This window comes from Bactrocera neohumeralis, chromosome 2 (genome assembly GCF_024586455.1).
Source record: "Bactrocera neohumeralis isolate Rockhampton chromosome 2, APGP_CSIRO_Bneo_wtdbg2-racon-allhic-juicebox.fasta_v2, whole genome shotgun sequence".
NCBI classification, from domain to species: Eukaryota; Metazoa; Arthropoda; class Insecta; order Diptera; family Tephritidae; genus Bactrocera; species Bactrocera neohumeralis.
In genome coordinates this window covers 33,530,925-33,675,103 of record NC_065919.1, presented here as the reverse complement: position 1 = coordinate 33,675,103, position 144,179 = coordinate 33,530,925, and the positions used below count along the sequence as shown (strand labels likewise).

Here is a 144,179-nt window from a genome sequence, read left to right as displayed (position 1 = left end):
AGTAGGGTCGGCCTGAGACAATTGCCGCCCTAAACAATTGCCAAATTCTGTGCGCCTCCAAAGCTTGTTTTGTCTTAAAACTGTTCAAATATCTTTGAACATGCATATGCTGAGTTGATAAAAAATGTGCACACACACACAAAAATATAAAATTATATGTATGGAGTTTTCCAACAAGAAAGATATGATTTCTTTTCAAAAACCACCAACCCAGATTGCTGTAAAGAAGAGAAGGACGAAAAGTAGTAAGCTAATATTTTAAGGTTATTTAAGAGCTAAATATACATATAACAAGGAAATAAAAAAATATTTTATAGGAAATAATCACAGCAATATGAAATATTTTAAGCTTAATTACTGTCAGTTATGTAAATCTGATACGAATAAAACTTACAAGTGCTCGTATTTTAAAAAAGGGTGAAATAAAATTGTATACAAATTTTTAAAGTGGACGAAATAATACATTAATTTTCAAAAATGTCAGTTGGTAATTTCACCCCAGAGGAGATAGCTAGATTAGTTGCTGCCCAAACGGCTAATCTAGAGCTAAAATAGCTCAATTAACGAACCAATTTAGTACATGGACAAATGCCACACGTGTGACAGAATACGAAACTCAAATAACTTGCAGGACTTTATTTACTTTAAGTGATTGTATAACTACTATTAAACTAAATAATTTTCACTTTAACACCTACTGATTTAACAAATGCTCTTGCTAAAGCAGCATCAAAAAACAAATATGTATTTCATTCACAAAACCACCCGCAAGCTAATCAAAGAACATCAATTTTCAAAATAAATGTGTGTAGATTCTGTAAGCAGTCTCCAGTCACTATTTGAGACATTTTGAGGTAAAATCTCAATTTGTGACTAATTACTATTAACTAAACAGTCTCTAGCGTTAGTCTCAAAATATTGTCTCAAATTTGTGACTTGATAGTTAGCAGGTCACAAAACTAAAAATAACTCTTTTGCCATTTTGAATATACTGAGATCATCATAGATATTAATCGATTGTCATTTTTTATATTTTGTAAGCAACTCAAACACGAAATATTTAAAAATAAATCAATTTTACATAAATTTCGTAAATATTATGAAACAAAGTCAACATATATTTTTATTTTTTATTGGTAATTATGTTTTTTTCATTCAAGTGTAAAAACATCTCTGAATAATAAAATGTGGTAGATTTTGTGACTGTCACTTACAGGATAGCAAAATTGTCTCTAACTTAAAATTCAAATTTGGAGACTTGTGACTGTATCACAGTACAGAATCGCACGGTAAACCTACCAGTATCAGTCAAACTGACCGTTTTCAAACTTTTGTACAACTTTGTATGACAATTCTTAGAATATGCCTATAATATTTTCTTCATTCTTTAGTTTAAGTTATTTTTTATTTATAATTTGTTATGTGGCCTACCTACCGCGGTCGGTCAATATGACCGGTGAGAAAAAATATTATACAGTTGTCTCAGAGTAAAATGTTTTATAATTATCTCAGCGCCGGTTTGAATGGAAAAGATAATAATAGTATTGATTACAGTATCAAGTAGTGCACTTTTAAAGAGTTTTTTATGCATTTTTTGTTTTACAATCGTTTATTTGAAGGAGATAAGGTAAAGTATCAGTACTTGGATGTAAATTTTGTATTCCTTGCCTAAAACTGTCAAAGCGTTGGAAAGTTATAAATTACTTAAGAAATATAACGGAAATGGAAGAAAAGGATTCAGAATATGATGAACCATATAATTGAAAGAAAAACATGGCACAAGAGCTACTTAAAACATGTGAATTGGAATCAGAAAGCGACAGTGAAGAAGAGAATTTTGACATCCGAAAGTGATACAGATTTAGAGGATCAACACATCGAAACAGCAGCTAATGGAACAGTCTACGAAGAAATAAATGGAAGTCCCAACCCTGGCAGGTTACCAGTGCATAATATTTTTATGGATATGTCAGGGCCAACAGGATATGCTAAACGAAAGACATATAATGAAAGGACAAATGAAGGAAAAATGCGACCACCAATGAAATTTGTGAATTTTACGGAGACGATGCTGTATCAGTGTGTGTAGCACAACAATGGTTCGCTCGCTTCCGTTCTGGAAATTTCGATGTGAAAAAGTCGATGAAATTATGGAAAAGATTGACCAAGACCGTCACATAATCAGCCATGACATCGCTAAGGAACTTAACACTCATCATCAAATGGTTTTGAACCATTTAAAAAAGGCTGGCTACAAAACAAAGCTCGATGTTTGTCTGTGAAAAATTTAATGGACCGAATTAACATCTGCGAGTGATGAAACGAAATGAAATCGAACCATTTCTGAAGCGAATACACTGCCGGTCAACTGAATAGGTTCATGATCTCAGAGGTAGGAATTGTTCTATAATTCCTTTTACGAGAAAACTCGATTCTCGAGTATAATCGAAGTCGAGTTTACCATCCCTACTGACAGCCATCGCGTGCACATATAATAACCTACGCACAATAACCACCACAAAAAAATGACTTTTTTTCCATGTTATTTAAATGGAAAATAGAAAATTTGAAAGAGGCACCTCTTAATATTAATATTAAGAGCTCATCTTTTGAGTGACAGCGTTATCGTGCTGGTAAGTCCATTTGATAATGTGAAAAATATTGGAATAATGAGGAAACGCAGTCTATATGATGGATTTGTAGGTTTCCGCGTTCATTTTGGAAGTATCAAATTGAAGGTCGCAAGTGTCAAAGACTGATACCGACCCTCACACCGTTATGCCTCTCTCATAGCTATGGCGACGGCTCAGGAAATGCTCTTCCTTTCGAAGATCCTGATAATAATAGTTGTATCAATCAGGGCCGTCTAAATTAAATTTTTTTTCGTCGGAAAAAACCACCTTCTGCCATTCGCTCGTCCAGCTCATGTGCTTGCGCGCAAAGAGCAGTCGTAAAGCTTTCGTGCATCATTTAACGGTGTTTTTTTTTTAATTTCATTCGTTTCAGATGATCAGCCGACGAAATCACACGTTTAACTGTAGACACACTGGCTGTAATACCGCAAATTTCTTTAATTTTGGGTGCTGAGAAATGTGAATTGGACGCAGCTCGCACAATATGCCTCCTGACTGCCGCAGAGGTGGCGTGTTTGACTCCGCCTTTCATGTTTTTGTCACACTCTGCTTTTTTTCTCAAAAGTTTACTCACAACTTTTTGGCTTCGTCCAATTTTTTGAGTGATTTTGCGATGGCTAAGACCACTTTCACGATAGGCTTCGATTTGGCCTCTTTCATACTCGGATAATTGTTCTCCGCGTCCCATTTTTCGTTTAATTTAAATAAAATATATGAAATAAAAAATTTGTATCAAAAATGTGTCGCCACACCGTTTCTTTACTAGCGCACACTGATTGACACAAACATAAAGTTAAAACGTTTTTAAAAAAACATGCGTACGATCAGTATGTGATGAAAAATTCATGAAAATGCAAGCGCATTTATGTGAACCTATTCAGTTGATCGGCAGTGTAGGTGAGATGATCTTTTTCGCACTGGAAAGGAATCATCCACTATGAGCTGCTCCAGCCTGGTCGAACGATTGATTCCATATTTTACTGTCAACAACTGATGAGGTTGAAGCAAGCAATCGAAAAAAACGGCCAGAACTGATCTACAGAAAGTGCTTCTTAGACCACACCAGCTTTGATGACTCGCAAAAACTGGGAGAGCTTTGCTGGGAAGTTTTGATGCATCCACCATATAGCCCTGACATTGCACCATCCGACTATCATTTGTTTCGGTGAATGCAGAACCCCCTTAATGGAGTAAAGTTGCCTTCAAGAGAAGTGAAAATTACTTCTCGCAGTTTTTCGCCGAAAAACCAGAAAAGTTTTACACTGATGGAATAATGTCTCTAGCGGAAAAATGGTCGACCAAAATGGTACATATTGGCTCATTATAAATATAAAAAAAAAATAAGTTGAAGTTTAACTAGAAATACGAAAAGACCCTATATTATAAAATGTACAGATGAAGAATCATTAAGGGTGTTAGGAACTAAGTGAGAGCTAAATGCAAGTAAAAAAAAGATGCATTCATTGCGTTGTTCTTTGCTCGTGGCGCATATGAAGCAAAAAATTTGGATATCTCATATTTGTAGAATAAAATTTGGGGACCCGCTTGTTTTCGAAAACAATGAGCCGAAACGACTTTACTGAAATTGTGAAGTTTATACTATGTTCGGAACGACAACGAAAACATGTTTTCGTGGAAAAAACTGGTTTTCGCCCTAAAACTTGTGTTTTCGTCCATGTAAAATCTGTCAAACGAAAACACATTGAAAACCAGTTTTCGCTGAAAACTACTTGAAAAGTTACATTCCACTCATTATAATCGGTGCTTGCTCTAGTTTAATCGATTTTATTGGAAGACATATTTTGCAAGTGTATAAATGAGCATCCTCTCCCGGACATCCTCACATACACCACCCTATCACAGCACATCAACTCAACTTCACAACACTGACACGCATCGTCACCACGCTGATTCCACACACAAAAGGAGAAAAAAGGAACCAAAAGGAGATCAGCAACTCACTTCGCTTCGATTTTTCACAGCGACCGGCACGCGTGTGCAAATATCTCGACCGAGCGTTTTTTCCCAGTTCCTAGTTTTTCGGCAGTTCATAGTGTCGGAGTTCTAAATATTTTTTAACTATTTTATAACGTTAACATTAAAATTGTACACCGATCCTGAAAATACATTCATATACATATACACGCGTATACCAATTTTAAAATAATTCGATATTTTTCATTTTTTTACAAAACAAAATTTGTGGTGATCGTGAAGGTGAGTGCGTGCGAAAATATAAAAAAAGAGAATTTGCGGTGTACAGCAGATCGGTGAGTTATTGAATGAAACATGGTCCTTCGAGCCGGATGGAACGGCACATTGGAGAAACGTTAAAAAAAAAAAATATATACATATATATATATATATATATATATATATATTAAGTGCTTCTTCTTCTTAATTGGCGTAGACACCGCTTACGCGATTATAGCCGAGTTAACAACAGCGCGCCAGTCGTTTCTCCTTTTCGCTACGAGGCGCCAATTGGATATTCCAAGCGTAGCCAGGTCCTTCTCCACTTGGTCCTTCCAACGGAGTGGAGGTCTTCCTCTTCCTCTGCTTACGGTACAGCGTCGAATACTTTCAGAGCTGGAGTGTTTTCGTCCATTCGGACAACATGACCTAGCCAGCGTAGCCGCTGTCTTTTAATTCGCTGAACTATGTCAATGTCGTCGTATATCTCGTACAGCTCATCGTTCCATCGAATGCGATATTCGCCGTGGCCAACGCGCAAAGGACCATAAATCTTTCGCAGAACTTTTCTCTCGAAAACTCGCAACGTCGACTCATCAGTTGTTGACAACGTCCAAGCCTCTGCACCATATAGCAGGACGGGAATTATGAGCGACTTATAGAGTTTGGCTTTTGTTCGTCGAGAGAGGACTTTACTTTTCAATTGCCTACTCAGTCCGAAGTAGCACCTGTTGGCAAGAGTTATCCTGCGTTGGATTTCTAGGCTGACATTGTTGGTGGTGTTTACGCTGGTTCCAAGATAGACGAAATTATCTACGACTTCAAAGTTATGACTGTCAACAGTGACGTGAGAGCCAAGTCGCGAGTGCGACGACTGTTTGTTTGATGACAGGAGATATTTCGTTTTGCCCTCGTTCACTACCAGACCCATTTTCTGTGCTTCCTTGTCCAGCCTGGAGAAAGCAGAACTAACGGCGCGGGTGTTGAGGCCGATGATATCAATATCGTCGGCATACGCCAGCAGCTGTACACTCTTATAGAAGATGGTACCTTCTCTGTTTAGTTCTGCAGCTCGTACTATTTTCTACAGAAGCAGGTTGAAGAAGTCGCACGATAGGAAGTCGCCTTGTCTGTAACCTCGTTTGGTATCGAACGGCTCGGAGAGGTCCTTCCCTATCCTGACGGAGCTTTTGGTGTTGCTCAACGTCAGTTTACACAGCCGTATTAGTTTTGCGGGGATACCAAATTCAGACATCGCGGCATAAAGGCAGCTCCTTTTCGTGCTGTCGAAAGCAGCTTTGAAATCGACGAAGAGGTGGTGTGTGTCGATTCTCCTTTCACGGGTCTTTTCCAAGATTTGGCGCATGGTGAATATCTGGTCGGTTGTTGATTTTCCAGGTCTGAAGCCACACTGATAAGGTCCAATCAGTTTGTTGACGGTGGGCTTTAATCTTTCACACAATACGCTTAATTGAACCTTATATGCGATGTTGAGGAGGCTAATCCCACGGTAGTTGGCGCAGATTGTGGGGTCTCCTTTTTATGGATTGGGCATAGCACACTTAAATTCCAATCGTTGGGCATGCTTTCGTCCGACCATATTTTACAAAGAAGCTGATGCATGCTCCTTATCAGTTCTTCGCCGCCGTTTTTGAATAGCTCGGCCAGCAATCCGTCGGCCCCTGCCGCTTTGTTGTTCTTCAGGCGGGCAATTGCTATTCGAACTTCTTCATGGTCGGGTAATGGAACGTCTGCTCCATCGTCATCGATTGGGGAATCGGGTTCTCCTTCTCCTGGTGTTGTGCGTTCACTGCCATTCAGCAGGCTGGAGAAGTGTTCCTTCCATAATTTAAGTATACTCTGGGCATCAGTGACTAGATCACCTTTGGGGGTTCTACAAGAATATGCTCCGGTCTTGAAACCTTCCGTAAGCCGCCGCATTTTTTCGTAGAATTTTCGAGCATTACCCCTGTCGGCCAGCTTATCAAGCTCTTCATACTCACGCATTTCGGCCTCTTTCTTTTTCTGTCTGCAGATGCGTCTCGCTTCCTTCTTCCATTCTCGGTATCTATCCCATCCCGCACGTGTTGTGGTCGATCGTAACGTTGCGAGGTAGGCAGCCTGTTTTCTCTCCGCTGTGACACGGCACTCCTCGTCGTACCAGTTGTTCTTTTGCACTTTCCGAAAACCAAGGGTTTCGGATGTAGCTGTACGTAAGGAGTTTGAAATGCCGTCCCACAGTTCCCTTATACCGAGTTTTTGATGAGTGCTCTCAGAGAGCAGGAGTGCAAGCCGAGTAGAAAATCGTTCGGCAGTCTGTTGTGATTGCAGCTTTTCGACGTCGAACCTTCCTTGTGTTTGTTGGCGTGCGTTTTTTGCTGCACAGAGGCGGGTGCGAATCTTGGCTGCAACAAGATAGTGGTCCGAGTCGATGTTATTACCTCGGAGCGCACGCACATCTAAAACACTGGAGACGTGTCTTCCGTCTATTACAACATGATCGATCTGGTTGGCAGTTTTTCGATCCGGAGACAGCCAGGTAGCTTGATGAATTTTTTTGTGCTGGAATCTAGTACTACAGATAACCATATTTCGGGCCCCGGCGAAGTCGATCAGCCTCAACCCATTTGGGGATGTTTCGTCGTGGAGGCTGAATTTACCGACCGTAGTGCCAAAGATACCTTCTTTGCCCACCAAGCACGATTTTGACATCGTGGCGGGGGCATCTCTCATAAGTGCGTTCCAAGCACTCATAAAAGGCATCTTTGGTCACATCGTCCTTCTCATCCGTCGGAGCGTGGGCGCAGATCAGCGATATGTTGAAGAACCTCGCTTTGATGCGGATTGTGGCTAGACGTTCATTCACCGGAGTGAATGATAGTACTCGGCGACGGAATCTCTCTCCCACCACGAATCCCACACCAAACTTGCGCTCCTTTATATGGCCACTGTAGTAAATGTCACAAGGACCTACTCGTCTCTGTCCTTGTCCCTTCCATCGCATTTCTTGGACGGCGGTGATGTCAGCCTTTGTTTTTACGAGGACATCAACCAGCTGGGCAGCGGCACCTTCCCAATTAAGGGACCGAACATTCCAGGTGCATGCCCTTAATTCGTAGTCCTTCTTTCGTTTGCCATGGTCGTCATCAAAAGGGGGGTCTCTCATCCGAGGCTGCTGTTGGTTTTTCATAAGAAAATCAAGTGTAAATTTCACTTTTGATTTTATTTATTATATGTATATATGTATGTACAAACGGTCAATGTAATAGAACCGATAGAAATTAAACCCGTTTAATAAAAAAACAAGTTTTAAATTAAAAATTTAAGTACCGATAGAAACAAATACGGTAAATAATATATATGTATATAATATATATATATATATATATATTAAATATATATATATTTAAATATATTTAACTAAATAAATTTCCTTGCTTTTTAAACTTACCTTCGTGTATAATACACAACAATCCACAAAATAAAAAATTCAATATTGATTTTCAAATTATTCTGGCAATACCGCTCCAGTTCATTAACTGTGAGAGGGATACTTGCAAATTAATACGAACAATACCTCTTCAAACTTATTCAGCTGTGAGAGGAATTGCTTCCAAAAAAAAAGCAAAAATAGCAAGAAGAATATAGCATAAAAGAAAATACAAACATACATATATATACATATCCTCAAGCGGATTAACATAAGGATCGAAAAGGAAATTTATATACATATACATATATATTATATATATGTATATATCCGTATAAATATATACTTTCATACAAGTATATAAATATATACAAACATTAGCGCTTTAGCGCATATTTCTAAACGCGAGTATACAAACAAAAAGCGAATTATATATTACATATATTGCCGTATATTTTCAAACGCTTGTATACCTATAAAAACATAGGATACAATTAAAAACACAAAAAAGAAAATAAATAAACGGTGCGGAAAATCAAAAGAATTTTGGTTAAAATTAAATATTTATATGCTAATTACCTTTGTACATACATACATACATATATTGAAAGTCCAATTTGGCGATTTCCGAGCGTTTTCTTGTTCCTTGTCAAACAAGAACAAGCATAATTGCTCATAAAATGTTTAACACATTCTATGTGCACATAGCGTCCACACGTATGTACAAAGGATATTGACCCAGTTTCAGTGCGCGCTGATACAAGGGCATACGAATAAACCAAAAAAAAAAATTTTTTGAAAAAAAAAAAATAATAATATTTCGATAAACGAGATAAATAAAAGCGATAAAAAGATAAATACAAACGCATTATTTAAATTCTTTTACTTTTCTGAAATAACAGCTCTTATTTATTAAAAGAGCTTTCGGTTACACATACATATTTTACTAATTCAATTGTTCGGAAACAACAACTCTTATTTATTGAAAAGAGTTTTCGGTAATATTCTATTATTAAAATATATATGTATTTATATATATATATATTATATTTTATTAAATAAATTTTCTGAATGAGCACAGATTCAAAAGAATCCAAAGCAGAATTCTTAAGAATTCAAAAAATGATTACTGATGATAAAAGTCCATGTACACCTGCAGAAGCTACACGCTCGAAGCAAGGTGGGGGAAAGCAAAGCAAAAAAGGGGGAAAGACATTTCGTATATTAAATTCATTTCTGAGAGTGACAGCTTAATTAAATACTGCACTCGATTTGCATCTTCACCGATTCAGGACAACTCTGAATCGGTACTAGAAATAAAAAATAAATCTATTGACAATTTTTGGACACGCCTCCAAGCTGCATACGACGCAATAGTAGAAACTGATGATTCAGATCTACCTGAAAATTTCAAATCTTCGGCTTACGCCAAATACGAAAATTGCTTAGACCGCTATGAAGACACAAAAGCAATGATATCAGATCAATTAAAACTTATGAAGGCAATTGCACCTACTCCCCACAGTAGAGTAGAGTTACCACAATTGCAAGCCCAAGAGGCAAGTTCAGGCATTCATCTCAAAGTGCCAGCGTGTGATACGGAAATATTTCATGGAGGTTATGAACAATGGCCGTCCTTCCGGGACATGTTTACAGCCGTGTACATAAACCATCCAAAATTATCACAAGCGCAAAAATTGTATCACCTCCGATACAAAACTAAAGGTCAAGCAGGCGTAATAGTCAAGCAGTTCGCATTGAATGACGATAATTTTAATTTAGCTTGGGAAGCTTTAAGACAAAGATATGAAAATGAGAGAATATTAGTTGACAAGCAAGTAACGATACTTATGAACTTGCCTAAAATTCAAAGAGAAACCAGTGAAGAATTCATGAAACTAGAATCCACTGTTTCAAATTGTTTGTCGGTTCTATCGACACAAAATATTCCCACTCACAATTGGGATCCTATTCTGGTAAACATATGTACCGCCGCATTACCAGAAAAATCATTACTTTTGTGGGAGCAATCGCTCTCATCAAGAAGAAAATGCCCAACGTGGCAGCAGATGAAAGATTTCTTAACTACCCAATACGAAATTGCGGAAAGGGTAGACAAAAAAGTAGTCAGAACTAAAAACGTTCAACAAGACTTAAATCGAAGCTTCAATAGACCCCAAGCCGGAAGCAACAATAATTTAAACAGAAGCTTTTTCAAAACACAATCGTTCACATCTGAACAAAATAAATTCACGTCATGCGAACTATGTTCTGGAGGGCATAAGTTAAAAGCTTGCGAGAAATTTAAAAAAATGAATGTCACTGAAAGGAACAACTTTGTCAGGTCAAAAAGACTCTGTACAAACTGCTTGTCCCACTCACACAATCTTAATACTTGCGAAAGCAAATTTAATTGCGTATATTGCCACAAAAGGCATCATTCTATGTTACATCTCAATAACTTTCCCAACACATCTCATAGCAGCGCTTTTTCAAAAAAAGCCACGGGTTTAGTTGCAACAGCAACTCCCGAAACAAAAACTCAAGAAAATTGCCAAGAGACACCATGTTGTTCAAAGGCATTAAAAACTCAAACGCTACACAGCGAAAATCATAGTAGAGTACTACTACCCACAGCAGTTGTCTCCATCGAACATCGAGGAGAACTGTTCAAACTAAGAGCCCTAATAGACCAAGGATCGCAACGATCATTCATAGCGTCTAGGGCACAAAATAGGCTAAAACTGCCAACAAAACATGCCAACTATGAAATTACGGGAATGGGCGGACGAGTAGTACAAAACTCAAGTAAAATTTGCCCCATTACCCTAATTTCCCCCAAAGCGGATAAGCGCATTCAAGCAAATGCTATTGTCTTACCGCAACTAACAAACATGCTTCCAAGCTATCAAATAAATAGCAAGCATTGGGATAAAATTTCACACCTGACGCTAGCAGATCCCAACTGCAACACACCAGCTCAAATAGACGTCCTAATAGGCAGCGACCTTATACCGCAAATCATATTAGAAGGTGTTGAAAAAATTTCGAAAACACTACTGGCGCAAAATACCATTTTCGGATGGGTCCTAAGTGGACTAGTTGCGGAACCAGTCACAGCCATGACAACTCAAGTTGAGGAAATCTCAAATGAGTACCTCAATTCACAATTGAGAAAATTTTGGGAGGTAGAAGAACTCCCCCCCATTTCAATTACAACACCTGAAGATCAGTATTGTGAAGACTTTTACAAAGCCACAACTACTCGATCAGATAATGGTCGGTATGTCGTACGACTACCACTAAAACAACAATTTCCAGACACACTCGCCTTAGGTCACTCTCGCACCTCTGCAATACAGCAGTTTCTAAGTATGGAGAAAAACCTACTTAGAAAAGGTGAGCTTAAACAAGATTATGATGGTGTCGTGGAAGAATACCTTCATTTAGATCACATGGAGGAAGTAAGCCCATGTGAAAAAATCATAAGAGGCAAATATTACTCTTTCTACTTGCCACATCATGCAGTAGTAAAGCCTGAGAAAAAAACAACAAAAGTTCGAGTTGTCTTCAATGCCTCACGATCCACGAGCTCGGGTAATTCCCTAAATGATATTCTATTTACGGGACCCACACTCCAACCAGATTTAATGCTCCTCATATTGAACTGGCGTATATACAAATACGTATTCAATGGGGATGTCGAAAAGATGTATCGACAAATACTGGTACATAAAGATGATCAAGATTTTCAGCGGATTATTTTCCGAAAATCTGCCAATAGTCCACTACGCGACTTTAAATTGAAAACAGTTACCTTTGGCGTAAACTGTGCCCCATATCTAGCCATTCGTACACTACACGAACTGGCAGAAGACACAAAGCCAGAATTTCCACTGGCAACACAAGTCTTAAAAACGCAAACGTATGTAGACGATATCCTGTCTGGAAGCCACAGTCTTCCACAAGCATACGAGACCTTATCACAGGTAATAAATGCCCTCAATACCGCAGGGTTTCCTTTAAAAAAGATTACAGCCAATCACCCAAATATTTTAAAAAATATTCCAAAAGACAATTTGTTGGATACTAATTTCCTTATATTTGAAAAGGAAAGTACAACAAAAACACTAGGCATCCAATGGAATGCGATATCGGACCAGTTTTCATACACGACTGAGTCCATATCCGCATTATCCGCTGTTACAAAACGCCAAATTCTCTCCTCGGTGGCAAAACTTTTTGACCCCGCAGGATGGCTTTCGCCAATTATGATACAAGCGAAAATTCTGATCCAAGAATTATGGCTAGACGGAACCGACTGGGACGAACAAGTGAAACCTCTTCGCTTAGAAAAATGGTCCCAGTTCGCTAATAATTTGAACGACATCTCGAAGATACAAATTCCACGGTGGGTAAACTATTCCCCCGAATACAAAGTGGAACTACACGGTTTCTGCGACGCCTCTGAAAAGGCATATTGTGCCACTATTTATGTGCGCACACAAAACGATATTGCAACTACAAGCCACTTGCTGGCGGCAAAAGCAAAAGTCGCACCTCTAAAAACCATAAGTCTACCACGACTTGAACTCTGTGGCGCTCTGCTACTAGCAAAGCTAGCTTCAATGGTGCAGACCCACTTAAATATGGCGAAATACAGATTATATTTATGGTCCGATTCCGAGATAGTTCTAGCCTGGTTAGAAAAACCACCACATGCGTGGAAAACTTATATTTCTAACCGAACATCTGAAATACTTGACCTAGTAGGATCAGCCACTTGGCGTCACGTAGCCAGTGCTGACAATCCTGCTGATTTAGGTACAAGAGGATGCAAACCTCTGCATCTCGCCACCTCCACCCTCTGGTGGAATGGCCCCCGATGGTTAACAGAATCTCCCGATTCTTGGCCACAATCGCCCATGCGCAACATACTTGCCCCAGAAAGTCGTAAAATCGACACTTATCATGCAACACTGGATGACACTGACATCCTTGAACGATTTTCATCGTTCCCCCGAGCCCTCCGGGTAGTTGCCTATATGCTCAAGTTTTTAGAGCGGCTTAAACTTAAAGTTAAAGGAGCAACTTATCTCCATTGCGATAAATTGACGCACCAAGACTTACAAAAAGCAAAGGTCGCTCTTATCGCATCAACCCAAACGCGCTACTTCAGCCGCGATATAGAATTACTAAGAGAATCGAAGCCTATTGATAAAAAGAGCTCACTCTTAGTTCTAAACCCATTTCTAGATACGAAGGGTTTGCTTCGTGCGAATGGTCGGCTTGCTAATTCAAGCCTAACGTACAATGAACGCCACCCTATAATTATACCTGAGAGGTGTCCATTTGCCACCTTATTCATCGCATATATCCACATACTAATGCTCCATGCCGAACATCGCCTCATGCAACATATGGTTCGCCAAGAGTTGTATATACCCCGACTTAAGCCCCAAATAAAAAAGTGCATTTTCATGTGCAAAATCTGCACTATGCATAAGCAGAAAATGCGATCGCAGATTATGGCAGCACTTCCACCTGAACGCTGCAATTTTGCTCTGCCTTTCACCACTACAGGTGTAGATTTTGCTGGGCCTTTTATGATAAAGGCATCCATGCTAAGGTCTCCTACCCTCATGAAAGGCTATGTGGCTGTTTTTGTCTGTTTCACGACAAAAGCAGTACACCTTGAGCTATGTACGAATCTGACGACGGAGGCTTTTCTGGCGGCTTTTGCTCGTTTTGTCGGACGACGAGGCTTCCCATCAAAAGTCATGAGCGATAATGGTAAAACATTTATCGGAGCCCAAAGAGCTACAGAAAAACAATTTGTGGATTTCATGAAACAAGTCTCACCGGACATTGTACAAAAATATGCTCCCCAAGGTATCAATTGGCAGTTTATCCCCCCAAGCGCTCCACATATGGGTGGCTTATGGGAATCTGCCGTAAAAAGCTTCAAATCTCATTTTAAAAAGATAGCTGGCAACCATAAATTTAATTACGAAGAATTCACGACCCTCTTAATTAGAATTGAAGCCGTTCTTAATTCACGGCCTCTCGCTGCACTCTCGCAAGATCCCTCAGACTTTACTGCCCTCACACCAGGGCATTTTCTTAAAGGAGCGCCCATTCTGGCCACACCTGAGCCAGGCGTGGAGTCGCTTTCCTTATTAAATCGTTGGGAAAGAATAAAAATTCTCCATCATGACTTCAGTCGCCGATGGAAAGATGATTATTTAAAGGACCTCCACAGAAGGTACCGATGGAAAATCACAGAAAATGCGCCTAAGCTTGGAGATTGTGTCTTAATCAATGACGATTGTCTCCCCCTACCGAATGGCGGCTTGGCCGCATAGAGAAGCTCTACTACGGCTCCGACGGTCATATTCGCGTAGTCGATCTCCGTACACAATCGGGAACGCTAACCAGACCGCTCGTTAAATTATGCTTTTTGCCAACCGCAGATAAAATCGCAACGTAACCGCAACTAAAAAACAAAGAAATTAACAAAGAAATTCATAAAAAAAATATAATAATGAACTCACCCACTATAAATAAATACTCACCAAAACTAAAACTAAAAAACTGGTCGATCCACATGACGACTCATTCGTGCCACATCACGTGGTACCAGCGCCCATATGATTATATGTATACACAAATATATATAATAATTAACCATACTATTTTCTTAATAGATTAATATGGACGCCGAGATGCCAATTGCGCCTACGCCCACTGTGCGTTCCGCCGTCACGGTTCCGCGCCCTAGAGCTACCCCAGTAGCAGCGCCGCGCACAACCATCGCTGCCGCACCTCCCCGAGAGGCTCCATCGGCTCCACGCAGTGAGCCGCAAGCAATAGCTCCAGCGCAGCCACAGCGTCAATGCGTGCTGTGTCGACGACGACATCGGTTGCCACACTGTGGCATCTTCAAGGGGATGACACCTCAGCAACGCCAGCAGGTCGCCCAGGCCCACGGCCATTGTTTGAATTGTCTGGCGCCTACCCATCTACGCGCGAATGCACGCGCGAATGCACCACCGGGTATCAGTGCCAGGTGTGTATGGGTCACCATCACACCTCATGTTCCACCGCAGTCACTCGGACCCGACGTCGAACGTCATCATCACCCCTCGCGGCCGTACTGCCAGCCGACGACTCTCGCGACCGCAACCGCGAAGGCAAACCTTCCCTTCGGAGGAGTCCCGCGCCTGGCGCCATCATCACCACGCCACATCGCATCGGAGGCGCCATCCTAGGCCGCAAGCCCGTCGTAAGACAGGTCTCCGCAACGTTGTTGCAACACTGCAACAACTTCAGAGGCTACTAGGCTGAAAATACTCGCCTAATTTGGGGGCCAGGATGTATAAATGAGCATCCTCCCCACGGTTTACATCCACACACAAACACACTTGACACATTAGGGGCATCAACTCAACTTCACAACACTGACACGCACCGTCACCAGGACTTGGTGCAACGACACAACAAAAATCACACGCAGAAAATTACAATGGTTGTAAAATTCCATAACATGTACACACCAAACCAGCTGTCATTTTATCAAACCAGCTGATTCTAAATTGTCACTCCATGATTTTTTCCCATTTGTTTACTTGATTCCATAGTACAACGGATTCTAAAACATTTGTCGTTAAAATATAAAAAAAGAAGAAGGACTTGGTGCAACGACACAACAAAAAACACACGCAGAAAATTGGAAAGGTAAGTTTTAAATAGATTTTATAATTTCCACTTAAATTATAAAGATTTGTTACAGTTTTTTGTTAAGAATGTATGCAGAAGATGCGCTAATTCACAATAGTCATTCTTAACAAATTGACCGAATCAGCCGTTCATATATCACTAAATTCTGCAAAAGGTGCTCTCTTGGCCTTGCATATTTCAGTATAAGATTTTTGGAAATGCAAAAATACATAAAAAGAAATTTGTGGAGTGAAAGGGGAGAAGCCCGAGCATTGAATTGTGGCAAAACAAAATTAGTGCTCTTCGCGGGTTAATATTAAGGCATCCAAAACTTACCATTCTCGTTGCTCAAAATGTACACATACAAACAAATTTGTGAGTTGTCAGCGAAAACTCATCGAAAACACACATTGTCGGTCCGAACGACTTAGATTCCGCAACCCACAAATGTGTTTTCAAGATGTTTTCAATGTCGGTCCGAACATAGTCAGGGGTGTTGTGGAATCTGATAGTTGTCGGAATCAAAATTTTAACCGATCAAAAAACGTAGTATGTGTCACGAATTCAGATATTATTAGTTTGATATTCGAAACAGAATTTGTATCGATTTTGGTGTCACGGAAACCAATTTTATCGGTTTTGCTATCAGAAAACAAAGCAAGAAGATAGTCGCTCACAGATTTGAAATGTAAGTTAAGAAATCAAGTCATTTTCTTGTTTCGAATTAATTTATCTTTATTTCTATAGGGGAAACATGAGTATAAAACACGAAATGTCTTAATTATTGAGTTTTTGGAAAAAAGAATTCGGATATTTAAAGATATTAGATTTACAAAACGTAATAAATGTAATTTAACACCCAAATGCGTCTTTATTCATTCGATAAATGTTATCTCTTAAAATCTTTCTTTAATTTAAGTTTTGTCACATTAGTATACAGCTGATTCGAATATTGGTTTTGCGTATGTTCGAAAAGACGAAAATCTAATCAGATTCTGTGACACCAATGAAAATAATGAAATTGGTTTGCAATTCTGACAGCTAAGCAATTCTGTCTTGGATTCCACAACACCCCTGAGTATTATACGACTTGATAAGAAAAGCGAAGGAAGTCAGCGTTTACAAACCAATAAATTTGCCGTGATATCTACAATTAGGGATCGATTTATTGAAAATTCACAACTAAACGCGCTAATATATCTGCTAGACGCTCGGTCAATATTTCCCTTCTAGCGTTCAAAATATTTCGAATTCCCATCTATAAGTAGGGGACATATTCTTAGATTATTTTTAAAGAGACTTAAGCAAAAAAACAAATTCGTTTTTTTAAGTCTCTAAAGCAGGCTCCCCCTTAATACACTATTGTTAATACGCACAATTGGTTTTTTACTAAAAAATTAATTATATATTTTAAAATAAAAATTGAAATAAAAAAGGCAAAAAAAGAAGAAATTATAAAAAAAACAACAATTAAAATTAATCATCCCGAAAATTTGTATTCGACGAGACGAGACGCTTCGATTTAGAGGTGGGGGAGTTAACACTACCAATATCACAAACCACAAAGCTATTAAGTACACAAAATCTATGATTGAAGAATTGATAAGAATCATGCATCAGTTTCTTTGTAGAATATTGTCGGACGAAAGCATGCCCAACAACTGGAATTTAATTGTGCTCTGTCCAATCCACAAAAAGGGAGACCTCCCAATCTACGTCAACTACCATGGTATAAGCCTCCTCAACATCGCGTATAATACTATGTTCGGACCGACATTGAAAACATTTTGAAAACACATTTGTATGTTGTGGAACGTAAGTCGTTCGGACCGACAATTTGTGTTTTCGCTGAGTTTTCACTGACAGTTCACAAATTTATTTGTTTGTTTACATTTGAGCAACGAGAATGGTAAGTTTTGAAATCTTTAATATTTGCTTATAATTATTACTAACGATCGTGTTTTTTTTAGAATTCTGAGAAAAAGATGTTAATTGCGAAAGCATTGGCTTTGAGAAGCCAAATAAATATCCTGCTCATCGACAATTCTTCAAGAGAACTATTGGAATGTCTTACTACTCAGCACCATGCCTTGACAAAAGAGATAGCCGAGTTAAAGAAACAATATCTAATCGTATTAGATTTAATAAAGGACACTGGGATGCCGATTAATTCATGTTGGACAAAAGTGTGTATATGTTCCTATTGATGCAAAAGTTTTCAATTATATATTATTAATTCCAGCAACGTAAGAATCAGTTTTGGGAACACGATTGCCAACGAAACGGTTGTGCTTTTTTTAAAGAGAACTTTCGCATGAACCGAAGTTCCTTTGATAAATTATGTGACATCCTCCGCCCGTTACAAAAAATGGATACAAATTACCGAAAAGCTATTCCTATCGAGAAAAGAGTGGCTATAACATTATTTGCTTTAGGGTCATCTGCAGAGTATCGTAGTATCGCCAACATGTTCGGTGTAGGAAAATCTACGGTTTGCGAAATTTTACTGGAATTTTGCACCGAAATCTGGAGATTACTGCAGCCATCCTGTTTTAAAATGTTGCCTTTAAACAGAGAAAATATAACCGAATTGGTGACTGGTTTCGAGGTAATTGGATTCCCACAATGCTTAGGAGCAATTGGTAATATTGGTTATAAAATCTTAAATTTGCGCTAATGTTCTAATAATTGTTTACAGACGGATGCCACATTGAGATTCATCCATCATCTGACGAAGCTGTTGATTATTATAATTATAAAGGATGGTATTCCACCGTTTTAATGGCATTAGTTGATTCTAAGTAAAGTCTAAAACTCAATATATGTACATATGTATAAGTACATAAGTAATGTTTACAATATATTTTCAGATACCGTTTTACTTACATAAACGTAGGAAGTCCCGGGCGATGTAATGACTCTCAAATTTATGAGACGTCATCACTTAAAAAAGAAATGGATAGTTGTTCTTTACTAAGCGAAATGTCTAGAGAAATTTCAGGCGTAAATGTGCCAGTATTCATTATTGGGGATTCGGCTTTTCGATTTAGCAAACAACTAATGAAACCGTATCCATTTAGCGTAAATCAAAATAATGGTGAGAAGGTATTCAACTACGCTCTTTCGAAAACACGTAGAGTTGTCGAAAATGCTTTTGGACACCTCAAGGCCCGCTTTCGACGCATCGGAAAAGGAATTGACAACTCTGTACGGAATGCCAACTCCATAATAAAAGCATGTTGCGTCCTTCACAATTTTTTAAATGATAACAACGACACGCTAAACGCTAAATGGTTACGCGCTTTGGAAGAGTTGGAGACTAGACGCCAGAATCCGTGTGATATTTCATATGCATCTGACGACCCAATTAATGGAGAAATGATTCGGACAGCACTTTGTACATATTTTGGTAAGTACATGTGCATATCGTATCACAATATCTACATTTTACACAATTGCATATACATTAAATCAAAGATAAAGTTGTACACACCAAACAAAATTCAATTTTATTTTCCATATAAAAAATAATACATATCAACGTTAAACAGAAAATACTTATATTCATTTTTTTATTTATTTAGAAATTGAAGCAATCGTTCATTTGTTTCTTTACAATCTTTTATAAATTGTTCCATCATTTCGGTTTTTTTGTTATCATTTTCAACCATTTTTTTTGTCAAGTCCTTAATTTCTTTGCTGGTTTCAAGGGATTGCTGATTTGCTTTTTCGAGCTGCTTTTCTATTTGTTCAAATTTTTTTAAAATTATGGTTTGAAAATTATTCCTTTTTTTATTGATAGCATCACTCGGCTCGGGAGACGGTACTGGTACCGAAGAAGTATCGCTTGGCGACATCGGCATAGCTGAGGGCGATGGTAGGCAAATCGGTGATGGCAATGGCGATGCAGCAACCGCAGCCGTTTCCACCGAAATTTGGAGTGGTTCGGAGTTGGTAGAACCTTTTTAAAAATTTAAATATACATGTAAATATAAATAATATATTGAATTAAAACAAATGTTTCTTACTTTGAAAACTTTCCTCCACTAAGTTCTCGGCATTGTAGCTGACGTACGGCAACAGCACGGCTCTCATTTTCTCGTAAAGTGGCCACTGCGAGGGAGAACCGCCAGTTGACCCGACTGCTGTCTTCTCTTTCCTGTAAAACATGATATATATGTAAAAGCTCTATTTTTCTTAATTTTATTTAATTACATACCTATATCTCTGTGAAAGGTTGTGCATTTTCGACTTTATTTCACTCGCCGTGAAATGCACACCTTGTTGCTGCATCTCCATTGCCATTTCCTCCACTATATGGCTGTTCTTCTTGGGTCCGCGAAAAGCACTTACTTTGTTCCGCCACAATTCAATTAATAGGGCTTTTGCCCTATCACTCCAACAACTTCTTTTTTTGTACTTTTGTTTTTCCATTTTCGAAATGATTTACTTGTCAGCTGTATTTTATATGGAATGTAAACAAATATCAAGTGACAATTTAGGGCCGGCAAAATATGTCTTCCAAAAAAATCGATTAAACTAGAGCAGGCACCGATTATAATGAGTGGAATGTAAGTTTTCAAGAAGTTTTCAGCGAAAACTGTGTTTTCGTTTGACAGATTTTACATGGACGAAAACACAAGTTTTCGTGCGAAAACCAGTTTTCCCACGAAAACATGTTTTCGTTGTCGGTCCGAACATAGTATAAGCTTCTATCGAGCGTATTGTGTGAAAGATGAAAGCCCACCGTCAACAAACAGATTAGACCTTATCAGTGTGGCTTTAGCCCTGGCAAATCAACAACTGACCAGATATTCACCATGCGACAAATCTTGGAAAAGAGAATCGACACGCATCACCTCTTCGTCGATTTCAAAGCTGCTTTTGACAGCACGAAAAAGAGCTGCCTTTATGCCGCGATGTCTCAATTTGGTATCTCCACAAAACTAATACGGCTGTGTAAACTGACGTTGAACAACATCAAAAGCTGAGTCAAGATCGGGAAGGACGGGAAGGCTCTCCGAGCCGTTCGATACCAAACGAGGTTTCAGATATGGCGACTTCCTTTAGTGCGATTTTTTCGATCTGCTCTTGGAGAAAATGATTTGAGCTGCAGAACTAAATAGGGAAGGTACTATCTTCTATAAGAGTGTACAGCTGCTTGCATGTGCTGATGATATTAATATCATTGGCTTTAACAAGCGTTAGTCCTGCTTTCTCTAGACTAGATAAGGAAGCAAAGCAAATGGGATTGGTAGTGAACAAGGGCAAGACGAAATATCTCCTGTCATCAACTGCGAAGTTGTGGATAATTTCGTTTATCTTGGAACCAGCACCATTACCAACACCAACAACAACGTCAGCCTCGAAATCCAACGCAAAATATCTCTTGCCAACAGGTGCTACTTTGGGCTGAGTAGGCAATTGAGAAGTAAAGTCCCTCTTGACAAACAAAAACCAAACTCTATAAGTCACTCATAATTCCCGTCCTGCTATATGGGGCAGAGTCTTGGACGATGACAACATCTGGTGAGTCGACGTTAAGAGTTTTCGGGAGGAAGGTTCTGCGGAAGATTTACGGTCCTTTGCGCATTGGTTACGGCAAATATCACATTCGAAGGAACAATGAGCTGTATGAGGTATAGGACGACATTGACATAGTTCAGTGAATTAAGAGACAAGGGCTGCACTAGATAAGTCATGTCGTAGGTATGTATGAAAACACTCCAACTTTGCAAGTATTCCACGCAGTACCCGCCGTGGGAAGTAGAGGAAGAGGAAGACCTCCACTTCGTTGGAAAGACTAGGTGGAGAAGGATCTGGCTTTGCTTGAAATTTCCAATTGGCGCCACGTAGCGAAAAGAAGAAACGACTGGCACGCTGTGGTTATCGCGGCTCTAATCGCGAAAGGTTTTGATAAGTTTAGAGAATCTGCGCCCTTCACCAGCTCCGAACAAAGGAAGTGTTAGCAATACCCGTATTGCCGTGAATATATTTACATCGATATCTATTAACTCTTTTGAACAAATATAATTCAAAACGTGAAGTAGTGTAGTTTCCTGAACACTTTTTCTATCAATAGACTCGACTTCTTGGCTAAAGTCTATATCCATTAATTCATCGAGAGTTACAATGATCAAAAATGGCTGTCTGTAAAAGTTTGAAGCTGATCAATATTAAATAAAAATTCAAAAGTTTTAATAACTTGTTTCAACTGATCGTATCTTTTATCTATTGAAGACAATAAAATATCAAAAATGGCAAAAACAGAATTAATTTAAGAACTTTGCTTGGCATCGTCAATTGGCTCATCTTCTTCCTCGTAATTGTACCGTCTTTTCTGTTTTCTCATTTGGACGGGCCGGCCCTGGAGAGAAATACAAGGTGCGTTCCAAAGTAAACAGGAATTTTCGACTGGTGTGTTAGAATCTGCTATCTTTATCGATTATCCAGTGAGAATTTCATGACATTTCATTGATTGGAAGTGAAGTTATTGCGTTTTAAGTGTCAATATGTTTGTTTTATAGCCCCGACAGACGAGAGCGCTAATATGCATTAGCGGGCTTAATTTACATTTATGTACTTCCCAAAAAATGGCTAGTTTCTGCAATTGTTTGCCAGATGTCGCTTGAAATCTGCCAACTTGTCTGCTAATTAAATTATGTGCAAGTATATTAATAAAAACAAATTTTAATAGTTTTAGATGGCAGAAAATAAACAACGCACAGTTTGCTATCCATTTTTCCGAAATTCTTAACTTTTTCGCACACTTTTATTTCACTTTTTTTAATAAATAAATAAATTTCACTATCAGCTGTCTAAATCATCAATTTTGCTCGTCTGTCAGGGCTATTATCGGTGCGAAAATGAGCTTCGAACAAAGAGTTAAGATTAAATTTTGTTTTTAAATTGGTAAAACTTTTACGAAACCGTTTCAATTGATTAAACAATTTTATGGCGATGATTGCCTATCCCGTAGCAGATTGCACGAGTGGTTTCAATGTTTTAAAGTGGTCGTGAGGACATACATGAAGATCAACATGTGGGCCAAACAAAATCCGTGGTCACCGGAAATTCTATCGAAACTGTGCGTGAGTTCATCAAAAATCTGCCGAAATCAACATTTGGGCTTAAGAAAGGTGTGTGCTCTGTTTGTTCCGCACAAATTGACTGACGACCAAAAATTGCTCAGAATCCAACATTCGAAGGATCGATTATTTGACCAAAAATCACATTTTAACCATTAACCACTCCCCGTATTCACCTGATATGGCACCGTGCGACTTCTTTCTTTTCGGAAAAATGCATTTGCCCATGAAAGGAAAGCGTTGTGCAGACGTAGAAGCCATTCAAAAGGCTTGCACCGGCATACTGGCGGCCATACCGGCCAAAGAGCTTAAACACCCCAAAACCATTTGTTCTGTTTTGTTTAAGTCCTGTTTACTTTGGAACTTACCTTGTACATAGAGTTTTTCTGACAAAGCCAACAAGAAATATATTACCATTGAAAAGCCGTACGTAGTGAGCGGGTATAATCCACACGTGGGTGGCGCTCATTGATAGTATCATGGGCCGCTATAAAATATGGTTGAGAAGTAGAAGATGGCTAGTTCGGGTGTTTTACTTCTGTTAGATTTTGCCGTGTCTAATTCTTATCTCTTATACACAAGAGTTTCGGAGAGAAAATAATGCGCAGAGCAATCAGTTGTCATCAGTTGCAATACGTTTAGAGGTTGCTACGGTCCAGAGCAAAATTGGTACAAAGGTAATAATAACACGCCGAGCTGGAATAGAAGCGGATTTTCAAGCGAAAATTTACTCCTCCAATGACAGTTAGGCAAGACCAAGATGGACATTGGCCATTATGAGCTGAAAAGAGAATCCTTTGCAAGCATATGTACATATACATATGTATGTATATACATGAGGGTGTGTCATTCTGAGTCAACCTTTTTTTTCAACTGAAAAACAGGCTAAAAACTTTTGAAAATGTGAAAAAGAATATCACTCAAAAGATGAGCTCTTAATATTAATATTAAGAGGTGCCTATTTCAAATTTTCTGTTTTCCATATAAATTACATGGAAAAAAATCATTTTTTTGTGGTGGTTATTGTGCGGAGGTTATTATATGTGCACGCGATGGCTGCCAGTAGGGATGGTAAACTCGATTCCGATTCTACTCGAAAATAGAGTTTTCTCGTAAAATAATCGAATCTTTAAATGAGAGAAATAACAATGCCTTCTTGATGAAAGAGTTGACTAATCCGGAAGGGAATACTAATCAATTTGAGAAAAATTTGGATGTAGGATATGATTTGATGGATTTGGAAGATGCCTCGGATCCACCATTCAAAAATATTATTTCATATAGATGGGCAAAGACAGAATGGAATACTCCAATCTCAGGATTTTCAGAAAGTTATCCAAAGCAAGATGTAAAAACTCCTGTTTCATATTTTCTAAAGTACTTTTCATATGATTTTACTGACACTATTGTTCAGGCAACAAATCAAGCCTCATTTATGAAGAGTGGAACCGCTGTTAATGTTGAAAAAGAAGAGATTCTGACATTAATAGGATTGAAAATCATTATTGGAACAATCGGATATCATCGATTACAAATGTACTGGGCTGGTGCTGCTGAAATACCAGCCTTTCGTAAACACATGACAAAAAAACGGTTTCATATAATACGTACTATTTGTCTAAAGTTTTGCATAGTTCCCCCTCAACCGACAAAATTTTTAAAGTTCGGCCACTTATAAATATGTACATACATTCCTGAAAAAATCTTATGATATTCCGAAAGATGAAAACTGCTGCTGTGATAAAATGATGATTCCATGCAAATCGAAAACTGGATTGAAGCAGTATATGCCTAAAAAGCCTATTAAATGTGGAATAAAAATATTTTGCCTATGTAGCTCAAATGGAATTGTTTATGATCTGGAAATATACCAGGGAAAAAACACAATTGTTGGAGACTCAAAGTTAGGTTTTTGTTCGGATATTGTTATTCATTTATGTAAAACTATTCCGGAAAATAAAAACCACAAGATATTTTTTGATAACTATTTTGCCACTATAAACTTATTAATATGTGTGTTTGCGAGGAAAGGGAATATGGGCAACAGGCATACGAAGAAACAGAATTGGAAAAGCTCCCCTAAAACCAGAAAAGGATTTAAAAAAGTTAGGAAGAGGTAGCTATGACTATTGCATTGAAAGGAACCAAAACATTATCGTTTTGAAATGGCTAGATGAAGGCTGTGTTCAATTGGCTTCGTCCATTTATGGTGATAAAGACACAAAAGAGGTCACCAGATTTTGTTCTGAACAAAAGAAAAAGATTGTTGTATCACAGCCTAACGTTATAGCTGTGTATAATAAATATATGGGAGGAGTCGACAAGATGGACTTTTTGCTATCTTTGTATCGAATTTCTATTCGGACAAAAAAGTGGACCCTTAGAGTTTTCGACCATTTTCTGGACTTAGCAGTATGCAACCCTTGGTTAGAATATCGCAATGATTACGAAAGTAATAACATAAGAAAAAAAGATCAAATGGATTTATTAGCGTTACGGAATGATGCAGATGATGGATTGCTGGTATTGGCGACAGTTCAAAGTGTCGCACGAAAAAGAGGAAGACCCATGCAATCGGAGGACTTAGACCTTTCTAGCACTCCATCAACTTCGAAATCAAGACCTTCATATGAAAGGGCACCTTCAGGTTCGATTCGTTTTGATGGTATTCAATATTGGTCTGAGTATACACCTGTAAAACCCATATGTAAAGTACCAGGATGCAAAGGATATTCCAGATACTTGTGTGCAAAATGTAACGTTCATCTCTGCATTCCGAACGGGACCAGAAATTGCTTTAGATTATACCATGAAAAGTGAGGTAAGTTATTGATTTATTTCTATATTTGAATTTGTTTTATATTATTTCTTTTTTTTTCAAAGAACTATACAGATGCAGACATACTCTTGAACCAGAAATTGACAATGAATTCCTATTTTTTATAGTTTTAGTTAAAATTAACTCTTATTTTTTATAGTTTTTTGCGTTTGCTTATGTTTAAGTTTAACCTTTATGTGCTCGGTAGCATTTTTGCAGAAAAGGTTGAATAAAAAAAAATTTCATAACAACATGGTCCGAAATTTTCAGTAGTTTTCTAAAAATCAATTCTAAGCAGCTTGGGCCACTAACACGTAAAAAAAATAGTTTTCAGCACCTTTCAGACTCTACTTTTCAAAATGACCATCTCCTGGCGGTTAGTCTACAAATGTAGACGCCATATAAAATGTATGAAAATTCATATCACTCTTCCACTCAACTCTAATGTTTTGAATGCGATTTTTGAATAAGTAGACTGTGCTTGTGTTACTGACTTTTCAACGTATTTTGCAATAGCAATAATTGTTTTTGCAGTGATTTATAATCAATATTCATATTGTGGTGATCAGTTTTGCATTGCTTCTCAAGCATTTCTTGGTGCATAATAATTTAAAATATTTGGAAAAACAACAATAAATATGTCTGGACATGCCGCAAACCGTCCGAAACGAGTCGTTAAACGGTAAGTGTATCTTTTTCCATTATATGGATGACATAAAAGAAAATTTAAACACAGGCTAGGGTACGAAGAGCTTCAAGACCATATTGAGAATCTATTGAGTGAGGTAGATGAAGAAGCAGAAGAGGGCCTAGATTTTGATGATTCTATTGATGATTACGTACCACATGGTATAAATCCCGAAGAATCTGATGCTGAAAACGAAATGATACTTGAAGATGACTATATTCGATCCGATGAAAAGATAGAAGGCGTATTGTTTGAAGCAGATTACGAGGAAGAGATGAATTTCGAGGAGGAGGAGGCAAATGAACAGCGTATTGGTTCGCTGGTTTCAAAAGACAACACTACCTGGCTTTCCAATCTGCCTAATCAAGCAATTCGAGTGAGTGCTCATAATGTGTTTCGTGGCACTGCTGTTGGCCCATCTCGTGCTACCAAAAGACTCATCGAGTCAAGTGTTTTTGATTTGATTTTCACCCCATCGATGTTCGAACAAGTTCTAATTGATACTAACGCGAAAGCTGAAAAAACGTTTCAAAACAGGAATGAACAAAACCTCAACGGAAAAAAGAGAATGTGGAATAAAGTGACAATTGTTGAATTGAGAGCATTGTGCTCTTATTTTTGGCAGGTGTTAATAAGTCTAACGATGAAGACATTGATGTATTGTGGAGTATAGAAGCTGTAATGCCGAAATCTCGGTTCAAGGAAGGTTCGCATGCTATGCAAAGTCTTTCTATCCTCTCAACTGCCAGATTTACACAGGAAAGGAATCGAATTCTAGTCGTGCAACTAATGTAGGAGAGAATGCCGTGCAAAGACTGGTTTCTTCTTCTTAATTGGCGTAGATACCGCATACGCGATTATAGCCGAGTTAACAACAGCGCGCCAGTCGTTTCTTCTTTTCGCTACGTCGCGCCAATTGGATATTCCAAGCGAAGCCAGGTCCTTCTCCACTTGGTCTTTCCAACGGAGTGGAGGTCTTCCTCTTCCTCTGCTTCCCCCGGCGGGTATTGCGTCGAATACTTTCAGAGCTGGAGTGTTTTCATCCATCCGGACAACATGACCTAGCTAGCGTAGCCGCTGTCTTTTAATTTGCTGAACTATGTCAATGTCGTCGTATATCTCGTACAGCTCATCGTTCCATCGAATGCGAATTTCGCAGAATTTTTCTCTCGAAAACTCGCAACGTCGACTCATCGGTTGCTGTCATCGCCCAAGCCTCTGCACCATATAGCAGGACGGGAATTATAGAGCGACTTATAGAGTTTAGCTTTTGTTCGTCGAGAGAGGACTTTACTTTTCAATTTCTTACTCAGTCCGAAGTAGCACCTGTTGGCAAGAGCAATCCTGCGTTGGATTTCCAGGCTGACATTGTTGGTGGTGTTTACGCTGGTTCCAAGATAGACGAAATTATCTACAACTTCGCAGTTATGACTGTCAACAGTGACGCGCACGGTTCCAGTGTAGCTCCGTGTTGTTGGCACTCTTGCTGACTGGACTGCCTGCCAGTAGTTCTGTGCTGAGCATCTGGCGGTTAGTGGTTCGGTGTCAAGAAGAGTCTGGACAGGATTGCCCTAAGGGTGCAAGCGTCTGTCCAGCGTTGGAGATTGCGACTCCTGTAAGGACTAACGGTCGTAACAGCGTTACCGTTTAAGCCCACGGTGCGATTCGGTACAGCGCCACATCGGTCGACTCTCGGACGTTACGGGGACTTTGTCCGGCCGGCGGCCAATTGAGTGGCCTTAGTCCGACCACTGGTTGGGGTTGTGGGCTGTGCCACCGCGAGCACGCCATAATCGACCGCTTGGGTGGTCGCTGTTATTGAGCGGGCCCTTGCGTGGGTTGCACTTTTCAGCGCGTACAGACGCACGTACCTGGAGAGCAGCTGCTCCAGAGTCTTCCTGTCCGTGAACCGTCTACGCTAGTGGTACGCCAGCGGATCAACTGTCAATTGTGTTTTACGTGGGATCCTGCTTATGTAAAGCTTAACTCCACGGTGCTCAAAAGCACAACGGATCAATACAATGCGTCGATCAGCGCCCTGAAAATTGGGTAAGGATTTTCAGTACCAATTGGCAGTGCGGTAAGGACACACTAACCACCTTGGTAGGGCTCGAGGCCCATCTAAAACCTCTGCCGTACTTTGGGTCCGGCACCCGGTTGCAATGCAACTCCACATTCGACTGACAAGTCAGTTCTTCCCGCGATTTGGGTTTTAACCACAGCCACCACGAATCTCCACAAAGGGCCAAACCCAATGAGCAGACTGGAGCGAACTCCAGGGGCTACTGCTCCCCGTGGTACCAGGTTAAAGTCTTTGGTATTGACCTTGTAGCCGAAACTACGACCAGTTGAGCCTCCATACAGCCCTGGACTGGTGGCCAGGATTTTAGTCGCCTCTTACGACAGGCATGCCTTACCGCGGGTATATTCGGTTTCCCCTCGAACCCGGAGGGGTCCCCCCGTACCCGCAGGGGGACCGTACCCGCAGGGGGAGCGCCAGCGGATCAGTCCGACTGAAGGGTTAGTTGGGAAGCGAGATACCTCCTGGACGGAAGAGGAGGACGAAGGCCCTCGCTGGAAGCGGAGAATCCGCCGCTTCCACAGTCGTGGATGACTCCACGTCGGGCGGCGAGGGGGAAACGACGGGAGCGGTAAAGTCTCCACCGCGGAGTAAGGCGCGTTTGGGGTCGCCGCGTAAGGAGAACGGAAGCGAGGGAGGGAGCGAGAGCTGTGGCGGGAGTGCCACCGTGGCCTCCGTCGAGAAGGTGGTTGCGCGTGCTGGGTCGCCGCGTAACGTAGGGGGTACAGAGGGAGGGAGCGGGAGTTGTGGCGGGAGTGCCAACGTGGCCTCCGCTGAGAAGGTGGTTGCGCGTGCGGGGTCGCCGCGTAACGTAGGGGGTGTCCAGGGAGGGAGCGGGTGTTGTGGTGGGAGTTCCTTAGGGGCCACCACCGTGAAAGCGGCTGCGCGTACGGGGTCGTCGCGTAACGAGGGAAGTAGCGGTAGTGGGAGCGTTGCCCATCCGTCTAGTACGGTGGGCAAAGGAGTGGGCGTCGCAAAGGAGGGCGCTGGGAAAGTTGTCACTCGTGTCGCGAGTGGCAATAAAGAGGGAACGCGGGCTCTTCCATGGGGAGCTGTTGTTGTTGGGGGTGGGGCAGTCAGCCATGTGGCGGCTGCAAAGCGCATTACCTGAAGTCCCCTGATAAGGTCAGGAGCGATCCTCGATCTTATCGGGGCATCAGTCTCCTTCCAGTACTTGGAAAAGTGCTGGAAAGGGTCATGGTGGAACGGCTTCAGGAGCTAACGCGGGGTATGTGGTCGGATAGGCAGTTTGGGTTCAGGAAAGGACGCAGTATAGAGGATGCGTGGTTCTATGTTCAGAGTGTCGTTAGGGAGAATGTCAACAAATATGTCCTCGGCATATTTGTTGACTTCAAGGGGGCGTTTGATAACCTTAGCTGGGATCGAGTGGTGCAACGGCTGGAGGAGCTTGGCTGTCCGGAAATTTCTCTTTGGCGGAGTTATTTTTCGGACAGAAAGGCCTCTCTTGTCGGCATGAATGGGAGTGTGGAGATCGGAGTTGATCGAGGCTGCCCGCAGGGTTCCATCTGTGGTCCATATATTTGGAACCTTATGATGGACACTCTGCTTGGGCAGCTCGAGCCACTCTGTAAATGTTGTGTGTATGCGGACGACCTTCTTCTTATGGTCGAAGGTCGCTCGAGGTCTGAGCTAGAACGGGCGGGAGGAGATCTCTTAGAGATCGTTAATTCTTGGGGTTTAGGAGTGGGGGTCGACATATCGATGGACAAAACGGTGGCAATGCTGCTGAAAGGTAGATTGTCATCGGGTCGTCCACCGATTGTCCGTGTGAACGGGGTCAGCATCAGATATGTGACGCAAGTCAAATATCTGGGACTGACCATGAGTGAAAGGATGTGTTTTACTCCACACTTGGTGAGTGTAAAGGAGCGACTGCAGGCAACTGTAGGCAAAATACGACGGATTTTGAGGAGCGATTGGGGTCTCGGACGTCGTGCTGTTCGCACCATCGTGGCTTGTTTGTGGCCTGTGCCACTTATGGAGCCCCTGTATGGTGGGAGACAGCCACGACTGTCTGGGGGTCTCAAAAACTCCTCTCAATCCAGCGTTGCATGATGCTTGCTTGTTTGCCTGTATGTCGCACCGTCTCTACGGATGCGATGCAGGTCTTGTTAGGTGCACCCCCTCTTGACCTGATTGTCATACAGCGTGCTGTTGCATTCAGGTTAAGAAGGGGCTTGAGTGTGTCATTGCTGCGGAATGACTGGATTTCTGACGATGATGTGGAGAGGGAGGGATATCTAGGGAGCAAGAGGCTCCTAGATGATAGGGTTAGATGTAGGTGGCAAGAACGTTGGGACAATAGTCCTAACGGCCGAGTGACGTACGAGTACATTCGGGACGTGGGGTTCGTTGTGGATAACCCAGACTTCAGATTTTGTCTGAGTCTGGGTTTCCTGCTTACGGGGCATGGGCCTCTGAATGCATTTTTGCATCAGAGGCACCTATCGGATACGTCGGGGTGTTTTTGTGGGGCAGTTTTAGAAAACTGGTCGCATTTAATTGCGGAGTGCCTGATGTACTCGGACATTAGGGACCTGGGTGGTATGGGGATTAGCTGGACGGATGGACGATTAGATGTTAGTGGTGTGATCTCCACTAGTCGGAATACCGAACAGTTAGGGTCGTTTGCGCGTGAATTATTTAAGCGGCGAAGGCGGTTAGCTAGAAGTTAGGGTTAGTTTCTGTATGATTGGGGTGTGTTAGGGATGTGTGTATGGGGTCCAACCCCTGGCCACCAGTCCAGAGCCGTATGGAAGCTCAACTGGTAGTAGTTTCGGCTACGAGGTCTGACCGGAGACTTAATTCTGGTACCACGGGGAGGAGGAGCCCTTGGAGTTCGCTCCAACCTGCTCGTGCGGACTGGCCCCTCGGGGAGTATCGTGGTGGTTGTGGTTAAAACCCAAATCGCGGGAAGAACTGACTTTGTCAGTTGAATGTGGAGTTGCATTGCAACCGGGTGCCGGACCCAAAGCACGGCAGAGGTTTTAGATGGGCCTCGAACCCTACCAAGGTGGTTAGTGTGTCCATTCCACACTGCCAATTGGTACTGAAAATGCTTTGCATTCTCAGGGCGCTGATCAACGCATTGATTTGATCCGCTGTGCTTTTGAGCGCCGTGGAGTAAGGCTGTCGTCAGCAGGTGCCCACGTAAAACACACCGGACGTTGTCAACAGTGACGTGAGAGCCAAGTCGCGAGTGCGACGACTGTTTGTTTGATGACAGGAGATATTTCGTTTTGCCCTCGTTCACTGCCAGACCCATTTTCTGTGCTTCCTTGTCCAGCCTGGAGAAAGCAGAACTAACGGCGCGGGTGTTGAGGCCGATGATATCAATATCCTCGGCATACGCCAGCAGCTGTACACTCTTATAGAAGATGGTACCTTCTCTCGGAGAGGTCCTTCCCGATCCTGACGGAGCTTTTGGTGTTACTCAACGTCAGTTTACACAGCCGTATTAGTTTTGCGGGGATACCAAATTCAGACATCGCGGCATAAAGGCAGCTCCATCTCGTGCTGTCGAAAGCAGCTTTGAAATCGACGAAGAGGTGGTGTGTGTCGATTCTCTTTTCACGGGTCTTTTCCAAGATTTGGCGCATGGTGAATATCTGGTCGGTTGTTGATTTGCCAGGTCTGAAGCCACACTGATAAGGTCCAATCAGTTTGTTGACGGTGGGCTTTAATCATTCACACAATATGCTCGATAGAACCTTATATGCGATGTTGAGGAGGCTAATCCCACGGTAGTTGGCGCAGATTGTGGGGTCTCCTTTTTTATGGATTGGGCATAGCACACTTAAATTCCAATCGTTGGGCATGCTTTCGTCCGACCATATCTTACAAAGAAGCTGATGCATGCTCCTTATCAGTTCTTCGCCGCCGTATTTGAATAGCTCGGCCGGCAATCCGTCGGCACCCACCGCTTTGTTGTTCTTCAGGCGGGCAATTGCTATTCGAACTTCTTCATGGTCGGGCAATGGAACGTCTGCTCTATCGTCGTCGATTGGAGAATCGGGTTCGCCTTCTCCTGGCGTTGTGCATTCACTGCCATTCAGCAGGCTGGAGAAGTGTTCCCTCAATAATGTAAGTATGCTCTAGGCATCGGTCACTAGATCACCTTTGGGGGTTCTACAAGAGTATGCTCCGGTCTTGAAACCTTCTGTAAGCCGCCGCATTTTTCCGTAGAATTTTCGAGCATTACCCTTGTCAGCCAGCTTATCAAGCTCTTCATACTCACGCATTTCGGCCTCTTTCTTCTTCTGTCTAAAAATGCGTCTCGCTTCCCTCTTCAACTCTCGGTATCTATCCCATCCAGCACGTGTTGTGGTCGATCGTAACGTTGCGAGGTAGGCAGCCTGTTTTCTCTCCGCTGCGACACGGCACTCCTCATCGTACCAGCTGTTCTTTTGCACTTTCCGAAAACTAATGGTTTCGGTTGCAGCTGTACGTAAGGAGTTTGAAATGCCGTCCCACAGTTCCCTTATACCGAGTTGTTGACCAGTGCTCTCAGAGAGCAGGAGTGCCAGCCGAGTAGAAAATCGTTCGGCTGTCTGTTGTGATTGCAGCTTCTCGACGTCAAACCTTCCTTGTGTTTGTTGGCGTGCGTTTTTTGCTGCACAGAGGCGGGTGCGAATCTTGGCTGCAACAAGATAGTGGTCCGAATCGATGTAGGACCTCGGAGCGCACGCACATCTAAAACACTGGAGACGTGTCTTCCGTCTATTACAACATGATCGATCTGGTTGGTAGTTTTTCGATCCGGAGACAGCCAGATAGCTTGATGAATCTTCTTATGCTGGAATCTAGGACCACAGATGAGCATATTTCAGGCCCCGGCGAAGTCGATCAGCCTCAACCCATTTGGGGATGTTTCGTCGTGGAGACTGAATGTACCGACCGTAGTGCCAAAGATACCTTCATTACTCACCCTGGCGTTAAAGTCGCCAAGCACGATTTTGACATCGTGGCGGAGGCAGCTCTCATAAGTGCGCTCCAAGCACTCATAAAAGACATCTTTGGTCACATCGTCCTTCTCTTCCGTCGGGGCGTGGGCGCAGATCAGCGATATGTTGAAGAACCTCGCTTTGATGCGGATTGTGGCTAAACGTTCATTCACCGGAGTGAATGATAGTACTCGGCGACGGAGTCTCTCTCCCACCACGAATCCAACACCAAACTTGCGCTTCTTTATATGGCCACTGTAGTAAATGTCACAAGGACCTACTCGTCTCTGTCCTTGTCCCGTCCATCGCATTTCTTGGACGGCGGTGATGTCAGCCTTTATTTTTGCGAGGACATCAACCAGCTGGGCAGCGGCACCTTGCCAATTAAGGGTCCGGACATTCCAGGTGCATGCCCTCAAATCGTAGTCCTTATTTCGTTTGCCATGGTCGTCATCAAAAGGGAGGTCTCTCATCCGAGGCTGCTGTTGGTTTTTCATTGGGGTGAGCTTTTTACGTGGCGGGTCCCAAACCCAGCGCACAACCCTATGTAAGGGATGTTTCGCCTTCTCACATTAGCTCGCCTTCGAACGGATGTTCTTAGGCTACCCAGAGGATACTTGATCAAAGACCGGAAGTAGTGAGCTGCTAGAGCCATGTGTAAAAGAATCGTTTCTGGCCACTCCCAAGTGAATGGCGATCAGAGAACTTTCCTCACTTGCGTGAACTTTTACAGATGACTCCATCCTCCTCCTGGTTTACCCTCGGCAAAACACCGGAAGAACCATAATCTGTGATAACTTTTTTACTTCATTGAATCTGGCTAGGCATTTGATGTCGAAAGGGCTCTCTCTTTTTGGTACTGTTCGTCAAAACAAAACATTTGTGCCAAATGAAATGAAAGCAGACCGCAAACGAGCAGAACAGTCAACAATTTTTGGTTTTCTCGAATCAAAATTTGCGTTGGTATCTTAAGTGCCAAAAAAGGGAAAAGCTGTTATACTACTTTCCAGTACGCCCTTGACAAATGCTATTGTACCTGAGGAGAAAAACAAGCCACAGTATATCCTTGACTACAACGCTACCAAAGGAGGCGTCGATGCAATGGACAAAATGCTTCCTGTATATTCCACTAAACGGAAAACTTCGCGTTGGCCTTTAGCAATGTTTTTTAACATGCTAGATATAAGCGCTCTAGCCGGATTTATTATATATTCGGAAACCAACGACCATATCCAACAAACAGACAAACGACGAAAGTTCCTGCGATGCCTTGCAAAACAGCTTTTCATGCCAGCAATAGAACAGCGCTCTGAAAATCCAAGGGTATTAGGCAATGCTCCAACACGCCTGGCTATTGAAATGGCACACGGTAGTTCTGCTGTTTCCGGCACTATTGCGAACCACTTGCCTGATTTTTCAAACGAATTTCAACCTATGCACCCTGTTCGTTGTCAAAATTGTGAAGATGGAAAGCGTAAAACCACATGCAAGATTTGCAGTTGGTGTAAAAAACCTGTATGTGATACACATGCCACAACATATACTTTGGGTAAATGTTGTACCATGAATGATATTTAAACATTTTCAACTTAACTATACAGTACTTGTCCAATAAATTACGAACGAAAACAAAAATTTAATATTTTTAATATAATTTAATAATATTGAATATGATTCAATACAAAAATATGATAATTTAAGTTTAATGTATAGAGCATATAAAAAATAATTTTTTTTTTAAATACGCCAAATATGTATTTATGTTTTTATTAATGATTAACGTTAGAACTCCGGATAATTTTTTTGTTCGTTCGTAATTTATTGGACAGGTACTGTATATAAAATTAAGTGGCAAAACTTCCTGTTCGCATACTCCTCCTAGACGGCTTGCCCGATTTCAATGAAATTTTCAGGGGTGATTGGGGTCTGTTTGGAGGGTGCACATAAGAAATATAATGTGTGTAACATTGCACGTTTTGCAAAAAAAAAAAAAAACAAAAAAAAATGTTACATCCCGCCTATACAAATTCTCATGAAATAATGTTTTGCCGCGCAAGATTGGCAGTCCTGTCAAATGCCTTTTACTAATAAACAGAAACAACTGGCGGATGTTTACAATTAATAAAAAACATTGACATCGCATGTTGATCGTTTTTGCCTGTCATTCGTTCTTTCTATGGATGACTGTCAAGCAGACAAGACATACAGAACGTAAGTGTTCCGCCGCACTGAGTGTATCAAAAAAAAATATTTCAACATTGTGTGTATTTTTCTCAGATTTCAACGTGATTAACATTCTGCGTACAACACAAAGCAAGTGAGTATTGTTGTTGTTTCGTATGTGATGCCATGCGGTTCGATTGTCGCTTGAAAATGCGCGGTGTGTGTAAAAAAAAAGTGTTTCAACATTGTGTGTTTTTTCCAGATTTAATTACATCGATTTGCTACATTTATTCGAACCGATTTTGTGTTTTTCTGCTGACCGTGCAACACACACAAAGCAAGTGAGTATTGTTATTGTTTCGTAAGTGCTTTCATGCGGTTTGCAAATAAACTGTTGGTTTTACATCACACTGTTGGTGGGTCTTATTGCATATGCGTGTGAGGGCAAAATACATAGTTTAAGATGTAGTTTTAGGTTAATTTTTCCATTTTTATTTATGTACTTCAAATATGCATACTCTAGCACGACCACCGGGGACAACACTAACTACCTTTTTCGAGTTGTGTGAAAACGATGAAATTGCAAGAACATTGCTATATTCCGAAATACCACAATATTTCAATTGGAATCCATCATCGAAAACATTTCAACGGCGAAAGCAAGGAGAGCGTGTTGACGGTTATCCAAATGTCCGTAAAACCGATGCCATAAGACGCATTTACACCATCCATCCGAACAACGCCGAATGTTTCTATTTGCGTCTGCTATTAGTCAACGTGCGCGGACCAAGATCATTTGATGATTTGAAAACTGTTGACGGTCAGTTGTGTGCGACGTATCGTGAAGCATGTCAGCGATTGCATTTGTTAGAAGATGATATGCATTGGGACACCGCACTTCATGACGCATCACTCACATCTCATCCAAAACAAATACGCGTACTATTCGCCATAATAATATCTACATGCCTTCCGTGAAATCCGCAAGAACTGTGGAATAAGTACAAAGACTGCATGACCGAGGACTTATTAATTTTGGCGCGTAATCGAGCATCGGACGCAGACTTGCTATATACATTACAAATGTATAATTCTGCTTTGATATTGGTTGAAGATCTGTGCCTTACAATTGCGAATAAGGCATTAGCGCAACTTGGCATTACTGCGCCCAGTCATTGACCATGAGCTTCAACGTGAACAACAATACGATTGCAATGAATTGCGTGCTTTCATACAAGCTAACATTACCAAATTGAATATTCAGCAGAAAAATGCTTATGATAAGATTATACGAGCGGTTGACAATAACGCCGGTGGATTCTACTTTCTGGATGCGCCCGGTGGTACAGGGAAAACGTTTCTGATCTCTTTGATTCTTGCTACTATACGGTCACAGCAGAAAATTGCGCTGGCAATTGCTTCGTCAGGCATCGCTGCTACTCTACTTGATGGCGGCCGAACAGCACATTCTGCGTTGACATTACCGTTGAACATCCAAGTCGTTGAAACACCAACGGCAACATATCGAGGAATTCAACAATGGCAAAAGTTTTGCGAGGAGCTGGAATAGTTCTATGGGATGAGTGCCCAATGGTTAACAAAAAGTCATTAGAAGCATTCAATAGAACAATGCAAGATTTACGAAAAAAGCAACAACTTTTTGGCGGAGCATTAGTCTTATTATCCGACGATTTTCGGCAAACTTTGTCAATCATTCCTCGATCAACTCCTGCCGACGAAATAAACGCATGTTTAAAATCTTCAGTTTTGTGGAGACATGTTCAAAGGCTGACTCTTACCATCTACATGCGAGTCCAATTGCAAAATTATCGATCCGCAGCGGCGTTTTCGAAGCAGTTGTTGGACATTGGCGAAGGCAAAATACCAATCGATGATACCGGTTTGATCACATTGCCGAACAACCTTTGTACACTTTTACAATCGAAAGAAGAATTGATTGAAAGTGTATTTTCGAATATTGTTCAACACTATCAACGCCACGATTATTTAAGTGGACGCGCAATATTGGCACCGAAAAATGTACACGTCAACGAAACCAATTTTGCCATTCAAGAAAAACTGACAGGAGAAGCTACAACATATACATCGATTGATAGCGTTTTGAATCAAGATGAAGTAGTCAATTATCCAACTGAATTCTTGAATTCTTTGGATCCCCCCGGTCTGCCACCGCATCGTTCGGTTCTGAAAGTCGGTTGACCCATTATACTTCTACGAAATCTGAAGCCACCGACTTTGTGTAATGGCACAAGACTTTCAGTCAAAAAATTGTGGCCAAATTTGATTGAAGCAACAATACTAAATGGCAAGGCAGCAGGCGAAGTTGTACTCTTACCACGCATTCCCATGATTCCAACGGACATGCCGTTTGAATTTAAGCGCTTGCAGTTCCCAGTACGTCTTGGCTTTGCGATGACCATCAAAAAATCGCAAGGGCAAACGTTTCAAGTGTGCGGCGTCAATTTGGAAGAACCGTGCTTCTCCCACGGCCAATTGTTCGTCGCATGCTCGAGAGTGGGAACACCAAGGTGCTTATTCATTTACGCGCCAGGTGGAAAAACCAAAAATGTTGTATACCAATATGTTTTATAAATGTTTTATAAATAAGTAACAGTTTTACAACAATAAATAAAACACAAAGTAAAAACTCTTAAGAGTTTTAGTCGATTTAGGTGTAGCGAAAAACACAGGGTAACAGCTAGTATATTATATAATAAATATGCATTCGAGTATAAAACTCTTCGTGCCAGTGTTTTTGTTCATATGTTGACATAGTTTTCTATACAAATTCGTAATTGCTACAAATGTAGACTTCCGACCGCCAACGTAAGTTTACAATCCCTAACACATAAAGGTTAAAAAATATAATTTTAATCCAATAAAAACAACAATTTTAAAACTGAATTAAAAACTTATATATTTTATTCTTTTTTCCTTTAAATGTTAAAAAATTAGTTTTGATTATTCATAAAGTGGGATTAAGTTTATAAAAAAACTAAAAAATAGATTTTTAAAACCAAAAACAAAAAAGAAGCCCCGAAAGGGTTAAACGCCGGAAAATGTATAAAACAATCCTTCTAATTAGAATACTTCATTTGGATCGTTGCGTTGTTGGTCCGCTTTTTGACGGGCTTTCGCCAATTTCGCCGATAGCTCGGAAGAACGAACTGTTTTATACTATAAAAAAAGGATATAATGGACATTTAAAATCGCATAAACAAGAAATTGATTTGTCTAACTCACTTCACAGATGTTCTTCTGAAGTACTATTTGAGAAATTAAACGTCTACTCTCTTTTTGGCCAAAATATCCCTCGATAACATGGGGTGATAATGCAAATAATTCCTCCCCATTTAATTTGCACAACTTGGATACAATGCTATTTGGGAAACCTTTAGCACGCAGCCATTCCTCTACTTCCTTGGGTGACGAATACTGGTTTATGTATATATTAGGCGTTGTTAATATTTCTAAATCCTTGCGTCGTTCTCTCTGATATAGTGTATTTCTCAATTCCTCATTAATTGACCCTTGCAGCAAAAATAGCTCGTCATTGGCCTCAGTGTCATTGCGAGCTCTCATAGCTTCCGTATATAGTAAAAATCAAATATTAATATTCGCATAGCACTTAGAACTTAGACATTGTGTAATGTATATTTAAATTATGATTGAGTAAACCTATAAGTAAATATATCGTTATCAAAGCTATTTTCAGTTAAAATTTATAACAGAACGTATAAGAGATAATAGATTTAACGTTACTTATGTAAGTATTAAGAGCTAGTACAGTTTGAATATGAAAAATCAAATGAAGCGAAAAAATTAAATTAAAAGTCAGGAAATATACTAAGGTCTTTCTTAAAGGTAAAAACAGAACTCTTTGAACGTACTCTAACTTATCAGAATATTCTTGAAAATAGAAGTTCTCCACCACCCGCTGTTCAGATGTTCGTAAACCTTAATATTAACAAGTAAGGAAGAGCTAAGTTCGGGTGTCACCGAACATTTTATGATGATAAACTGATAATCGAGATTTCATTATGCGTCATTTACATATTTTTTCAAATACCGTATTTGTGTAAAGTTTTATTCCGCTATCATCATTGGTTCCTAATGTACATATATATTATACAGAGAAGGCATCAGATGGAATTTAAATTAGCGTTATATTGGAAGAAGGCGTGGTTGTGAACCGATTGCACCCATATTTCGTACATGTCATCAGGGTGTTAAGAAAATATTACATACCGAATTTCATTGAAATCGGTATAGTAGTTCCCGAGATATGGTTTTTGGTCCATAAGTGGGCGACGCCACGCCCTTTTTCAATTTTTAAAAAAGCCTGGGTGCAGCTTCCTTCTTCCATTTCTTCCGTAAAATTTAGTGTTTCTGACGTTTTTTGTTAGTCGGTTAACGCACTTAAAGTGATTTTCAACATAACCTTTGTATGGGAGGTGGGCGTGGTTGTTATCCGATTTTTTTCATTTTTGAACTGTATATGGAAATTCCTGAAGGAAACGACTCCATAGAGTTTGGTTGACATAGCTATAGTAGTTTCCGAGATATGTACAAAAAACTTAGCAGGGGGCGGAGCCACGCCCACTTTTCCAAAAAGCTTACGTCCAAATATGCCCCTCTCTAATGCGATCCTTTGTGCCAAATTTGATTATAGATTTTCGGTTTTCGCCATTTTGTGGTCGTGGCAGTGGGCCGATTTTACCCATCTTCGAACTTAACCTTCTTATGGAGCCAAGAAATACGTGTACCAAGTTTCATAATGATATCTCAATTTTCACTCAAGTTACAGCTTGTACGGACGGACGGACAGACGGACGGACAGACAGACATCCGGATTTCAACTCTACTCGTCACCCTGATCACTTTGGTATATATAACCCTATATCTGACTCTTTTAGTTTTAGGACTTACAAACAACCGTTATGTGAACAAAACTATAATACTCTCCTTAGCAACTTTGTTGCGAGAGTATAAAAAGCTTTGCTCGTGGCAGATTTTGCGAACCTTTATACAAAAAAATGATGCTCAACAATTCAACATGCGATATTTCGAAAGACAGAATGAATACAAACAAATTTGGTATCTTGTAAAGGAGTTACTTTGTTTGTTTCTAATTTTTTCGCCGTGTTTAAAATGTTATACAAGTATCAGTCTAATAAACTACATAAATAAGTAGTATAATATGATATGAGGTTTAGAACATTTCTGTTTATACAAGCTTTAAATTTTTGTTTAAGAAAACTTCTGCACTTATTTTCAATAAAACATCCTACATATTGACCAACATAGGAGGTTTAAGCTTAGCTGGAATTTCTGAAATCACTATGTCGGTTACGATGCCCTGATATATTCAGTATAAAGTCTATTAGAATAACCAAAACAAAATAAGTGGTATATGGAAACTGGAATAATTCGATTACCGGTTTCACATATTTTCGGCATTAAATTATAAAGTGCACTATTTGCAATATTTTAATAAGTCATTTAATTGATTGATCTACTTATATATACGGCAAAAGACAAGCGGAAGTTAGAAAATTTGGTATGTAAGTTAACCCGAGCCTTGACACAGCTGGCTAACGGCAAATGTAAACAATTAACTGCATCTGCAGACCACACAATGCGCTTTATCCGCGGCTGACTAAGACTTCATATTTATTTAAGTTGCGAATAAGCGCACTTTAGTATTATATATAAAAAACGCGATTTACAAAGTGACAGCTCTTTTACTTAAATTAACGGCAATATAGTACTGTAGGCAAAAATTTTTTGGACTTAAATAATTTAAATTTCGCACGAAAACCCATTCGTCGAAATATTTTATTTCTAGTGTGACTGTCAGTGACATCTCTGCCAAATGTCAGGCATAATAATCATTAATGTTTAGTACACACTTGTCTTTCGTACACAAAGTGCATTCGGCGATTTTCACGATGAGTGAAATTATTCAACACAAAAGTTCCATTAAATTTTAGTTGCGGAATCAAATTTCTGGAGCCGAAATGTTCAGAATGTTGGTAAAGGCCTTCGGTGATAATTGCTTGTCGCGAACAAGTGTTTTTGATTGATACAAATTATTCAAAGAAGGTCGAGAACGAGAGAAATTATTCAAAGAATATTCGACGAACCACATCCAGGACGGCCATCAATATCAACTGATGATCAACACGTAAAATAATGAGAATTGGTGCTTGAGAATCCACTGGCGAGATCTTACTGGCATCGTTGGAATATCGGAAGGATCAATGAAAACCATTTTGAAAGTTTGGCATTCGGCGATTAGTCTTGGATCTATGGTTATGACCCAGAAACATACGATCAAGTCAAGGCAGATCAACAATCGGGGTTATGTTGACAGTTTTCTTCGATTATCGAGTTGTGGTGCATTCCAAATTCCTTCCAACCGTCCAGACTGTCAACAAGGAATGCAATTTAAGTGTTACGCGTCATTTGCGCGAAGATATTCGTAAAAAAAGGTCGGAATTACGGGCCGAGAGTTCTTGGTTGTGCGTCGTCGCATACTGAATTGATTCTTCGTGAGGTTTTCGTCAAATTTTCAACCAATATCGGGTCGCAACTAGCGTATTCGCCTGATTTAGCTCCGTGTAACTTCCAATGGATTACATTAAACGGTAATAGCTAAGCATTTTGAAGGATGTTCCGGAAATTGACTTGAACATTCTGGAAATTGACTTTGACATCGAGGATTGGAAAAAACGTTGGCACAAGTGTATTGGGGCCAAGAGGAATAACGTTAATGGGGACGGCCTAGATATTGAGGAATAAATTAAGATCGACGTACGAAAAAGATAGAAACCAGTGCGAAAAGGCTAAAAACTACAAATGTAAAAGGTAAAATATTAATAGATAAATATTATATATATTAAATATATAAGTATGTATATATATTAAAAATTAAAAAAATTTCAAATGTTGAATTATCCTTTTGAATAAGGTTTAATTTATAACACTATTAAAAAATATATAAAACAAACAGTAACAAAATTCTTTTTGAAAACCTGTACAGTTTAAGCAAACAATTCAATAAAATGGCAGTAAGAAACTAAACTAGTGAAGAACTGATAGCTAGGTTTATAACTTATAGTAAGAAACCATAATAGTGAGGAATAGATAGCTAGGCTTACAGCAGAATAAAGCAAATTTGAAAGAAGAAATACTAAATACTCTCAAACAAACATTAAATAACTTAACACAAACAAATGGGATTACTGAATTCGCAACCGAGAGATAATAAAATCCCTGCCAGAATTCACAGGGAATTATAGTTAGTTGGCGATAAGTTGCAAACAACACCATGAGTTTATACAGTATATACGAATACGAGGAGCCGCAAATATTAGAGGTTAGTGTTTTGCGACAAAGTTCAATGACTTTAATTGATTACTATAACTAGGTTAATCGAAAACTTACGTTACTAATAAATGAAGCCAACATGACCTACGGTTCCAAGACCACAATGACAAATGAACTGAACAACAAAAATAGACAAAATGCATTAAGAGTATTTATAATTTATATATAGTATTTATAACTGGTCTCAATGCACCTTTGTCTTATATTAAAAAAGCATTAGCAAAGGCTTAAGAAATGGAACTAATTTCTCTCTACAATTCACTAGGAATCAAAGAGAAAATAATACAAGAAATATAAAGCAACAAAATAATTTACGATTCAATCACAACAAACCCCAACACAAATTTCAATCGAGGTTTCAATAGGAATCCCAATATGAACTTCAAAAGTCCCGATCCTATGGACGAATAGATTGGTCCTATTTCTTACCAACAAAGGAATGGACATAATTTAGTAATACTTTTTCGAGACAACAACAAGGCGATAAATGTGCAAATTACAGCGAACAGTTTAGTCTCCAACCAAACCCTAAGGTTTAAAGGGTTAATAACCTAATAATTAATGTGATGTTTTTGACGAGCGCCCAATCTACCCTATATCACCATACAAGAGGCAAATGTTAGTCACCGGTGCAACTAAATGTTACTGAACACCAAATATAATAGAGAATCGAAAGGAGTTAACAATAAATAAAATAATAGAAACTATTAACGGATTCACTTCCATAACTAATTAATAAGAGGCAGAAATATTCAATATTAAAGAATGCTTCTATAAAATAGAGAATCTACAAACAAATATCTTAGTAGGTTGCAATCTTTTAAAAATTTACTTCGAAAAAGGACTATTAATCCATAAAAAAGGACATATATATTTACTTTATTAATTTTAATGATAAACTAAAAAAGTAAATGAATATACTTTAACAAACAAATCATAAAGCGTCAGTCGAAGAAAATATGTACCGGAAATATTAAAAATAAAAATCAAATTGAAAAATAAAAAATATCTATAGCGCCAGCCGCCTAAATTAACGGCAATATCAAAAAGAAAATATTAAAATTGTGGAACAAAAACGTTCTACTGCGCCAGCCGAAGACATTACATTTCTTTAAATTTAGAAGAGTTGATTGAGAGTTCATTTACAAAAAGGTGATGAAAATAAAAAAGGAAATGAAAACGAAAGGAAGTTGAATAAAGTAATATATTAAACAATTTACTATTTTCTTAATTTAATAATATTCATTCAAAAATAAATACCATTTTACCATTTCGAACAGTTTTAAGAGCTGAAATTCGTATAACAACAGACTCACCTGTTTGGAGTAAACAATATCCATACCAATTGACTAAAACAATTTCTTTAATGAAGAAGTCAAAAACTTTTGGATAATAGAATTGTCAGAGCAAGCAAGAGTTCGTACAATTCACCTATCTGGATTGTCCTTAAGAAGGGAATTAATGATGATGGTACAAGTAAACTTAGTTGGTTGTCGATTAAAAAAAAAATTAATGAAATCACTATTGCGGATGGTACTCATTACCAGATTTTAATATAATTTTATCAAATTAAGGGAAGTCAAGTTATTCTTTAACACTCGACTTAGAATCGTGCTTCCATCAAATCTTAATGAAAAATTAAGATGTTGAAAAAACGCCATTATGAGTAAACAATGGGAAATATGAATTTTTAAGAATGCCGTTTGGTTTGAAAAATGCTCCTGAAATATTCCAACGAGCAATGGACAACATTTTAAGGACTATATTGGAAAACTTTGTCATATCTATAGGGACATAGTATTTTTAGTATTTTCAAAGTTTAGATGAGCATAAAATTAAATTAAACATGTAAGAAAGGGCTAAGTTCGGGTATGACCGAACATTTTATTCTCATGCAACTTGCAACAATCAACGCCAGGGAAATGCATTAAGATGTAAAACGGCATATTCCATATAACTTATACACTGACCGACAAATTCGTCATAAGATTTGTCAGAGAAACGAAAATCATTATTTGTAGTATATGTGAGTTGGAGTAGTATCGACCCAATTTTATCTATTAACTATTATAATACACATACTAAAAAAATGCTCCCTGGATTTCATTACGGTACCTCATATAGTTTTTGCCTAGTTGTATATACATATTTTATGCAAAAAGTATTATGAGTAAAACATGTTCTGAAATTTTCATTGAGATAACTCAAATATCGGCCAATATATTTAGCATAAATTACTCGGAAGTTCGAATCCTTTTATTAGGTATATGGGGGCTCAGGGAAGTATTGACCCGATTTAACTCATTTTTCATACACAAATGCTATTGTCAGAAAAGGTTTCTGTCTGAGTTTCAATTGTATATCTCACACATTAACCGATGTTTTCGGTCAGAAGTCAACTATAGATACTGGGGTCCACATGTTCGGTACCTATGGGCATGAACAGTTTTATTGGATTTGCAAAATTTTTGGTCATAAGGTGGCATACTATGAAGGAATTATTAGTGCAAAATTGTACCCCGTTATATTAATTACTTCTTGACTTGTGTACTAGAAAGTGAAAGAATCAAGTGGAATTTAAAATTGCGTTATATGGGAAGTAGGGGTGGGTGAAGTCTGATTTCGCTCATTTTCGCACATGGAGATAGGAATATGAGAGGTATAGGTTTGCTTGGATCTCGGATATATGATTTCACCAAAAAGTTGTCGGTTCCACGCCCATCGTCCAATTTTCACACCGGCTTTCATAAAGCCTTCTCATACAATCTCAAAGGTGAAATTTATTGTCTCTGGCATATTTACTTATTAGGGCAGTTCACAGATTGTGAATTGCCCCATTGGTTTATAGCGCTTTTAGTAGTTTTTAACATTACCGTTATATGGAAAGTAAGCGGAGTTATCTTCCGATTTCATCCATTTCCACACTGTCGTAGAAGTCCTAATAATATTTGGCGCTCAACAAATTTGGTTGTAATTGCTTTAGTAGTTTAGGAGATACATATATACATTAAACTTATTAGATCCCCTGTGCCAAATTACAGTTTTATATCTTAATTTAGTGCTTAGTTATGGCACTTTATAGGTTTTTTGTTAACGACGAACTCATAGTTTTTTTGTACTTAGAAACCCACATACCAAGTTTCATCATGTTATCTCAATATTTACTCTGGTTACAGCTTGCACGGATGAACGGACAGACAGTCAACCGGATTTCAAGTTTTTTCGTCACCCTGATCATCTTTATATGTACATATGTATATATAAATCTTCTGACCGTGTGTTTGTAATTGAACTGCTCCTAAACGGCTGGACCGATTTTGATGAAATTGTTTGTGTGTGTTCAAGGATATTCGAGAATGGTTTAGATTCACAATTTGGTCCACTGGAAAATTATTATTTTTAATTAATTTTTCATTTGTAATTAATTGCTAATTTTGGAATGTTTGACCGATAGATTGCGCCACCATCGCAGTATCCAATATTCAAACCTTAAATTGGTGTAAACGTACAATAAACAAAACGATGCCAAAGTAAAGTTTTCATAACGTGGACAGAGTTGTTCGTTCTTAAGTAATAAATTGGGTGATTCAAGACATCTATGGGTAGCTATAACATTTTTTTCATACCTGCTAACTATTGGAGGGGGTATCTTGACAGGCAATTTAAAATTGCAAAAGATCTGGCATAAAAAAAATAGCGGCATAACTAAAGTGTTGATAAAAAGGTCTATTAAAATTTGAGATATACAGAAATCTTTTCGAAGCATTGCAAGACTGATGCCATAACCTTACCAGCCGATTATTTTGTCTTTCCACCGTTTCTTAATATGCAGTCCACCAGGCTGACAATCGATTGGACTCGATTGATTTCACTGATGCACAGCGAAAATTCAATAGTATTTTTACCCCAAAAACCAATTCTTTCTTAACGCACGAAATACTTTTTGATTCATTTTTGTTGCTTCACCAAAAATGCGATTATATTATAATCTAACTAATAGAAATCATATACATAGATGGTATCAGTAGTACTACCTATGTATCAGCCACAGTAAAACGTGGGCGGGTCCTCTAGCTTATATACATATATAACCCTATTTCTCTATTGCTTAGAGAGTTTTAAGATTACAATGTTGCAAAAAATATAATAAAAACTGATCCCAAAAAAATTTAAACAAATTTTGAATTGAAACAATACGACATCTCCGAAGCTTTGTAGGCATGACAGGTTACTATCGAAAATTTATTCAAGATAATGTAGCAAATGTAAAACCCTCAACAACATTATTATCTCGCGAAAGTGGCCATATTTCACACCACATGTCAAAGAAATTTGAAATAAACTTAGACAGAGATGAAATTTCAGCATTTAAAAACTAAAAACAGTTGCTTATAAACAAAACTGAGTTATTCGACCAGATTTCACAAAAAAATATAGCAATAGATGCAGTGTTATCACAAAATGATAAACCTATTTCTGAAACACTTAATAAAACTGAACCAAGTTCTGCTATAAGAACTTTATGCCATTGAATGGGCATTAAAAAGTTTCCGCAACTATAATTACGGCGTGTAAAACTTAGAAATTTTTATCAATCATCAACCTTTATCTTTTGCTGTGTCACCAAGAAATCCCAATGTAAAAATGAAAAGATGGCATGTTATAATCGAAGAATTCGCACCAAAAATATTTTACATGCCCGGAAAAATGAACATAGTAGCAGATGCCTTAACAAGGCTACTATTAAACAATTCAATTGACGATTCATCAGGCCTAGAGACGATTCATTCTGCTGAAAGTTGTGATAATTGTTTAATGTCAGAAACTGCGAAACCACTGAATCAATTTAAGCAACAAATCTTGCTTTATAAAAATAATTTTACTATTCATGAACAACTAAGAAACTTTGCATTTAAATTAAATATGATACTTTATCAAATTTAATAACTATTTCTTTCAACCTAATTTGTACAGTAGAAGACTTGTAGGAAATACAATAACCCCTTAAAGAAACCTTTCAAAACAAAGTCCTCTATACCAAATTATTTGTGATGGACGTTACAAATAAGAAATAGCAATGTTTAATCATTACACAAAATAGGGCACATCGTAATTGTAATGAAAATAGTAAGCAAATACAAAAATTATATTGCTGGCTTGAAATGAAGAAACTGTTAAAAACTTTTTTAGTTTTAATAAAAGCAAATATGAATTTCACTCGAAATTAATTCCAATTGGAACAGCTCCAATACCGCAAAAAGAAGGGGCACAACATTTACATATACATATATTTGTTATGCTCACAAATTGAAATTTATTACTTGTATCGATGCATACTCGAAATTAATTGTTCTGAAATCCACTGACGATAAAACTAACAATGATGAACAAATTTAGAGCAAACCCTTTCCTGATGGAAACAATAAAATTTTGACAACGAACCAAATTTTTCTACCCCTTAATTTAAATCTATGATGCAAAAACTCAAAATCAAAATATTTTGGTGTTACCCAAGACATAATTCAACAAACGGACAAGTTAAACTAACCCTAATCGAGATAGCTCGATGTACAAAAGAAGAACATTCAATAATAAGTGATCAGGAAACAATAATATAAGCTGCCCAACAGAATAATTTGACTATACATTCAGTCACAAATTTCAAACCAGCAGATGTATTTTATAATAAAGTTAGTCATGGAAATTTACCATATACTCTCAAACAAGTTTAGTCTAATATGCTCAATTTCCATTACAAAAGCAGGAAAAAAACAATACCAGGAAAAATAATTTAGGAAAAAGTAATAGGTGAACGTAATAAGATTAAATTCCGATTTAACAAATATCCTAATATACGAGACTATTGGAGACATATTCCACATAACAAATTTAACTTATTACATCATACTCGTATTATGGCACGAAGAAAAATACACTTTCAACAAGACAAACTTAAACATTCATACCCTCACGCAGATTACCTAGAAACGTAATTTGAACTAAACTTAATAGAGGATTTTTTATCACAGTTAAAGAGAAATAAGGTAAAACGTGGCCTTAACGAAATAGGTACAATTTTGAAATGGATTGCAGGAACCCCAGATCACTACGACTTCGCATTTGTATCAATTAATATAAACGATTTAATAGAAAACCACAACGAACAGTTTACGGTAAACTCTGAAATATTTAAGGAAATTCGACGACTGGCATTGGACGATGGACGCGGCACTGCCCACTTTTTGGCGCAATCGCATATCACGGAACCCGACAGACCATTTTCGACAAAATTTGGTACGTGGCATTCTTTTTATATTACTATGTCACATATAGCACAATTTTAATTTCAACAAGATTCTTTTATTTTCCAGTACACAAATCAAGACGCAATTAATATAACGGGATTCAACTTTGTACGAATAATGTCTTTAGTGTGTGCCACTTTATGACCAAAAAGTGTTCATATCCAACAAAAACTGTTTGAGCCCTTAAGTACCTAATATTTTGACCCCAGTTTCTATAGTTGACTTTTGATCAAAAATAGAGTCAATGTGTGAGATATATAATTGAAATTCTGTATTGTAAAAATGGGTTGAATTGGACCAATACTTCCTTTGGCCCTCATATACCTTTATACTTTATACCGCATACATACATACATATATCAGCCAATATGTGAGTATCGTGTTTTACTCATAACTAAAATAGATAAATTTGAGCGAAAACTTGACTTACCCGCCATATAACTAATATCAGGGTTTTCGAACATCCTATGTATGTGACACGTTAATAGTATGAGAGTCATACTCGTATATAGTAAATGTATATATGAAATTGCTTGGATTTCGATCCTCAGGTTGAGGTTTTACACCATAAAGTATTTCCCTGGCTTTAATTCTTGTAAGTTGCAAGAGTACAAATTGTTCGGTTGCACCCGAACTTAGCCCGTCCTTAATTGTTTTAATTTAGGCTTAGCAATAAACAGAGCCATACTGGCCGCGTAGGTAATTTTCGTAAATACCTGCTAAACTGCCAGCAGCAGCCATATTACGCTTGAGAGTACCACTTGGTGTCGGTGTCTCACTATCTGTTGGAGGAGGCATAGGGGGTGGAATCGGAACATTTGGCATGCTGTAAGAGCGTGGCATAGATTTTGCTATATTATTAGAAGTCATCGATTCGCGTTCTGCTACATCAACAAAAGGAGTGAGTGTATTTCGATATATGTTGTTCGCATTGATTGCCTCTTTAAAAGAATAAAGAAAAATAGTTGTAATTTTGTTCTTTTATAAACATATGTTTTTGACATGGTGTTAATATAAACATATACAAGTATTATATTTTTTAAAACAATAAAAGCATGCATACCTGCTTCGTGCAAAGATGAGGCAATTGAGTCTGCATCCTTCATTGAGTAATTGGAATGCCCTTCAAAGTTATGTGGTTTAAGGACTGTATGCGGAACATAACCGACGTTGCCCACTGAATTTCTGACTTTCCACCAGTTACGTGTATCATCTATAACCTAATAATAATTTTATTTGAAACTTATGGGTAGGTATTTTTATAAACACGAAATATACATTTACCTCAAGATATTCTCCAATTGAAGCATTCAACTCTTTATCGTTATTTGCTTTGCTATTATATACCACTTCTGCAATTTTCACATTTCTTGATTGCAAACGTGACAGCCAAACGGCATTACTTGCTAAAATCCGTGGAGTTACCGGCGAATTAGGTTTTGGCGGTGTTACATATGTAACTTCTTCGTCAACTATCCAATCCGGTGACCAATCATCGTAGAATATCGGATGGAACGATCCTTTATGATCTTTATGATATTCCTTCGCTGTAGTCCAGTTTTTTCCTAAATATCTCCAGAAATCAGAGTCCGATGTATTTAAACAACTAGATAAAAATTGTATGGTATCACGTCGCAGCAGAGGGTTTACAACATTCTCTGGTATATTAGCACTAACATGTACATCATTACAAACATTCACAATGGTTCGCAATGAAATGAATAAATCAGAAATCGGTTTCGTTCCGTTAGAGAAATTATGATTTAGCTTAACAACATAATTTATGGCCATTTTAACTTTTGCAAAAATATCATAAAACTCGCTTTCAATGGGTGGGCGTGACCGTAATATTAGCAGTCCCTCTCCATGTGGGTTGTGATCATTATGACGTAATTCTAATTCGCGCAGTGCCTCTGCAGCATATTGCAGACGTGCTACAAATCTTTCGATATCTTCGAAACAATGATTTAAGACCTGAATGTCACGCAAGCTTTGCTCAGCATCATGAGCATTCTTTTGTATAGCCATTTTTGCAGCAGCTGTAGCAATACCATATTGATCGCGAGCATTATGGGAGGGTTTTTCGGCTTTAAATACTTTGACAGGTGTCAAATTTCGATCAATCAGCACCGTTTTGCCAGTGCTCAATTGCTTCAAGTCTTCAACCAAATGTTTTGACGACACATTCGTTACCTGTGTTCATAAATACACTCATTTAGAATAATACTATTAAGTTAAAATTTTAAAACCAAGGAAAAATATTACCTGAAAAAAGTGCATTTCTGTCGTTCCCAAAGAGACGCCTGGTACTGTAAATACGAGAATATTATTGTAAATCTCTAATGGGTCCTCACTGATGAACGCCATTGGTTCTTTTATCAGAGAACCTGGGAAATTTTCAATTTCCTTCATTTCAGAGTCCAACATTACCAGCCATTGTCCACTAAAGGACATATACATTTTCTGAGACCAAATGGCTCCTGACTCATCCAACTTCATCAGAATCTTTAGCTTTTCTTTTGGATTACATATCTCGGATTCATACTTTACTTTGAAAGTGGCTAAATGTTCCAAAGCGTAAGTGGGTTTGTCGTCGACATTACCTATTTCAACATTGGACAGGTCCTGTTGATGTTCATTACTACAGGACTTGCCACCGTAATTATTCTGCACCATCATAGCCTTAAATATAGTTATATAAAAATATTTTTGTAATTAATATGTAAGTATGATATTTTCTTAGTAAATTACGATCAGTATACGTTGAACATAATTTAAAGAAAAAAATGGTTTAGATCAAGTGTACATAATTGAACATTTTGACCTTACCAATTTATCATTTTTAACTATGTTTGTTTATTCGTTTTCGCTTAATGGCATTTTGTGGGCGTAGCAGTATGCAATACCAACTTCCCATGGGTCCCAAGAAACATGTGTACTAAATTTATCTAAATGTTTATTATTTCTCGAGAGTATGAAACCGCTGCGTAAGAATTCAACATTCATCATTCGGCGAAACCGGATATGAATTTTACTTCGTCTTCGAGGCTTTTCTAACAAAAAACCTTATCAACTGAAATATGGTATAAACTCTACCAAATGCGTTAAATTTAATACATATAATGAAAAAGTCAACAAAAACTTGGAAATATATTTATTTATTTATTTAATACATATAATGAAAAAGTCAACAAAAACTTGGAAACCCATTTATTGTGGATATGGGGTTGCGCTAATCCACTTTATGATAAAGCAAAACACGTCCACTATATTTCATTCTAGCATCGTCGATATGTTCGGTATAAAGCCAATTGGAAAGTCTGAAATCACTATACGAAGAAGCCCTAGGTCAATTATAGACTTAATTTTACCTATTTTTGATGCAAGCGCACTTTATTAAGAGGCAAGGCTGCACAAAATTTCTTACGAATTTTACTTTTAAAAACGCCAAATGCTTACTTTTATAAATAAATACATACAAACATAGGCAGTTTATAACAAAAGGGTTATGAACCATTGCGAAAATCTTTGGTATTAAACGAAAACTTAAAAAATTCGGAAAATATTTTATATATACAAAAACTTAACTACGCCGTCAAACCATCACAGTAAGTCATCTTTAGTTAAAACATGATATGACAATTAAATGTTTCAAGTTGAAAAAATATTCAGGGCATGATCAGTACAGGAAGGTATGTCAGGAACTATTATATACATATACACATATATAAATAATAATTCGAGCTGCTGAACTTAATCGAGCAGGTACAATCTTTTATAAGAGCGGACAGCTGCTGGCGTATGCCGATGATATTGATAACATCGGCCTCAACAGCCGCGCCGTTAGTTCTACTTTCTCCAGACTGGACAAGGAAGCACAGAAAATGGGTCTGGCAGTGAACAACGGCAAGACGAAATATCTCCTGTCATCAAACAAACAGTCGTCGCACTCGCGACTTGGCTTTCACGCACTGTTGACAGTCATAACTTTGAAGTTGTAGATAGTTTCGTATATTTGGGAACCAGTATAAGCCGCTGACATTGTTTGTCAGCCTGGAAATCCAACGCAGGATAACTCTTGCCAATTGGTGCTACTTCGCACTAAGTAGGCAATTGAAAAGTAAAGTCCTCTCTCGAGGAACAAAAGCCAAACTCTATAAGTCGCTCATAATTCCCGTCCTGCCATATGGTGCAGAGGCATGGACGATGACAACAACCGATGAGTCGACGTTGCGAGTTTTCGAGAGAAAAGTTCTGCAAAAGATTTATGGTCCTTTGCGCGTTGGCTACGGCGAATATTGTATTCAATGGAACGATGAGCTGTACGAGATATACGACGACATTGACATAGTTCAGCAAATTAAAAGGCAGCGGCTACGCTGGCTTGGTCATGTTGTCCAGATGGACGAAAACATTCCAGCTCTGAAAGTATTCGACGCAATACCCGCCGGGGGAAGCAGAGAAAGAGGAAGACCTCCACTCCGTTGGAAGGACCAAGTGAAGAAGGACCTGGCTTCGCTTAGAATATCCAATTGGCGCCACGTAGCGAAAAGAAGAAACGACTGGCGCGCTGTTGTTAACTCGGCTATAATCGCGTAAGCGGTGTCTACGCCAGTAAAGAAGAAGAATATTATATATACATACAAAGAATCATATTTTAAAATTAGAAATACAGAATTGAATTTAATAATGAAATAAAAGTTGAATATCATATTTTTTGGAAAATTCAATTTATTCGATCCATTATAAAGAATACACGCACTTATTCAGTAAATTTTAATATCTGTTTTAAAAGTTTACCGCATTGCCAGTGGTCGAAAAATAAATAAAAATAATTCGTGTATTCACATTGGAGGAATTCCTTCCAATAAATATATATTTTTGTTTAAAATAATTAAAAAATGTAAGTAATTTTTTTCGAACTAAAAATTTCAATAACAAATACGTATATTCTCTCATCATTATATTTTCTGACTTTTTTTAAGATTTGACTCAATACTATGAAACTTTTCTAAGCTACCCAGGTTGTTCGACTTGTCGAATTTTTGAAGACCCATACTCAACTGAACTTAAATTCCAAATAAGTAATTTAATTTCAAACATATACACGTATACATATGTATGTATATAGAAATATACGTAATTGTGTAATATTCAACTAAAGTAAAAACTGTCAAAATTTTTCGGAACCAAGATGCCATTTATGAAACATTTTACTAAAGTAAATGTTTTGTGAATTTCGATATATTTACTTTAACCCTGACAGGATTGGGTCTCACTTATATATGAGATTTTAATAATAAATTTGTTTTAATATTTGATTTTTTGCGAACCTTTTAATTAAGGAATTACATAGATTATTTTTAAAACCAATTTACATATTCATATTTTATATATAACACAGCAAACATAAAGCAATTTTAATCAACTAATCGGACTACTTACTTTTTGGCATATAATTTATCGTTCTGAAGAAGGTAAATTATTAAGTACACTGCATTTGATTTACGCATATATTAACTTAATTGTTTTTTGTAGTACGTGTGCTACTGTGATCAAATTGAAAGGTGAATTTTTATGTATACTTCGTGTGTTTTTCGAACCGCTGAATTTTTTCTGGTAGTACTGTTAGTAACATCTATGCTAAATATCACGTCAAAATATTCATTAGCATTTGATATACGCGTTGTTTTGTGAGGCTCTAAAAGTGAATTCTTCGATTTTTACTATGTCTGAACTTATTGAACAAAAAAGTGCGATAATGCTCCATCTCATACTGCATTGGTTATTCGAGATCATTTCGCCACATGTTTAACTAATAACCGCAACCACCGCCTGATTTACCTTTGAGTAACTTGCTATTCAGCAAATTCACATGACCACTCCGAGGACACCGTTTTGACACAATTGAGGATACAAAACCTGAATCGAAGAAGACTCACGACGAATCACGACGAAGGATTTTCCCAAGTGCTATCATAACTGGAAAATTCGTTGGCATAAGTGTATTGCAGCGGGAGGGGATTATTTTGAAGGAGACGAAATGGACAAAATTAACCTTTCAATTTGATCACAGTAGTATATATACATATGTACATAATAGCAGAGCATTAAATATATGGGAAGTGTGGTACTTTTCTGATTAAATACAACTGTTCAACAATTCTTACTCATGAATCTTAATGTAAGAATATTTTTGCACTATTTACTGGGTCATTGGCGTGACATTCATTGTCTTATCTACAGAGGCCCAATAAAATTGCTTTATAATGAAGTAATGGTTTTAATTTACTCTTTCATAAATATTATATGTCTCCATTTTAATTTATTTCTTAAATTAATAATTTTTCACTTTGATGTTAACAGTATAACCACTTTCTTCACATATTAACGTAACGGTAATTTACCTAATTTTTAGTGTCAATTCACTTTTCAGGTAGGAAAAACTTCTACGAATGCAGGTAATCTATCTATTATATTTGTTATAACTTTATGGAATCGAGGGCACAACTGTTTATACAATCCAGTTTTGAAAATCCAAAACTTTAGAAACAATGAAAATTGTGACTAAGAGAATTCTTATCATTGTCAATTCGATTCAACTATCATTTTTCATTATCGTTCCAGTCACCTGTGCGCGAATACATAACACACATACTTCCGTATGTACATACTACGTACTTACACATGTATGCAATATAATTATGACCCCAGATTGCTATTTCGTTGGGTATTTTTATTATTTTTGTCGATTTTCACTTATGGTATACGTGCGTGAACATGAGTATGGAAATTTACCTAAACGACGGTTAAAATTGACATGTTACATCGCCCGATTTTCCGCTTTTTGAACGACAAATGCACTCTACATTGGCTTTATATTGAACATTAGCATATTTACTGTATTCGGAGGTCTGCACATTGTATAGTCATATGTAGAAGAACACGGATAAAACAAATTTTTGAATTGCAGACTCATGCTGCTTTATAACAACATATGTATATACTTATTTCTTATAAAGCGTCTGAAAAAGAATATTGACTATCTGAATTCTGAATTTATCTAAAATCATTTACTGGCTATTAAGATCCCGTTATAGAGAAGAAATGTTAGTCAGATAAGTGTTAAGTAATATTTTACATTTAATAACTGAAATTAAACAAATTTGCTATTTTTAACGAAATTCTAATCCAATTTAAATCAATGGCTTTTCCATTTTCAAACTACAGCCGCGAACAACCTTAACCTACTATTTGCCACACACACATATTTACATATGTATGTATATGTTAGTAACCGATCAAATTCCAATACACTCACCGTTGCCTATCTTATCAATGAACCTGTAGAGTAAAATAATATTCGTTGCTTTTTTTCTAGATAACAAACTATTTTTTAAAAACCTCATTTGGATGTATTAACCAAGCATTCAATTATGATTCTCATAAATTATACTCACATTAAGGGTTGCCATACTTGTACATACATATGTGTGTAAATTAATTATGTGTATTACCAACAACAACATCAGTATCGCGGTATATTGAGAAATCTACATAACTTAATGTTATGAAAACATAGTCATTGATTTAGGATGTAATTGTGATGGTTCTGACGGATGCTAAATGAAAAAACCAGGTTCACTGCAAAAATAATAAATATGCTGAAATTACTGTTTCCTTTTGCAAATTAACAAAAACCAGTCGGTCCGTGAAATAAGAAACTTGGGTGCTTACGTTTTAAAGCAACCTTTGTATCTAAGCATCCGAAAGACCCTAAATGGATTATTAAAAAACTGCAAAATATTTAAATCGAGGAGTATAATAATGAAGAGGTGGTATGACCATTATGAAGACGATTGCGGCATCACTTGGCATCTAAAGTGCAATTATTCTCCTTTTTGAGAAGAAACAATATTCTCAGTAATGCCTAGTCTAAGAGCAGATTTTTTTTAAAGGTACTATATTAGAGACTTTTATCTCTAAATATAATATAGGACAGACCTCAGAGATCTAGCATCAAACGCAGCAGTATTGTATTCAAAAAATCATACTTTAAAAAAGGTTGAATTGGATGTAGGTAAATATCAAACGTGATTGTAGCAATGTAATGTTAACAGATGAAACAAAACTTTCAAAGGATTGTTAAGCACCCTCAAAGGCTTCTTATAGAGTTTACTGAAGTCAGCTGAAATGCTTTAAGGCAAAAATAGCCATGATTGGATACTGCATGAAGACAATGATCCGAACCATAGGAGCAGACTCTATACTCAATGGTAGCAAGAAAAACATATTGTTACTTGTAATGAAGCCCAAATAAAAAAAAAAAAACATTTATCGTATTTCATCTTAACATGTATCTCAACTCCACGATATTTCAATGGCCAGTTGCTTTGGAATAAAAATTCAGAACAAGACTGATACAATCATATGGTTCGTGTCACAAAAATTTATTATAATACCCAACGATTACCCTCCTCCCGCCCAACCGACGCGAGGGGCGCAATCCGCGAACGAGCGGAATTAGCCGAGTCATAAAAGGCAAGAGAGTTTTAAGCGCTGCGATCTTAAGCTGCTCAGCTACAGAAACAAAAATTGCAACAGCCGAAATTAAGAATTAGATTAAAGTTTATAATTATTAAATGTTACTTGTTAAGAGTAGATAAAATAATTTTTTTAATGGTAAAGAGTGAGTCTGTTAGATCAAATGTGCTGGAATGAAAATTGAAATCATGACATATACGGCGGAATGGTTCGTTTAACTCAAAATTTGTTCTAGATAATTTTAAAAGTAAGGGTCTAAACTGCCTGGTAGGGCGAGCGGGAACGTTAAAATTAATATCAGATAAGAGAGATGGGCTACAGACTGACCCATTCATGAGTTTTACAAGAAATATTATACCAAGCATCTCCCTACGACTAGCGAGTGTCGGGAGATTTATAAGTTTTAAACGGTTAATGTAAGGGGGAAGATTTAAACTGGAATCCCAATGCAAATGATTTAAGGCAAAAAGTAAAAAATGTTTTTGAACGGACTCTAACTTATCCGAATGGACTTGGTAACTAGGGTTCCAAACCACAGAAGCATACTCCAATATAGGCCTCACCAGAGATGTAAAAAGCATTTTTGTGGTAAGCGGATCTCTAAATTCTTTAGACCAACGTTTAACAAAATTAAGAGCGCCTTTAGCTTTAAAAACCGTGGAAGATACGTGAAGATTAAAATTGAGTTTGGGGTCCATAGTTACTCCCAGATCAACAAAACTGCATACTTGCTCCAACCTAAAGTTTTGTATTGCGTATGAGGTAGGGTCTACAGCTCTACGTGAAAAGCACATCGTTTTACATTTTTTAAGGTTCAATGGCATGTCATTTCTACCACACCAAGAAACTAGGTTGTTTAAGTCTGTTTGCAACTGACATCTTTCGCTGTTTGAAGTATATGTTTTAAAAAGTTTTACATCGTCAGCATATAATAAAACTTTTGAAAACTTAACAACAGATGATATGTCGTTAATAAATAACAAGAACAGAATTGGACCAAGATGGCTACCTTGAGGAACGCCTGAGATTTACTACATTTATTTACTACATATATGTTTACCTGGAATATTAAACGTCAATTAGGAAAGGTCATTAGGGTATCAAAAGAAACTCTTTGCCACATTTGGTATATTCAAGGTTTTCGCAGCTTTTGAACGAATAACGATGTCTTTTTAAGAATTTAAGGAAAATTTTTATTTTTATTATATAAAGTCGTAAAATTTCTTTATTTTGGTTTATAATTTTTTGTATTTATGTAATGATTTCTAACACATACAGTGCGCGAAATATTTACATACATGGGACAATGCTTCAATCACTGGTCCTTATATTTTAAAAGCGCGTTAAAGATGCATTATTATAAGCTCTGACCAGAATGAAATCACCATCAGTGATTCCACAATATTAGACAGAATAGCTTCATCGCGGCCAGAATCAAGTGAAGGTAAGGGAAAATTATTTTCACGATCGAGTTTGGCTGAAATGTTATTCCTTTATTAAGCTCAAAATAGAATCGAAAATTTTTCGTGACACCAGTGTGATTTTCTTAAAACTGTTTTAATCAAGTTCCCATACGCGTTCTTTTAAAAATACTTTGCATTTCATACCCTATTTTGGATAAGAGGAAGAGTATATTAGCATTTTTCAACCACGGCTAACACATATGTATAGTACATATATAAGATCCTCAATCAATAAACTACTATTTCATCTTTTGTTTTCATCTCTATCTCTTTCATATACAAAGTCTTTTACTAAGTAAGCTTTTCATAATTAAACTCTTTGAAAAAATTTTTGTAACAAAGTTACATTAAATGATAATTTAATTCGGACAAATATTATTGAAGAAGGGTTTGCTCACCATCAGCAGTGAAACATTTTTCAATAATTTCCTCCAGATAATTGCATTTAAGGTATGTTTTTTATGTTGCTGTTGAAGAAAGCATAAAATAAGATTTTCGCGTTTCACTTTTAAAAATAACATCTAAACATTCAAAATTGGTTTCTCAAATAGGTTATGAGTTACACAAATAGCACAAATGTTAAACCAAATCTTTTTGAGTACTAATTTATAGTTTTCCCATGAGAAAACATCAAAAAAATAGCTTGGAAGAGAAATACACACCAACCAATAGCTACGGGGAAAAGGCTATAAACAGACACAACGATTGCTCTTAAATGAATTATCGATGAACATGACTTCAGAACTTCAGAAGTAGAAGTCCTTATAGACACAAGCGACTCGTTAACGGTATTGGGAAAGGTTGGCAACTTAAAGTTGTTCTTTGGGCAATTGGGTTGAAATACGTTTTCCAGGTGATTTGCAAATCAATTTGCCTTATCCTCATCACTACGTGCCCAATCACCATTCAACTGTCTTATAGCCCTGGCAGACGACAGCGCTAATATGCATTAGCGGGCTTAATTTACATTTACTTGCGCATTTGACCTATGTTAATGCAAGTTTGTAATGCACAAGAATTTCGTGCATTTAGCTGAATTTACCAAATTTGAGTAAGCAACACTGCTCAAAAATGGCCGATTTTTGCTATTTTTTGACAGATGTCGCTTGAAGACTGCCGCCTCCTTTGCGTTTGCAGCATCAGAGGTAAGCAGTTTTATATTGCCAATGAAATTACTATGTGTAAGTATATTAACAAAAACAAATTTCAATATATTTAGATGGCAGAAAATAAACAGCGCACAGTTTGCTATCCATTTTTCCAATATTCTTAACTTTTTCGCACACTTTTTCCGCATTACTATCAATTATTGCTTTTAATTTCACTCTAATATCTTTTAACGTAGTTAATAATAAACGATTTTTTTCGTTAAATTTATATTGACTTTCCAAAAATACCAAAATTTCTATTAATAATTTATTTTATAAATTTTTATTTCACTTTTTTTTAATAAATAAACAAATTTCACTATCAGCTGTCTAAATGCACAAGTCTGCCGTCTGTCACCATAAAATTTCAATGCGCATTAGCGTTGCTTAAGGCGCATTAATTTTGCTCGTCTGTCAGGGCTATTAGAAGCATGTTGGAATCTACTGGTGGCTTGGAAAACTTTTGGGCTTTCCAAAGGGAGTTTTGCTTGCTAGAATTTGGACACAGTTTCTTTATATAATTTTGAGTGTTGTGCTTTTCCTCGCGTTTAAGCGCTGCTGATATATTTTCTATATTTCAACCAGTTAGTTTTATTTCATGTTAGAGAAACTTTTGGCTCAAATATCATGGGCTGTTCGTATAATTTTATATTGCAACATCTGAAGATGGCAAACACTATTCCCCAATCGAAGACGTTGGAATAGACGTGCCCAACTATGATGAGGTTCGAATAACAATTACCCGCATGAAGAACAACAAAGTAGATTTACCAGCCGAGTTATTCAAATACGGCGGTGATAATTTGCATGCATCAGTTTCTTTATAGCCTTAACAGACGAGCAAAATTAATGCGCCTTAAGCAACGCTAACAGACGGCAGACTTGTGCATTTAGACAGCTGATAGTGAAATTTGTTTATTTCTTAAAAAAAGTGAAATAAAAATGAATAAGAGAAATTATTAATAGAAATTTTGGTATTTTTGGAAAATCAATATAAATTCTACCTCTGATGCTGCAAACGCAAAGGAGGTGGCAGTCTTCAAGCGACATCTGTCAAAAAATAGCAAAAATCGGCCATTTTTGAGCAGTATTGCCTACTCAAATTTAGTAAATTCAGCTAAATGCACGGAATTTTTGTGCATTACTAACTTGCATTAACATGGGTCAAATGCGCAAGTAAATGTAAATTAAGCCCGCTAATGCATATTAGCGCTGTCGCCTGTTAGGGATATTACAAGATATGGTCGCAACTTGCAAATTTAATTTTGATTATACAAATTTAATAAAGTAAGGATGTCGTGTATAATTATAATAGAGCAATTCAGAATCTTGTGCATCTGATTTTGCAAAATTATGCAGTTGCAAATATTTAACATCAACAATGAACGTCTTTTTTCTGGTTCTGTGCAACCCTTGCAAAGACCATTAATTCACAGCTGATCAGTGAAGAAAAACATTGTTTGTAAAAAAAAAAAATTCGCACAAATTGGAAAATATGCCGAAAAAAAGTTTTGGGGAAAAGTTAACTTACGCTTTATTTGATGAAGCTTCTGAAGAAATAACGGACATTGAAGGTAAGAAATATTTTTATGCGGCACATAGCACAAATTTCACTTTTATTTCTGGAGCTTCCGCTTTTTATTCGGCTTTTCGTGTTTTAGCCTTATTTTTTTCAAACCGGTTTGCTTCATTTCATCTTTTTGTTTACAATGTTTTTACTTTTGACAGCAGCTGATAATTTGCAAACCAGTGTTGCAAATAATACAATGTCGTTTTAGTGTTGCTTATTTGCAAGGGTGTAGCAGGTGCATCGTTATAGCATAAATATGTTCGCTAATTTGCAATTGCAAAGATGCAAGACCATTTGCACCAGATTCTGAATTGCCCTAATATGTGCAGCTGATGAGAAATAAAAAAAAGCTGTTGATAAATAAAAATGTTTCATTTCATAAAAAAATTCACTTAATTATTAATGCTTTTAATGTGACAAAACCAAGGTTATAAAGTTGAGAAGGTCATAAACAAACTTCAACACAAAAACAAAAAATCCATTAGATATGTTTATTGTATTCTTCGAATCTACAGAGGACGTTAAGGAAATCTGTGAAATGAAACATATTTTAAGGGATCGTCTCAGTGTGAAATTTGTTTGTTGCATTATCGGATAGTACACACTATAATAAACATTCTCTCAAATTTTGAAATCGAAAATTAAATTATTACGGTCGCTACAGAGTTTCTTGTATAAAAGGAACAGTGGTATCCCTGCAACTCCAATCTTTAAACCCGTTTTTTTCAGAATGGTGTTTTTCACAGTTTCCACTTTCAAAGGAAGAGTTTTGAAGATATCTATTTCCAATTAAGAGAAAACATTGTTGTAGTCATTTGCCATCACGATATGGAAACTTTTATATTTTTTTGAAAGCTTCCAATTTTTTTCTACAAAAAACTGTCGAAAAAAGGGCACAATTTCATATATTTTGTTTAAACCACGGCCATTTTGTCAATTTTTAAAAAAACAAAAAAAAAGGTTCCATAGCGCGATAGCGACGTTCTTACAGGTTAATAATCTTTTTGAAATTTTTGTTTTGGACCAAAATTACGGCCGCAATCGTTTCAACAATTTATTTAACTATTATACTCCTCAGAAGAAAGTTACTAATGTAAGTCAGCAAAATGGAAAACCCTCATTTGCCAGCTTAACTAAGCGTACTAATCAAGTTCAACAACATACTTATGTCTGCAAACCAAACAAATTCGAAAGTCATTGGAGATATTACCGGTAATTTATCGTCAGTAAGCTTAATAAACTAGAAGAGCAAAATACTCAACTAGAGTGACATCAAAACGAAAATTAGGCACAAAAATGAAACTCATAAAAGTTATGACCTAGAATATAAATGGTTTGCTTAAACATAGAAAAGAATTAAAGACATTACTCCATTCTGTAAAAATTGACATTTGCCTTATATTGAAACCCATTTTACAAATGAGATTTTCGTTAACTTCAAAAACTACAACTAAACTGCTCGAACCACCCAAATAACAATGCTGAGAGGGGATGGCCTTAATTATCAGAGATAATATTCCCCACTCCGAAGAAATCAATATATTTAAGTGCCCCAGAATTCCAAACCCCGACCATATCGGCTGATGGTTTAGGGAAAATAAGTATTACTGCAAAATATAACCCTCCTAAACACAATAGGTGGGGCCGCTGGACTGCCAGCCGAAGGGTGCTCTGCCCCATCCACAAAAAGGGAGACCCCCCAATCTGCGCTAACTACCCCAGGATAAATCTCCTAAACATCGCATACAAAGTTCTATAGGGCGTCAACAAACTGATTGGACCTTATCAATGTGGCTATAGGCCTGAAAAATCAACAACCGACCAAATATTCATCATGCGCCAAATCTTGGAAAAGACCCGTGAAACGAGAATCGGCACACACCACCTCTTCGTCGATTTCAAAGCTGCTTTTGACAGCACGAAGAGGAGCTGCCTTTATGCTGCAATGTCTGAATTTGCTATCTCCACAAAAGTAATACGGCTGTGTAAACTGACCAAAATACCAAAAGCTTCATCAGGATCGGGAAGGACCTCTCCGAGCCGTTCGATACCAAACGAGGTTTCAGACAAGGCGACTCCCTATCGCGACTTCTTCAATCTGCTACTGGAGAAAATAATTCGAACTGCAGAATTTAATCGAGCAGCTACAATCCTCTATAAGAGTGTAAAGCTGCTGGCAAATGCCGATGATATTAATATCATTGGCTTCAACACCCGCGCCCTTAGTTCTGCTTGGTCTGGCAGTGAACGAGGGCAAGACGAAATATTCCTGTCAGCAAACAAAAAGTCGTCGCACTCGCAACTAGGCTCCCACGTCACTGTTGACAACAATCGTTGTGATTTACGTGAAGACCCGCTTTACCTCACGGTGTTTTTAAAAAGCACATATGTACATATATCAATATAATGCGTTGATCAGCGCCCAAATTATAAATACATTTAGCACGTATTTTTTGGTTCCAATCCGTCTAGGTGGAAGGGACACCTTTTCTACTTTGGTCGGGTTCGAGACCCATCTAAAACATCTGCCGTGCTTTTGGTCCGGCACCCGACCGCAGTGCGACTCCACACTGGACCACAGCCACCACGAATCTCCAGAAAGAGCCAAACCCAATCAGCAGATTGGAGTAAAGGCAGCAGCTACGCTTGCTAGGTCATGTCGTACGTATGGACGAAAACACTCCAGTTCTGAAAATATTCGACGCAATATCCGCCGGGGAAGCAGAAGAAGAGGAAGACCTCCACTCCGTTAGAAAGATCAGGTGGAGAAGGACCTGGCTTCGCTTGGAATTACCAATTGGAAGCAACGACTGGCGCAACTTAATTCGGCTATAATCGTGTAATCGGTGTCTATGCGAGTAATGAAGAAGAAGAAGACACAATATCAAAAAGTACGTATACACAGAATTTATTCTAAAACACGAAAGGATGTTCATCATGGGTGGTGACTTTAACTCAAAACACTCGAAATGGGGTTCAAGAGTTACGAAATCGAAGCGGAAAGCGCTCTTTAAAGCAGCTATGGGATCCGAATTCATGTCTACTGACAAGCCGACTTATTGGCCTTCTGGCACAAGAAAATTATTTAACCTGATCGACTTTTACTTAACCCGACAAGTATCCAAGACTTTCAATACCATGGAAAATCATTTGGTCTTAAATTTGGACCACTCGGCCAGTATTTCGATTCCTAAATGGTTATCTAAAAGAAATCGACATGCCGCCTTATCTCTCTAATAGACATGCGAATTGGCAGTATATAAAAGTTATTCTCGACAAAAATATTGATTTGAAAGTAAATATAACAACTCAAGATATTTTAGAAGATAAAGATTATACATTTACAAAAACTATTAAATAATTGGCTTGGAAAAGTACTCCTTTTCCGAAACTAAAAAATTGTATATTAAATAATCTAATGAAAGATGCTCACGCGATTTCTAATTATATTGAAAAATTAACGCCAAAAGAAAACATATTATTCCATGGGTGTTCCATGGCACTTTACCTCAGCTTGAAGGATCGCAATACGTAGGTGATACCCAACCGGCAACAAATAAATAAATGGAAAATATCATTAAAACTATATTTAAACCAAAAAAGACTAAAAAATCTATCGCGAAAATCATTAGCAAAGCGTACATGGATAATCAATATAATAGGTCCACAAAAAAAAAAATCAGGATTTTTTCCTAACCTCAAAATTCATGTCGGGTTCTACTTGACAGAAAAAAATTTTCAAAAAATTCTTAAATTTTCGAATATTTTCCTGAAAATTTGGGTGACTTTAGTGAAGAGCAGGGCGAGAGATTCCACCAGGATTTACAAGAGATGGAAAAGAGATATCACTGGGTATGGAATGACCACATGTTAGCAGACTATTGTTGGTCACTAAAAAGAGAGACTTCAAATCCACATAAAAGAAAAGCACTACGAAGATCATTTGAAACTAAAAAAACTCGCTACTTTAAATAAATTAATACAAACGAATCAGCCTTTTTGTTGACCAATCCTCTACGAATCCTCCACGACAGCGTTTAAAAAACTGCGGCAAGTTTCAGTTCATATGATTTTGCTTCTGCTACTGCTTCTGAAAAAATCAGAAGTCGCAGTCGAAGCATAGACAAAAATCAAGCAGCTACGAAAATCAGAAATCAGCATAAGTCGCTGTTATTCGTTTTTTTGCTTTCTGCTTTGCTGTAGCTTTCGATCGTATCCATAAGTTGCCGCAGCAGCTATCGACAATTTTCGACAGTCGTCGGCAGTCACAGTCGCGAAAAGTAATGCATTTGACTTTTTGCTACTTTTGATTTTTGTCGCTGTTGCTTTCGATCAGCAGCGTAAGTCGAAAAAAGCAAGAAGCGTCCGTGAACAAGGACAGAGACGAGTAGGTCCTTGTGACATTTACTACAGTGGCCATATAAAAGAACGCAAGTTTGGTGTTGGATTCGTGGTGGGAGAGAAACTCCGTCGCCGAGTACTATCATTCACTCCGGTGAATGAACGTCTAGCCACAATCCGCATTAAAGCGAGGTTCTTCAACATATCGCTGATTTGCGCCCACGCCCCGACGGGAGAGAAGGACGATGTGACCAAAGATGCCTTCTAAGAGCGCTTGGAGAGCGCCTATGAGAGCTGCCCCCGCCACGATGTCAAAATCGTGCTTGGCGACTTTAACGCCAGGGTGGGCAAAGAAGGTATATTTGGCACGTCTCCAGTGTTTAAGCTGTGCGTGCGCTCCGAGGTCCTAACATCGACTCGGACCACTATCTTGTTGCAGCTAAGATTCGCACCCACCTCTGTTCAGCAAAAAACGCACGCCAACAAACACAAGGAAGGTTCGACGTCGAGAAGCTGCAATCACAACAAACAGCCGAACGATTTTCTACTCGGCTTGCACTCCTGCTCTCTGAGAGTACTCGTCAACAACTGACAGAACTGATAAGGAGCATGCATCAGCTTCTTTGTAAAATATGGTCGGACGAAAGCATGCCCAACGATTGGAATTTAAATGTGCTATGCCCAATCCATGAAAAAGGTGGCCCCACAATCTGCGCCATCTACCGTGGGATTAGCCTCCTCAACATCGCATATAAGGTTCTATCGAGCGTATTGTGTGAATGATTAAAGCCCACCGTCAACAAACTGATTTGACCTTATCAGTGTGGCTTCAGACCTGGCAAATCAACAACCGACCAGATATTCACCATGCGCCAAATCTTGGAAAAGACCAGTGAAAAGAGAATCGACACACACTACCTCTTCGTCGATTTCAAAGCTGCTTTCGACAGCACGAGAAGGAGCTGCCTTTATGCCGCTATGTCTGAATTTGGTATCCCCGCAAAACTAATACGGCTGTGTAAACTGACGCTGAGTAACACCAAAAGCTCCGTCAGGATCGGGAAGGACTTCCACGACCCATTCGATACCAAACGAGGTTTCAGACAAGGCGACTCCCTATCGTGCAACTTCTTCAACATGCTTCTGGAGAAAATAGTTCGAGCTGCAGAACTAAATAGAGAAGGTACCATCTTCTATAAGAGTGTACAGCTGCTGGCGTATGCCGATGATATTGATACCATCGGCCTCATCACCGGCACCGTTAGTTCTGCTTTCTCCAGGCTGGACAAGGAAGCATAGAAAATGGGTCTGGCAGTGAACGAGGGCAAAACGAAATATCTCCTGTCATCAAACAAACAGTCGTCGCACTCGCGACTTGGCTCTCACGTCACTGTTGACAGTCATAACTTTGAAGTTAGGAACCAGTGTGAATACCACCAACAATGTCAGCCTGGAAATCCAACGCAGGATTGCTCTTGCCAACAGGTGCTACTTCGGACTGAGTAAGAAATTGAAAAGTAAAGTCCTCTCTCGACGAACAAAAGCTAAACTCTATAAGTCGCTCATAATTCCCGTCCTGCTATATGGTGCAGAGGCTTGGGCGATGACAGCAACCGATGAGTCGACGTTACGAGTTTTCGAGAGAAAAATTCTGCGAAAGATTTATGGTCCTTTGCGCATTGGCCAAGGCGAATATCGCATTCGATGGAACGATGAGCTGTACGAGATATACGACGACATGGCTAGGTCCGGTTGTCCGGATGGATGAAAACACCCCAGCTCTGAAAGTATTCGACGCAGTACCCGCCGGGGGAAGCAGAGGAAGAGGAAGACCTCCACTCCTTTGGAAGAACCAAGTGGAGAAGGACCTGGCTTCGCTTGGAATATCCAATTGGCGTCACGTAGCGAAAAGAAGAAACGACTGGCGCGCTGTTTTTAACTCGACTATAATCGCGTAAGCGGTGTCTACGCCAATTAAGAAGAAGAAGAAGGATACGCTGCGCCGTTATACATCGAAGCCGTGCAAGATTCCAGCATAGAATAATTCATCAAGCTACCTAGACAAAAGACACGTCTCCACGGTTATAGACGTACGTATGCTCCGAGGTCCTTAATTGACTTGGAATACTCTCTTGTTGCAGCCCGCCTCTGTCCAGCAAAACGCACGTCAACAAACGAAAGGTATGGTTGACGTCGAGAAGGTGCAATCACAATAGATACCGGAACGATTGATTCTCAACTTGCACTCCTGCTCTCTGAGAAGACTCATCAGCAACACGGTATAAGAGAACTGTGGGACGGCATTTCAAGCTTCTTACGTACTAGTATTTTCAACACCATTGGTTTTCGAAAAATGCAAAGGAACAGCTGGACGATGAGGAGTGCCGTGTCACAGTTGAGAGAAAACAGACCGCCTTTTACGGTTGTGGATGGGATAGAGACCGAGACCTGAAGAGAGAAGTGAGACGCATTTGCAGACAAAGAAGGATAGAGGCCGAAATGCGTGAATGAAGCCGATTCTCCAATCGATAGCGATGGAGCGGACGTTCCATTCCAGCTCAACTCAACAAACTCATTAGACCTTATCAGTGTGGCTTTAGGCGGGGAAAACCTACTTACCATCCGTGGAAAAAGGATCGACACACATCATCTCTTCGTCGATTTCAAAGCTGCTTGTGACAACACGAAAAGGAGCAGTCTTTATGTTGCGATGTATGAATATGGTATCCCCGCAAAACTAAAACAGCTCTGTAAACTGACGTTGAGCAATACCAAAAGCTCCATCAGGATCGGGAAGGACCTCTCCGAGCCGTTTGTTACCAAGGCAAGGCGACTCCCTATCGTCCGACTTCTTCAATCTAGCTGGAGAAAATAATACGAGCTGCAGAGCTAAATCGAGAAGGCACAGTCTTTCACAAGAGTGTATAGCTGTCGGAAACAGAGGAAGAAGAAAACTCCAATCCCTTGGAGATATCAGGAATAGAAGGACCTGGCTGCACTTGGTATCTCGAGTTGGCGCCAAATTGCGAAAAGAAGAAACGACTGCCGTGCTGTACTAATACTCCTTTACATTACTCTAACAAATTCCAAAAAGTAATAAAGGCGTAATGTAGAGGAATATCAACCGCCCCAACTTCACTCAACAAGCGAAAGAAGAGACAAAAAAAATACTTTTTCCCTCCGTTTTTAAAGCGAAAGCATACATACATATATCATCCCGCCATAGGAATGTGAAATACAATACATTACAAGTGAACATAAAGAGGTGGGGTATTTTTTTTATACAAGGTGGACAAACACATGGAGAGGAAACATCAACTTACTAAAAAACATCATAATACAATCAATTCTACCAGAAACCTAAAGAGATACGGATACACTCAACATCAAATAGGATAGGAAGGAATTATAACCCTTAGCAGGTTACAATAATTAAATAAATTAACATAAAATTGCATACATACATATATCCACAAAATAAAACAATTAACCAATTTTGGTAACACACACATCCATATATATATTATATATCACAATTATATATTAAATTTGAAGTTTATAACGATCACACTAACACACAACACAGAAATAGTGACAAAATTGGTAACATAGTCTCTGCCGATTTAAAATTTTTGTCAATTCTAAAATATTTTTCGTGGTTCGCAAAAGTCTGCGTCGATTTGTATGCAACCACATACAAAAACATACATACATATGGTTTGTTGGCGAAGCTGTTATTAGCGAAGTAGTGACAATCGGCGATCGTTCGTTTATTTTTTTCGGCACTGCTCAGATTTTCTACCAACAACATAATGTTGTGACGTTTTGTCGTACCGTCGGTTTTTCGACTTATTGACTCTTTGACGTGAAAGCAAAAAAATCAGTTTCGGCCGGGGCTAATGAGATGCCTAACTTATTCCAGTGTGAGAGCGCCTCAAAATAAGCGTTTTTTTACTATGGCCAGATCGAAGAAAGTAAGTATTTTTGGGCATTTAAATTAAAACACCCAACATTTATTACGATTGCAAATTATTATATATTGGACTTTTAATATAAGGCGAAACTACTTAAATCTTTTTTATGATTTTATGGTATATTAAAACAACTTGATTATTTTTGTAGTTTATTAGGATATTCTAATCCCACTCACACCCGCAATGAAAATTCCAAATTAAAATACGCGGGTAATTGGTTGTACAATTTACTTTTAATATATTTTATATTTAAAATACATTACAATTTTAAATACATATGTATCTAAAAGTTATCGGCGGAGTTTTTTTTAATCGCACAGCGAATTTGTTGCTAAATCAAGTTGATCGCTTACAGGAACCGGGTTGACGAAATCTGAGGTATGGTGCGTTGCCGCGGCGTAGTATAGAGCGTAATGTTGTGCAAACGGATTGTTTAGAACGAAATGTGAGTAGGAAGGTGTCGACGCGGCGCAGTGTGTACACGAATGTGTCAGCTTCCCCGTTGTCCATTCCTTTTGTTGGTTGGGTTGGTATAGGTGTGGTGAGTTATTAGTTTTGCTTTGCAGTAGCATTTTGTGGTGTATTGCGCTGTTTTATTAGGATGCGCCAGTTTTACCGGGTAGAGGGGTGGATGCTTAACTCATTTAAACACAACTGACTTTTGATTTTTCAATACTTAATAAGGTGAATTAAGGCTGTTAGTTCTCAATTAATAAATGTTTTTAATCATTGGTAATTGAAAATGAATTGTACTATGCATCGCATTGCAAAACGTTTCATGAAATATATTTAAATTTCGAATTTTCTTTGATTTTCATTGTTTTAAATTTTTATTAGTGATCTTGAACGGCGGCAACAAATTCCTCCGTTCACATATAATGGGTTGTCAAAAAAGTCTTGGGGTATTTTTATTGATTTTTTTTTTTTTTTGAAATTGAAATTAATTTTTGATGACTAATGCCCAGCGCTTGACCGATGCTACGGCTGCTACTATGCCGGTCTCTTTCGACCAATTCAGCGATTTTATCGCAATTTTCGACGACAGGCCTTCCGGAGCGTGGCGCATCTTCGACCACCTCTACAGTAAAACGAAAACGTTGAAACCATCGTTGTGCGGTGGAAATGGAAACGTTATCGGGTCCATAAACTGTACAAATTTTCTTGGCGGCTTGAGATGCATTTTTGCCTTTATCGTAGTAGTACTGTAAAATATGCCGTATTTTCTCTTTATTTTGCTCCATGTTTGGGACGCTATAACTCACGAACGACAATCAGTCAAACACGTGTTAGCGCGTGAAATGAGCTTTCCAAAAAGATATAGCATGACCCGATGCGACGAATAAAACTAGAACTACGCGCTTTCAGCGCAAACTAGCGAAAATACCGCAAGACTTTTTGACAACCTATTATTTTTGGTATAATTTCAATCTGGCCGTTCCAGTCATTCCAATTGCAAAACGTATAAAACCTATCCAATCCAGTGAACTTTCAAAATTCCATGCATCTATGTATTTACAGTTTATGTTATATTTTAATTTTCTACTCAGTTCTTTGTAAGCAGCCAATGAGAAAACAGGAATTAAAAGGACTTTATAACGTAAAACTCTAAACTCTTGGTTTCATTTAAATAGGTTATGGGCCCAGACCCATCACAAAAGAGTTTTATATTATAGGCAGTAAAAGTCTGTTGGTTACACGCGTGGTATAAATTTCAAAAAGAAATTTAGCGAAAATTTTGAGCATGGCAGGAGTCGCACGTATCGAGCCGCTAAACGCGGAAAATTACGACACATGGAAGCTGCACATGCGCGCAGTTTTGGTAAAAAATGATTTATGGGCATACGCAAATGGTAAAATAGAATGTCCAATTGATGAAGCAGCCGCAAATTTGTGGAAAATAAACGACGAAAAGGCGTGTGCGGATATTATGCTTGCAATAAGTCCCACAGAATTAAATCAAATTTCTGAATGCACAACCTCACAGAAAATGTGGCAAAAATTGCAAGCGACATACGAGTCGAAAGGCCCCGCTAGAAAAGCAACATTGTTAAAGAGAGTGGCGTTGTCACGTATGAAAGAGTGTGATTTGGTTAGAAACCATTTAAATGATTTTTTTGACGCGGTCGCTAAACTAAAGGAAATAGGGGTTGAAATCGGCGACGATTTGCTCGCGATCTTATTATTATATAGCTTACCAGACTCATATGAAACATTTCGGTGTGCACTTGAAACACGTGATGATTTGCCAAAGCCCGCAATGCTTCGTGTAAAAATATTAGAAGAGTGGGAATCGCGAAAAGCAAAAAATGAGCGTAGTGAGAGTGATGCTCTATATGCAAAAAATATGACAAAAGCAAATGTATACAACAAAAGTAAAAACTACAACGATCGATTCAGTGGTGAAAAACAATCAGAAACGAAACGAAATTTTTGTTGCTATAAGTGTGGTAAAAACGGTCATTATGCAAAAAATTGTCGTTTGAATAACCGTAATAATCACAGTGCAAACAAAATCGAAGAGCTTAGAGCAACCGAATCTGTTTTTTTGTGTCCAAATGGAATTGACAACTGGTGTTTGGACAGTGGGTGCACTTCGCACATGAGTTCTAACAAAAATAATTTTCTTGAAGTTAAAGAATTAAATCAAATGTTAAGTTTAGCCAATAACGATTCTACGAAAATCACTGGTGCAGGAGACATTAAAGTGAAAGTAGACGAGAAAGGGTTCGAAAAGAATATAACATTAACAGGTGTGCTTTATGTGCCAGATTTACGTACTAATTTGTTGTCCGTGTCGAAAATGACGGACAAAGGGTATGGAGTACATTTTCGCAAAAACGATGCGATTGTTATTGATAAAAACGAAAAAGTGTTGTTTACTGCAGAACGAAATGGCAATTTATATTTTATGAAAGACAGTAAAAATAGTGCATATTTAGCTCAGAATATAAGTGATATAAATCTATGGCACTGCCGAATGGGTCATCTAAACGAGCGAGATTTAAAAGAAATGGCCAAAAATGGCGATGTGCATGGACTAAAAGTAAACACAAAAGAAAGTTTATCGGCATGTGAAATATGTTTGAGTGAGAAGCAAACCCGTTTAGTTTTTCCCAAAAGCTCTAATAATCGTACCAATGATTTACTAGAAATAGTGCATAGTGATGTATGTGGACCACATATGCAGGTGCAGCTCAAACGGTGGAAAAAATTATTTTGTTACATTCATTGATGACAAATCTCGATGGTGTGAAATTCACTTTATAAGGCAAAAGTCAGATGTGCTAGAAGCGTTCAAAAAGTTTAAAAGTGCGGCAGAGACATTCGCGGGTAAAAGAATAATGCAATGCTTTTATTATATCTGACAATGGGCGTGAATATTGTAATCGCGAATTTGATTTATTTTTGCAAAAATACGGAATTAAACGACGTTTAACAACCCCGCACACTCCACAGCAAAACGGAGTTGCTGAACGTAAGAACAGGACGCTGGTGGAGATGGCTAGGTGCTTGATGAAGCAAGCTGGTGTTCCTCCTTCGTTCTGGGCTGAAGCAATAAACACTTCATGCTATATAAGAAATCGGTGTATTACAAAATCTACGGGAGAAGTCCCACATAAAACATGGACTGGAAAAATTCCAACAGTTACTCATATGAAAGTGTTTGGCTCAAAAGCCTATGTGTTAAACAAACAACAATCGAAAGGTAAATTTGAGTCTCGATCTGAACAGTGTGTGTTTGTCGGATATTCGTCCGAATCGAAAGCTTATCGCTTATGGTCCAAAAATAAACGAGACATTATCATTAGTCGTGACGTTAAATTTATAGACGAATTCGGTTTTAAAAACGAATACGAAGAAATAATCGAAATGCAAAATAATACTATTGAATTAGAAACAAAGACGCTTGAAAAATCGGTATCAATGCAAGACTGTGATGAAACAGCAAGTGAGTTTGAAACGTGCAACAGTGACCAAAATGAAACAGAAGTTAAACGTGGTAAAGGTCGTCCGAAAAAGCTTAAGACTGGTTTGCGCGGAAGACCGAAAAAGGTTTATCAGCATGCAAAAGAAAATAATTGCGAAACTCAGCGCAAAGACGAAGAGTCTGAAATAAGTGAATTGGCGTGTATTGGTATACACGAAACTCCGTCAAGTTGGTTCGAAGAAGATACCAGTAATTATTCATTAGAATGGAAGAAGGCTATTGAAGATGAGTATTTGGCATTAATTTCAAACGAAACATGGGACATAATCAATCAACCTAAAAACAGTAAAATTATTGGTAGCCGTTTAGTACTGCGAACGAAAGAAAATGGTCAGAAGAAAGCACGTCTCGTTGCGAAAGGATATGCTCAACGTCAAGGGGAGGATTTCCACGATACTTACTCGCCGGTGGCACGGTATACATCAATCCGTTTGCTTGCAGCAATGGCAGCTAAAATGGACTTAGAAATCCATCAAATGGATGTCGTTACTGCGTATCTCAATGGAGAACTAGAAGAAGCCGTATACTTGGAAGTCCCAGAAATGTTGATTGAAGTTTTGAACAAAATAAAATCAGGTGAGCCTACAGGTAGTCAGGGTATAACAAAGCATAGTAAAAATGTCGAAGAGACTGCAGACAAGTGGCTTGCAGCGATGAAAAACCGTAATCCCGTATGTTTACTGAAAAAGGCCCTATATGGACTACGACAATCCGGTTTGATGTGGTACAATCGATTGACAACTAAATTGAAACAGCTTGGTTTGGAGGCATCTACACAAGATCCATGTCTTTTTATCAAACAAAAAGGTAAACAAATTTTAATACTAACAATATATGTAGACGATTTGTTACTAGCATCAAACGATAATATGTTACTAAAAAGTATCAAGAAGGCATTAAGCGAATCATTTGAAATGAAAGATATTGGTCCAGTAAAGCGTTGCGTTGGCATTGACTTTAAGCAGAATTTAAACTCACATCAAGTATTTTTATCGCAACCAGCTTATACTGAAACTATTTTACAACGATTTAATATGGCTAATTGCAAACCAGCAAAAACACCCCTAGAAATGAACTTCCAAATTGAAAAACCAGTTAAAGTCGATGAAGAAGCCATGAAGAGTTATCCGTATCAAAGACTTATAGGAACACTCATGTACTTAGCAGTTACAACAAGGCCAGACATAGCTTTCGCAGTAAATTATATGAGCCAGTTTAATACGAACTACAACGAGCAGCACTGGAAAGCCGCAAAACGAATTCTACGTTATTTAAATGGTACCCGAAATTATGGTCTCCTTTATTCGCAAAACGACAATAGCCTATATGGTGTGGTAGATGCAGATTGGGGTGCAAATATAATAGACAGGCGATCCTATAGTGGATATGCGTTCATAGTGGCTGGCGCAGCAGTAAGTTGGGAGGCGCGCAAACAACGCACCGTTGCGCTCTCCAGTACCGAAGCCGAATATATGGCAATTACAGAAGCGACAAAAGAAGCTATATATCTTCAAGGCATTTTTAAAGATTTCGGCATATCATATGAGAACACTACATTATTCAACGACAGCCAAAGCGCTCAAAAACTAATTCAGTGCTTAGGCTACAGCTCGCGTACAAAACATATCGACGTGCGCCATCATTTCATCAAAGAATGCCACCAAAGCGGAAGAATCACGTTAACATATATGCCCACCGAAGATATGCCAGCAGACGTCTTAACGAAAAGCTTGAGCAGCGTCAAACATTGCAAATGTTCAGCAGCGTTAGGCATGACAAGTAGCCTCACTACTTCGAGGGGAGGTGTTGGCGCGACGAAGTAGTTTAGACTACCAACGTATATTTTAGATATTACTATTTATTGCAACCTTGAATTGTTCCATTCCATGCATCTATATTCAGTATATTCAAAATGGCAGACAAAAGCTCTTTTTAGTTTTGAGACCTGCAAACTATCAGGTCTCAAATTTGAGGCAATATTTTGAGACAATATTTTGAGACTAACGCTAGAGACTGTTTAGTGAATAGTAACTAGTCACAAATTGATACTTTACCTCAAAATGTCTCAAATAGAGACTAGAGACTGGTTACGGAATCCCGCTATATGTATTTACAGTTTATGATATATTTTCAATTTCTACTCAGTTCAGTTCTTTGTAAGCAGCCCATAAGAAAACTTGAATTAAAAGGCTTTATTATATAAAACTCCAAACTCCTCGTTTCATTTAAACAGCAACATCACTGCCAAATTTTTACACATTTATTTAATTGTTTTTTACAATTGTTCAACAATCTATAAAAGTCTACAATATCTTATGGACGTAATAGCTCCACATGTTCATTACATGGCAACATTGGATTTCTGGAAGAAAACAAATTTACAAGGTAGTTATTAAAATACTAAAAGTAGTTAAGACTAAAGAGAATGTATGTTATAAATGAAGGTATCAAAATAGATTATATTTTTTAAAAGTTTTAGATCTTGAGATACCAATTAGTATTAAAAGTTTTTGCTATTTACAAACCATTTGTTTGTTTGCTTGATTTCTTAAATACTCCCGAATGAGCTTAAAATTGTTTAATATGTTTTTTTCAGATATATTGCGTGTCGTAAAAGAAAATGCACGCAAACCACTTTCGAATTATTTCTTATAAATTCCTCTAGATTTTTGTGAAAATGCACAATGTTATATAAAATTAATGAGCTATATGTAAAACGACATATCCAATTTGCTGTATTATAAAGGCGATACCAAGTTTGAAACATTGGGCTTTCATTAAGGCTACATTGTAAATTACGTATAAATAAACAACATCAAAGTTGTAAATGATGGAATCACCAGTGTCTGTATGTATCATACAAAAGATGCACATATTTCAAAGAACTTACTTGTCCGAAGGTAAACTAAATATATTTCTCTGCACATTATTCAATTTAGAATTTGCGCAAAGCAATTCAACCGCGTTTGCTTTTTTAAATTGTACCAAATCCGTTAATATTGGGTCTAAAGCATGAAGCTGCCTCTGATATATCTTCGAGAACTGTTCGGCTGAAATTTTGAAAGTTTGTTAGTTGGTTAAATAAAGCGGAAAATATGTAAACAATTATAATTAAGTTATGAGTATTTTTCAATAATAATGCGGAAACAAAAAAATTAGCACCACCTATCAGGTACCACAAAATATATGGACTTGTAATACTATGAGCAAAAAATAGTAAGACATTGTTCATAATATTAAAATTCTTAAATTATTCTTCAAAATCTATGCCGTTCCTCTCAAAGTAATCTCCCTTCGCCCCAATAATACACTTGCGCCAAAGTTCTTTCTAATCCTCGTAACAGTTTTTAAAGTCAATTTGCGGAATAGCCTTCAATGCTCCTAGCGATTCAAGTTTAATGTTTTCAATTGTCCCTTTTTGCGTACAATACTCAAATAGTACTCCTTGTTGACAGTTTGGTAGGTCGAAGGGAATTAGATGCACCACATCTCGATAATCGAAGAAAACTGTCAATATAACGGTGACTTGTTTTGACGTGGTTTTTTCGGATTTGGCTTATCTTTGCCGATCCGGGTGGTAAGCATAGATCCAGGACTCTTCGCCAGTAATAATACGTTTCATGGCATCTTGGTAGTGTCAGAAAGTATTGTTTCATAGACGTTAACGCAACGGGTGTTTTCAGAAAAAATTGACTGATTTTGAAACCACCCTTTTCTTATGCCCAAATTATCTTTCAAAGTGATCCATTCGATATTCCAAACATGCCAGTATTCTTATTATTATTTATTATTTTATTGACGTGTTGAACAACATCTGATGTTGGTGGTCATACTGGACGTTCTTGACCTTCTTTAAATAATTTGTACCAATCAAAAACACTTATTCGCGACAAGAAATTATCACCGAAAGCCTTTTCCAACATACTGAACATTTCGGCACCAGAAATTTGTTTCCGCATTCATTCATCACTTATCATTTAATAATTGCCCAAAGAAATAGGCATAATAAGGACATTAATATGGAATATACCTTTTTCTCCAATCATTATAACATTATTAAATATAAATATTACTTTTGGGAAAGTAATTTTTAATTGATATAATTGTTGCCGCATGCGAACATAGAATACATTATTGCCAACCTCTACTCTGCTAACCAATTTTTCATGCTTGGTTGAATTGCGTACAACAAATAGTTACATAAGGAAAAATACCATACATATGTCATCGAAAAAATTACACATTAATTGTAAAACCACTTTTGGATGCGTGTGGTAATTCGCCTGCAAATTATGTTAGTACGGATATTTTTTACTTTCAAATTCTTATGGCTATGTACCAGTTCACAAGAGTTTTCGTAATTCCATTCTTTTACTTAACGCTATTCTTGTTAAAATGTGCATACATCGTGGTAGATTAACTTTCTAGTAATTAGTTTAATCTGAAAGCTAACTGCTACTTTGATTAATTTTTTATATACATATGTACATATATATTTCTCCTGAGACGTAAAAGTGTTATTGTTTATTTCTAAGAGAACATACATATATTTAGCCATTAAAAACATCAAACTTATTATTCAATCTACATATTGATTGTTTTCAAAATTTGTATCCGCGTTAGCTTTGCTTCATTCATTTTATGGATTCCACATTACGATTTGAATAATTTTTTTGTAATTTATAAATGGCAAAATTCCGATTTCTTTTCTCCTGATTAAAAATTATATGGGGTTATAGGTACCGCAAACGCTTAGTTTAGGACATATTCGGGCGATTCCGATTACTTTGGCGGAGGGGTAAAAAAACTGAATTTCCGTATAAATGGGGTATGTGCGGATAAGGAAGCTTCTCCAGAGAAGAAATATTCAAAAATATTACAAAAATAACTTTTATTTTTTAAAATATTCACGATTAAAAGTTCAAAAATTTGCACTAATAACACATGGCATTTCTCTATGTTTCACTAAATTTTTTCACGTTTTTCACTCTGTATATTTAAATATATACTCTAAACATTGAAATAATTTCACATTTCACTTTTATTTTGCTATGTTTTACCTAAATTTATTAATTTAAAAATCACTTAGCACACTCATCGTTGAAAAGGTTAGATTGTTTACAATTATGAGGAAAACGAGCCTTGCCAGATCTTAAACATCAAATATGAAGGATTTTTAACAATTTTTTTTGTTTGTTTTTTCGCGTGATCTTTTTTCTATATTAACTATACTAAAGTGCTTTCCTGCACTCCTGCACTACTACTTCTAGTACTCCTTTCTGCGTTAAAATAAAAAAATATATTGAGTTTCGTTATAAAGTGGTTATATTTTTTGGGTATCTTGCACTGATATTGAAACAAAATTTGAGTTTTCGTTATAAAATGGTTAAATTTTGGTTATTATATCTGTCAGCGCTTTCCACTTATTTTTGATAATACGTCGTTTTGTATATTAGGTGACAATATATATAATATTATTATATAATATAATTATATAATATTACTATATAATATTACTTATTTGTTTATTAAATTAAATAAAGAACATATCCATATGAATGGATAAAGGAATTTTTGGGAAAAAAGGAATTTCAGCGAATTTTCTTATTATCACATGGCAGCGCTCCATTTCGTCGTAATTTTTAGCACACACATGATGTTCACTAAGAGTGTAAAATGTAATTTTTATACTCTCGCAACAAAGTTGCTAAGGAGAGTATTATATGTAGTTTTGTTCACATAACGGTTGTTTGTAAGTCCTAAAACTAAAAGAGTCAGATATAGAGTTATATATACCAAAGTGATCAGGGTGACGAGTAGAGTTGAAATCGGGATGTCTGTCTGTCCGTCCGTCCGTCCGTGCAAGCTGTAACTTGAGTAAAACTTGAGATATCATGATGAAACTTGGTACACGTATTTCTTGGCTCCATAAGAAGGTTAAGTTCGAAGATGGGCAAAATCGGCCCACTGCCACGACCACAAAATGGCGAAAACCGAAAATCTATAAAGTGTTATAACTAAGCCATAAATAAAGATATTAAAGTCAAATTTGGCACAAAGGATCGCATTAGAGAGGGGCATATTTGGACGTCAGTTTTTTGGAAAAGTGGGCGTGGCCCCGCCCCCTGCTAAGTTTTTTGTACATATCTCAGAAACTACTATAGCTATGTCAACCAAACTCTATGGAGTCGTTTCCTTCAGGAATTTCCATAAACAGTTCAAAAATGGAAGAAATCGGATAATAATCACGCCCACCTCCCATACAAAGGTTATGTTGAAAATCACTAAAAGTGCGTTAACCGACTAACAAAAAACGTCAGAAACATTACTTACTTGTTAAAATAAAGATTTCTTCGGTAAAAAAAACTGTTAGAAGTGTAAAATGTGGATTTATATAAAAATTATAGTTTAATTTAAATAATTTGAACTGAAAAATGTGAGTAAAATGTGTTTAATGTTTTAAAATAGCTTGTTGAAATATTCAAATTTTGGGAATTTTTGAACTTTAAGGTCGAATATCTCGTAAACTAAGGGTTTGCGGTACCTATAACCCTGTATATTTTTTAATCAGGAGGCTGTCCTCTTTCCAACGGTACCTTCAAATCGCGGCGCCAAGGAAATCGGAATTGTGCCGATATTCTCATGGCTTATTTCTAATATGTTTAAATGGATAAAATTCTGACAGACGTACTACTGTGATCAAATTAAAAGGTGACTTTTTAATTTATACTTCGCGTGTTTTTCGAATCGGTAATTTTTTTTAAGTTGGTAATACTGTTAGTGACATCTATGCTAACTATCACGTCAATATATTCATTACTATTTGAGATACGCGTCGTTATTAGAGAACCGTTGGATTCTTACCCAAAATATATTTAAACGTTGGTCCAACTGCAGCTCCGAGTGATTTTTTTTCTGCCATACCACCAACTAGAAGGTCAATGTTTTCAACATTACTATAAGTAGTTTTTAAAACATTTAGGTCCTAAAAACAAATGTGAATTAATGAGTACATGATCATTACGGCAACACTCAACAAAGACAATTATATCGGGTGATTTTTTAAGAGCTTGATAACTTTTTTAAAAAAAAAAAACGCATAAAATTTGCAAAATCTCATCGGTTCTTTATTTGAAACGTTAGATTGGTTCATGACATTTACTTTTTGAAGATAATTTCATTTAAATGTTGACCGCGGCTGCGTCTTAGGTGGTCCATTCGGAAAGTCCAATTTTGGGCAACTTTTTCGAGCATTTCGGCCGGAATAGCCCGAATTTCTTCGGAAATGTTGTCTTCCAAAGCTGGAATAGTTGCTGGCTTATTTCTGTAGACTTTAGACTTGACGTAGCCCCACAAAAAATAGTCTAAAGGCGTTAAATCGCATGATCTTGGTGGCCAACTTACGGGTCCATTTCTTGAGATGAATTGTTCTCCGAAGTTTTCCCTCAAAATGGCCATAGAATCGCGAGCTGTGTGGCATGTAGCGCCATCTTGTTGAAACCACATGAGTCAACATTTAAATGAAATTATCTTCAAAAAGTAAATGTCATGAACCAATCTAACGTTTCAAATAAAGAACCGATGAGATTTTGCAAATTTTATGCGTTTTTTTTTAAAAAGTTATCAAGCTCTTAAAAAATCACCCGATATGTATTTCAGTTTCAATTTAGGGTATTGAACGAAGCAAATGCAATAATCACAACAATCACATAAATGTTTTTGTTTTCCTAGTGACCATATATGATTTCCATTAGTTTTTATTACGCACGTCAATTTCTATAAAACTCTCGAGATCTTTCCAGGTACCGATGTTTTGTCCAATTGAAAGCTTCAAATAGTCAATATAGCGTCTTAAACCATGATCTCGCCCTCGTTGAATATCGTAAGCCAGCAGATCACCATGTGTGGGTCTATTCACGCCAAAGTTATTCCAAATAAGCTGAATATATTAAAAAAAAAATAATTAACTGCGAAGTTCTTGCATTGCAATACGTTCCGCGCTTACACTGTCCTCATATACTGTATCTAATTTCATGGCATGTTGGTTCAAAATCGATTCCAGTATGGTATCAATTTGTTCAGGAGTATATTCCAAATCAGGCTTATATGTTTGATTAAAAAATGAAACTAAATTTTCGTTGCGGATAACTCTGCAGTATACAATATTATCTAAATGATGAAGGGCATAAATTTGTAAAAAAACATAGTACATACCCACTTTCTTGCGGAAGCGAACCCGATGTAGTGTACTCCACACGTTTTACTTCAGTAAAATTCTGCAGAAAATTCGGCATCATGGACATGTAAAACCGCATGGCTGCGATCCCAAATTCATTTGAAATTCTATCAATGTCCACAGATTCCTTGTTGAACGAAAATTCTTTAATTTTAAGAGCAACATCTTCGCCCAACACAGTGGGCAGCCACTCGTCAAAAACAATATTCCTATAGATTTGTATGTTAATTGCTTTTGCTGTTCTGAAAAGATCTTCATCCTGCCATAACGGATATTTAATAGTTAGTTTTTGGGCAATCTGGTTATGATTTCTAATAAATAGTGTATAAATAGATATCGTGAGTGGGCTATTGTTTGCTCGAGAATCGCCAGCCATGAAACATTGACTAATTTGCCTGGACGGGTTTTTGAACGCACAATAATTACTCCAGTCGCCAGGTACCACAGCTAGTTCATCATTATAGATATTTGAAGTCTTGGCTGCGAATTTAATTTGACCATTAGTCCATGTGCGCATGCGTTTTTGCGCCTCATCTGTGAAACCGTATAGTTGAGATAAATCCAAAAGCCATGTTGCTTGGTTTAACTGAGAAAATTAATTAATTTCATTACTTTGTCCATATGGAAAAACAATTACTTGTTCCACCGCGCCGAATGTGCATTTTGTGCTGACAGCAACAGCACTACGTACATAATTGAAACAGTTAACTTTTGCGTACTGCGATTCATCGTTTCTTATTATCAAAGGAGCACAAAATGGATGTCGATATCTGGGTATGAGCTCAAAACTGTTATTATCGCAGCATTCAATGTGACTTCCATCTCCTTAAACACTTAGTAGATACAGTTAAAATGACCAAAATCTATTTCAAGGCGCTTACTCATTGTTGTAACTACAGGTTTACTGAGATCATGCTCAACGAATTGAGTCCACTGTATAACAGCTAAGTTTCTTTGCTTGTCCTCGAGATTTTTTTTCACACTCAAGTTGTGCAAGGATTTACTCACCATGAGAGGTGAAACAAGAGGCAACATCTAAAAAAAATTGTTATATTAATACTACTTTCACGTGCTTAGAAAAGTGATTAAAAACATACCTGATAGATGCCATCCTGATAATGGCGATCCAATAATCTTCGAAATGTGTTGTGGCCATTGCGTCGTTTTTCAATGATTCTTAAACATTTTTGTAACAATTCACTTCCTTTTGGAAGTGACTTATTTGATAAAAATGTTTCGCAATCTTTGCCATTTATTCCATGGGGTAGACATTTACTATTGAAGATATAAAGACTAGCAGCCAAAAGTTTACTAGCAACGTCATTGTCCAATTTTGCTTCTTCGTTTGGCAAAGCATCCAAAAGATAAGTATGTGAGATACCACCTTTTTCGACAATTATTCCGGACTTCACCAGAGTTCCTTCAAGCCTGTATGGAAAATTATGTAATTACCTGAGTTTAAATTTTAAAACTTTACAGAAAAGAAAATCAACAGCTAAAAACCAGTAATCGATAATCGGCTGTGGCCATAACCGACAGACCAAATGCGTTTTCACAATGTCTGGTTAGTGCACATCTGACGGTTAAAGTCTGTTTAGGTTGGCAAAAGGATAACATACTGCCTAATATGTACAAAATTTCACTTAAGTTTTAGTTTTTACCTTTTCTGTCTGTTTACAGATTCGATTCCAAAGACTAAGTCACGCTCCCAATCCTCTGAGGAAATACTATTTAAGTATTGAAAGCTTCTTTCATCGATTGTGTAAGCACCTGTTATAGAACAAGAAATATATTAATGTATGTATATCGGCTATAACAATAATACAAGTCTATAGTTATTTTGGCAATATGTGGACTCTCATATACCATACAAGTATATTATCTCAACCTACATTTTGAATATGTTACGAGGCATTGTTTATAAAAAACGGATATGAAAATCAATTTGTATACATACATACGTAAAAAGAAACCCAACTACTCTTGATTTTTGCACCACAATAATGAACCGTCGCATACTGCATTGATTCTTCGTGAGTTTTTCGAGAAATTTTCAACCAATACATATCTTACCGCTACCACCGTATTCGGCTGTTTTAGCTTCGTTTGACTTCTGGCTATTCAGCAAGCGAAAACGACCGCTCTGGGAAAACCGTTTTGAGTCAATTGAAGACATTAAACGTGAATCACTACGCTCATTGTTTGCTATTCAGAAAATTTACTTTAAAAACTGTTTTAAGGATTAGAAAAAACGTTGGCACAAGTGTATTGTGGCCAAGGGGGCTTACTTTGAGAGAGACGACAAAGATTTTGAAGAATAAATTAAAAATCTTAAAATTATGAACAAAGTCTCACTATTTTTTGTTCTTAGTAGTAAATGAGTACTTATAATTCTTCTGTTAGAACTAGGAGATTAAGTGGCTTAAACGCTTACCTCACCCTCGGAGATATTCGCGTGTTAATATCTAGAAACTTTCGAATGTTTGATGGAGGCTTGTTATAATGGTTAGGGTTATACGTGTCTAAAAAAAACAAGTAAGGAAGGGCTAAGTTCGGGTGTCACCGAACATTTTATACTCTCGCATGATAAAGTGATAATCGAGATTTCATTATACGTCATTTACATATTTTTCAAATACCGTATTTTTGTAAAGTTTTATTCCGCTATCATCATTGGTTCCTAATGTACTATATATTACACAGAGAAGGCATCAGATGCAATTCAAAATAGCGTTATATTGGAAGAAGGCGTGGTTGTGAACCGATTTCACCTATATTTCGTTCATGTCATCAGGGTGTTAAGAAAATATTATATACCGAATTTCATTGAAATCGGTATAGTAGTTCCTGAGATATGGTTTTTGGTCCATAAGTGGGCGAGGCCACGCCCATTTTCAATTTTTAAAAAAAGGCTGGCTGCAGCTTCCTTCTGCCATTTCTTTCGTAAAATTTAGTGTTTCTGACGTTGTTTGTTAGTCCGTTAACGCACTTTTAGTGATTTTCAACATAACCTTTGTATGGGAGGTGGGCGTGGTTATTATCCGATTTCTTCCATTTTTGAACTGTATATGGAAATGCCTGAAGAAAACGATTCTGTAGAGTTTGGTTGACATAGCTATAGTAGTTTCCGAGATGCGTACAAAAAACTTAGTAGGGGGCGGGGCCACGCCCACTTTTCCAAAAAAATTACGTCCAAATATGCCCCTCCCTAATGCGATCCCTTGTGCAAAATTTCACTTTAATATCTTTATTTATGGCTTAGTTATGACACTTTATAGGTTTTCGGTTTCCGCCATTTTGTGGGCGTGGCAGTTGGCCGATTTTGCCCATCTTCGAACTTAACCTTCTTATGGACCCTAGAAATACCTGTACCAAGTTTCATCATGATATCTCAATTTTTACTCAAGTTACAGCTTGCACGGACGGACGGACGGACGGACAGACAGACATCCGGATTTCAACTCTACTAGTCACCCTGATCACTTTTGTATATATAACCCTATATCTGACTCTTTTAGTTTTAGGACTTACAAACAACCGTTATGTGAACAAAACTGTAATACTCTCCTTAGCAACTTTGTTGCGAGAGTATAAAAAATTTCGAGTTATGCCAGGATATTTGTATGCAATTTGACTTCTATTGCTAATTTAAGAGTTCAAGTTATGGAGAACTTCGAGTTATAAAATTTTGAGCTATGGAAGTTCAACTGCATTTATTTCTTTGGGGATTGTGAATACATGCATATGTTTAGAAATATATACAGTGAAATCTCCCATAAACAGACACCAAACCACAATATGCGAAAAAACATAAACAAATGTAAGTATTGACTTGATTTTAGTATTTTTTGGTATAGCAACACATAAAACTATAGCCATTTCCAAAAAGGATTATTATTAAATTATATACTATATCTTATAAATTGACCGTTATATACGGTAAAAAGTCAACTATAGGTACTGGGGTCCAAATATTCGGTACCTAGGAGCTTAAACAGTTTTGGTGGGATTTGGACAATTTATTAAGATACCTGACATATTGGCCGATATATGTGGTAAAAAGTCACCCGGAAGTTCGAAAATCTGTATATTAAGTATATGGGGGCTACGGGAAGTATTGGTCTGGTTTAACCCATTTTTGACATAGAGACATATCATTGTTCGAGAAGTACTATCCCTGAATTTCAATTATATATCTCAAAGTCGGTACCTAAGGTCTTGAAAAGTTTTTATTTAATTTAAAAAATTTTTGGTCATAAGGTGGCACGCACTAAAGATATTATTCGTGCAAAGTTTTATACCGTTATATTAATTGCTTCTTGATTTGTGTACCGAAAACTGAACGAATCAAGTGGAATTTAAAATTGTGTTATATGGGAAAAGGCGTGCTTGTTGCCCGATTTCGTTCATTTTTACACTGTGACATAAGAATGTAAGAAAAATGCCACGTACTAATTTTCGCGAAATCGGGTCCCGAGATATGGAATTTCACCAAAAACTGGGAGGTGCCTCGCCCATGGTCCAATTTTCACACCGGCTCCCATAAAGGTCTCTCATACCAGCTTGGTGGTAAAATTTAATATCTCTCACGTATTTAGCTATTGATTTATTGCCTTTAGCTGTTTTTAACAGTACCGTTATATGAGAGAGCTCCGAGTTCTTATAAGATTTGTATTTAGCAAATTTGGTTGTTGTAGCTTAAGTGGTTTAGGAGATATGTACATTAAACTTTTTAGAGGGCGGGGCCACGCCCAATTTTTCAAAAAATTTCTCCCTTGGTGTGTCCTTTGCTGCTGCGGTCCTCTGTACCAAATTACAGCTTTATATCTTAATTTAGTGCTTAGTTATGGCACTTTATAGGTTTTCTGTTAATGACGATTTGTGGGCGTGCAGTAGTTCGATTACGCCCATCTACAAACTCGACATTTTTTACTCAAGTTACAGCTTGCATGGACGGACGGACGGACGGACATACAGACAGTCAACCGGATTCCAAATTTTCTCGTCACCTTGATTATTTATACATACAAATATAACCCTATGTCTATCTCGATTAGTTTTAGGTGATACGTACAACCGTTAGGTGAACAAAACTATAAATACTCTATAGCAACTGGTTGCAAGAGTATAAAATCAGCAATTAAAATGGAAGAGATTATTGGTGTATGCACGTTAGAGCGGTTTAATTTACAATGAGCCAAAGAAATGGAAAAATAGCGTATGAGGAAAATGTCCTAGGGATCATTCTGAATAACTTTGCTCATGAGACTAAGGGTTTAAAACCGGATTAAGGCTGTGATTTTTAAGGCGAAATTTTTTAGGAATCATAAAAACTTTGTGGCCAGTTTTTTAAATATCCGAATGAAATGTGATGCGTTGGTGCATTTTGATAATCTATTGATAATTTTTCGGAATCGGTCAGATTGGACAACTATAGCACTTATCTCCCATACAACCAATTATTAGAGTTTTTTAAATTTCGCCTTAATATTCACTGGCTCGAAATTGGTTTTGGGCCCTTAGTCTCTTAAGCAAAGTTGTTCAGAATGATCCATAGAGCATTTCCCACATACGCGATTTTATAGAAAACAAGTAAGGAAGGGCTAAGTTCGGGTGTTACCGAACATTTTAATCGAGATTTCATTATCCGTCATTTACATATTTTTTTATTTTACTGTAAAATTAATTAGATTAGATCAATTTGTGTACTTTGAGTATTGCATTATATTTTCATTTCCTAATGTATACATACATATATTATACAGAGAAGGCATCAGATGGAATTCAAAATAGCGTTATATTGGAAGAAGGCGTGGTTGTGAACCGATTTCACCCATACTTTGTAAATGACATCAGGGGGTTAAGAAAATATTATATACCGAATTTCATTGAAATCAGTTGAGTAGTTCCTGAGATATGGTTTTTGGTCCATAAGTGGGCGACGCCACGCCCATTTTCAATTTAAAAAAAAAAGCCTGGGTGCAGCTTCCTTCTGCCATTTCTTCCGTAAAATTTTCCAAAAAAAATTACGTCCAAATATGCCCTTCCCTATTACCATCCTTTGTGCCAAATTTCACTTTAATATCTTTATTTATGGCTTAGTTATAACACTTTATAGGTTTTCGGTTTTCGCCATTTTGTGGGCGTGGCAGTGGGCCAATTTTGCCAATCTTTGAACTTAACCTTCTTATGGAGCCAAGAAATATGTGTACCAAGTTTCATCACGATATCTCAATTTTTACTCAAGTTACATCTTGCACGGACGGACGGACAGACGGACGGACGGACAGACGGACGGACATCCGGATTTCAACTCTACTCGTCAGTTGATGAGGCAGAAACAAAGCGCCTCAAAGCAATTGTGAAGGAATATGAAAGCTAACTGAAAAGAAGTTGGAAGCAATCAGAACCCCTAGTAGAGAACAAACAGGAGAGCACTTCACAAAAAAGGAATCGCTCTACGACAGAAACACCCGAAACTCTGCCTAAAAAACCGAGGCGGAGTGAAGGCGAACAGAGCAGCGCAACAGCAGCAAGGCATTTCTGCGATGTAGCCAGAGATAGCCTGCAAGTGGCCATCATAGATGGGAATTCCTCCTCACCGAGCACGGTACAGAAAAGATACGTGGAGATCGACGTCAGATTGTCGAGTATGGTGCTAAGCTATGTACTCAACAATCCAGCGGGTCCTCACCCGGAGTTTGACTCCTCTGAGACCCTCAGGGGCTACAGGGTCATCAAGTGTGCGGACCAGGCCTCCCTGGATTTCCTGACGGGTGGTGTTGCTAAAATCAGCAACGCCTTTGTAGGCCTCCAATTGAGGCTCATACCCGCCAGGGACATTCCAAAGAGACCTCGTGCTCGCATTTGGTTACCCCCACTAGAGGAGCCAGGCGAAAAACTCCTGAGGTGTATCAAGCTGCAGAACAAATCTATACCTGGTATAGATGAGTGGCAGCTGATAAAGGAGGAAAAACCAAATAAAAAAAAACCAGGTTGAAAATCTTCCAAGGCGACAAAGCGGCTGTCGAAGACGACACGGAAGAGGTCGACGACGCCAGCCAGTTGCTAAGGAATGTGGGGATCGAAGAAACCCGAGATGCCCAATAACAACCTTATCCTTCTTATCAATAAAAGTATAAATGTACATATTTCTTTGTCCTAATTACAGCACAGCAGATATCATAGTGGTAAAGGTGGAACAGAAAGAAAAGCCCTTCTTCTTAGTCTCGGCCTACTTGGCCCATGACGAAGGCATACCACCGACCCCGCTCACCAGACTAATAGAGGAGAACAGAAAAGAAGATGTCCTAATAGGGTGTGATGCAAACGCAAGGCACACCGTATGGGGTAGCTCCAGCATAAACACCAGAGGTGAGTCACTCTTGCAGTATATTCCAAATAGTAGTCTAAGTATATGCAACAAGGGCGATAAGCCAACTTTTATTTTTCCAAGCTCTGATAGGTTTCCGGGGTGGGAGGAATGCTTGACCTCACGCTATCAACAGACACAAGCAGTCTCGTTGTGGATAACTGGAGGGTGTCCGATGAGCCTTCCATGTCGGATCACTCCTGGATACTCTCCAGCATCCGCGGGAGGTACAGTGCTCCTCTCACATACCGGAACCCTAGAAGAACAGCTCGGGAAAAATATACCACAATAGCAACAAAATGCCTCGAAAAGGGAGGCAATAAGAGTATCAGAAATCCTCAAGAACTAGATGCAGAAGTAGAGAAGTTGGAAGAAATCTTAACCACAACTTTCAATAAATCTACTCCGCTAACAGTTTTGGAAAAGAGAAAGTCTCTCCCTTGGTGGAACAGTAAACTCAAGAATTTGAGAACACAACTAAGGAAAGCTTTCAATGAGAGTTTTAGAACCAAAATATGGCAGCCATATAAAGATATTATGAAAAGATACAAAAAAGCAGTCAGGAAGAGCAAAACACGACTCTTGGCGATCTTTCTGCACATCGATAGAAAGTTGCAGAGAAATCGCTAGGCTGAGCAAAATGCTATCCAAAGATCATATTAACACTGCTTACATTAGGACGGAGGGAAGTGATTGGACCTCCTCGGCAAAAGAGTCTCTGGAGGTACTAATTACAACACACTTCCCCGGGAGTCAGCAAACACCTTCAACGAGGGTTCAACCAAAACCACCGTTGAACGCAGCTGATTATCAAGGCCAAATAATAGACAAAAGCAAAATCAAGTATGCCTTAAATAGTTTTGCACCATTTAAAGCGGCAGGTCCTGATGGGATTATGCCCATAATGTTGCAAAAACTGGTAGAACCAATGGTTCAAAGACTTGAAAATATATACAAAGCTAGCATTCTATTATCCTACATCCCAAGAAGTTGGAAAAGAAGTAAAGTTGTGTTCCTTCCAAAACCTGGCGGAAGAACACACTAAAATGCCAAGGACTTTAGACCTATAGGCCTTACCTCCTTTATGCTGAAGGTACTGGAAAGGCTAATAGATCTACACGTAAGAACAATAATGGCGGAGAAGTTATGGAAGTCCCAACATGCGTACATAAAGGGCCGATCAACCGAAACTGCCCTTCACGAGGTGATAAGTGTAATTGAAAAATCACTACACCACAAACAATACACCATGGCTGCTTTTCTAGACATAGAGGGCGCCTTCAATAACATAAAAGTAAATGCGATAATTAACTCTCTGGCACATGGTGGCATAGATGACACTGTGTGCAGATGGATACTATCGATGCTTGAGAATAGGAAGATTATAGCTTCAAACGGCGCCGCAACACAAACAAGCTATGTGAGTAGAGGGGCGCCTCAAGGAGGGGTCCTCTCTCCGCTCCTATGGGTTGTAGCGCTGAACGAAATACTCCTCCAACTAAACGGTGGAGGAGTGAAGGCAGTGGCGTATGCAGACGATATAGTGTTGTTGGTATCAGGCGTGTTTCCTTCAACAGTCAGCAAGATTATGGAAAGAGCACTTCGAAGGTTAAACCTATGGGCTAAAAACAATGGACTAGGAGTTAACCCGAACAAAACAGAACTGATGCTATTCACAAGCAGAACCAAAATACCTCAGTTTCAACTTCCGGTACTAAACGGTACAACACTCACTCTATCCCCCACAGCTAAATACTTGGGGGTGGAGATTGACACCAAATTGTCCTGGAAAATAAATATAGAAAAAAGAATAAACAAAGCATACATGGCTTACTATACTTGTAAGAGAATCGTCAACCAGAATTGGGGCCTCAAACCAAGTATAGTCATGTGGATGTATACGGCGGTCATAAGACCTATACTTACATATGGAGCACTGGTATGGTGGCCAGCGTTAAACAAACAATACAACATTAAAAAATTAAATGGTATACAAAGAGCAGCATGTGCGGGTGTTACTGGGGCAATCAGGTCATGGCCGACTGATGCGCTCAACGTGATCCTGCATCAACTACCAATGGACATTTTTATTCAAAAAACAGCAGCTATTGCGGCGACAAGAATAAAAGAATTGGGAGGTTGGAACCAGCAGAACTATGGACATAGTGTAATTCTAAACAAGCTCACCATTAATAAATCAGACTACATTCTCCCAAAGCTGGACTTCAATAGACACTTCCAGGTAAGGATACCATCTAGACGAGAATGGAGAAGAGGCTCAATAGAAGAGGAGGATACCATCTCTGTCTATACCGACGGGTCCAAAATGGACTGCGGAGTAGGCACGGGGGTATTCTCCACTGATCTTGGCATATCTCTCTCTATATGTCTACTGAACTCGGCTAGCATCTTCCAAGCAGAAGTACTAGGCATAGAAAAAGCCTGCGAAGCTCTATTGGAAAACCACGGGAATTCAAATAAAGCAACTATATTTACGGACAGCCAGGCGGCGCTCCTGGCCTTGTCTTCACCCATGACAAAATCCAGCACAGTACACAACTGCAACTAAACTTAATCTGGGTTTCCGGCCACAGGAACATTTTTGGTAACGAAAAAGCAGACGAGTTGGCAAAGGCAGGAGCTTTCCTCAACGAATCCGAGGCGGAGATAATACCAAGCCCGCTAGGATCAATCAAAGGAGAGATCAATAGACAATTTCAACAAATTGCAAATAACAGGTGGAAAACATCACAAAATGTGTCATAACTAAACAATTATGGCCAACATATGACAGGAAAAGAACCAACGACTTACTAAATAGGTCAAGGAAAAGTATTTACAGAGTAACAGCTACCACAACAGGGCACTGGCCATTTGGGGAACACGCATCCAAAATGGGTATGCCCTACAACGACATCTGCCGTAGCTGCGGAGTAGCAGGGAACAAGGAAACAATCTTCCACTTTCTCTGTGAATGCCCAGCTCTAGCACACCGACACAAAATACTTGGAATCCATCTAGCACCAAACCTTGAATGGATTTCCACTAAAAGCATATCGGACATAAGTAGTTTCATCGAAACCTCAAAATGGTTTGAAAGAGAAGGTGAAACGTAATAGCAGATACAGGAGGTTCTACGAACAGTGCATCAAAATGGCACATCAAGTGTTAATTGAGCCCGATAGGGCTGCACTCCTACCTACCTACCTACTCGTCACCCTGATCACTTTGGTATATATAACCCTATATCTGACTCATTTAGTTTTAGGACTTACAAACAACCGTTATGTGAACAAAACTATAATACTCTCCTTAGCAACTTTGTTGCGAGAGTATAAAAAAATCAACACGTCGCAAATCCCATACATAAGTATGCGTCATGCAAACAAGATTATTTGTGTCGTAATCGATATGCATAAACTATAGCATTTTTATTTAAGTCAATATATTTATTATATTTAAATCAATGAAAAGCCTAACCATAATTCATGAAAAATATGAGTACTGCCGCACTCGCTTTGCATATGAAAGAAACAGGTTTGCAAAATTTACTAGTAAGTTAAATAAGTATGAGTATGGATCAGAGATCGCCAACTTACCTATATTTGGAATTAACGTCCAGCAACATATAATCAGAATCGACAGATCCAATTTCACGTAGTAGCTACAACTATTTCTTACACGAAACATATTATTCACAATAGATTGTTATTATATAGAAAAGTACAAATCTAAAATTTTCTGTTACAGTGCCACTTTAGAACTTCCTACATTCTTTTATAAACACAAATTGTAACTGCGTCAACGAAATATTTAATTTTCACATTCGAATGAAAACTGAATTGTTACACTACGTATGTAGACATGTATAATACATATGTAGATCATTGATGATAAGGGTTCGTTTCTGCTAGGGCATTGATACAACATGCATATAGAAACATAACCTTGTATATCACTTGTATGAACATCATTGACCCACAATCCGATTAATCCATTTACATATTTGCATCCATAAATCTTATATGTATATGGTACATACATATATATACATATGTATATTATCATGTTATATTTTACAAATGTATTTTTTTTTAATTAGAGATGTACTCCTCATCCAACAATTTTATTACGTAAAGTAGAAAATGTTAACATTCTCTGATAAAAACGTTATTAACCACAACACATACGAAAGAAGAGTTCTACTGATTAATCGTTAACGGCATCATTTAGAGTTACGATCAGAAAAGTTAATGCTAGCAGATAAGATCCTGGTCCCTACCCATCTAGTATGATTTTCTAAAACATTATGATTTTTGCAATGCTTTTTAAGAAATTACTGTATGACGATTCCCATTTATTAGCAAATTGGATCGATAATGTATTTGTATGTTATATATACATACATGCATATGTAACCAGCTAGCAGAACCACTACTATAAGCACATCTATATGGCATAAGAAAAGTACCATGGAAGAAGATATTCTACTAATAAACATTTGCTATATGTACATACCTATTTTTAGTTATTAAATAGTGGTGGAAGTTAAATTTTATTGTTCTCCTAATATTTATACATACACCATGCATGTTATAATGATGATGAAATACTAGGAGTTTTCCAAAGTAAACAGGACTTTTTGAATCCAGCGCCCCCCGGCGGAGCCGATGTCGATTAGTGTGTTAGAATCTGCTATCTTTATCGATTGTCCAGTGAGAATTTGATGACATTTCATGAATTGGAAGTGAAGTTATTGCGTTTTAAGTGTCAATTTGTTTGTGTTATCTGTACGAAAATGAGCTTCGAACAAAGAGCCAACATTAAATTTTGTTTTAAAAAACTTTTACCGAAACGTTTCAATTGATGAAACAAGTTTATGGCGATGATTGCCTATTCCGTAGCAGAGTGCACGAGTGGTTTCAACGTTTTCAAAGTGGTGGTGAGGACATAAATGACGATCAACATGTGGGCCAATCAAAATCCGTGATCACCAGAATTTCCATCGAAACTGTGCGTGAATTCATCAAAAATCAGCCGAAATCATCATTGCAATTCATGGAAATGGAATTGAACATCTACAAAACATCGATTCATCGTATTTTGACCGAACATTTGGGCTTACGAAAGGTGTGTGCACTGTTTGTTTCGCAAAAATTGACTGACGACCAAAAATTGCTCAGAATCCAACTTTCGATTATTTGACCAAAAATCACATTCTAACCATTAACTACTCCCCGTATTCACCTAATATGGCACCGTGCGACTTCTTCCTTTTCGGAAAAATGCATTGCGCATGAAAGGAAAGCGTTATGCAGACGTAGAAGCCATTCAAAAGGTTTGCACCGGCATACTGGCGGCCATACCGGCCAACGAGCTAAAACACTCGTTCGACATTCTTTTGGACCGTGCAAAAAGCTGTATTGAAGCAGAAGGAGACTATTTTGAATAAAATGAACTGATTTTGTCGAAAACACATTTGTTCTGTTTTTTTTTTAAAGTCCTGATTACTTTGGAACCCACATTGTATTAACAAAATAACACAAGTAATTATTGGGCATATGAGGGGAAAGTTAACCGGAGGGGCTGAAGTTATTAAATAATATTAGTTATCAAGGTCTGGGCCCATTTCAATTATATTTAACATTAAACAATTTGATGGCCAGAAAAAATGTACAATATATTATAATCCGAAAGTCGAAATTCACTATACTGAGTATTTGATTCTAAAGGAAAGACTGGACTTTATATAATTAACAACTGCTGGATATTTATAATTTTTTGTTCAAGACGAGAGAAGCAGTTTTGCAATAAAGAGGACACGATAGTGTTGAAAGTGAATTGGTATAAATAGATATTTTTTGTCAAAACAGCTTGTCTCGAAATAAAACAATTTTCCAAAATATTATCATATACGAATAATGTAAAAACTATCAACATATTTCTACGATTTGTAGTGTATAATAAATGGATGAAATCGGAGGATAACCCCACTCACTCCCAATATAACGGTACTGTTAAAAGCTAGTAAAGGCACGATAAATCAATAACTAAATGCGCCTCAGCTGCCAAGATAGTATGACAAGGCGTTATAAAGACCGGTATAAAAATTGGACGATGGGCGTGGCACCGCCTACTTTTTGGTGAAATCCCATATCTGGGGTACCGACTGGCCAATTTCGATTTGGTTCGAGGCATTCATATTCATATTCCTATATCACGTTGTAAAAATGAGCGAAATCAGACAATAACCACGGCTACTTCCCATATAGCACAATTTCAAATTCCACTTGATTATTTTACTTTCCAGTACACAAATCATTAAGCAATTAATATAATGGGATTAAACTTTTCACGAATAATACCTTTAGTGTATGCCTTATGACAAAAAATTGTTCAAATCCAACCAAAACCGTTCGAGACCCTAGGTACCGATTATGTGGACCCCAGTACCTACAGTTGACCTTAGTCAATATCAGTCAATGTGTGAGATATGCAATAGAAATTCAGACGGAATCATTTTACTGCAGTAGTTATTCTGTGTATCCAAAATGGGTGGAATCGGGTCAATACTTCTCTGAGCCCCCATATACTTAATATAAAGGTTTTCGAACTTGCTGGTGACTTTATGCTGGATATATCGGCCAATATTTGAGTTATCTCAATGAAAATTTCAAAACGTATTTTACTCATGACAGTATATCATTGTGCCTAAAATGGATACAATTGGGTGAAAACTTGACCTAGCCCCCATATAACCCTTACCAGGATTTTCGAACATCCAGCTGATTTTGTATAATGACTATGTATAGTATAATGATTTTGGTTTTTCTAACAATCTTATGCCGAATATATAAGTATGTTGTAGATATACATATGTATATGTTATATATTTTGCAGAATTTCTAATGAAAAAACATGACGTACTTTTGACAAAACAGCCTGAAAGCATTTGAGGCTAATACGAGTACAGTTTCTCAGAATTGCGTTTGATAAAACAGCTTCTTTCGGTTGAAAATCTTTTACCAATTGCTAAATTGCATAAACATGCTTTTTCATCTGGTATAAGTTGATTTATCAATCATTCAACTTCGAAAATTCGGCTTGTGTTTAGTGACGTTTTTTTGTGAAACTGTAAAATGTAAAAAGTGAATGAGTTCTCTGTTAAAATTGGTAGTATAAGTAATAGAAACAGAAGTGTTGTCCAAGGGTTTTATAAAATAATTGCTTTAAGATTTCTGTGTTGTAACAAGAATCACATTTTGACGATTTGAATTATGTGCCATCAGAAAATTACAAACAAAGCATTCGAGAAATGGCTGATGCAATAGATTTAAACATGAGCAATACGGTTTTACCACAACATCAACTTCTACGTAGACAGACACCAATAGCAGTAAAGAAGACCAGAAAGTTAAACAAAAATTTGGGAAAAAACATGCCAACTGAAGAAATATTTCAATCCCTCCTAAAAAGGTGGAGAAATTGAAACAGTGTCATCTATTATGTAACATTAAAATCATTACGGAGCAAAAAAAGCAAACATTTACTGCTTATTGGAGTATGCGAGATTATAAAAGCGACACCAATATATTTCAGGTATGATCGATATTGAGATCAAGAAAAAGCGAAACTCTCAGAAAAGCAGTAAATTCAAGAAACCGTCACGTGATCTACTTTTACCATTTTAATGGCCAAAAGTCTCGTTTATGTAAAGTGTGTGTATTTTTTTATATTTGGATAAATCAATCAGAGTATAACAATGGTAAACCGGCACAAAGTTCAAAAGCAATCTGGCGGTAATATTCCAAACGAATCTCGAGGCAAACCCTCTCCGTCGCACAAATTGCCAATTGAAAAAGGCAATGAAGTGATTAAATATATAAATAGTATTTATAAATAACAAAGCCAATACAGTCGTCACCATACAAATCAGTTGTCAGTGAGGCATAAATCTTGCTGCGTTATATCGATTGTCCAAGTACCAAGAAATATTAAGACTACTAAATACAAAATTTAAACAACACCAACCCTTTAACATACCTATGCAATACGTGTAAAATTACAATTAGTAAATACATTGGATGAAGAAGGAAAAATCAACAATTAATTCAACAAAAGTAGGCTTAAGAAATGAAATAAATTTCTTCTCTCACTTCTTTCGACTTTGTTCTCCAATTCGCATTTGACAAAATAACTTGTTTAGACATATGTACCTGTAAGTTTCAAAAACTCATTTTTATTTTATTAAAAATCAATTTGACAAAAAAACTTGTGTGGAAAAAGTTAATTTTTTTCGTCACAGTCGATTTGACAAAACAGCCTATTTTTTTATTTTCCATCTATATAACAAGCTATGAAATATATTTATAAGAAATTCAATAGAACAAAAAACGTTGTCTAATTGTAGTTTATAGTTATAGTTTATAGTATATAGTTTTACTTTGAATGCAAATATTTCAGGTTCTGAGGCATATTTTTTGATTTTTTACTCTCCTGAAAAGTTGGCAATTAAGAAAGATGTTGTTTTATACAGATATATATACATACATATGTATATAACGAACAATGGGCGTGGCGCCGCTCGATTTTATTAGACAAAAAAAGAAATAATTAAAATATGGAGCAATCTTTTATAACCACGTCTACTTCCCAAATAATATAATATAGCACAGAAATCTTCTATGCCTCCAGATACATAGGTTGCCTTTTATATTTTGCAATTTGACGACTCTAGTGTTACAATCTGGCAATTGAAAACTGTATCGTAAAGTTCGACATAGATCTTATAGATACATACTCAAAATGTTTTGAATTACGAGCGCTATTTGTGTTGTTTATAGTAACTTAAATTATTCATCTTGGCCAAAAAATAAAATTAGATCGCGGACATCTGCGCGCGAGTGCTTTTTACAACTCTCGACGTGGATTATCTCAGCAACAGTGCTTCGATGAACTTAATTCAATTTTGGGCGACGAGTCTCATGAAGGACCATTGCTTATGGTTGGTATGGTGATTCAATCGAGGTCGAACATCACTCCAAGACGAGTTTCTTGAAGGTCGTTCAAAATCAGTTGTTGTTCCGGAAACTACTGATGCTGTCCGAAAACTTATATAGCCCGCAGCATTCATTCAGATAAATTTTTCCTCGTTGGATCCCACACAATTTGTCAATCGGTCAAATTAAGGCTCGTGTTAAAAAATAGGATAACGGCGATAACTAACATATTCCTACTCGCCCAGACGAAATTTTTACCAACATGAAGGACTCATGCCGAGGTTAAATAACTACGCAAATAACCCCATATTACTGGAGGAAATACCTCCTTAACAACAGACCGAATTTGCCAAACCACCGACACCGATAAAATTAGACCAGTCAATACAATCAAGATAGGTTAATTACCAGAATAGACCTAATACCTTCCAGGACAATCGACGACCGAAACGTCTGACTTCTGAATCTTCTTCTTCTTTACAGGAGAGTTAACAACAGCGCGCCAGTCCAAGCGAAGCCAGGTCCTTCTCCACCTGTTCCTTCCAACGGAGTGGAAGTCTTCCTCTCCCTCTGCTTCCCCCGATGGGTATTGCGTCGAATACTTTCAGAGCTGGAGTGTTTTCGTCCATTCGGACGACATGACCTAACTAGCGTAGCCGCTGTCTTTTAATTCGCTGAACTTTGTCAATGTCTTCGTACATCTCATATAGCTCATCGCTCCATCTAATGGGATATTCGCCGCGGCCAACGCGCAAAAGACCATAAATCTTTCGCAGAACTTTTCTCTCGAAAACTCGTTACTTCGACTCATCAGATGTTGTCATCGTCCATGCCTCTGCACCATATAGCAGGACGGGAATAATGAGTGACTTATAGAATTTTGTTTTCGTTCGTCGAGAGCGGACTTTACCTCTTAATTGCCTACTTAGTCCGAAGAAGCACCTGTTGGCAAGAGATATTCTGCGTTGGATTTCAAGGCTGACGTTGTTGTTGGTGTTGGTGCTGGTTCCAAGATAGACGAAATTATCTACAACTTCGCAGTTATGACTGTCAACAATGACATGGCTGCTTAGTCGCGACTGTTTTTTTGATGACAGGAGATATTTCGTCTTGCCCTTGTTCACTACCAATCCCATTTGCTTCGGTTCCTTATCCATTCTGGAGAAAGCAGAACTAACGGCGCGGTTGTTAAAGCCAATGATATCAATATCATCGACATATGCCAGCAGCTGTACACTCTTATAGAAGATTGTTCCTTCTCGGTTTAATTCTGCAGCTCGAATTACAATATTTTCTCCAGAAGCCTTGTCTGAGACCTCATTTGGACATCGCGGCATAAAGGGAGCTCCTTTTCGTGCTATCAAAGGCAGCTTTGATATCGACGAAGAGGTGGTGAGTGTCGATTCTCTTTTCACGTATCTTTTCCAAGATTTGGCGCATGGTGAATATCTGGTCAGTTGTTGATTTGCCAGGTCTAAAGCCACACTGATATGGTCTAATCAGTATTTGACGGTGGGCTTTATGCTTTCACACAATACGCTGGATAGAACCTTATACGCGATGGTGAAAAGGCTTATCCCACGGTAGTTGGCGCAGATTATGGGGTCCCTATTGTTGTGTTGATTTAAGATCTTTAGAAACTTTATTTAAAATAGATTTATCAGCTGGGCAAGGAATTTAATGCCACTTACGTCGTAGCTTTTTCTTTAATTTAATTATTTCTCTTATATCATTGGGATATTGAGAGTCAACAGCAATTTTCCATAATTTTAAACTTTTCCAATCTGCGTGCTGCATACTTGTTGTAAAGTGTAAAATTTCAGATTCCAACTGGTCTGTATTTAATATGGAGTCATATTTACTTTCGTAACATTCCACGATCTTTCTGAAGTATTCCTAATCCGTACGTTTAATATAAAAGGCCGCGGTTTTGTCTTTAAAGATGACGCTTTCACTATAGGTTAAATAGATTGGAGAATGATCCGAGTTAAGGTCATAACCCTGATTGATCGACCAGTAGTTCCGGGATATTTTGCCCGCAATGAAAAAATCTATCAGGTCTGGAATCTTTTGATTATCTGATGGCCAATATGATGGTAAGTTCATCGAGAATGCGTAACTTCCGGTTGACCGCTGTTCTTTATAGAGTTGTCTCCCCTTTGTAGTCGTAAGACTTGAACCCCAGTGCGTGTTCTTTAGGTTGAAATCACCACCCGTTATGAATTTATACCTGTGTCTATTTATTAAGTATTGGTACTCTTCAAATTGGATTTGATGCCTTGGAGGACTGTACGCAGAGGTAAGTGAGAGCGGACTTTTAACTCCGTAAATAGTCACTGTTGTGAATCAGTTGAAAGTTTTTCTTCCTCAAAGTGTTTAATCGTATTTTTTATTAATATTGCGCTTCCGCCATGGGAGCAATTGCTAGGATGAATTGTATGGTAAGTTTGATAGATTTAATTTTAAAATAGGTTTGTGACGTAAAATGTGTCTCCGATATCATACTACGTCAACATTTTCCGAGTATAATACAATTTCGATTTCATTCTTATGTTTGATTAACCCATTTGAGATCCATAAAAGAATTTTTCTAGATTTAGACATCTTTGGTATTACTTAAAAAAATATTTTTCAAGCTTGCATAAGCAATTTTGTAGGGAAGTGTTGAATTCGTCTTGTTTGTTGAGTTTCTGTAAGATCTGTGATAAAATGCTGTAATTGGATATATTATCATTATTATTTGCTTTTAAAACATGAGAAAAAGTAGATTTTTTTGATGTTTCAGCTGTAATTTTAGGATCTTTTCCTTTGATGATGTTTATTGATTTTCTTCCCGAAGTCTACAGGACTTTCTAACTTTTGGGCTGGACCATCACCTTTTTTGTGGCCGATTGTGTTAGCTCGTATTTTTTGTAATTCTTTGGCAACAAGGCACCCTCGATAGTTGGCTGGATGTGCTTCGCCACATTTACAGCATTTAGGCTGCTGCTTCTCTGATTTCGAACATTCAGATGTTTTATGCTTAACGGCGCACTTAACGCATCTTGGTTTTTTGCCACAATAGTTTTGTGTGTGGCCAAATGACAGGCAATGTTTGCATTGTGGTATCTTAGGCAGTTTTACTGGTTCAATAGAAACAATTGAATTTAATATAGTTTTGGTTTCGTAATTCTTTTTTATGTTCTCCATGGGATCGAATGTTACCAAAAACATGTCGAGGGGAGTTTTAGTTTTCTACTGAAGACGATTGACAGCACTCAGCGTATTTACTCCTTGCTCTTTTAAGTCATCAATAATCGATTTTGGATCATAAGAATTGTGCAAATTTTCTACAATAACTCTAACTGGCCGCGTTTACTTGTTCTCAAAGCTATACCAAGATATATTTCTATTCGAAAGTGCTTTTGATATGCATCTGTAGTCCTCTATGGAGAAAGTATTTACTTTGTATATTCCATTATTTAAGAGGTGAACGGTAAAATTGTTTTTTACCTCCAATTTTGCAATAGCATATAGTTGCTGATATTTACTGCCGTTGGCATCTCCAGACACCATAATTGGTGGAGGCCGCGAACTATTTTTTGGGGTAATCGGTTTTGATATGGCTTTATGTTCTTTTTCCGGAAGATCAGGAGAATACTCCGCTTTTCGTTTTTTGGCTGACCTTTTTTTAAGAATCCATTCCGTTTCTCTAGCTAGTTCTTCTTCATCCGTTGAGAATTTAACCTTATTTTCCAAATTCGGAATTTTCTTTGCATCGGTGGACTTGAGCTTTATATTTTCGGCTTTTAAAGAATTTACTTCCAGTAAGAGTTTCTTACACATTTGTTCCATTTCCTCTAGCTTTTTTGTTAATTCCTCGATTGTGACATCTTTTTTGGCAGTTTTAGTTATTTTACCCCTCCTGGAGGTGGGGTCTTGATAATTGGCATAATTGATTTTAATATTTGCTTACAATTATATTTATATATGTAAATAAATAAAAATGTAAATATAGAATAAACAAAAACAATACTTGGCAACTCTATAACTCAGTTGCCTTGTGAATAATTATTGATCTAAATTTTTGGTATACTTTTAGGCTAAGGTAATATAAGTAATTTTTTTAGCGCCAAACAAGTCTCCAAGACCGCTGATATTTTTCCCCTCTTCTTCTTAATTGGATAAGACACCGCTTACGTGATTATAGCCGAGTTAACAACAGCGCGCCAGTCGTTTCTTCCTTTCGCTACGTGGCGCCAATTGGATATTCCAAGCGAAGTCAGGTCCTTCTCCACTTGATCCTTCCAACGAAGTGGAGGTTTTCTTCTTCCTCTGCTTCCCCCGGCAGGTACTGCGGCGAATAACTTCAGAGCTGGGAAAGCTCTGCACCTCGAATTATTTACTCCAGCAGCAGATTGAAAAATTCGAACGATACGGAGTCGCCTTGTCTGAAACCTGAGTTGGTATCGAACAGCTTGTAGAAGTCCTTCTCGATCCTGACGGAGCCGTATTAGTTTTGAGGGGATACCAAATTCAGACATCGCGGCATAAAGGCAGCTCCTTTTCGTGCTGTCGAAAGCAGCTTTGAAATCTACAAAGAGGTGGTGTGTATCGATTCTCCTTTCACGAGTCTTTTCCAAGATATGGTGCATGGTGAATATCTGGTCGGTTGTTGATTTTCCAGGTCTAAAGCCACACTGATAAGGCCCAATCAGTTTGTTGACGGTGGGCTTTAATCTTTCACACAATACGCTCGATAGAACCTTATAAGCGATGTTGAGGCGGCTTATCCCACGGTAGTTGGCGCAGATTGTGGGGTCTCGCTTTTTGTGGATTGGGCATAGCACACTTTAATTCCAATCGTTGGACATGCTTTCGTCGGACCATATTTTACAAAGAAGCTGATGCATGCTCCTTATCAGTTCTTCGCCGCCGTGCTTGAATACCTCGCCGGCAATCCATCGGCCCCCGCCGCTTTGTTGTTCTTCAAACGGGTAATTGCTATTCGAGCTTCTTCATGGCCGGGCAATGGAACTTCTGCTCCATCGTCATCGATTGGGGAATCGGATTCGCCTTCTCCTGGCGTTCTACGTTCACTGCCATTCAGCAGGCTGGAGAAGTGTTCCCTCCATAATTTCAGTATGCTCTGGGCATCGGTGACTAGATCACCTTTGGGGGTTCTACAAGAGTATGCTCCGGTCTTGAAACCTTCTCTAAGCCGCCGCATTTTTTCGTAGAATTTTCGAGCATTACCCCTGTCGGACAGCTCATCAAGCTTTCGTACTCACGCATTTCAGCCTCTTTATTTTTCTGTCTACAAATGCGTCTCGCTTCCCTTTTCAACTCTCAGTATCTATCTCATCCCGGACGTGTTGTGGTCGATCGTAACGTTGCAAGGTAGGCAGCCTGTTTTCTCTCCGCTGCGACACGGCACTCCTCGTCGTACCAGCTGTTCTTTTGCACTTTCCGAAAACCAATGGTTTCGGTTGCAGCTGTACGTAAGGAATTTGAAATGCCGTCCCACAGTTCCCTTATACCGAGTTGTTGATGAGTGCTCTCAGAGAGCAGGAGTGCAAGCCGAGTAGAAAATCGTTCTGCTGTCTGTTGTGATTGCAGCTTCTCGACGTCGAACCTTTCTTGTGTTTGTTGGCGTGCGTTTTTTGCTGCACAGAGGCGGGTGCGAATCTTGGCTGCAACAAGGTAGTGGTCCGAGTCGATGTTAGGACCACGGAGCGCACGCATACCTAAAACACTGGAGACGTGTCTTCCGTCTATCACAACATGATCGATCTGGTTGGTAGTTTTTCGATCCGGAGACAGACGGGTAGCTTGATGAATCTTTTTATGCTGGAATCTAGTACTACAGATAACCATATTTCGGGCCCCGGCGAAGTCAATCAGCCTCAACCCATTTGGGGAAGTTTCGTCGTGGAGGCTGAATTTACCGACCGTAGTGCCAAAGATACCTTCTTTGCCCACCCTGGCGTTAAAGTAGCCAAGCACGATTTTGACATCGTGGCGGGGGCAGCTCTCATAAGCGCGCTCCAAGCGCTCATAGAAGGCATCTTTGGTCACCTCGTCCTTCTCTTCCGTCGGGGCGTGGGCGCAAATCAGCGATATGTTGAAGAACCTCGCTTTGATGCGGATTGTGGCTAGACGTTCATTCACCGGAGTGAATGATAGTACTCGGCGACGGAGTCTCTCTCCCACCACGAATCCAACACCAAACTTGCGCTCCTTTATATGGCCACTGTAGCAAATGTCACAAGGACCTATTCGTCTCTGTCCTTGTGCCGTCCATCGCGGTGATGTCAGCCTTTATTTTCGCGAGGACAGCAACCAGCTGGGCAGCGGCACCTTCCCAATTAAGGGTCCAGACATTCCAGGTGCATGCCCTCAAATCGTAGTCCTTATTTCGTTTGCCATGGTCGTCATAAAAAGGGGGGTCTCTCATCCGAAGCTTGTTGCTTCCTTTCATTGGGGGTGTTTTTTTACGTGGCGGGTCCCAAACCCAGCGCACAACCCTATGTAGGGGATGTTTCGCCTTCCCACATTAGCTCGCTTTCGAACGGATGTTCTTAGGCTACCCAGAGGATACTTGGTCAAAGACCGGAAGTAGTGAGCTGCTTGAGCCATGTGTAAAAGAATCGTTTCTGGCCACTCCCAAGTGAATGGCGATCAGAGAACTTTCCTCACTTGCGTGAACTTCTACACATGACTTCATCCTTTTCCCCTCAGTGTCCAATAAAAAGTGATATCGGCGAAAAGTCGCTGCTTCTGCACTCCACTACACCTGAACACCACGTCTTAGACTCTCCGGATCGATGAGCAGATTTTGCCAATTTGCTGCTCTTTTCCCCGAAATTATTTAATTTTTTTTAGCACGCACAATTACTCACTCTTTTAACAAGCAGAGTTGCCAGAACATATAGTTCAAGTAAAATAAATAATGTCTTGCAAAATAATAATAACGAGGTACTAATTAATAAACTTATAGCCCTGACAGACGAGCAAAATTAATGCGTCTTAAGCAACGCTAATGCGTTATGGTGACAGACGGCAGACGGCAGACTTGTGCATTTAGTGAAAATAAAAGTGTTCGGAAAAGTTAAGAATATTGGAAAAATGGATAGCGAACTGTGCGTTGTTTATTTCCTGCCATCTAAAAATACTAAAATTTGTTTTTGTTAATATTCTTTCACATAATTTAATTAGCAATATAAAAACTGTTTACCTCTGAAGCTGTAAACACAAACAAGGCGGCAGATTTCAAGCGACATCTGTCAAAAAATAGCAAAAATTGGGCATTTTTGAGCAGTGCTGCTTATTCAAATTTGGTAAATTCAGCACTTGGACAAAATTCTTGTGCATTACAAACTTGCATTAATATGGATCAAATGCGCAAATAAATGTAAATTAAGTCCGCTAATGCATATTAGCGCTGTCGTCTGTCAGGCCTATTACAATAGGCAAAATTGGTGAAATATCAAATATTACGAATAATATAATTAAAACTATACAAAATGAAAAAAATTTAGTTAGAAATAATTAAAGAAGAAGTTTTAAATATTTTATGCGCAATACATTAGACAAAAGTCGATATAATAAATTCGTTTATCTTGTCAAATGAAGAAATAGATATTACAAAGAAAGTAATAGACAATGACGATATCCCATATATAAATGTAGAATTTCTGATGTTACGGCATTAAAGTACACTTTTATATTACGTATGGTTTGCTTTATTCACAATAAAATTCATATAAACGTATCACTTAGATTTAGATTAGCCAAAAGTCACCAAATTAGCACTAAGCGTCGCTGCTTCGCGTTACAAGGGATGGTAAACTCGATTCCGATTCTACTCGAGAATCGAGTTTTCTCGTAAAATAATCGATTTTTCGGAATCGATCTTCAGTACTCGAAGTCGATTAAGAATCGATTCTTGACATTCGACTTTACTATTAATTGAGTGACTAGTTTCAAGTTATACATACTACATATGAGCTCAAGAAAACTCGCGATTCTTAACTCTTGACGATAAATTTATTAAAATGGCGCCTAGCGCTGTATGGATTTACTTTAAAAAAATAAACAACGGGTCGAATGCCCAGTGTCACCAATGTGGAGAGCAATTAAAATATAATAATAGTACGTCTAGCTTAATCAAACATCTCGAAAAATCACATAAACTTTGCTTAACTGCTTCTAATCCTAATCAAAATCCCACATTGAGTGAAAAAGGGAGTGACGATGAAATAATAAGTGTCTCACAACCTAAAAGGTAAATATATTGTAGGTTTTTATGTTAAAAATTTTATATGAAATGTAATGTTCTTGGTACATTATTATAGACAAAAAAATATAATTTTTTATAACTATTTTTGTGTTTTATTTAAACGATTTGAATTATTCATTCAATTTATGCCTTGTGATTTAATAAATAAATGTTTGTCCTTTTAATTTAAAATCGATTAAAGTCGAAAGTATCGATTCTTGCGCTCGATTATTCGATTCTTAAAATCGAAAAATATGAATCGAGAATCGATTCTGTGAACAATCTTTCCATCCCTACGCGTTACAATCAGGAATGGCCATCATAATTATCTCGCTATGATAGACACTAAGCCTTGCCGCCCACAACTTCTACGTAATCCACAATTGGCATCCACTATTTGACATTGGAATAAGTGGTTGCCACTTATCTGTTAATTATGATGAATTATGAAATTCTGATATCAATTCGAATCCCATAATCGGCCGTCATGACAAGGTATTCACCCTCGAATAACTAACCACACTTCTTCATATTTTCTGCAACTGTAATGGTCTTATTAGGTCCTTCATGGACTCCTACTTTTCCTACTTCGAATCTTCCGTGTGGTAATTGTGCGACTATTTTGTATGGTCCGAGATATTTCGGTCTCAATCTCATGCCAACCCCGAACTGCGTTCTTTTAATTGCGACTAATTCATTAATTCTGTATCTAGAATTCCCCATTCTATTCTTGTTGAATGTTCTAACGTTCTCTTCCTGAATTGCCTTTATGCTTTCTTTTGCTTCCCGTCTCACTAAATCGTGTTGCGTATTTAACTCTTCAACCTCTACTTCGTCTAACATAGTTTGTAGTTCTGGACTATCTGAAGTACGCATATTCAGACCTGTAAGTATTTTGAATGGTGCTATCCCCGTACTACGTGGAGAGGTTTTATTCATAATCTGTTGAACTTTCGGCACTTGTCGGTACCACTGAGTTGGAGTGCTCTGACACATTTTTGAGAGCATTGGAATAATTATACGATGCACTCGTTCTACCTGGCCGTTGCCACGAGGAACTTCCGTTGCAATCAGCAAGTGTTGTATGCCTTCTTTGTTGCAATAATCCTTGAAAGCATTTGACGTACAGGCAGCGCCCGCATCTGTAACAATCCGCCTCGGATTTCCAATAATCGATGACTGTTTCTCTAATCTATCCACTACCTTTTCCACCCCAGTTGATTTTGTCGGGTACAACCACACGAACTTTGAAAAACCGTGTATTACTACCAAAATGTAGTAATATTGTTTCCTGGTTTCGGTCAACGGACCCACGTGATCTATGTGGTACGTTCCCAATGGTTCTTGAGACTTATCGATTGGGGTCAATAAACCCTCCTTTTTTCCCCTCTTGGCATTCGCGATAATACATTCGATACATGCTTTGATTATTTTCTGCACCTTTTCATTGGCGTTTGGTATATAATAATTCTTACATAAAATCTCTTCCGTTTTCTTAACCGCAAAATGTCCTTGCCTGTGTGCTAACTTTATAATCTCCTCTTCCATGCCCGTGGGCACAACAAACAATTCCTTGATGGGATCGTAACATACTAACTCATTTCTTATATAAAACTTTTCATTGGGTTCATTCTCTAACGCTTTCCTTACCGCTCTAATCCAATCGTCTTGCAATTGAGCTTCCTTTAATCTAAACTTTAACTCTATTAGTAAACAATATACGCGACTTAATGCGTCTACGTGTCTCATCCGCGTTCCTGACCTATAATCAACTATATCATTGTACTCCGAAGTGCTATTTAGAATAATCCCATCTTTAAGCATTTCCCCAACTTGATCATCTCTATACCTTTGATCTTCGTACGACACTCGACGAGGCCGTTGATACCCTGGTCTCCCGTCTGTCGAAATTAATTTCATCTCAACTGGCACACTCATTGGTTTCTGAGGCTGATATTTGTTTATCAACGTTTTGACGAACGCTGCGTCAGATTCTTCAAAATGTGATAAGTCTACTCTGTCCGATTTATCCTCTATCTGTACCTCCATCCCACACAAAACTTTGAATTCTCACTTGCCATTAAGGTCTTCGCCAGGACATACCATGCCCTCCTTTCTCAGCCCTTAAGGACTAACCTAATCTTCGCTCACCTGCTCGGCAGAAACCCCCTCGCTCACTGCGATTTCAGTTTCATCGTCCACTTTAATACCTTTACTTTTAACTTCTTTTCCTAGCACTTCCGGACAAACCTTATCTTCGCACACTTGCTCGGCAAAAACCCTCTCACTCACTGAGATTTCAGTTTCATCGCCCACTTTAATACGTTTGCTTCTAACCGCCAACTCATTGGCACCCGCGTCAACCAACATTTCTCTACCCCTCTTCTTCTTCTTCTTCTTAATAGGCGTAGACACCACTTACGCGATTATAGCCGAGTTAACAACAGCGCGCCAGTCGTTTCTACTTTTCGCTACGTGGCGCCAATTGGATATTCCCAGCAAAGCCAGGTCCTTCTCCACTTGGTCCTTCCAACGGAGTGGAGGTCTTCCGTTTCCTCTGCTTCCCCCGGCGGGTACTGCGTCGAATACTTTCAGAGCTGAAGTGTTTTCGTCCATCCGGACAACATGACCAAGCCAGCGTAGCCGCTGTCTTTTAATTCGCTGAACTATGTCGATGTCGTCGTATATCTCGTACAGCTCATCGTTCCATCGAATGCGGTATTCGCCGTGGCTAACGCGCAAAGAACCATAAATCTTTTGCAGAACTTTTCCCTCGAAAACTCGCAAAATCAACTCATCCATTGTTGACATCGTCCAAGACTCTACACCATATAGCAGGGCGGGAATTATGAGCGACTTATAGAGTTTGGCTTTTGTTCGTCGAGATAGGACTTTACTTTTCAATTGCCTCCTCAGTCCGAAGTAGCACCTATTAGCAAGAGCAATCCTGCGTTGGATTTCCAGGCTAACATTGTTGGTGGTGTTAACACTGGTTCCTAAATACACGAAATTATCTACAACTTCAAAGTTGTGACGGTCAAAAGTGACGTGAGAGCCAAGTCGCGAGTGCGACGACTGTGTAAGGCTCCGAAAGGCTAGGATGGTACTTTGCTCCCCGAAAATGAATTGATAACACTTCTTTAACAAATTATTTATTTAATGGAAAAGTAATAATGAAATTGAAAGATATATTAATATAAAGTTAGAGTTATGTCGAACTCGTGCGCGTGGATATCTACTCGTGTCGCGGTGTTGCAATCAATTCGCTTGACAGTCGAGGAGAGAGTTGCCACCCTTACAGTTCGGCCTTTCCTGAAACTTCGGAGCGACCTCGCTCCGCTGCCGATGGATCTTCGCTAATTTCAACATCGCTGGTTTCGTCGTTATCATACATTTGTGGTAACGAGCACCACGGTTTCATTTTATCGCTAGCGTATACGGAGGAGTATTGGCGTTGCGTTCGTTGGGACCCAGGAATATCCTGCACCACGTAACGATCATGGTTTAGTACTTGGGTAACTTCAAATGGGCCTTTGTACCGTGGTTCCAATTTGCGTGACGAGCCTGTACTTGGCGCCTCATGTTCGACGACAACCAAATCGTTGATGCTATATTTGGTTGGTGATGCGTGCTTTTTATCGAATCGTTGTTTAGCTTTGAAGCGTTCTTCTTCTATGCGTTCTGCTGCTGCCGCTCGGAGTTCGTCTAAATTATCGTATGATGTATCGTCGTGTTGCATTACAAGGACGATCTTATTTTGGAGTATATCGCGTGGTTGAAAACCGAAGAGTAACTCTTGAGGTGTTCGCGATGTTGTCTTATTCCTCATACTGTTGATTGACCACCGGATGGTTCGAAGCGATTCATCCCAGCGTTTATCGTTGTTTACTGATGGTAAGAGCATTGATAGAATGGTTCGATTATAACGCTCGACCATTCCATTAGCTCGAGATGTTCTCACAAAACTGCTCAAAGTCTTTGGAGGTATACGACGTCCCACGATCAGATATGAAACGTTCGGGTATACCCAAGAAGCTGCTAATTTCGTTGAATACGTCGATAACGTGTTTTGTCACTGTACTCTCAACCGCCCGTATGACAACAAAGCGTGTAAATGCGTCGATTATAACAAGTATGTGCTCGTTGCGTTTTGCGCTCTTCGGAAATGGACCAAGGTGATCCACATGTACGGTTCTAAATGGAATAGGTTCTACATCGCCAACGTGAAGCTCGCCTTCTTTCTTGCCACCAGGAGTTTTGTTGTAAGCACATTCGATACATGATTTAATATACGACTTTACGAAATTTCGCATACGAGCAAACCACATATGCTCACCTATACGTTGGAGCGTTTTATCTAAACCGAGATGTCCAGCTTTGTCATGCGCATTGTGCACAACTTGCCAGCGTAATGCTTTTGGAACTACCCAGGCGTGTCTTCCATTAACTACTTTGAACAATCTACTGTTTTTGAGGGTAAAATCTTTCATTGTAGCTTTATCGCCTCGCCGTATTTTGTCGACTATTTCTCTGGTGTGTTCATCCTGCAACTGCATGCTAAACAGTCAATCTTCTTCAGAAATCTGTACCTTGTCGGTTCGTAGCGATGCTGTTTCAATTTCGTGTGATGCTTCAACAGGAAAACGACTTAATGCATCTACATGCGCCATTCGTTGCCCACTACGATGGTCAATTTCAAGATCATAGTCCTGAATACGCAACCACCACCTAGCGATTCGCGGCACTAGCTCACGTTTCTTCATTGTTGTTTTTATAGCGTTACAGTCAGTAATCAATTTTATTTTTTTACCGTAAACATAGTATCTAAATCTTTCGATGGATTCGACAACCGCGAGCGTTTCCAGCTCGTAACTATGATAAAGTTTTACCGCGTCCGTAGTCCGTAGTCCGCGACTATAGTATGTATATGACTGGTTTCCACTCTTCGTTTTCTTTTTGCAATAGAACGCCGGCCAGACCGATCGAACTCGCGTCAGTATGTACTTGTTGTTGTGCATCAACCCGGAATGCAGTCATCACTGGTCGAGACGCTAAAATTGTTTTCAGTTTATTACACGTACTTTCTTGATCTTCTGCCCATATGAATGGTTCGTTTTATGAAGTAAACGATTTAGCGGGGCTGCTATCAACGCATAGGCTGGCACAAATTTACGAAAGTACCCGCTCAGACCGAGAAACTGCCGAACTTCGACTACACTTGTTGGCGTTTTGTAATCTCGTATCGAAAGGGTTTTAACTAGTCCTGGCGCAATACCGTCAGGTGTCAACTCATGACCCAGAAATTGTATACTGTTTTTCAAAACGCTTTAGGTTTTCAATTTGTATTTGTACACGAATTTTCGCGTGGGCGTATATAATACCACCACAAAACCCACTTATTTTTAATGCGCATTTTTCTTATTCACATTTTAAGTTATTTGCTACCGTAGCTCTGACCATGCAGCTCTCACTGCCCGTATCAATAAATGCCATTAATTATTGACCGTTTACAACAACACATTGCTCAAAAATGTTATTCGTTATTGTTTCTCGGGCTATATTCGTTTTTCTCACTACGGTTTTCTTTTTCCCGCAATTTTCCGGTTCACTTATAGGATGCACTTTATCACAACCATTGCATCTTGGCATGCGTTGTGGCTTAGGACATTTACTCGAAAAATGTCCTTTTTCTTGGCAATTATAACAAATTACTTGTTTATTTATATCGCTAACACTTACGCTTTTCTAGGCACTCATAGCACCATTAACTCTATCTACAAACTGCTCAACCGTGATTGACGATTCGGATGTTGGATCGAAGTCTGGTATCGTTTCTGCAATTTCTTTTACAGAATAATTAATTTTAGTCGCCCTTGTACTAGGTGATTCTAAACGTGCTTGTTCCGCAAACGAATTTAAGTTACTCACGTTATCACTCGGTGTCGTATTCGAATTAGCTGATGCAGTCTAAGCAGCATCGAGGTAAACATTTCGCGCAACTCATTTATTTGATCTTGCACATTCGTCTGTGTAAATTCTATCACGTCCGCACCAACCGCTTCACTTAGTCGCAAAATTAGTTCATTTTTATGCCCTTCCGTTTCTAAACCTCTTTCGCTAAGTAATTCTTTTATTTCAGATAATTTCAGACTACTGATTTTCACTACCGCCATTTTGATTATTTACGTTTGTTCGATTGTGTGTGTTTTGCACAGAATTCTAATTAGAATTAAGTCGTTTTGTTTTGTTCATTAAAGTCGCACGTTGTCGTTACACTTACGCTTACATGTTTTCGCTACCGTTCAGGGATATAACTCGATTAACCCTTTTTCGCTAATGGACAATTAACGTTCTGCCCACTGCATTTGAATTCAACGTTCAACAAAATACTCGAGATGCCAGCGGAGCACCGACGATTGCCCAGCGGAGTCTCAACAAACCGTTGCTCGCGAAATTTCACAGTCTTATGCGCAGACTCATCCCAATTCTGACCTGTAAGGCTCCGAAAGGCTAGGATGGTACTTTGCTCCCCGAAAATGAATTGATAACACTTATTTAACAAATTATTTATTTAATGGAAAAGTAATAATGAAATTGAAAGATATATTAATATTAAGTTAGAGTTATGTCGAACTCGTGCGCGTGGATATCTACCCGTGTCGCGGTGTTGCAATTCGCTTGACAGTCGAGGAGAGGGTTGCCACCCTTACAACTGTTTGTTTGATGACAGGAGATATTTCGTCTTGTCGTCGTTCACTGCCAGACCCATTTTCTGTGCTTCCTTGTCCAGCCTGGGGAAAGCAGAACTAACGGCGCCGGTGTTGAGGCCGATGATATAAATATCATCGGCATACGCCAGCAGCTGTACACTCTTATAAAAGATTGTACCTGTACGATTAAGTTCTGCAGCTCGAATAATTTTCTCCAGCAGCAGATTGAAGAAGACGCACGATAGGGAGTCGCCTTGTCTGAAACCTCGTTTGGTGTCGAACGGCTCGGAGAGGTCCTTCCCGATCCTGACGGAGCTTTTCCTGTTGCTCAACGTCAGTTTACACAGCCGTATTAGTTTTGCGGGGATACCAAATTCAGACATAGCGGCATAAAGGCAGCTCCTTCTCGTGCTGTCGAAAGCAGCTTTGAAATCGACGAAGAGGTGGTGTGTGTCGATTCTCTTTTCACTGGTCTTTTCCAAGATTTGGCGCATGGTGAATATCTGGTCGGTTGTTGATTTTCCAGGTCTGAAGCCACACTGATAAGGTCCAATCAGTTTGTTGACGGTGGGCTTTAATCATTCACACAATACGCTCGATAGAACCTTAAATGCGATGTTGAGGAGGCTAATCCCACGGTAGATGGCGCAGATTGTGGGGTCACCTTTTTCATGGATTGGGCATAGCACACTTAAATTCCAATCGTTGGGCATGCTTTCGTCCGACTATATTTTACAAAGAAGCTAATGCATGCCCCTTATCAGTTCTTCGCCGCCGTGTTTGAATAGCTCGGCCGGCAATCCATCGGCCCCCGCCGCTTTGTTGTTCTTCAGGCGGGTAATTTCTATTCGAACTTCTTCATGGTTGGGCAATGGAACGTCGGCTCTATCGTCGTCGATTGGGGAATCGGGTTCGCCTTCTCCTGGTGTCGTGCGTTCACTGCAATTCAGCAGGCTGGAGAAGTGTTGCCTCCATAATTTAAGTATGCTCTGGGCATCGGTGACTAGATCACCTTTGGGAGTTCTACAAGAGTATGTTCCGGTCTTGAAACCTTCTGTAAGCCGCCGCATTTTTTCGTAGAATTTTCGAGCATTACCCCTTTCGGCCAGCTTATCAAGGTCTTTGTACTCACGCATTTCGGCCTCTTTCTTTTTCTGTCTGTAAATGCGTTTCGCTTCCCTCTTCAACACTCGGTATCTATCCCATCCCGCACGTGTTGTGGTCGATCGTAACGTTGCGAGGTAGGCAGCCTGTTTTCTCTCCGCTGCGGCACGGCACTCCTAGTCGTACCAACTGTTCTTATGTACTTTCCGAAAAGCAATGGTTTCGGTTGCAGCTGTACGTAAGGAGTTTGAAATACCGTCACACAGTTCCCTTATACCGAGTTGTTGATGAGTGCTCTCAGAGAGCAGGAGTGCAAGTCGAGTAGAAAATCGTTCGGCTGTCTGTTGTGATTGCAGCTTCTCGACGTCGAACCTTTCTTGTGTTTGTTGGCGTGCGTTTTTTGCTGCACAGAGGCGGGTGCGAATCTTGGCTGCAACAAGATAGTGGTCCGAATCGATGTAGGACCTCGGAGCGCACGCACATCTAAAACACTGGAGACGTGTCTTCCGTCTATTACAACATGATCGATCTGGTTGGTAGTTTTTCGATCCGGAGACAGCCAGATAGCTTGATGAATCTTCTTATGCTGGAATCTAGTACTACAGATAACCATATTTCGGGCTCCGGCGAAGTCGATCAGCCTTAACCCATTTGGGGATGTTTCGTCGTGGAGGCTGAATTTACCGACCGTAGTGCCAAAGATACCTTCTTTACCCACTCTGGCGTTAAAGTCGCCAAGCACGATTTTGACATCGTGGCGGGGGCAGCTCTCATAAGTGCGCTCCTTCTCTTCCGTCGGGGCGTGGGCGCAAATCAGCGATATGTTGAAGAACTTCGCTTTGATGCGGATTGTGGCTAGAGGTTCATTCACCGGAGTTAATGATAGTACTCGGCGACGGAGTCTCTCTCCCACCACGAATCCCACACCAAACTTGCGTTCCTTTATATGGCACTGCAGTAAAAGCCACAAGGACCTACTCGTCTCTGTCCTTCTCCCGCTATAAAGTTGCCCATTGTGGGAACCTCGCCCTTTCCTATTCCATACAGCCGTTGTTTCTCTTCTTTGAGGCTAATTCTTCGGCATAACCTCCACGAAATACTCTATTATACTCTTTTCATCGAGTGATATTGGCTTACCAATTTCGATAATTGAGTATAAGTATTTCTGCAAACTTTCTTTCTGTTGCTTACGCCTATTCCTCGACGCACGATGTACATACCTCTACGGCACTCACCTTTTCCCCGAACTCTTTAACCAACGCTATTTTCAAATTATTCCAATTCCTGATTCCTATCGCTCCTCTAACAAAAAGTTTGGCCGCTCCCTTCAACAACTGCTTTGCCTATATAAATTTCTGTAAATCGTTCCACCCTACTGTTTCGGCGACTTCGTTGAACTCATCAAACCAGTGGTACACGTTATAGGTACCGTCTCCATAAAATGGATATACTATCCTCGACATCACGCAACGTAAATAGCCCCTACCTACATTTCTATCTACTGTAGTGTTTAACGAATTTGCTGATTCGTTATCACTTCCTACATCATCCGCTTCGTCCCCGAAAACCATGTGTTGCAACAACCTCATTTGCAAGACTTTTTTCCTCCAGACTATACTCAGGTTAAGTTCCCTTAACTTCTCCCTCAACATTTTAACAGTCATACTTTTCACGGTCTCGGCGTCCATCTTGCAAAAATTTTTATATTCTCTTATATATGTAGGGGTACAATATATGTATGTAATTATTTTAAAAAATGATGAAATGTTCAAATCTACGGTATTGAAAACATTGCTACTACTTACGCCCATACGTAGTTATATTATTACAATGCGCACATAAGTTAAATACAAAATACTGTAGGTAGATATAAGCTAAAGTTCAAATGATACAGTTGATGCTGTACTAATTCTTAGTACTTCTCTGAATATAGTATATATGTACGTATATGTATGCATATGTGTACCTACATATGTATATTTGTAACTACAACAATTTGCTATGCTTCTCTGCAGTGATCTGCAGTGAATGAGTTAAACACAACTTTGAGCGAAAAATTGAGTATGAAGCAAGCAAATTATTCACAGAATGAGTTCAAATGTGATTACTGCTCACTTGCGATTATGAGAGAGAGAGTTTTGGCTTGTGGGCTGCTTAGCTTGTATGAAGCATAAGTATATTCACAAGTGTTTGGTTATGAGCTCACAATACTTCTGAATATTTGCTTATGATTCTACGAAGAAGCTCAATTGTGCGCAAGCCCCTTGAGCCTTTAGAGCAGGCCCGTCCAACATAATTTTGTGAAGGGCCAGGTTAAGCATTTTCATAACCGTAGCGGGCCAAAAAAAATAAAATGACCTTCAGTTTTGGTATATTTATTTATCTATAAAAAGCAACATCACATAAATCTTAATATATTATTATTAATGTAACTATGGCCTTAGCATATAAAGATATTCTTATTCTTAAAATCTAATTAATGAGTTGTCTGAAATTTTTTCTGTTTGCACAGCGCATCTATGTCAGCTGGAGTTTTAGAAGTGGCTATGCGCAAAATGCCTTTAAGATGGCTATCTAATAAAGATGATCTGGTTTTTGATTTGTTAAATTTCATGGGAGAAAACAGCTGCTCGCAAACATATGTACTACCAAATAAAGAAATTTGTTGAATAGCCAGCTTAGTAAGGTTTGGGTATTGACTGGGTGTAATATACTTTTTGTAAAATTCAATTAAGTTTGGAAGACAATTATTATATGCTGTTTTTAGATGAGAGCTGCTTTGCAATTCTATTAACTCCAGCTGTGAATTCAGCGCAGCGCCTTCAATTTCAACATCAAATGGATTTTAAATGGATTCTTTCATGCAGGGAGTTTGTGATTTGAAGTCAGCGAATCTGTCGTCAAACTCGTTCCTTAATCTTTGTATCATCAACACATACTTGTCAAAATCCAAGGTATCTTGCTTTCTTGTAGATAAGGTCTCCCAATGAATCAACTGCTTTTGTTCCAGCTGTTTTTCCAACAACAAAAGCTTTTTTGTGAAAGCTAGAACCTGTTCGTATAATTGTGTGCATAGTTGGTCTTTCCCTTGCAGTTTCAAGTTAAGCTCAGAAAGATATTTAGTTATATCAACCACGAAAGCCAGATCAGCCAAACACTGCTCATCAGTAAGGAAAGTAATTTCTTGGTCCTTGTTGTCAAGAAAAATCTTTAAGTCGTCCAGCAGGGAATAGAATCGTTTTAGTGTAGCTGCTCTGCTGAGCCAGCGAACGCGACTGAAGTATACAATATCTTCGTGATCTGAACCGACATCAGCCAGAAAAGCCTGGAACTGTCTGTGGTTAAGCCCTCTTGCGCGTATAAAATTAACTGTCTGCACTACTTTCTCCATCACGTGTTTCAGGCCTATACAACTGGGATGCCCAAAGGCTCTAAGAGAAGGCGGGCCGGATGAAGGGCCTATGCGAGCCGGATGGTGGACCGGGGGCCGTATGTTGGACAGGCCTGCTTTAGAGCAGTGGTCGGCATGAGAGGATCTGTCACTGTGTTGGTGAGCACGAAAAAAAAGTAGCCCAGTGAGAAATTAGAATTAAAATGAAGCAAATTTTATACATAAATAATAGTATAATGAAAATTAGCAAAATGTCTTGTAAGGATATATTCCCTATTATCTTTATCTATTATCTTTAAAAGGCATTGCATGGCACCAAAGGCATTTAGAATCACACAATATTTCTCGCAGGGCATATTATTTTTGCGCTATAGTCTTGCGTGATGTTAATTCGTTGCTGGCTCCATGGATAATATGATACGAGACTCTCACATTGGCTCTCATTTTTCCCTCAAACGCGTTCCCTGATTATTTGACAGCCAAGGAGATCAGGGAATTTTTGACAGTTGATTCAGAGAACGTAAAAGAATAGAGAAGGTTCACGGCGCGGAGAGCGTAAAAAGTATTTTTGGCTAACAAAATGCGATGAGCGTGTTTCACTACAGCAAGATCAGAAGGAGAAATCTTAACAGTGGCGCGTGAACGGAGCTGAGCATTCAATGAAAATTATGCTCAGAAATATACATTGCTATTATAGACGCATGTTGGCTTATATTTTTATACGTTTACATGCAATCATATTAATTGATATGAATATCATTTTGCGAATTTTCTGAATGATAATCAAAATGATAATGTTCATTAAATTATGCTATTTTCAAAGTAATATTTGTAGGTAATGTACAAATAAGAGATACCTTTTAAAAATTTCGTATGTTTGATAATATGTATGTCATAAATTCACAAATATGTATGTACATGCATATTTATGTGGATACGTTATATATATTTATGACATACTTTCATAATATCCTAAAAAATTTAATATATTACAAGAATATTGTCTGTAAATTACATTTCTTCATTTAAATTTTCATACGCATCTACATATTACCACATAGTTACATACATACATATGTAAGTACAATTCAAATTCAAATGGTGATATTATCATTTATCAGTAAAAAGCGTAAGCGCACTGCTCTATATGTACATATGTATGTACATATGCATATGTGCACGACATTGCCCAACAAATAATGTATACACAAACCAACATACAAATATGCGTACACATGTAAATATGTGCGTATGACATTCCCACACAAATAATGCATACACAACATACATACTTATATGCGTTCACATATAGATATGTATGTCACCCGCAAATATTACGAATATTGTTCTACAAAAACAACAATGGGTTCAAATAGCATCAGCGGCGTCACAAGTCAATATGGCAGCCAAACAGTCGATGCCCAAATTTGTAGAAAAACACCTAACAACAATATTTTCATTCATGAACGCAAGCGCACTTTCAACAGGCAAACTTGCTTCATTCATAAAAACAGACGCCGTAACATCTCCCCGAGCATGCCTTTGCCCACAAGAGTCTTTTCGCGACGATGGCAAAAGCTAAAAATCATAAATTGAACAACTTTCTGATGCTTCTTCACAGAAAGAAGTGACAAAAGTGGCAACATAGCCGTTGTCGATTTACAATATTTGTCAAAACTATTTTTCCGTGACTCGCAAAAATCTGCGTCGATATGTATGCAAGCTCACACACAAACATATATATCTACGCTGGTTTGCCGGCGAAGCTGGTACAGCGGCAAGGGAAGCAGTGGCAATTGGCGATCGTTCGTTTGTGTTTTCGGCACAGCTCGGATTTTCTACCAACAACACAATGTTGTGACGCGTCAGCTTTGGGCACATTGAAGTGCTGAACACAATGAGCGCGACCGACTGCAAGCGACATCTGTCAATTATTACAATACACACGTTCTTAGGGACACAGTTATTGAGGCAGCTGCAGAACTACATAACTGTGTCCATAAGAACATGTGTATTCTAATATTTGGCAGATGTCGTTTGCAGTCTGTCGCGCTCATTGTGTTGAGCACTTGACTCTTTGACTTGAAAGCAAAAAATATGAGCTTCGCCATTGGTTGTTCGCGTCAACGGAAATTTCGCATTGAAGCATTGAATGTACATATTTACATACATTTATTGCATGTAGACAAATTTACGAACATTATGCGTATGGTTCTTATATTTGTTTACATGCACACATAATAAAACATACATATATGGGCAAATGTGCGACCGCTTGGTCATTTAACATGATATCGAAAAGTTTATTGACGAAAGCAAATATTTATTTAAGTATATTATTATACATAAGAATGTCGTACCAAACCTATATAAAATGCATAATTAGATAGTAATACAAATCTTATTGAATTATATATTTGCAAAGATTTTATGGAATTCATCCAGAGTTCGTAAAACCATCAAAATACGCTCTTGCTCTGATGAGTAATATTCCGCAAGAGAACATCATTTCAAATACTCAGGAGCGCAAGCTTAACTAACATTCTCATCACAAAAAACTCCTCACGTATTTGGCTCACTCATATAATAGCATGAGCGAGCATTTTTAAAAGATAACTATTTGCCTAACGCATCATCTTTATTTTTATCGCTCTGAGTGTTCAAGTGATGCGAAAAATAAAACTCATCTTATTTACTTTTCATTAGTATTGTCTCTTATTTAAAGAAAAAAAAGCAAAAGCATATACATATGTATCTATGTATATAAATAAAAATGAATCGTCAAACTATATGTACGCGCATAACTCAATAACGCCTGGACCAATTTGGCCAATTCTTTTTCTTAAATGTTCGTTGAAGTTCAAAGATGGTTTTTACGGCGAGAAAAACTCGAATAATTTCCGGAAACCCCCTAAAAACAGCTCTTTCCTTTTCCCCATTTAAACGTTATATAAAAATGAATGTTTGTTTGTTAGTAACACTAAGAGAACGGTTGAACCAACCTTGATGAAATTTTAAAAGGTTGTTTGTTGTGGATCGGGAAAGGTTTAGAAACAAAATACCTTATACTTTTCATGAGGAGAAGTCGGAAAATTGGACAATTCCAAAAAGTAACATTTTCCATGCACATTTTTTTAAATTTTTGTTTGTTTTGTTTTATCAATATTTTGATTTGTTAATTATTTGAATCGTTCAATTTCGGTCGCTTGCTTTTTTATTCCGGCTATGCAAAGGAAAAATTATTGAAAATTATTCAGTGAAAACTTTATGTATGTTTCAGACGAAGTGATCAATTACAGATTGAACTTTGTTACGAAGCCACGAAGAGGTCGCGCTAATATTGGTCGGCGTTCTTTTTGCCATCAACGTATGGCAGCCCAAGGAAAGGCAAGGAGTACTCCCAAAATGCGATGACATACATACGTGCGGAATTATGGATCGCGGTCAATCAGCTAGCGATCGTAACGATATTACAGCACGACTTTTTAAACAATAGCTGCGATGTTTGACGGTCTTTATCTTGAAGCAACCTATGGTATATATGGTGCTGTTAGATGCTGAATGTATTCTCTTGAGTAGCAAAAAAGAGGTTTGCCGCACGCACACATTCTTCTTTGGATGCGGATGGTGATTACATCAGATCAAATTGATGAAATCGTTTCAGCGGAAATTCCTGATTCAGAGATAGATCCAGAATTATACGAAGTGGTGAAAACCAATATGGTTCATGGACCTAGCGAACCTTACAATCCCACTTTGATTTGTATGTCTGACAATAAATGCACGAAACACTACTCATGTGCTTTTCTTTCGGAAACGGAAATGGGAAATGATTGATATTCACTATATCGGCGTCGGTCACCAGACGACAATGGCAGAACATTTAGCATTTAGAGGCGTGAATATCGACGTTAACAACACATCGAAGTTGACAACACATGGATCGTACCATATTCACCACTTCTGTCTAATTCACTTTCAAAACTCATGTCAATGTTGAATATTGCAGATTGAAAGTTTTCCGACCGTTGTGAGTCACACGGTTCAACTTCATTTAAGTCATTGCGTATTGTGAATGGTACAGTGTGTGCAACTTTTTGAGAAGCATGCCAGCAGTTGCATTTGCTGGAACATGATAATCACTGGAAAGAGACGAAGGACAATGCAAGAGTTACTTCGCATGCCACTGAAGTTCGCATATTTTTCGCGAAGATCATTTTGACATATCAGCCTTCAAATTCGCGTTAATTATGGGATACGAAAAAATGACATTGCCGATGACATTTTACATTGTATTCGCTAAGAATTGGAAATGGGCAAATTTCGGTTGATACTTCCAGTGGTTTGATATCAATTTCACCTCCCTTTTGTCAATTCACTTCAACGGAAGATGAACTCATCACGAATGTTTGTCCGAACATTCGCCAAATTATCATAAATGCTTGCTGGAGTGCACGCGCAATTTTAGCGCGTGACTTAAACTGGAAGATTCAAAGTCAAATTCCGGGAGGTTTGCGCTCCTACAAATCGATCGATCGTCTTGACAAGGAAGACGAAACCGTAAATTATTCAGTGGACTTTCCAAATTCTTTGGAGAAGCTTGGTATGCCCCAGGATCATTTGCGTCTCAAAGTTGGATCTGTCATTATTATGTTTCACAATCTTCATGCGCCGAAACTGAGTAATGGAACCCGACTGATTATGACGCAGTTATCGAATACAAGGGACAGCCTTCGAACGTATTCAATTTCCAGGGAAAATTGCCTTTGCGTTGACAATCAACAGGACACAAGGAAATCGGGTAATGCTATGTTTTTCACACGGCCAGATATACATATGTGGCGTGTTGACGAGTTGGAAACCCATCTTCTCTGTATATTTACGCACCAGAACAGAAATCAAAAAATTATGTTTATTAAGCTGCGCTACATTAAAAGAAATGTAAAAAATCGAAAATAAATCATCTTCGACACAACATAATTTCAACTTTTTTTCATTTCAAAACAAGAATTTCACGCAGGACAACGGTTGCGGGGTCAGCTAGTTTACAAATAAAGAATAGACACTCAAATTTTTATTTAGTTATTTTCCGTATTTGTACATACAACGTGCATAAGTAAGTACTTATTTATTAAAACAAACAAAACATGTATATATTTTAATAAAAAAAGAACACAAATAATTCAATAAATAAAGTTGATAATTTTTTGATGAAAAATTACCTTAAGAAAAATTCATATTATTAAAAAGTTCTTCATTTAACCTTATCAAAAACAAATTATTGATATTTTGTGCGTTGAGCCTGGAACGATGCTTAGTTAAAATTAACGAAAGAGCACTAAAGGCACGTTCCACTGAAGTCTGACTACATGGAACAGATAGAACTACTTCGGCTAATTTGGCTAAAGCTGCCCATTTTTAACTTATAAAATTTTAAGCTAACAAAACTGCAATGCCTCTTAGTCCAAAATGACAATTCAAAAAACGCCAAGTATGGAAAAACCAATGACAAAAAAAAACAATCATTGTATAGAGAAATTCTCTTAGAGAACAGTATTTTTGCATCGTCTTCCTGATTAATTACCTACTCACAATACAACTTAAATTAACGGTTAATCATGCATGTACCCAAAACCATTAATATTTACACCAACAACAATTAAACTTTAACATAAATTTATAAATATACATACTCTCTAAGAGAATAAGAAATTGCTCAAGTGCACTCCCTGCTGCATAACTGACTTTATCAGCGATACAAAATACTGAGTGCTGAAACCTGAGATGAGAAAAAGAAACTTAACGCTCTTGTGAGGAGTATTATTTTGAGGAGCACGTACGTATGCGGAAAATATTAGAGCGAAAAGATAAGATAAGTATTAAAGAGAAATATTCTAGAAGAGCACTCTTTCCTTTGAACTCACAATTGAGGAAATCAAAATTTATTGCTCCTCAATTGTGTTGTACTGAGGAGGAAGATAAAAATGTTACTCCTCAGTGATGAGTATTTGCGAACTCTGAATTCATCATAAAATAGCTCAATTTTAAAATATATATGTACATATGTACATACTTATGTGCTTTCATAACAAATATACATACATACATATGTATACCGATCTATAAATTACATACATATATGCAGCATCGTTAGCGCATAGTAAATATGCGAATCTGTAAGCGTACATTCCTTAACATTGGAATTATTATTTTTCTCATTTAACACTGAAAATGCTCAATTCTGCTATTTTCGTGTCCCCTGATGTTAAGTGGTGAAACACGCTAATAATTTTCTGTGGTGAAACACGCTCATCCAAAACAGTAAATATCCCAAAATTGAAATATCCCTAAATTTTCGTCATCGTGAACCTTCTCTATAAATATACGTTCTCAGCCTTCTCTATGATAGACGTTCTCTGCTATAAATATACGTTCTCTGCTATAACTAGCGATCTTACAGTCTTTTTCTTACGGGTTATTTCTTACGGGTTATTTCTTACCGGTTTTTTCTTACGGTTTTACCAGAGAACGTATATTTATAGAGAAGGTTCACGATGACGAAAATTTAGGGATATTTCAATTTTGGGATATTTACTGTTTTGAATGAACGTGTTTCACCACAGAAAATTATTAGCGTGTTTCACCACTTAACATCAGGGGACACGAAAATAGCAGAATTGAGCATTTTCAGTGTTAAATGAGAAAAATAATAATTCCAATGTTAAGGCAGAGAACGTATATTACAGAGAAGGTTCACGACGCCGAGAATTTAGGGATATTTCAATTTTGGGATATTACCTGTTTTGGATGGGTGCATTTCACCACAGAAAATTATTAGCGCATTTCACCATTTAACATCAGGGGCACGACAATAACAGAACTGAGTAGTTATTAGAGCCAATGGGAAAAAATATGTTAATTTCAATGTTTAGAAATGTACGCTTACAGATTCCCTTTTCTACTATGCGCAAACGATGCTGCATATAATTTATAGATCGGTATACATATGTACATATATTTGTTATGAAAGCACATAAGTGTGTACATACATATGTATGTATGTATATATTTTAAGATTGAGCTATTTTATGATGAATTGCATAAAATCTTTGCAAATATATAATTCAATAAGATTTGTATTACTACCTAAATATGCATTTTATATAGGTTTGGTACGACATACATATGTATATTTATATACTTAAATAAATATTTGCTTTGGTCATTAAACTTTTCTATATCATGTTAAAAGACCAAGCGGTTGCACATTTGTCCATATATAAGTAATTATGTGTGCATGTAAACAAATATGACAAACCATACGCATAATGTTTGTAAATTTGTCTACATGCAACATATGTATGTAAATATGTACACTCAATGCTTCATGCGAAATCGTCGTTGACGCGGACAACCAATGGCGAAGCTCATATTTTTTGCTTTCATGTCAAAGAATCAATGTGTCGAAAGAATGACGCGACGACAAAGCTTCACAACATTGTGTTGTTGGTAGAAAATCCGAGCTGTGCCGAAAACACAAACGAACGATCGCCAATTGCCACTGCTTCCCTTGCCGCTGTACCAGCTTCGCCGTCAAACCAGCGTAGATATGTTTGTTTGTGTGTGAGCTTGCATACATATCGACGCAGATTTTTGCCAGTCACGGAAAAATATTTTAGACAAATATTGTAAATCGACAACGGCTATGTTGCCACTTTTGTCACTTCTTTCTGTGAAGAATCATCAGAAAGTTGTTCAATTTATGATTTTTAGCTTTTGCCATCGTTGCGAAAAGACGCTTGTTGGCAAAGGCATGCTCGGGGAGATGTTACGGCGTCTGTTTTTATGAATGAAGCAAGTTTGCCTGTTGAAAGTGTGCTTGCGTTCATGAATGAAAATATTGTTGTTGTGTGTTCTTCTACAAATTTGGGCATCGACTTGGCTGCCATATTGACTTGTGACGCTGCTGATGCTACTTGAAACCATTGTGGTTTTTGTAGAGCAATATTCGTAGTTTTTGCGGGTGACATATCTATATCTACATGTATAACGTATGTATGTTGTGTATGCATTATTTGTGTGGGAATGTCATGCGCACATATTTACATGTGTACTCATATTTGTATGTTGGTTGGTATACATTATTTGTTCGGCAATGTCGTACACATACATATGCATGTACAAACATATAGAGCAGTGCGCGCACACTTTTTACTGATAAAAGACATTACGATTTGAATTTGAATTGTACTTACATACATACTATGTGCATATGTAATTATGTATGCGCTGATATGTAGATGCGTATGAAAATTAAATGACATATATTAAATTAAATGACTGTATATTAAGTTTTTATGATATTATGATAGTATCTCATATACATACATATTCATACATATGTATATTATATTTACAAACATATTCATATATGTACATATGAAATTATAATACATATATTCTCAAACATAAGAAATATTTTAATAAATAACTCTTAATTGCACATTAACTACAAATATTGTTTTGAAAATAGCATAATTTAATTAGAATGATATAAATTATGCATATGTATATTCATAGAAATACGCAAAATGGTAATCACATCAATTAACATGATGGCATATGAGCATATAAAAATATAAGCAAAAGGCCAACATACGTCTGTAATAGCAATGCATGTTTCTGAGCCCAATTTTCATTAAATGCTCAGCTCTGTTCACGCGCCACTGTTAAGATTTCTCCTTCTTAGATAGCTGTGGTGAAATGCACTCATCGCATTTTGTTAGCTTTTGACAGTTTACACGCCTGTCCGTTGTTGGACCTTCTCTATAAATTTACGTTCTCTGCCTTCTCTATTCTTTTACGTTCTCTGCTTTGGCACATTTGTCTATATGTTTATGAAAGCAAATGCGAGCCACATACATACATATGTACATACATTCATAATAGCAAGTGTCGCAGGCATCTTTCGCATCTCCGTTGTCACGGTCAACCAATGGCCGAAACAGGCGTTTTGTCAAAGAGTCAAGACTGCAAGCGACATCTGTCAAATATTAAAATACACACGTTCTTATGGACACAGTTATGTAGTTGTGCAGCTGGCTCAATAACTGTGTCCCTAAGAACGTGTGTATTCTAATATTCGTTTGCAGTCTGCCGCGCTCATTGTGTTCAGCACTTGTGTGATGACAGAAAATCCAAGCTGTGCCGAAAAAAATAAACGAATAGCCGCCAATTGTCACCGCTTCCCTTGCCGCTGTACAGCTCCACCAACAAACCAGCGTAAATATGTATGTATGTATACGTATGTATGAGCGTGAATACATATCGACGCAGATTTTGCGAGTCACGGAAAAATATTTTAGACAAATATTGTAAATCGACAACGGCTATGTTGCCACACTAAATTTACCACATTTGAGCTTCGCCAATTTGGCTGCCATGTTGACCTGTGACTTCTGCTATTTAGACAATTGTTGTTTTTGTAGAACAATGCTTCAATTTTTGTTGGTGACATATTCATATGTGTACGCATATGTATGTTTGTATGCTTGTGCATTATTTGTTCGGAAGTGTATACAAATATATGTACATATAAGTATAAATGAATGTAAATGAACATGCAGATCAATCCGCGCACATGTAATATATGTATTTATAAGTGATAAAATCATGATTTGAATTTCTGAACGCGCACATGCGTATACATACATGCAATCATATGTGCAGATAACAAGATTAATATGATAGACGATATATTTATATATTGTTGAGATAAATTCAATTTCTATTACTAAGAAACATAATACAAAAATATTTATTAGTATAGTATATTATGTAAAAATCAAATTAAATTATTAAATATACAAGTCCAAAATGACTGTAAATAGTACTATGGATGCATTCATACAAAATTATACTCATATCATAATTATTTTTGCATGCCAGTATGGAAATGCCGACGGCAAAACGTTAAAGCATACATATTTGCATACATTGCGAAAGCAAAATTGAAGCATGGAAATATCACAATGCTGTGTTGGGAGAATCATAAGGAGCATGCATATATGTATATATTTATGTGTCTTCATATTCTTCATATTTTTCTTCAATATTCCTTGATTGCGCATACATGCTATGGCATCATATGCCGTACATATTTTATTTCTCTTCATATTCTCTGTTTGAGTATGTGGAGAACTGTTAAAAACGTTAACATTTCACAGCGTGAATTCTGTTGTTGTGTGGTGAGATTCCGTGTCGCAATTTTATCAAATGTTCGCTGTCGAACCTGCACCTTCTCTATGTTTTATGTTCTCTGCATTAACCATCCCAAACTTTCACGAGCTCAAAAGCTGTACCACCTCAGATACAAAACAAAAGGGGAAGCTGGCAGTATCGTCAAGCGTTTCGCTTTAAATGACGAAAACTTTAATCTGGCTTGGGAAGCACTGGTCGAAAGATACGAAAATGAAAGAGTATTGGTAGACAACCAAATAACAATTTTAATAAATTTACCAAAAATTCAACAAGAAACCAGCCAAGAGTTTCAAAAACTATACTCGACAGTGACTAATTGTTTATCTGTGTTAGAAACACAAAAGATTTCCACAGAATCGGGGGACCCTATCCTAGTAAATATATGTGCAGCAACACTGCCTGATGCTGCTTTGCTACGATGGGAGCAATCACTAGTGGCAAGAAAGAAATCGCCAAAATGACGTCAAATGAAAGATTTCTTAACAACTCAGTACGAAATAGCTGAGCGAGTTGACAAAAAAATAGTCAAGCAAAAAAATTATCAAAATGAGTCGAATAAAAACTTTTTTAAACCCTTAGCCAGCAATAATCTATATACATATATCGGGTGATTTTTTAAGAGCTTGATAACTTTTTTAAAAAAAAAAAACGCATAAAATTTGCAAAATCTCATCGGTTCTTTATTTGAAACGTTAGATTGGTTCATGACATTTACTTTTTGAAGATAATTTCATTTAAATGTTGACCGCGGCTGCGTCTTAGGTGGTCCATTCGGAAAGTCCAATTTTGGGCAACTTTTTCGAGCATTTCGGCCGGAATAGCCCGAATTTCTTCGGAAATGTTGTCTTCCAAAGCTGGAATAGTTGCTGGCTTATTTCTGTAGACTTTAGACTTGACGTAGCCCCACAAAAAATAGTCTAAAGGCGTTAAATCGCATGATCTTGGTGGCCAACTGCCCATGCATCCCGAAAAATGCACTGTTTGGTGTGGTTTGTACGCTGGTGGAATCATTGGACCGTATTTTTTCAAAGATGCTGTTGGACGCAACGTTACGGTGAATGGCGATCGCTATCGTTCGATGCTAACAAACTTTTTGTTGCCAAAAATGGAAGAACTGAACTTGGTTGACATGTGGTTTCAACAAGATGGCGCTACATGCCACACAGCTCGCGATTCTATGGCCATTTTGAGGGAAAACTTCGGAGAACAATTCATCTCAAGAAATGGACCCGTAAGTTGGCCACCAAGATCATGCGATTTAACGCCTTTAGACTATTTTTTGTGGGGCTACGTCAAGTCTAAAGTCTACAGAAATAAGCCAGCAACTATTCCAGCTTTGGAAGACAACATTTCCGAAGAAATTCGGGCTATTCCGGCCGAAATGCTCGAAAAAGTTGCCCAAAATTGGACTTTCCGAATGGACCACCAAAGACGCAGCCGCGGTCAACATTTAAATGAAATTATCTTCAAAAAGTAAATGTCATGAACCAATCTAACGTTTCAAATAAAGAACCGATGAGATTTTTAAATTTTATGCGTTTTTTTTTTTTTTAAAAAAAAGTTATCAAGCTCTTAAAAAATCATCCGATATAAAATTAAGTGGCAAAACTTCCTGTTCGCTTACTCCTCCTAGACGGCTTGCCCGATTTCAATGAAATTTTCAGGGGTGATTGGGGTCTGTTTGGAGGGTGCACATAAGAAATATAATGTGTGTAACATTGCACGTTTTGCAAAAAAAAAAAAAAACAAAAAAATGTTACATCCCGCCTATACAAATTCTCATGAAATAATGTTTTGCCGCGCAAGATTGGCAGTCCTGTCAAATGCCTTTTACTAATAAACAGAAACAACTGGCGGATGTTTACAATTAATAAAAAACATTGACATCGCATGTTGATCGTTTTTGCCTGTCATTCGTTCTTTCTATGGATGACTGTCAAGCTAACAAGACATACAGAACGTAAGTGTTCCGAATGCACAGAGTGTATCAAAAAAATGTTTCAACATTGTGTGCATTTTTCTCAGATTTCAACGTGATTAACATTCTGCGTACAACACAAAGCAAGTGAGTATTGTTGTTGTTTCGTATGTGATGCCATGCGGTTCGATTGTCGCTTGAAAATGCGCGGTGTGTGTAAAAAAAAGTGTTTCAACATTGTGTGTTTTTTCCAGATTTAATTCCATCGATTTGCTACATTTATTCGAACCGATTTTGTGTTTTTCTGCTGACCGTGCAACACACACAAAGCAAGTGAGTATTGTTATTGTTTCGTAAGTGCTTTAATGCGGTTTGCAAATAAACTGTTGGTTTTACATCACACTGTTGGTGGGTCTTATTGCATATGCGTGTGTGGGTAAAATACATAGTTTAAGATGTAGTTTTAGGTTAATTTTTCCATTTTTATTTATGTACTTCAAATATGCATACTCTAGCACGACCACCGGGGACAACACTAACTACCTTTTTCGAGTTGTGTGAAAACGATGAAATTGCAAGAACATTGCTATATTCCGAAATACCACAATATTTTTTACTTGGAATCCATCATCGAAAACATTTCAACGACGAAAGCAAGGGGAGCGTGTTGACGGTTATCCAAATGTCCGTAAAATCGATGCCATAAGACGCATTTACACCATCCATCCGAACAACGCCGAATGTTTTTATTTGCGTCTGCTATTAGTCAACGTGCGCGGACCAAGATCATTTGATGATTTAAAAACTGTTGACGGTCAGTTGTGTGCGACGTATCGTGAAGCATGTCAGCGATTGCATTTGTTAGAAGATGATATGCATTGGGACACCGCACTTCATGACGCATCACTCACATCTCATCCAAAACAAATACGCGTACTATTCGCCATAATAATATCTACATGCCTTCCGTGAAATCCGCAATAACTGTGGAATAAGTACAAAGACTGCATGACCGAGGACTTATTAATTTTGGCGCGTAATCGAGCATCGGACGCAGACTTGCTATATACATTACAAATGTATAATGATGCTTTGATATTGGTTGAAGATCTGTGCCTTACAATTGCGAATAAGGCATTAGCGCAACTTGGCATTACTGCGCCCAGTCATTGACCATGAGCTTCAACGTGAACAACAATACGATTGCAATGAATTGCGTGCTTTCATACAAGCTAACATTACCAAATTGAATATTCAGCAGAAAAATGCTTATGATAAGATTATACGAGCGGTTGACAATAACGCCGGTGGATTCTACTTTCTGGATGCGCCCGGTGGTACAGGGAAAACGTTTCTGATCTCTTTGATTCTTGCTACAATACGGTCACAGCAGAAAATTGCGCTGGCAATTGATTCGTCAGGCATCGCTGCTACTCTACTTGATGGCGGCCGAACAGCACATTCTGCGTTGAAATTACCGTTGAACATCCAAGTCGTTGAAACACCAACGGCAACATATCGAGGAATTCAACAATGGCAAAAGTTTTGCGAGGAGCTGGAATAGTTCTATGGGATGAGTGCCCAATGACTAACAAAAAGTCTTTAGAAGCATTCAATAGAACAATGCAAGATTTACGCCAAAAGCAACAAATTTTTGGCGGAACATTAGTCTTATTATCCGGCGATTTTCGGCAAACTTTGTCAGTCATTCCTCGATCAACTCCTGCCGACGAAATAAACGCATGTTTAAAATCGTCAGTTTTGTGGAGACATGTTCAAAGGCTGACTCTTACCATCAACATGCGAGTCCAATTGCAAAATGATCGATCCGCAGCGGCGTTTTCGAAGCAGCTGTTGGACATTGGCGAAGGCAAAATACCAATCGATGATATCGGTTTGATCACATTGCCGAACAACCTTTGTACACTTTTACAATCGAAAGAAGAATTGATTGAAAGTGTATTTCCGAATATTGTTCAACACTATCAACGCCACGATTATTTAAGTGGACGCGCAATATTGGCACCGAAAAATGTACACGTCAACGAAATCAATTTTGCCATTCAAGAGAAACTGACAGGAGAAGCTACAACATATACATCGATTGATAGCGTTTTGAATCAAGATGAAGTAGTCAATTATCCAACTGAATTCTTGAATTCTTTGGATCCCCCCGGTCTGCCACCGCATCGTTTGGTTCTGAAAGTCGGTTCACCCATTATACTTCTACGAAATCTGAAGCCACCGACTTTGTTTAATGGCACAAGACTTTCAGTCAAAAAATTGTGGCCAAATTTGATTGAAGCAACAATACTAAATGGCAAGGCAGCAGGCGAAGTTGTACTCTTACCACGCATTCCCATGATTCCAACGGACATGCCGTTTGAATTTAAGCGCTTGCAGTTCCCAGTACGTCTTGGCTTTGCGATGACCATCAAAAAATCACAAGGGCAAACGTTTCAATTGTGCGGCGTCAATTTGGAAGAACCGTGCTTCTCCCACGGCCAATTGTTCGTCGCATGCTCGAGAGTGGGAACACCAAGGTGCTTATTCATTTACGCGCCAGGTGGAAAAACCAAAAATGTTGTATACCAATATGTTTTAAAAATGTTTTATAAATAAGTAACAGTTTTACAACAATAAATAAAACACAAAGTAAAAACCCTTAAGAGTTTTAATCGATTTAGGTGTAGCGAAAAACACAGGGTAACAGCTAGTACACAATATAATAGGGACGCTAATAGAAGCCAAACATTTGTGACAAATCAAACAAATCATTGGCAATCATTATGTGAAATATGTAAAGGAGGTCACAATATAAGATCTTGCGAGAAGTTTAAAAAAATGTCTGTTTCAAATAGAAACAATCTTGTCCGACAACATAAACTTTGCAGGAACTGTCTGTCCAATTCTCATGGGACAAAAGACTGTGAAAGCAAATTTAATTCTGTGTACTGTCAACGAAGACATCGCTCATTGCTTCATATTACAAATTTTCAAAATATGAAGCAAAATCAAATTCATAAAACCACTGGGTTAGTCACTACAACCAAAAGTGATAATCCCGAAATCTCAAATCCCGAAAAAAGGGAAGAACAACCATGTTGCTCTAAAGCAGCAAAAATTCAAGCTCTTCATTCAGAAAATGAAAGCAAAATTCTTTTACCCACTGCGGTCATCGCTCTCAAAGATCCTTTATATCATCTAAAGCTCAAAATCGGCTAAAATTGCCTGTCAAAAATTCAAATTACCAAATTTCAGGAATGGGCGGACGAATTATACAAAATTCAAACAAAATTTGCCCAATCACTATAGTTTCCCCAAACGCGGATATAAGAATAGATGCACAAGCCATCGTTCTACCGCAACTTACAAATTTGCTTCCAAGCTGTGAAGTAAACAAAAAGCAATGGGAAAATGCTCATATCTCAAATTAGCAGATCCCAACTGCCATACCCCATCACAAATCGATTTGTTATTAGGTAGTGACTTAATACCTCAAATAATTCTTAAAGGTATAGAAAAAACATCCAATAAATTGTTAGCCCAAAATACAATCTTTGGGTGGATATTAAGTGGCCAAGTCACAGAGAAAATTCTTCTTTTACAACTGAAGTTGAAAATATTTCAAACGAAAATTTAAATGATGAACTCAAAAAATTCTGGGAAGTAAAAGAATTACCTCAGACTACTCAACTTTCAGAAGAAGATCAAGCATGCGAAGCCTATTACAAGCCCACAACAACAAGAAACGAATATGGTCATTATGTTGTGCGACTACCATTCAAACCAACTTTTCCTGAAACCATAGCTCTATGCCACTCTAGAATATCAGCAGTCCAGCAATTTCTAAGCCTGGGAAAAAGCTTGATGAAAAAAAGTGAGCTCTAATCAGCATATGATAATGTGATGGACGAATATCTAGACCTCAATCATAGGGAAGAAGCTGTACCATATGAAAAAGTATCTAAAGGTAGATATTAATCTTTTTACCTGCCACATCACGGGGTAATACGACCTGATAAACTCACAACAAAAGTACGTGTGGTTTTCAATGCCTCAAAGTGTACGAGCTCAGGCAAATCACTCAACGACGTACTATATACTGGCCCAACCTTACAACCTGACCTCATGCTGTTAATATTAAATTGGCGCATGTTCAAATACGTTTTTAATGGGGATGTAGAGAAAATGTACAGACAAATTCTAATACATATAGATGACCAAGATTTCCAGCGTATAGTCTTCCGCAAATCGAGTAATAGTTCAATCAGCGACTACAAACTTAAAACCGTCACCTTTGGCATCAATTGCGCATCCTATTTGGCGATCAGGACACTGAATGAAGTGGCAAAAACGTGTGAAACAAATTTGCCCTTAGCAGCTTCTGTGTTACAAACACAAACATATGTGGATGATATTCTATCAGGTAGCCACAGTCTGTCCTTAGCGTGCGAATCACTATCTCAAGTGATCAAAGCACTAAATTAAGCGGGATTCCCCTTAAAGAAAATTACATCAAATCATCCCGAAATAATAAAACACATAAAAAAGGAAGACTTAATAGATACAAATTTCCTTAAATGTGAAACGGCCAGTACAACAAAAACCCTAGGGATTCAATGGAATGCGATAACAGATCAATTCTCATATACAATTGAGTCAATATCTGCAAAGTCCGCCATAACCAAACGCCAAATACTTTCCTCGGTGGCAAAACTTTTCGACACCGCAGGATGGCTTTCGCCAATAATGATTCAAGCAAAAATCCTCATTCAAGAATTGTGGCAAGATGGCACTGAATGGGATGAACAGGTAAAACCTGTACGTTTAATAAAATGGGTACAATTTGCTAACAATTTGCATACTATATCAGAAATTCGTATCCCTAGATGGGTAAATTTCACCGCTAACATTAACACAGAATTACACGGTTTCTGTGATGCCTCTGTAAAGGCTTATTGCGCATCAGTTTACGTACGCACACAGTACGATAACAAAATATCTGCACACATCTTGATAGCCAAAGTCAAAGTTGCACCTTTGAAGACACTCAGTCTGCCACGGCTTGAACTGAATGGTGCTCTTCTGTTAGCAAAATTAATTTCAATAGTTCAAACCCATCTGAAATTAACCGATCATAAAACACATCTTTGGTCAAACTCAGAAATAGTTTTAGCATGGTTAGAAAAACCACCCTATTGCTGGAAGACCTATGTATCTAACCGAGTATCCCAAATTTTAGACTTAGTTGGCCCAGCAAAATGGCAACATGTTGCAAGCGCGGATAACGGAGCGGATTTTGGGACAAGAGGTTGCAAACCACTGCACCTCACCAGCACTACACTCTGGTGGAATGGTCCAACATGGTTAACAGAATCACAAGAATTCTGGCCAAAGTCTACCGCTCGTAATATAATACCGCCGGAAAGTCGGAAGATTTAAAATTTTCATATCACTCCAGAAGAGGATGATATTCTCCACCGATTTTCTTCATTTTTTAGAGCACTAAGAGTAGTCGCTTACATGCACAAATTCACCCAAAGACTTAAACAAAAAATGAAAGGGATACCAAATGATCCTTGCGTACAACTAACGCATACCGATTTGCAACATGCCAAAGTTAGTCTCATTACCTACACCCAAACTCGCTATTTCAGTCGAGAGAAAGCAAAGTTGGTCGAAAGACGACCACTCGAAAAGGGAAGCTCTCTTCTTATCTTAAATCCATTCTTGGACGCTAAGGGATTAATAAGGGCAAATGGAAGATTAGCGAATTCCAGCCTCAGTAACAACGAACGGCATCCCATTATTATACCTAAGAAATCCCGTTTTACTCATTTATTCTTAATATACCTTCACCAACTTACACCACATGGTGAGCATCGCTTGATGCAGCAAATGGTCCGACAAGAATTTTATATACCGCGACTTAAGCCACAACTTAAAAAGACGATTTTTATGTGTAAACAATGTACCTTGTACAAACATAAAATGCGTACGCAGATCATGGCAGCTTTACCACCTGAATGCTGCAATTATGCTCTACCTTTTACTGGGGTTGATTTTGCTGGACTTTTTCAGATAAAGGCCTCGATGTTAAGATCTTCTTCCTTTAGAAAAGGGTATGTGGCTGTTTTTGTATGTTTTACGACGAAGGCAGTACACCTCGAGCTTTGCTCAGATCTCCCTCAAAGATTATGAGCGACAATGGAAAAAACTTTATCGGAGCTCAAAGAGCCACCGAGAAAGAGTTCATAAACTTTATGAAAGAAGTATCCCCTGAAATAGTTAAAGAATATGCACCCCAAGGGATCGATTGGCAGTTTATACCTCCATGTTCTCCACACATGGGTGGACTTTGGGAATCAGCAGTGAAAAGCTTTAAGTCCCATTTAAAGAAAACGGCTGGTAATCATAAATTCAATTATGAGGAGCTTACTACACTACTCACTCGTATCGAAGCCGTATTAAATTCAAGACCTATATCACCACTCTCGCAAAACCCCTCCGATTTCCCAGCTCTTACACCTGAACACTTTCTCAGAGGAGCTCCTCTTCTCGCCATCCCTGAGGTGAGGGAGACTCACTCACTTTAATAAACCGATGGGAAAGAATCAAGATTCTGCATCATGAATTCAGCCACAGATGGAAGGAGGACTATCTTAAAGATCTCCATAAGAGATATCGATGGAAAACGACCCAGAAGGAACCCAGTACAGGCGAATGCGTCATCATACAGGACGAATGCCTTCCCCCAACCGAATGGCGACTAGGTCGCATTGAAAAGGTACATCGGGGACGAGATGGTTATATAAGAGTAGTAGATGTACGAATACAAACTGGCCTACTAACTCGACCATTAGTGAAATTGTGTTTTCTTCCAAATACCGAAGAACCGATCACCGAAAAAAAGCGAACGCAAACGCATAAATAAAATCAACCAATAATTAATTAAAAATACACCGTTTTACAATCCGTACGTACAAACCAAAAACATAATGAACGCGATTAATAATAAACAACAAAATCCATATATAAATAATATATAATACATATAAATAAAAGTATCATATAAAGACATAAATACATATACCTATATATATATTGTATACACATATACATATATAATGAGTAGCATACTTCATACTACTAGCAAAACCATGTTTAATATACATATTCCTATTCCACTAGAAATGGACGTAGAAGAAACCCGCAATAACCCCCCGTCGGTGAGGTCCGCAACAAACCAACCACCCTACACACCCACCATCATCATTTTTCACCACTCAACCGATCAAAAAGGATTGTTTAGATCAGGGTGGAACACAATTCGTTTTACGCCGGTAATCTAAACACTTCGCCCTTTTTTTTTGATCGCCAACTCGTTCCCGTTGATCCGCCAATTTACAAGCGTTGAAAAGTTCTGGTCCAAATTTGGATTCCCCATCCTGTCGCGTGTGTGTGTGCAGGACGCAGGAGCATCAAGAGCATCAATAGTGGATAGTGAACAGTGTAATAAAAAAAAACCTAAAGAATTGTAAATATTTTGAAAATCTTGGAATTTGTATTGAAAAACTATTGAAGTTTCGGCCGCAAAGGGAAATACATACCTACAGTGACGAGCAATATTGTAACACGTTAAAGGCGCTTTTATTTCAACTAAGTATATTTCACCAGTTAGAGTTAAAACTCTATTTTTTTTGTTTGAAATGTTGTATGTGGACATCATATTTTACCTCTACTGTAAAAGTGCTAACATAAAACAACAATAAATTACTGTGAACAGCGAAATTTAAGAATAACTAAAATGTTACAGTTATGCACGCGTGTCATGTGATCTTTTATTACCGTTATTTTTTGCAATTGCGATAAGCACGCAGGAGTTTTTTAGTTGTTAAGTGATAATTGAGTTGTCAAGTAGCAAACGTGACCATGCAGCCAGAAAATACGCAGAAAATTTTAAAATTAATAATGGAGGAGCAATCTGTGCGTAAAATAGCAACAGAATGTAAAGTTAGCCATATGACAGTGCACAGGTTAAAACAAAAATATTTTAAAACCTCATCCAAGAAAAAGGGTGGTCGGCCCAGAAAAATTAACGACCGACAATGCCGCCATCTCGCCCAATTGGTCACTTCGAACAATGCGGTAACACCCGCGGCAGCTCTTAAAGTGCTAAATATCGAAGCAAGTGAGTGGACAGCGCGCCGTTCCTTAAAAAAAATTGGACTCAAAGCATCTGAAAAGAAAAAAAAAACCGATGTTGACAAAAAGACATGTGCAGCTGCGGCGCGATTTTGTTGCAAAACATGAGCATTGGACTGAAGAAGATTGGGATATGGTAAGTTTAAAACAAAAAATGTTGAAATTATAAAAATATTCACTTTATTTTTTATTTTAAAGGTAATATGGTCTGATGAAACAAAAATAAATCGTTATTAGTCTGATGGGCGTTCCTTACTATACACGGGACCCAAACACGATTAAACCAAACCATGTTTCCCAAACTGTAAAACATGGTGGCGGTTCAATCATTGTTTGGGGGTGTATCACCAAAAACGGTATAGGTCGTCTGGTACGCATTAATGGAATCATGCGTAAGGAGCAGTATCTGACCATTTTACAACAAAATTTGGCGATAGTCATCGAAAATTTGGGTCTTGCTGCTGAAAAAGTTATCTTTCAGCAAGACAATGACCCGAAGCACACGTCTCGCCTTGTACAAGATTGGATAAAACGTCAAAAATTTTCGACCCTTACATGGCCCCCTCAATCACCGGATATGAATCCAATCGAAAATTTGTGGAGTCATGTCAAGGCGCAGCTGGCGAAGTACCCTAATCCTAAGGGGGTAAATGAGTTGTGGGAGCGGAAGCAAGAAGTTTGGAATGCAATACCCCCCGATTTTGTATCGAAATATACACAAAGTATGCCCAACCGGTTGAACGCTTTAAAAAAAGCTAAGGGTTTTTTGACCAAATATTAACTTTTTGGTTATTATGTTTTAACATTACATCGAGTGCAAAACTGTAACATTGAGCTTTTTTTACTTTATTACTTTTAAACATATTGAATTGTTATTAAATTACCATGATTAGTTACTTTAATAAAGCTAAGGCTACAATTAATTGAAAACTAAAATTACATCATTAAAATCCTTCTTTATTTTTGTTTTCGACGTCATTTTAGAATGGATCACTGTGGGGTGTTACAGTATTGCTCGTCACTGTATATACAAATTGTTACACTTTTTTCCCACTAAAATTAGGAAATCTTTTATTTCACTTAATACACAAAGGGATATTTAACTAAAGGAAAAGTAAGTATACCCCGCAAACTACATAGAAACTAACTCCAACAAACAGTATCTCTTAGTAATTTTACTATGTTTTAATGTGATTTCTTGTGCTGTTTAAAAAGAAAACTGAATCAAAGGATAAGAAACAAAGAAGTTTCAGTTTTGTAGTCACTACAATCACGCGTTTCGTTCCTTTTAAAACCCCTCCGCGTAGGTATAAAATTCAGGGACTCATCTACCTAAGCTCTCCACTTTCTAGAATGTAAGATAAAGCTTTGCATGTAGGTTTAAGAAAGTAATTTAATAAAAGGATAAGAAATAAAGAAGTTTCAGTTTTGTAGTCACTACAATCACGCGCTTCGTTCCTTTTAAAACCCCTCCGCGTAGGTATAAAATATATTTTTAATAGGCATGAAATTTGTGAATATATTTATGAATAAACAATGAGCAACTTATTAGTGAATGTATTCATGAGCCTTTCAACTCATCTAATGGTATGCAACGAATAGCCCAAACAATTGTAAACAGAGAAGCAAGCCAAGTCAAGTGTGAGCGATAAGTGATTGTGAGAGATATTCACAATCATTACTACACAAGCAAGCCATGTGATTGTGAGAATATAATATTTTTAGTAAGAGCAAGTATGAGTGAACAATAAGGGTGATTCATGAATTTGAGAGTATAATCATAAGCCAAGTATTCACTTCAGATCACTGCTTCTCTGCCTCGCTGTATGTGTGTATGCCCTTGTTGACTGCCAAAGCACTTGGTGTTCTAACTCGCTCGTTCTGCTTCGCTACTACGTATGTGTGACGTTAACCGCTAATGCGCCTGTTGTGCGCTGCCCTCTTCCTATTGGTGAACACTGTTCACTGGCGCCGCTATTCTGCTTGCTTGCTGGTTTGCCGTTATCTTCTGGCGTTCCAAAGGTATAAATTCACGCTACCTCGGACTGCAGGTACAGTTCCTCGAAACTTTAGGAAGCCGTAACCCACACGTTCACCTTTGTGCCTTGCTGCACGTATGCCCGTTGATTCCTTATTCGAATCGTACATTTCCAAATTTTCACTTTTGGGCCATCCCGGACGAGTCCCCAATTGTAGAATTTCTGATTTTACGGAATTAAAATACTCTTTCATATTACGTATGGTTTGCTTTATTCACAATAAAATTCATATAAACGTATCACTTAGATTTATATTAGCCAAAAGTCACCAAATTAGTCGCCACGCTCAGCGTTACAATAAAGGAAAAGGAATATAATTAAAGTCACCAAATTCGCAGCGCATCCGCTACGCTGGATGTTGCAATTAACAAGGAAAGTCGCTTAAGGGGGGTGGGGGGGGGGGTTGTAAGGTTTGACAACTTTTTTTTCCATTTTTTTTAATTTTTTTTTTTCTGAACCATCAACATCTCAAGAATATTGTGTTAAAGTTTTAGGTCATTCGGAGAAAAACTAACGAAGTTACAGCAGGTAGAATAACGGTACCTCTAACTACCTGCGCTGAGTGTACAACCCTTTGAATCGATTTTCCCAAATATGTTATTTTTAAAGTCGGTGACCAGCCTACAGAAAAAACTTACCGCTTCGATCGTTTTGAAATTTTGTGCAAATATTCTACACATATATAGCTCTCGAATGACGTCGAATTTTTCCAAAAATTATAATTTCTAAGAATTTTACAATAACAAATAGGTCGATTTTTTTGTCTAAAATCGTCATTTTGGCTTGAAAATGGTACGAAAAATTTAAAAATTAAAAAAAACTTGACGTCAATTGAAAGATAAACTAATAAACTAAAGAAAGCATTTTGATTTTTTGATTTCAGATGATCCAGTGATACTGTAGGCTGGTCACCGCACAACAACTTTTTTTCGAAGTGCCTGCAGAGATCGACGGTAAATCCGTTATTCCTAGCTATTTTTCGATACAATTTTTTTTAAGTATCCTTCAAATGTTGTACTTTCATATTATAATAAGCAAAATAAACCTACAGCAATAATTTTTTCTAAAAAAATTCACGAAAAAAGGTCTTTTTTCGACGAAACAAATCTGGTTTTCGCACGAAAACTTGTGTTTCCGCCCAGGCAAAATCTGTCAAACGAAAAAACAGTTTTCGCTGAAAACTGCTTGAAAACTTACATTCTCTTGCAAAACCTTGGACGGTGTAGAAATTGCAGAATTTTCCTCTTGGTGCAACGGCACAATAACAAACACAGGCAGAAAATTATTTGCAATGGCTATAAATATGTCAGACCAAACCCCACGTTTATTTTTATATCGCCATATATCACTAGATTCTGCAATGGGTGCTCTCTTGGCATTGCATATTTCGGTATACATTTTTGCATTTTGTGTCATCGTGCAATTTTGCAAGAGCAAGAGAATGCCGCTATTGATAGTTGTCAGTGAAAACTCACCGAAAACACACATTGTCGGTCCGAACGACTTAGATTCCACAACATACAAATGTGTTTTCAAAATGTTTTCAATGTCGGTCCTTACCGCCTACAACTTCTACGTAATCCACAATTGGCATCCACTATTTGACATTCGAATAAGTGGTTGCCACTTATCTGTTAATTATAATGAATTATGAAATTAGGATATCAATTCGAATTACACATAAATGTATGTATATGAAGCTCTCAAATTTTCTGAAATAAAAATTGCAACTAATGGCAAAATTATAATCTATATTGTAAGCTTCCCAACCATAGATAACCAAATTTGTAAAACTACAGACATTAGAGGAAGTACTGGACCTCACGTTATCAACAGACACAGACAGTCTCGTTGTGAACGACTGGAGGGTGTCCGATGAGCCATCGATGTCGGATCACTCCTGGATACTCTTCAGCAGTCACGAAAAACTCAATACTGCTCCCAAATATCGAAACCTTAGAAGAACACCATTAGAAAAATTTACTAGAATATCAACAAAATGCCTTGAAAAAGGATACAATAAGAATATCAGTAATCCTTAAGAAGTCGAAAGAGAAATAGAGAAGATAAGAAAAATCTTAACAAAAAAGTTGTAGAGAATCCGCAATGCTAAATAAGGTGCTATTCAAAGAACACACAAATTCTTTTCAAATTAACGCGAAAGGAAATGCTTAGACCTCCTTTGAGGAAAAATCTCGGGAGGTACTTATTAAAACGCATTTCCCTGGGAGTCAGCAAACGGCAACAACGGAGGTTCAACCAAAACCAGTGGCAAACGCAGCGGACTACCTAGGCCTGATAGTGAACAAAGGGGAAATTAAATACGCCATAAATAGTTTCTCACTATTTAAAGTGACAGATCCAGACGGGATTATGCCCATAGTGCTGCAAAACCTGGAAGAACCAATGGTTAAAAGGCTTGCAAATATATACAAAACAAACATTCAAACATTCTTACATCCCAAGAAGTTAGAAAATAATTAAAGTGGTGTTCCTACCAAAGCCAGGCAGAAAAACACACGATAATGCTAAGGATTTTAGACCTATAAACCTCACATCCTTTAAACTGAAGGTATTAGAAAGGCTAACGGACTTACATACATATAAGAAAAACCATAGCGGATACGTTACCGAAGTCCCAACATGCATACATAAAGGGCCGATCAACCGAAACGTCCCTTCTCGATATGATAAGTGAAATTGAAAAAATTTTATATAGAGGGGCCCTTTAATAATATAGTAGAAGTAAGCGCGATTAATTCTCTGACACATGGCGGCTTAGACGACACGGTGTGCAGATGGACACAATCGATTCTATGGGTTGTAGCGCTGAACGAAATACTACTCCAACTAAACCATGGAGGGGTGAAAGCAGTAGCATATGTGGACGATATACCAAAGTGTTGTTGGTATCAGGCATGTTTCCTTCAACAGTCAGTGAGATTATGGAAAGAGCACTACGCAGGTTAAACCTATGGGCAAAGAACAATGGACTAGGTGTTAACCGTAATAAAACATAAATGATGCTATTCATAAGCAAAACCAAAATCCCCAAGTTTCAACTTCCCGTACTAAAAGGTACAACACTTTCTCTATCCCCTTCAGCTTAATATTTGTGGGTAGAGATTGACATCAAACTGTCCAGGAAAATAAATATAGA

At 38.0% G+C, this 144,179-nt stretch overlaps 4 protein-coding genes and 1 long non-coding RNA gene across 16 annotated transcripts; 2 read left to right on the top strand and 3 right to left on the bottom strand.

Annotated features, from left to right (window-relative positions):
- The first annotated feature begins 17,732 nt into the window (after nt 1-17,732).
- Nucleotides 17,733-19,952, top strand: LOC126763912 (putative nuclease HARBI1). Of its 3 annotated transcripts, none has more exons than XM_050481686.1 (6): nt 17,733-17,884; nt 17,946-18,161; nt 18,218-18,617; nt 18,674-18,776; nt 18,846-19,384; nt 19,796-19,952. In XM_050481686.1, the coding sequence occupies exons 1-6, from the start codon at nt 17,882-17,884 to the stop codon at nt 19,942-19,944; spliced, it is 1,410 nt and encodes a 469-aa protein (XP_050337643.1). In that variant the 5' UTR covers nt 17,733-17,881; the 3' UTR covers nt 19,945-19,952. The 3 variants fall into 3 exon arrangements, with proteins under 3 accessions (XP_050337643.1, XP_050337638.1, XP_050337650.1); XM_050481681.1 differs by having other exon boundaries at nt 19,778-19,952; XM_050481693.1 differs by lacking the exon at nt 19,796-19,952 and adding an exon at nt 19,560-19,652.
- Nucleotides 19,953-29,090: 9,138 nt separating this feature from the next.
- On the bottom strand, nt 29,091-29,753 carry LOC126751464 (uncharacterized). The gene has a single exon (XM_050461752.1). It carries the CDS (start codon nt 29,751-29,753, stop codon nt 29,091-29,093), a length of 663 nt encoding a protein of 220 aa, XP_050317709.1.
- Nucleotides 29,754-38,688: 8,935 nt separating this feature from the next.
- On the bottom strand, nt 38,689-76,668 carry LOC126763579 (epidermal growth factor receptor kinase substrate 8). Of its 5 annotated transcripts, none has more exons than XM_050481237.1 (7): nt 76,577-76,668; nt 51,760-52,176; nt 50,779-51,687; nt 50,558-50,714; nt 50,211-50,435; nt 39,041-39,381; nt 38,689-38,974 (listed from the first exon to the last, which is right to left on the bottom strand). In XM_050481237.1, the coding sequence occupies exons 2-7, from the start codon at nt 52,171-52,173 to the stop codon at nt 38,879-38,881; spliced, it is 2,142 nt and encodes a 713-aa protein (XP_050337194.1). In that variant the 5' UTR covers nt 52,174-52,176; nt 76,577-76,668; the 3' UTR covers nt 38,689-38,878. The 5 variants fall into 5 exon arrangements, with proteins under 5 accessions (XP_050337194.1, XP_050337179.1, XP_050337187.1 ...); XM_050481222.1 differs by lacking the exon at nt 76,577-76,668 and adding an exon at nt 59,900-59,981; XM_050481230.1 differs by lacking the exon at nt 76,577-76,668 and adding an exon at nt 55,902-56,045.
- Nucleotides 76,669-76,741: 73 nt separating this feature from the next.
- Nucleotides 76,742-93,948, bottom strand: LOC126763612 (peroxidase). 6 transcript variants are annotated; one of them, XM_050481287.1, is made up of 11 exons: nt 93,730-93,943; nt 84,420-84,528; nt 83,856-84,186; nt 83,640-83,793; nt 83,396-83,580; nt 82,737-83,344; nt 82,528-82,672; nt 82,291-82,461; nt 81,387-81,507; nt 77,413-77,572; nt 76,742-76,884 (listed from the first exon to the last, which is right to left on the bottom strand). In XM_050481287.1, the coding sequence occupies exons 1-11, from the start codon at nt 93,818-93,820 to the stop codon at nt 76,836-76,838; spliced, it is 2,124 nt and encodes a 707-aa protein (XP_050337244.1). In that variant the 5' UTR covers nt 93,821-93,943; the 3' UTR covers nt 76,742-76,835. The 6 variants fall into 6 exon arrangements, with proteins under 6 accessions (XP_050337244.1, XP_050337253.1, XP_050337234.1 ...); XM_050481296.1 differs by having other exon boundaries at nt 83,450-83,583; nt 93,730-93,941; XM_050481277.1 differs by having other exon boundaries at nt 83,396-83,583; nt 93,730-93,939.
- Nucleotides 76,818-139,846, top strand: LOC126764550 (uncharacterized). The gene is made up of 3 exons (XR_007668063.1): nt 76,818-76,907; nt 89,930-90,132; nt 137,967-139,846. It is a non-coding gene; the product is annotated as an uncharacterized LOC126764550 (long non-coding RNA).
- The last annotated feature ends 4,333 nt before the right edge of the window (nt 139,847-144,179 follow it).

Bases quoted from the DNA above. Each gene is read 5' to 3' on its own strand.
- LOC126763912 (XM_050481681.1), top strand. The intron at 18,618-18,673 runs GTAATATTGGTT...AATTGTTTACAG, and splicing joins ACAATGCTTAGGAGCAATTG to ACGGATGCCACATTGAGATT. The intron at 18,777-18,845 runs GTAAAGTCTAAA...ATATATTTTCAG, and splicing joins ATGGCATTAGTTGATTCTAA to ATACCGTTTTACTTACATAA.
- LOC126751464 (XM_050461752.1), bottom strand. From the start codon at position 29,753: ATGCGCTTTGCAGCCGCCACATGGCTGACTGCCCCACCCCCAACAACA.
- LOC126763579 (XM_050481222.1), bottom strand. The intron at 51,688-51,759 runs GTAATATTTTTC...TTATGAACACAG, and splicing joins CAGAAATGCACTTTTTTCAG to GTAACGAATGTGTCGTCAAA. The intron at 39,382-50,210 runs GTATTTACGAAA...TATATACGGAAG, and splicing joins TGCTGCTGGCAGTTTAGCAG to CTATGAGAGCTCGCAATGAC.
- LOC126763612 (XM_050481277.1), bottom strand. From the start codon at position 93,820: ATGTTTCGTGTAAGAAATAGTTGTAGCTACTACGTGAAATTGGATCTG. The intron at 83,794-83,855 runs GTATGTTTTTAA...AATTTTTTTTAG, and splicing joins ATCAGGATGGCATCTATCAG to ATGTTGCCTCTTGTTTCACC. The intron at 82,462-82,527 runs GTAAGCGCGGAA...TAATATATTCAG, and splicing joins ATACAGTATATGAGGACAGT to CTTATTTGGAATAACTTTGG.